Source organism: Vulpes vulpes, chromosome 5, assembly GCF_048418805.1.
Source record: "Vulpes vulpes isolate BD-2025 chromosome 5, VulVul3, whole genome shotgun sequence".
Classification (NCBI taxonomy): Eukaryota; Metazoa; Chordata; class Mammalia; order Carnivora; family Canidae; genus Vulpes; species Vulpes vulpes.
Genome location: NC_132784.1, coordinates 77544654 through 77688451, shown reverse-complemented (window position 1 = coordinate 77688451; position 143798 = coordinate 77544654). Strand labels below are relative to the sequence as shown.

Sequence of the window (143798 nt, the reverse complement as noted above, 5' to 3'; positions counted from 1 at the left end):
ATGGCTCCCTGACCGGTGGCGATGTGACCTGCAGGCAGCGGTGCTGCGCTCTGGGCCCCTCTGCTCTGTGGAAGACGACACTGTGGAATGAGTGGTGCTGCACCCGGGTGGAGTGGGAATGGGCTTGCAGGGGCAGAAGTGAATGTCTGGGCAACAGAGGTATTCAAGAGGCCCTCAGACTGGGGTGCATTAGAGGAGATTTCCACACGGGATTGGAGCAGGAGGCAGGTTGGTGATCCTCTTTGCAGAAGCAGGGGTTGAGGAGGTGTCCCACCTCCTGGGGAGGCTGGGCAGCCGCGATGGGGTGCCGTCGTCTCCAATGCCTGCTCTGGCCCCAGGGTGGAGGGCTTGACTTCCCTGTCCCCGGGTCGTGGGGGGCCTTCCCCACTCCAGAGCCCTCGTGCAGCCTGTGGCTGTTGGCGTTGGTCTTCTCCCCTGGAGGGCTTGGTCCCACATCCTCCCATTGTCAGCGCTCATACAGTACCTCATTAATTTAGACTCACTGTAAATATTTTTGGAAACACCCTGTTGCTCTCCTGAAGACTAGTAGGGCTGGGTGTGAGCGGGGCCAGGGTCCTGTCCGCCTCTTCCTGACCTCCTTCCGGCCTCTGCGCGGTTTCCTGTCCTAGCTGCCTCCTGCCCAAGCTCTCCTATGTCAGGCTAACAAAGGCGAGTGAGCTCCAAGGAGAAAGGCTTCCTCGGGACCTGATCTTTAGGGAAGGGAGGGGAAAGCACAGGGGCACAGGGGACAGTGGGTGTGACCCGGTGGGGACACCTGGATGAGTACCCCCCCCCACCCTGGGGCCTCCTTTTCCTCATTAGTGAAGCTGAGCATGTGGATAGATCACTGGCAGCAACCTTTGCACCCACAGAGACCACTTGGCTTGCTCTCCGTTCCCCACCCACCCCACTGGCTTGTCATTTTGGAAGGGTTCTGTTTATCTAATCCACTCTGTTTGTGAAATAATAATTGATTCCTATTCTCAGTTCTTATTCATCAAAGCCATCCTGAACACCAGGGGGTAAGCAGAGCCACCATATCCAGTCTTGAAAATCCAAGCTGGAGGGGCCGCTACTTGACATTTACAGAGGGTGGCCTTTTTTTTTTTTTTTTTGAAGATTTTATTTATTTATTCATGAGAGACACACACAGAGAGAGAGAAATAGAGATACAGGCAGAGGCAGAAGCAGGCTCCATGTGGGGAGCCCCATGTGGGACTTGATCCCAGGACCCTGGCATCACTCCCTGAGCCAAAGGCAGATAGATGCTCAACCAGAGCCACCCAGGCATCCCGAGAGGATGGTCTTACTAAGGTGTCGGGGGTGACCTTCTCGCCCCCTACCCCCTTTACTGTCTCCTAGGGCTTCAGCTTGGGTGGGGGGTCAGTGGCCTAGCAAATGGGTCCCCACACATTTACTAGAGGCCCCCTAGTATAGGGAGGTGTGCTAAATAGCTGGGGGAGGGTAATGTCAGGTGAGGGGTGAGGGGGTGGCTGAGGAACGTCAGGAAATGTGTTCAGACCCCCATTACTCACAGCCTGACGAACAACCCGTTAGGTGGGGGCTGCAAGCCACAGCAGGGAGAAAGGGTTCTGATCTGGTTTTGCCCGTCATCTACCTGCTACACTGAGAGTCAGGTTGCCTCCCCATTTTGACTGCTTTAGCAGGAAATCCACGTCTCCAACAGCCTCTGGGAGCCACTGCTACACTTCCCAGAATCGCCAGCTGGTTCAATGTCCTCATAGACAGGGACACTGAGGATCAGAGAGGGAAGAGCCCTGTCCAGGGTCACACAGCAAACGAATGGATCGGTCAGAGTTTAGGGAGCACGGCAGCGCTCCGAGGAGGCCCTCTTCTGGTGGTCGGCTCCGTCTAACGTTGACCCTAAGTGGCTGTCCGGGTGAGCTTGTTCTGCAGCCCATCTCGCTGTCGGAGCTCATTGAATCTGTTTTGCGTCCAGCTATTTTGTGTCTTCTCGGCTTCTAGAGCACATATGCAGGACGCTGGGGACGTGGTCTGAACTGCTCACACAATTCAGCGTGGGCCCCGTGCCTCGGGTGGAATTTGGCTTATTGGAGCTGCTCAATAAATATTTGCCAAGTGAATGACTTAGTAGCCAAGATGGGACTGGCTCCTGGGCCTGCAGGTTTTCCTGCGTTTGCAGTCTGCAGAGCAGCCCCCGACCCTGCCCTGGGTCCTAGGCCTTTGGAGTCCGACTGCAAGTTTGAAGTAGCACCAAATGGCCGGGGGAGAAGGGGCTGCTGAGGGCTGAGGGGGGTCTGCTTTAATTGTCAGAGGCAGCTGGCCATTTGGTTTTGCTCAGATAAGCTGCTAAGGTGGAGCTCCTGTGTGGTGAGTGCGTGCAGGGCTGTGGTGGGGGAGGGGGTGGTGTGAGGCTGGACAAAGGTGGGAGGAATCCCAGAGTGGGCTGGGAAGCCCCGTTTCGTCCTCATCCCTGTCCTTCCCTCCCCTTCCCCTCAGATAACACCACCAGCTGTTCAGCACACAGCTGTGCTTTCTCCTGGGAAGGGGAGAAGAGGCCCGGAGGCCCTGGGTGAGTTCAAAGCAGACCTGTGAAGTGAGGGGGCTGGGGCAGGGCTGGGGGAGGAGGTGAGAAGTCAGCAAGGGGCAGAGAAAGACAGCTTCACTTTGATGTCCCCCCACCCAGAGCCTGGGGCAGGGGCTGGGCAGGTCCCTGCAGACCAGAGCCTTTGGGCCTTCTCCTTCACCCCAAGCCCTTAGAGACCCAGTGAACTACCCTTTCCCGTCCCTCCAAGGAGGAGGCTTTTCCAGTGCCTGAGCCTGGCACACACCGGCTTGTGAAAGCCCGCACGCACCCGATGCACGCGCGTGCCCTGCGCACACGCATGTCCTGCTTGCTCACAAGCGGCCCCACGGCACACACGAGCCCTGCCCCTGAGTGCACATGCAGCCACACGCAGTCAGGGGTGGAGGGCCAAGCCAGTCTCCATTTCTAGGCCGGGGACAAGCTCAGAGCTGGGGTGGGGGAGGGCCGTTGAATCACTGACTCCAGAGGTCCCCCAGCGGTCTGGGCTCTCCTCAAAGGGACCCGCAGCAGGTCTGGGGCGCTGCTGTGCCAGGAGCCGGTCATGCCAGGCTCCTCACAATACCCTGAAGAAATCTCTCAGGAGAGAGTGAAGTCCCCCAGGAGACCGATCAGCCTCTCCAGGGCAGGGCAGCCCCGGTGACACTGGCCAACAGCCCTGTCCTGGCTGCTGGTTTGCCACATGGCTCGGGGCAGATTATTCTGGGTCAGTGTAGCAAAATAGGTGCCTTTGTTAATGCAGGGGAGCAGCCCTGGAGTGAAGACCCAGCCTTTCTCCCGTATTTTCCCCCAAGCGCATTCCTACAGCTTTAATTCAACAGGCATTTACCAGGCTCCAATCTGAGGTGGGGGAGGGGGTTACCAAAACCAAAACAAAAACGGGTACAGGTGTCTGCCCAGGTGTGCTCTGCTGAGGCATTCCTTCTAAGCCCTGGGGGCACACGCACGAGATCAGGCTTCCGCTACTGGCCCTCTTCACTAAACTGTCACCTGTGTTGGGTGGACAGGGACCTTGGGTCCCAGGCTGGGTGAGGTTGGCTGATTCTGCTCATTTCAGGCTGCCATTGCTGGGGACACTCAGGCCACCTGCTTCCAGCTGGCTTTTAGCTGGAGGTCAGATCTCATCCGTACTTCAGTCCAGCCCTAATCGGTAGCTACCTCCTAGTCTCCGCCCCCAATTCCTTCCCAATTTTCCCTAGTTTGGTTCCCCTGGTGAGAGCAACCGTTTCTTACCCCATCAGAGTCAGGGAACCTGGTGGCTTTCTAAAGAGATGGGCCCATAGCCTCTCCCACAGGGTCTCTATCTGGCTTAGGGTCCAAGTGGGAACAACTTGGGGGGGAGGGGAGACCAGATTTGGGGAACACTGCGAGCTCACTGGCTCTCCGATGTTCCTAGCTGCAAAGGGCCTGGGTGCCCACATCTTTCTGGGAGAAACAAAGATCTGGATTACCTGGGGGGTCTTGACCTTGGCCTTTATCCTCGCATGTCCTGAGCAATTTTATTCATGACAGCTGCCATCAGTTGTGACCTGACCAGAGCCAGACTGGTTCCTGCACACCTCTCAGGTCCCTTGTGATAGGTCAAGGCTGAGGTAGTCTGACATGGTTGAAGGTTAACCATTTTCACCCAAGTTTAGGGTCAGATTAATGAAGGCCATTGTTCCACCTGCACAGACTTCTATTAGACAAACATGTCGGAGCAAGCAGGCCCCAAGCAATCCCTACCCTGTGTACTATGAGGTCAATAGAGCTCTCGCTCTGAAATCTGTGGGTGTCCTGACCACCGTTTTGCAGACTGCCAGGGTGCCAGTGGCTGGCTGGATCCTGCTTGGCTTTCCTGCTGGCCTCAGGTGACCAGGAATCCTCTTTGGAGGTGGTTGGCCACGGGGCAGTTTCCGGACCATGCTATGGTGCCAACCCCCAATGATTGCCTGGCCGGGCTTCTCAGAACCGTTCAATCAGGAGAGTGGGGAGGATCTCTAAAATATTTTAGGCAATCTTTAAAACATTTCTCTCAAGAGAGCTTATTTTAATGTGAATCACAGGTATCCTAGTGTGATCCTACATTTCTATGATGCTCAGCAGATGACAAACCTTGCCAATCTAAAAAGGGTTGAGGTTTTTTTTTTCTCTTCTTTTTTTGCGGATAGATGGGTGGGTGGGAGAACTTGAGGTTTAGTCCATGTGCTCAAGCCTTGGTTCAAAATCTGGCTCTGACAATTACCAGCCGAGCGACCTTGACTATGACCTCACTTCCCCGTGCCTTCGTTTCCTTATCCGTAAGTGGAGATTAATAGGAGTGCCTACTTTCCAAAGTCGTTGTGCCAATTAAAGGAGATAGTAAGCACATATAAGATGCATGACCCTCTGAACCAGCTCCTCGTGAGTATTTGAGTTCGGGGCCCCTGTTTGCAGACCCTTGCACGAGGGTTTCCGACCATCCCTCCTTTGAGACAAGGGATTCTTGTTTTACAAGCCTTTTACTTTGGATGGGGCCATGACTTATCTCCTGATTTTGTGGCCATCTTATCCCTGCCCAACCTTAGATGGACTCCTCCACTCACGGGAGGTATACTTAAGAACTAAATCTTGTGTGGCCTTCCCTTGTTCCTGCCCAGAGGTCCTGGAAAGCTGAGCAGATGGGGCAAAGTGAGTTTGTCCGGGACTGTGCCCATAGCATCCCCTCAGTGGCTGCCCCTCCGTTGCCTCCTCCTCTGGCTGCTGGTCTCACAGAGAGCTGGTCCCAAAGATTGAAGTGCGTCTGAGGTTCCCAGAGCCTACGGGATTTTCTTTCCACCAGCGACCAGTCCATCCATCCCTTTGCTCACTCCATCATTTAGTGATCACCTACTATCTGGCAAGCAGCGGCAGGTGCTTGGAAAGGAAGGAAAGCACAGAACTGTAGCGAGATTCATCCCTGTGACTTGGAGCAAGACATTTGCCTTGTTAGGCCTCCGTTTCCCCGCAGATTTAATCACCTGACTTAATGACTTTTGTCTGGACTTTCTTTCAGGAGAAAGACTTTGTCCTCCACCCTCTAAAACTTCCCAGGCCATCTGCAAACGGCGGCGGTCTGCCAACCTCGCATGAATCCTGGAGAAAGCCCCTTAACTGTGTCTGTAAACCATAAAAGTTTCCAGAGAGGGGGTCAAAGTGTGGAGGTGTAAAGGAGGATGGCCATGAGGGGGGGAAGAGAGGAGTGAGGTCTGGTCTGCGAGGGGGCTGGGAGGACAGGAGGGGGAGGGTGGGGGCCAGACCGGCCTGCCTGCGGGACGGCTTGCCAGATGCTCAGAACATCCTGCGAAATCTCACACCCTCCTTGCCCCCCACCCGTCCTGGCTCCAGCTCGGGCTCCATTTCAATCTGCATAATTCGCCCCATTTCTAGTGGATGGGAGGGGGTGAGAATGGGAGGGTGAGGAGGTCTGTGGAGGGGCTGCTCCAAAGGCCAGAGGAAAGCAGAGCCCGAGGCTGAGGCTGGGAAGAAGGTGGGTGGCAGCCAGAGGGTGGAGGCGGGGCCGGGAGGAGGGCAGGCTGCAAGCCCCAGATAATATTCTGCCCAGGGCAGCAGGGCTCCATTCCGTCCACTTGCCCAGGGAGGAGAAGGAGGAAAGGAAAAAAAAAAAAGTGGGCTGTAACTTAAAGATCTTAAGACTCCCAAGTGAGGGGTTGGTCTGGAGGTGGGAGGAGGGAGTGACCAGACACGGAGGAGACAGAGACTCAGGAGGGCGCAGGGCAGCGGCTTAGCTGAGGCCAGGACTCGGCAGGAGAGGGTGGGGGGCCGGCTGGGCCCCAGGCAGCTCCTCGGCGGCTCCCCGGGGGGGCTCTGGACACCCTCAGCCCTTCCCGCCTGCCCGCTGAGCCGGTGCCCGGCCTCGGGGCCGGTCCCCCGGGCCCCCTGCGCGGCCTCTGTCCGCTGCCGGCATGGAGGAGGCGGGCGACTTCGACAACTACTACGGCGCCGACAACCAGTCCGAGTGCGAGTACGCGGACTGGAAGTCGTCGGGCGCCCTCATCCCCGCCATCTACATGCTGGTCTTCCTCCTGGGCACCACGGGCAACGGCCTGGTGCTCTGGACCGTGTTCCGCAGCAGCCGCGAGAAGAGGCGCTCAGCCGACATCTTCATCGCCAGCCTGGCCGTGGCCGACCTGACCTTCGTGGTGACCCTGCCGCTCTGGGCCACCTACACGTACCGGGGCTATGACTGGCCCTTCGGCACCTTCGCCTGCAAGCTCAGCAGCTACGTGATCTTCGTCAACATGTACGCCAGCGTCTTCTGCCTCACCGGGCTCAGCTTCGACCGCTACCTGGCCATCGTGAGGCCCGTGGCCAACGCTCGCCTGAGGCTGCGGGTCAGCGGGGCCGTGGCCACGGCGGTGCTGTGGGTGCTGGCCGCCCTGCTGGCCCTGCCGGTCATGGTGTTCCGCTCCACCGGGGACCTGGAGAACAGCACCAAGGTGCAGTGCTACATGGACTACTCCATGGTGGCCACCGCCAGCTCCGAGTGGGCCTGGGAGGTGGGCCTGGGGGTGTCGTCCACCGCCGTGGGCTTCGTGGTGCCCTTCACCGTCATGCTCACCTGCTACTTCTTCATCGCCCAAACCATCGCCGGCCACTTCCGCAAGGAGCGCATCGAGGGCCTGCGGAAGCGGCGGCGGCTGCTCAGCATCATCGTGGTGCTGGTGGTGACCTTCGCGCTCTGCTGGATGCCCTACCACCTGGTGAAGACGCTCTACATGCTGGGCGGCCTGCTGCACTGGCCCTGCGACCTCGACATCTTCCTCATGAACGTCTTCCCCTACTGCACCTGCATCAGCTACGTCAACAGCTGCCTCAACCCCTTCCTCTACGCCTTCTTCGACCCGCGCTTCCGCCAGGCCTGCGCGTCCATGCTCTGCTGCGGCCGGAGCAGGTGCGGGGCGGCCTCCCACAGCAGCAGCGGGGAGAAGTCGGCCAGCTACTCCTCCGGCCACAGCCAGGGGCCCGGCCCCAACTCGGGGAAGGGTGCAGAGCAGATGCACGAGAAGTCCATCCCCTACAGCCAAGAGACCCTCGTGGTTGACTAGGGCTGGGGCCTGCCCGGCCTTCCCCTACTCTCTGAAAGTCAGGTAGCATGACAGCACCTTCTCCCTCGCACTCCACCCTTTCCCCTGCTCCCTGCTCCCTGCCCCCCTGCCCCCTCTTGTCCTCCTTCCTTCTTGAGGCTTGTTCAGAGGTTTGTGGTTGAGTGGGAGGAGACTGAGCCCTGCAGGCTCCTGCTTGGCCACTCGGTATCCGTGAGACGGACCTTGCACGAGTGTCTTGACCCCTCTGGGCCTCTGTTTCCCCATTTGTATATAAAACAAGGGAAGTTGTGCTGGCTCAACGGAACTGGGTTGCCCCCACTCCTTTTCTTGGATCTCCAGCTTTTCCTTTTCCCTCCTTTCTTCCTAATGCCCTGTCCCTTCTCCCTGCCCCTACTTTCTCCTCTGTCTGCACTTTCCAGCCCAAATTGTCACCTGCTGGCTCCAACCCGGTCTCCGGGACACACCTCCTCTTTAATCCCTCCTTCTTCCCCTATTCACCTCCCTGGTTCTGCAGGGCTTCCAAGGGTTAAGAATCCTGAAGCTTGCACACACTCTCTGGCTCTCCAAGCGTGAAGGAAGGACCGGGGCTGGTGTCAGCAAAGTCAGTTCCAGGCTCTGCAGCTGGGAGCTCCAGAACTTTCTTGTAAACCGGACCATTTCACTGTAGTTTCAGGCACTAAGGATCCCAGAAGGGGGCCTCGCTTCCTGCAGTCTCTCCTTGATGCCAACTAGATGTGCTTTTTTTGCAGATTTCCTCTCATTCAACCTCTATTCCCCATGGCAATCGGAAGTCCACGGGGTTGGTGATGGGACTGCTGGCTCCTAGGTGTCATTCTATGAGTGGGGAGTCGGGAAGGCAACGTCGAGGAAGAAGGGAGTCCGTATTTAGTCTATATGCTGCTTGGTTTCCCTTTCCAATTCCTCACCCCTCCAACCTTCTCTAGAACTGGGACCTGCAGGTGTCCCCACCACAGCCTGGCATCTCCAGGCAGGACACTTTTCTTGAGCACTGGTGCTGCTGGGTGCCAAGAGTTATGTGTGTGCGTGTGTGTGTGCTTGTGTGTGTACACAGATGAGTATAACAGGAAGAGCAGTGTGCCTGTGTCACTCATCACTTGGGTGAACTACCCCCCTACTCTCTACTCTCTAGTCTCTACCACTTCTCCACTCTGCACGCAGCATCCTTGGGGAAAGAGGGACATAGTGAGGCAATATAGAACAAAAATGAGTTCACCCCTTCCCCCACTGGATTTGGGGGCTCTGACGGCTGGTCCGTGCTTTAAGAGAGATGTTCCTGTTAGGGCTGGGACCCCTCTGGGGAGATCTGTCCCCAAGGCAGTGGTGCCCAAGCTCTGGGGAAACCCAATGTGCTGGGTGCCATCATTCCTAGTTCCATGAGGGAAGCAGGAGGTGGTTAAGAGCTTTCCTTGGCTCCTTTCCCACACCTCTCCCCCCTGCTCTGAGTCCATGAGTGTGTTCCCTACCACTCTCCCCTTTCCCTGGGTCTGTGGCCCCCTCCCTAAGGAACATGCCTTCTCCCTTTGCCTGGGGTGAAAAGCACTGGGTGGGGTTTTTGTCACCTCACCACCAGGATGGGACCCATTGGCCTCTCCTGCTGGGCTGGGGGGCTGGGAACGATGACTGGAGCAGCTGTGGCAGGGCTGAGGGCATGACTTCAAGCCACCAGAGAGGCCTCAAGGACAAAATTGATGGTGGGGCCTTTGTGGGCTGGAGGCAGGGGTGTGTATATTCCAGGTTTTGTTCTTGGAGGCCTCCCGACAGGACGTGAAGGACAAGATTTGCGCCACGGAGGCAGGAAGAGCCCGGCGTGGTGTAAATGGAGAGCTTGACCATCCCTGGGATGGTGCCAGCTCCAGGAGCCGAGGGAGGAGGAGAAAGGAAGAGGCTCTCCTCAGCTTAATCTCCCCCTTGCAGACTGGAATCTTCCACAGACTCCCTTTCTCAGCCCAGGGCTGTCCTCAAAGCATGTGGTCAATGTTGGAGGAAGCTACCAGAAGGGTAGAGGGTGCCTTTCTGAGGCCTTCCTCAGTGACCCCAGAGACCTCTTGCCTGGAACTCACTGGTGGCCCTGGACAGAGGATGGAGGCTCCCTCATCCCCTACCAGCCCCCTCTTTGGAACGTCTCTGCTATGTTTTCTGACCCTGTTAGTCACTTCGGTTCATTCAATAAATCTGTTTTGTGTAATTGCTGTGTCCAGAGCCTCTTCTCACACAAGTGTCGTGGGTTGAGGAAAGGCCCCCCTGTTTGCAGATGTCCCAGTGGGAGGTGACTTGGGCTGAGGGGGCACAGGAGGGAAGTAGGAGCTAATGGGAGTCAGGTGGGAAACTGGAATGGGAGAGGGGAGATGGGCAGAACTTGGGAGATCTAGACCCAGGGCAGGGCAGGGGTGGGAGTGAGCCCAGGAGAAGCACAGGAAATAAAGGCTGGGGTGGGGGGTGAGGTGGGGATAGGGTGGGGGTGGGAAGCAGCTCAGATTTCCTGCTCGGAAAACCCGTGGGACAAATGGGTGCATATTTTGGAGTCCTGAGCGCAGGCCCTGGGAAAATTCATTCATTCACTCCTTCACTCATTCATTGTCCCGTGAGCATCCAGTTGGCTTAGATGAGAAGTTCAGGTGCTGGCCTCCAGTTAGTGACTCCGGGTGTCTGCAGATACCTGTCGCAGAGCAGCACCCCAGACCTCAGGAATCCAAATCTTCTGGACCCATCCTGGATGTTCCAACTGCTAGAAGCTCCTAAGATGATTTCCAGGGGGAGGCCAGGCTTGGGGACATCCCCATCCACACAGATCCTGTGGGCAAATGAAGGAGGGGTGCACAGAAGACCAGCGGGTCAGAGACAGGAAACCGGGCTCTGGAGGGTCATTGATTTGGGGAAGGAAGAGTCTGAAACCATCCCCGGAGGGAAACACTAGGTGCAGAGGTGTTCGTCACCTTCCATGAGGACTTGGGGGACTGGCCGTGTCTGCCGATGACACGAAAGCAATCAGTGCAGTAGAAGGGACAGGAGCGAGAGTCACCGCGGTGTGTGCTAAGCACTTCCAAACATGTTGTCTAATCCTTGCAGTGCTCTGAGTGGGGCCTCCTAGACACTCATTCTGCTGACAAGGAACCAAGGCTCAGAGAGGTTAGTCACAGACTTTAGCGAGGTGACACAGCTAGTACACGGAAGAACGAGGCCAGGACAGTTCAGGCTGTCCCCTCCCAAAGCCCACACTCTTGGCCACTGTTTCTCCCAAAGCACAAGTGAGGCAGGGCCGGGTGGTTGGGAAGGAGAGTGGGGGCTCATTGGTAAGGCACCAGCACAGGGACTGGGTCAGGATGGGGAGGGGAGAGGAATGGTGGGGAGTGTATGAGAGATAGAGACAGAGAAAAGGACAGAGACCGAGACAAAGACAGAGATAGAGACAGAGAGAGACAGAGAGATAGAGACAGAGAAAGAGAGAGACAGAAAAGACAGAGAAAGAGAGAGATACAGAGAAGAGAGACAAAGAGAGAGATAGAAACAGAGAGACAGAGACAGAGAGATAGAGACAGAGATAGAGACAGAGAGACAGAAGGAGAGAGAAAGAGAGAAACAATGATATAGGGATAGAGAGAGACAGTGACAGAGAGATAGAGACAGAGAAAGGAAGGGAGACAGAGACAGGGAGAGATAGAGAAACAGAGAGAGAGTGAGGGGAGAGATGGAGACAGGATGTGGAGAGAGAGAAATTAAGAGCCGGGGAAGCAGTGGGTAGCAGTAGTGGTGGGAGGCGGGGAGGGAGCTGGACAGGGTGTCACAGCTTGTTTCCAAGTCTTTGGAAGCACATCAGGGAAAACCCAGCAGGAATTTACAACTGCAACAACAAACGATTTGAGGTTTTTTTCTTCTCTTTTTTACAGATGCTGTAAAAGAAAAATACCTCACTAACCCTCCAGGGAAATTTGAGGTAAGTTATCCAAAAAAATAATAAGATTGTAGAGCAGTTAATAATTCATTTGTCCACAGTTTCTTCATTTCTTCACCCACTCACCCACTCACGTGGTTACCCATCCAGCCCTTTTTGACTACTTGGGTGACAAGCAGCGGGGTGGGCACAGGAGTAAATGGTGCACAGGACCCGGTGGGCTTCAGGCTGGTGGAGACAGTGAGAGGGGCATTTATAGTCAGCAAGCTCTAAGGAGGGAGCATAAAGGTGCTTTGAGGGCCTAATGGAGGCAGTGGGATGCGTGTAGGCAGGGTGCCAGGGCAGACTTCAGAGTGCTTGCCGGGTGGTGGTGGTGGTGGTGGTGGTGGTGTGCTCTGTGCAGAGGGATTATCCAGAGACCAGAAGGAGCACAGCTCCTGTGAGGAACTGCAAAGGTCCTCATCTGTGCTTTCTGTCACCCCCACCAGCTCTGGGATGGGAGCCAAGCAGAGGAACAGAGAAAAATCTGCACAGGTCTCAGAGAATGGATGACAGCAGATTGGGGCGGGACTATAGTCCAGGTCTCTAGACAGCTTGGGGGCCAGGCATTGTTTTTTAGGAGATGACTTCCGTTTCCCCCTGCCTGGGTTTGAACTGTTTTTCTTGAAGATATAAGCCAGGGCCTCCTAGACAGGTGCTGGGAGTTCTGTCCTCTTACACTGTGCTCGTTAGAGAAGGATGCTGCAAGGGGGGTGCCGATGGATCCCTGGGGAAGACCACCCCCAGAAGCCAAGATGACACAGCATGACAGAACCTAGATGTGACGTCTGCCTTTCCCAGCTGGCACCAGGCAGCTCTTGTGAATTATTGCTCAAATGCTTATAAAGTCTCTGTAAGCAACGTTGGAGACAACAACAATGGAAGCTTAGAATCAAATTGGCAATAAAGGAGTCTCAGACACATTGGGCTGACTAGTTATAAAGAGGTTGCGAGAGTCTCAAGCAATGGTTGTTGATTTATTCATTCAACAAACTTTTTGTTCAGTGCCTACTATGTGCCTGGGCTGTCTTAGAAGCTGGGGATACAGAGATGAACCTGCCACCATCCCTGGCTTCATGGAGTGACATGGAGAGCCTTACCTTCCACGTAAGGCTCTGTGGAGGGTGAGGATTTGTACGCAGGCAGACAGCAGGGAAAGGGCAGAGGTGGGACTAGAACTCATGCTTCCCGCTGCCAGGCAAGAGCATGGCTCATGGCTACAGGTTTAGGAAATGGAGAATGTCTTTTATTGAAACTATGAAGAGCAACTGGCAAGGGTCAGAAAGATGATGGACTGCCAGCTGGGGTGGGGGAGGGCACAAAGATGCTTGAAGATGATTATTCACATTTCCTGTTACTACACCTTTTGTTTTGGATTTACAGAAAAATTGCTAATTTAATTCAGAGAGCTTCCATATATTCCACGTCTAGTGTCCTTTATTATTGACATCTTACATTAGCATGACCCTCTTGTCTTCATTAATGGATCTCTCTCCATATATTTTTTCATGGATAAATTCTTTATTTAGATGCTTCAGTGATCAAGAGACAGAGCATAAACGCACACACATACACACACACACAATATGTAAAGCCATTTCACAGGCAAAGGGATAGGCAATGGGGGGAAGAGGCCACAGAGCAGCTATGGGCTTCTCTGACTCAACAAAGGGGTGCCTATGATGGTTGTCACCTCTTCGAATTGCTGCTTGAAAGCTACAAGGAAAAATCCACTTCCAGTGAAGTCCCAGGCCATAAAACACAGCAGAGTAGGAGAAATCTAAGTTTGGGGCCTGGGGAACATCTTTTTCCTCATTGCCAAAACCTGTACCAGCTCTCCTCTCTTTCCCTGGGGGTCCTATTCTGTTCGCTGGACCCCCTTGAAGCTTTCCATGAGGCCTCCTCCCCTTCTAGTTTTGCCCCAGCTGCTGAGATCCTTAGCACCATTCAGGAACTGTGGAGAAGGGGCAGGAAGGACGGCATTGCTCTGCCAGGACTGTATCACTGCTCCAGGAGGAAACTTCATGGTGGGCAAGATGCTCTATAACTGGCCAGCATCTGGTCCCAGGCTCAGGAAAGCCTGTACTTTTTGGGGAAAGGGGGAGTGTCATATTAGCTCCAAGCTTCCATTGGGCAGCCACTTCCATCTACCCTTTGCCACCTAGGCCAAGGTCTGCTGTGAAAGCTCCAGGTTTCACTGGAGCTGCCTAGAGCCTGGGGAGCTCAGTTCTTTAGCTGTAGAGACTGGTTCAAAACTGAGCTGCAGAGGAAAGACAGGCCTGGGGCTCATGACATATGGCCCAAGGGGGCTGGGGAAGGGGAAAGGTCATCCTCCAAACTACTCTCCTGTGAGGGCCTGAGTCCTCTCAAGATCCACCCCCTTCCCTTGTCCTGACCTACAGGGCCCATTCTACAGGGGAAGAGCAGGAGTGGATGTGCCTGGGCCAATCAGAGGCTATCTGTGCCCCACTCCTGCCTTAGGCCTCTGTGTTCTCCAGGTAGAAGAAGCGAGGAAGAGGGAGCCAAGGGCTGACCATGGTAATGGGAAGCTGGCTCATGGCTGGTTCAACCTGGGGTGCTGGACAGAAACATCTATAGTCTCCCACGGTGGCTGAGTCTTTCTCAATGGCCTGCCTGCCTTTGCATTGGAATCTGGCCCAGGTGTGATGCCATTGCTTTTGGTGACTGGTTCTTGTGTTTGCAGCCACTGACATGAGCTTGATACCGTTCTATGGAGTTGAGCATTATCTTAAACATCTTGCAGGGGTGGGCCTTCTCAGCTGATGCGTCAGCAATAGCAGGGTCTGCCAGCTGCCCATAGTGTGCCGTGAATTTGAGCTGGCTTCCTGTTTCCTGTGTTTCTTGCCCACATAATGTTATTGAGCCATGACAGGGTCATTGTAAGTTGCATGGCCGAGGCTGCAGAACTTGACTGGGCCTATCATCTCTCTATCCTGGTACAAGGCTAAGATGGAGGCCACAAGGAAAGGGTTTGCAAAGCATTTTGACAGAGCTTCCACCTTAGTGGATTGCTGCGGCAGCTCTAAGTTCTTTGTGTGGGTCTTAGATAGTTGCGACAGGGCCACCACAGGGGAGGAACAGGTCATGTTACAGAAGGGGCAGCACTGGTTCTTGTCTTTGCTTCCGCTGTTCTGACCTGAGTCTAGTTTCTTCGTTTCCCTTTTAATGTCTCCATTCCATGGATTGCTAGGCATCTCTTCACTTTGTTGACATGTTTTTTGCTCTGGTAGCATGCCAACTCCTGGGATTCGGAAATGAGCAAGGCGCAGCAAACTGGTACTGGGTACTGGTAAAGAGATACTAGTTCTTCTGGATCATGAGTTCCACTTCTTCCCTCCCCACTGGTTGGGCCCCCACACACTGCTTCCTAGAGGTGAGGGGCTCCTCGAGGTCAAAGCACAGCCTGTGAGGTTCTTGTCCTTCTTGCTCCTGAGAGCTGCTGTGTGGCCTGGCTCTTCCACTGTCTGTGGCCTCCATTGTGCCCAGCGCAGGATACTCCGTCTTTCCTCTGAATCAATATTGATACATTACTATGAGCTTAGTCCATATTTTCTTCTGTCTTCTTCACTTTTTACCTAATGTCCTTTTTCTGTTCCAGGATCCCATCCAGGTTACCTCCTTGCATTTAGCCATCCCGTCTCCTGAGGCTCCTCTTGGCTGTGACAGTTTCTCAGACTTTGTTTTTTGATAACCCTGAGAGTTTTGAGGAATACTGGCCCAGTATTTTCTTCTGTGTCTTTTTTAAACAAATATACTTTTATTTCTATATACCAGGCGCATGCTAGATGATAAGGAAAGAGCAATAAATAACGTACAAGGGATTCCTCCTCTGTTGGAGTTTAATGGTGGATAATAGCATCATTTCAGGGGACAGAGAGGAGGCTCTACAGGCACACACCCATCTTCTGATGCACACCACGGAGTGATCACAGACAGGGCTGATGTACTGGCTGAAGTCACAGGCTCATCTCTGGGTCTATTAGGCTCTAAATGTTTGGCATTGTCTCCCACCTCCAAAGCCACTTTAGGGCTTATTTTCTTGTTTGAATAACTGCAAACCTGGCAATATGAGACAATATTTGTTTTCAATGGATATCTTGCCTGATGTCGTTTTGTACTTTATTATTTAGCCATATGGCATATATCTCTTGTCTGCTCAAAGCTGTGTTCTGTGTGGACATAGGATAATCAGAAGTGGGTACCCCCAAACTGCTTGAACTACCTTACTTGGCCAGCACACTGTTCCTCCTCTACTTCGTATCCTTTGAGCACTGGGACTTGGCCTCACGGTAACAGCTCTGAGAGCTGGTCTGTCTCCTCTGCCCTATGGGCAGCTGCTCTAATGCAGGGGCTGTGTTTACATAGTTCTGTATACCCAGTGCCTGGAATGTGGCAGTGTTCAAAGGGTATTTGTTAAATTGAATAACGTGAGAAAGAAAGGGAGGGAGGAAAGGTGAGAAAATCAGATCTTTATTTGATAAGTTGATCTCTTTTGTTTTTATTTTTTAAAATTTAAATTCAATTAGCCAGCATATAGTACATCATTAGTTTCAGATGTAGTATTCAATAATTTATCAGTTGCATATAATACCCAGTGCTTATCACATCTCATGCCCTCCTTAATGCCCATCATCCAGTTACTCCATCACCCCACCCACCTCACCTTCTGCAACCTTCAGTTTGCTTCCTATACTTAAGTACTTTTAAAGAGCCCAGAAAAATGAAGTTAAAGACTGGTGCCAGAAAAGATGAACTGGGATGGATGAGCACTAAGATTCCTAACCACTGACTCAGACCAAATAACATGGTCCTCTTAGAGCTGTTGCTTGGGAACCACAGAGCCAGAGCCCAGGGGGCACTTCTAATATTCTTGTAAGTAGGACACCTCAAGTTATAGCACTGAAACACTGTTCAGTGTTTGTGCTGGAAATTGTGTCTTCAAGTCTCTTTGGTTGGATGATGTTGTGCAAGGCTGGTTGGCTTCCTGGGGAAGTTATCAGTGAGCCAACTTGAGCCAGCGCTGAGTCAAACAAATTCTGGGAATCTATGCCTGGACATCCACTGTTCATGGAGGAAGGACTCATGATGGTGGAGATGTACTGACTGAATGAACAATCAAATCTTGGACTTCCCCCTCTACAAAAATACTCAGGGAAAACTTCCCGTCTCTTAGAAAATCTGGGCCATATTTAAGGGCATCAAAGAAGATTTGGCAGATTTTCTTCTGGGTCTGGAATATGTCCATAAGTTTAAGGAATCTTCCTGTCTGATGGGGATGAAGTGGCCTCTGGTGACAAGAGTGACCCAGACTTCACTCTAGGTGACCCGGGTTCAGTTTCTTTGGCACAGAAAGGACTTTGGTAGTAGAGATAACAGTGGCCCAGAGTTCGGGGACTGTTATCCCAAGGTGCCAGGATTGAAGGGCATGGATTTAACCCTTGCCCTTAGGAAAAAGGATGCATCAAAATGGTTGTTAGTTGGTTTCTGGGATGAGACCTGGAAGACCCTGAGTATCCTTGGGATCCAGCTGGCTGCAAGCTCTGTATTGGGAGTGCTGTTAGGCTGTCAGGCCCCTGGAAGCTGGTGGTTATTTGATGTGCTAATAAGCTATTTTTATGTTTGGGAAAAGCTACACAGCAATTACTGAAGGAGTGACTAAAGATAGATGTTGCAGGCTGGAGAAGGAAGTGGTTTCCACTCTGATTGTGTCAGGAGACCAGGCAGCTCAACCTGCTGGCATAGAAAACATAGCATAATTGAGTGGGATAGGAGTGCTCTTACCTTTCCACTTTACTAGTGAAGGAAGTGAGGCTTTAGGGGTAGGGCAAGTGACTTTCCTAATGTCATTGCTAAGTGGTGGGTGAGTTGGTTGTCTTAGTTCCCTTGATTTCCAGACCTGCTTGCTTTTCATGTCACCAAGTTGTCTCCATTCTACACTGCAGATGGCTTTGGAAGGGATACTTATCAGAGAAGACAAGCAATCGAATATAGTATTGACATATATTCCAACTTGTGTCAGTGATGGCTTAACTTGTTTTCTTCAAAACCATGATGTTTGTCTCTGCTCTCCATTCTGTTAAGAGCACAGTTAGACAGGTGTAGTCTGAATCCCAATTCTTCTCTTGTTTGTGCCATCAATGCTCCTTAAACTTTAGTGTGCGGAAGAATCACTGGGGGATGTCATTAAAACACAGATTCTGATTCATAGGCTTAGGGTGTATCCCAAGAATCTTGTTTCTGAAAGACCTTTGGCAAGATGCTGTTGGTCCAAGGAAGAAACTCAGAGGAGCAAAGATCAGGGGCACCATACTCATCAATGGACTGTTTTCTCATCTGTAATATGGGATAATAAAAACAGTTACCCCATAGGACTGTTTTGATGGTTCCATGAGGTAATTTCTACAAGGGCCTTGCATGGTCTCTGGCACATAAGAGGCAATCAATATTGTTTTAGCCCATTCAGGCTGCTGTAACAAAAATCATAAGCTGAATGGCCTTTAAACAGCAAACATTCATTTCTCACAATTCTGGAGGTTGAGAAGTCCAATATCATGGCCCTGGTAGATTCAATGTCTGGTGAGAACCCACTTCCTCATGGGTGGCCATTTTCTTGCTGTGTCCTCATGTGATAGAAAGGCAAGACAGCTCTCTGGGGTCTCTTCATAAAGGCACTAATCTCATTATGAAGGCTCCACCCTCATGACTAATAACGTCCCAAAGGCTTCACCTTCAAACACTATCACATTGGGGGTTAGATTGCAACATGTGAATTTTGGGGGGACACATTCAGTTTGTGGCAAATAGGTCTTAATTTTCTTCCATCTTCCCTTTTCACCTTTCTTATTACAAAAAAAAAAAAAAAAAAAAAAAAAGTGACTTGATGACCTTTCCTCTACAGAAGGGTTGGAAGGTCTCTGCATTGAAAAAGAGCATAAGGAAGAAGGGAGTGTTCAACTCCAGGACTGTAGCTAATTCTTCTTCTTGTATTTAAAATACTTTTATCTTGGTAGTAAACAGCAAAATGAAACTGGAGACTTTTGACAGAAGTTTGCATATAAAATTAATCTGGACAGAAGTTTGCATATAAAATTAAGTCTGTTGAAAAAGAAAGATTAAAAATAATACACTGCACAAATCGAACTCCAATAAAATATACAAAAAATAATACACTGTATATATATTTTTTACATTAAAAACTCACAATCTCGATAGTCTTTTAAGTCTGAACCTCAGCTTCTGTGTCTGGGGTTGAAGAAAAGGCAGTCTGATATAATTCCACAGTGCTGTTTTCAGTGCTGTTCCCTGGAAAGCCACCCCCCAGACCTGAACATCAGCTTCCTCATCTGTAACATGAGGAGACTGATTGAGATTTGGGCAGCCATCCCCTCCTCACCGTCATGGTTGGCTTTTCTTGCTTGATTGTTGCCCTAGCCAGCATGCTGGGCAGTTAGAGCAGCAAATGGGATTTTGAATTACATCACCTCTAAGAACTGACATTCTGGGATTCTAAGAGTTGCTGATAGTGGGAGATTTCAGACATTAGAGTTGAAGATGGCCGTTGAAGGATGACTGGGCTTTTGGCAACTTGAAAGCAGAATGGGGTTGATGGGAAGATATCTAGACTGACAGGACAGTGTGAGCAGAGGCAAGAGGGTAGGGAAGGGCCTGAAACATTTGAGGAACAGGTCCAGCAAGCTTGTGTGTAGGGCATATGTACAAGGGAGTGTGAGATTCATTCATTCACTCATTCATTCATTCATTCATTCAACAAATATTTATTAAACAATTACTGTATGGCAGTCACTTTGCTAGGCACTGGGATTACAGGGGTGGATGAGATAGGCATGGTTCTTCCCCTTGGTAAGCTATCATTTTTGTGGGGGAAGATAGATAATACACAGGTGACATAAGCGAAACATATTAAATGGCAGGTTATAAAAAATGCTGTGAAAGAAATAATATTTCAGATAGAAAATAATGTTGAAAACAATTTTAGACAGGGTGTTCAGGCAAGGCCTTCTTAGAAAGTGACCTTTCAGTTGACGCCTGACAGAGGAGAGTGAGCCCACCATGTGAAGGGCTGGCTAAGAGAGTTCTGGAAGCAGGAACAGCAGGTGCAGAGACTCTGAAGCAGGAAAGATCTCAGTGGGTTCTTGGAGCTATTGTCACAGCCCCTGGAAGACTAGTGGACAGGAAGTCAGGGAGAGGGTGGCATGGGACAAAGTTAGAGAGACAGGCAGGGGCCAGTTCATGTAGCAGGCAAGGAGGCTGCTACATGAGCTGTGGCAAGGAGTGTGACTTTATTCTAAGTGCAATGAGAAACCATCAGAAAAGTGATATGATCCAATTTGCATAAAATTACCCCTCAGGCTGCTGCACAGAGAATGAATTGAAGGGGAGCAAGAGGGGGAAACAGAGAAGACAGCTAAGAAATCACTTCAGAGGCCCAATTGAGAGATGATGGTGGGTTGCACAAAGGTGGGGTCCATGAGACTGAGAAGGGAGACACATTTGAACCATATTTTGGATTCAGGATGAATAGGACTTCTGATGGCCTGGATGTGGGTGAGTGGATTAGGAGGAGGAGGAGGAGGAGAAGGAGGAGGAGAAGGAGGAGGAGGAGGAGAAGGAGGAGGAAAAGGAGGAGGAGGAGGAGAAGGAGGAGGAGGAGGAGAAGGAGGAGGAGGAGGAGGAGGAGGAGGAGGGGAGAGAGAGAGAAAGAAAGAAAGAAAGAAAGAGAGCAAGAGTTAGAGAGAGAGTCAAGATTTCTGTTTTCACTATGGCATACCTGAGATGTTAATAAGCTATCCTAGTGAAGATGTCTAGAAAGCAGTTTGACTTGCAAATCCAGAGCTCCAAGGAATGGAGGTTGGGCTGGTGATAAGATCTGAGCATGGTAGAGATGGAACACTGAAGAAAGCTGCTGAGGCCAGACAGGAGGAGACTGGAGCATTGTCCCCTGAATATGGCGACATGGAGGTCAATGGAGACATGGACCAGTCAGGATGGGTTGTATTCAGAGAAGACAGAGGGTTGAAGAGAGATTAGAGGTGGAGCTTTGGAGAATACTTACAGAAACCATGCTTCTTTTTTGTTTTAAAGATTTTTATTTGTTTATTCATGAGAGACACAGAGAGAGGGGAAGTGACACAGGCAGAGGGAGAAGCATGCTTCCTAAAGGGAGCCCGATGAGGGACTCAATCCCAAGACCCCGGGAGCATGACCGGAGTCAAAGACAGACACTCAACCACTGAGCCACCCAGGTGCCCCGGAACCATGCTTTTCAAAAGCTTTGTTGGAAAGGTAAGCAGAGAAGTGGGAGCTAGCTAGAGGAGGAGGTGGGATGAAGAGAAAGCCTTTAAGCAATCAGAGCTTCAGTGCCATGTTTGTGTGCTGGCAATGATCTGAGAAAAAAACAAAAAGGTGAGAGCAAGAGCAAGTCATAAAGGAGAGAGTGCTTCCATGGAGAGGGGATGGCTCGGGGAGAAAGGCCTTCCGGGAGATCAGAGAGGGTAGGAGCTGGAACATGTGTGAAAGGACCAGACTGATAAGAAGAGAGAACATTCCTTCTCCATATTAGTAAGGAAGTCAGAAAGGATGAATCAAGAAGCAGGTAAGTTGCTAGAATCTAGAAGGTGAGGGAATCCTGGTTTTGTGACTTCTCATTTTTCAGTGACTTGTAAGATGAGGTCATCAGCTGTGCATAAGGTGGGGAAGGGTATAATAAAGTTTTGAGGGCATAAAGTATTATCTTGGGCAATAAAAAAGCAACATTCCCAGGGAAGCGTACATCTCTGATTCTCCATCATGGGATTTGGGCCCATTGAACTTAAAGCAAAATCTCTTTACCAGGCTATGTAATTCTTCCTGGCAGCATTTAGCTACTGTGGTTTTAGGGGCAGAGAACATGTTCAGCAGGTGGAGTTTTGCAAGGTGATTGCACTGGAGGAGAGAGACGCGAGGGTGACTGGGTTGTTTGCAAGAGAGTGGTTGTCAAGGACAATGGGATTTAATTTATGTGAGGAAGAAAGCAAAGATGGGAGGCATTTGCCAGCTGGTGGGCATGGGGTGGCATCAGTGGGTTGGTGGGCAGGATACGGGACATGAAGTGTGGGATGAGGGTACTGTGGCAAATAGGCTGGAGCCACTGAAAGTAGAAGTCAAAGAGCAGGGTTTCACAATAGAGATTTCTTGTAATGGTCTGGTTTACAGTGTGGCTGTCGAGTGATTAGCTGCAGGAGATCGGGGGGCAGCAGGGAAGACTCCTGGGGTGAAGAACATCAAGAAACAGAGAGGCCAGGTAGCTGGGAGAGTTGCACATGTAGAGATTGAAGTTTTGGAATTACTGTAGGCACAGGACAGTGAATATGATTGTAACCAGGAGCTCAAGTCTGTGGTGAAGGAAGGGTGATGACCAGAGGAGGGTAGCATGACCCCAGTGGGGAGGAGGGCACAAATATGAAATGAAAGTAGGGCCATGGCTAGCCTATATGATGCTTTTGTGCAAATTAGGAAAAAAAGTCCCTCTTCCAGAGGTAGCAGCCTGACCCCAGGATTCACAGCTTGGGGAGTGTAGACTGGATTTTGCTTACCCCTCAGGCATCCTTGGCCAGAACACACCTACTTGTACAAGCTGCACAGCCCTGCCCCTTAGCCCTGGTTGACTAGCATAGAAGGAATTAGCTTTTCGCAGAAGAAATGTCCTGACAGAGGCAATGGGGAGAAAGGTGAACCACTCATTTTACAGATAGGGAAACTGAGGGCCAACCTAGCCACCACCCTTGAGTCTCTCTCCTCCGGTACAATCATCTTGCAAAACTCCAATACCTGCCGAGCATGTTGTCTGCGCCTAAAACCACAGGTCGAACATATAGGAGGTTGGGGGCAGAATTGGAGCGAAACTCGGTTTTCCTGACTCAGCCCTACCTGCCATGCCCTGCAGTGGAAGGGAAGGGATGTTCTAGCAAACACTCCAAGTTCCAAATTCAAAAACATGTTGTCCCTCAAAGTTGCTTCTGTGGGAGGTGACAGACTTCTTTCTAGTGAGGCTGCCATTGTTCCAACCATTTCTGGAAACTCCGTCAGAGAAATGATCTCCAGAGCCAAGCTTCTGAGTCACAGAGACAGCCTACTGCGCTGCGGGGCCTTATTTAATACAAAAGGTGTGGGACCTCTTCCTTTTCTGGTGCTGGGTCCGCGACCCCAAGATGTGGCCTGGAAACACAGCCTCTCTTCACTTTATTTCAATACACATTTACTGTGCACTCAAAATGTTCCAGGTCTGTGAGATCCCCATCTAAGTGTGTGTGTGTGTGTGTGTGTGTGTGTGTGTCGGCGGGGAGGTTGATCAGGTATTGCTGTGAGGTATGTTCAGTCTAAACAGGTTTTATTTTGCAAGGCTGGCATGCATGAGGCTTGCATCCTTCTGGCATCTAAGATGCAAACAATAGCACCTCGCCCAGCTATTTATGCAGAAAATGAATTTAATAAAGAACACGTGTTAGGTAGTTTATAGACTCTGGAGAATTAGACTTCAGGAAGGAGCCTTCCTTGAATTATTTGGTTCTAATGGGGTGCACACACTGCTTGCCCCGCATAGTAGGCACCCAGCAAACATAGTTCTCCCCAGAATCCCCACACCCCTCGTTTCATCCTTTCATCCTGGGACTAGCATAGGACTTCTGCCACCGCTGACTCCCAGACTTCGATGATTTTCTGCCATTGCCCCACTCGGCCAGAAGACAGATTTCACGGAGTTCCTGGGACCTTGGGTGGTTCTCTAACGCAAACTCACACATGCAGGATGTGCAGGATCTTTGGAGCCCAGGCCACCTGCTGACAGGGCTGCAAAGACTGCCAGGGAAAGTGGAGTCAGCCTCCAGGTTGGGAGGTGGCGCTCAGATTATGTGACGATCCCCAAACATAGGGAGTTTGTGTAAAAGAACAGTGAGCATTGCGGACATGACAAAGGTTGTGCATTAGGCTGTAGGCTTCCTTGGGTTCATTATGCTTAGAATTTGGGAAAGCTGCTGTAGGGCCACAGTGGTGACTGGGCCAGTGTCCTTCCTGGTCCAATGGCCCATCTTCAGAGAGAATGATCACCAGCACAGAGATCTCATTGCTGATTTTTTTTTTTTTTGCTAAAAATTTAGAGTTCCCTTTAAAATGAATGTAATTTAAAGATAAACAGACAGTTGTATCTCCGATTCTGCAAATGGGTGGTAGTCAAGGTCAAATCCTCCTGCCAGCAAACCTGTGTTCATGGAGAAAGCCAAGGGAGTCCACCTGGATATGTGATTCCTCAATGATCCATCATTCCTTCTCTCTGGTCTCTCTAATAAATAGAAGGATGACCCAGTGGCTCCCTGAGCTTGTTGAGAAAGATCCATCTGACAAGCATCTGTGGAGGGCTTACTAGGTGTCAGGTACTGGGCTTGAGCCTGGGCCAACGGGGCTTACTCAGGCATGAGTAAGATAAGGACTTTGTTTACAGGAAACACAGTCTAGTGTTGGAGACAGACAGGCTTACACTTAACTTTGTGTCCCTGGGGGATAGGGGTTGGGAAAAAGGGCCATGGGGTCTTTGAATCCTGGGACCATGTCTTGGGCCTTGTAAACTCATTTTCCCCATCTGTAAAGTAGAGATAATGGCTTAGCTCATGTCGTTGCTTGAAGGGGTAAATAGTGTAAAGTGTGTGGAGTAGCCAATGCCTGGTGCATAGTAGGCACCCAGCAAGCAGAGTTCTCTTCAGTGCCCCCACACCGCTCTTTTCATCCTTTCAGTAAGAAGTGTGAGGGGATCCTAGAGAAGGTGGTGGTAATTCTTGATGGATTTGGGCTGGGCTTCTCATGATGACAGGGGGTTCTTTGGGCAGAGGGCGAGGAAGATGCTTTGGGCACTGGAAGCGGCATGAGCAAAGCCATGGAATGCTGTGTTTGGGGAATGGTGAACCGAACATCTGGTGGGAGGTTTGTGAGTGGGAGAGCAGACTGGCTGGAGGGGCCGTCAGGGGCTCTGTGAGTCATGCTGGGGGTCTGGATGTTCTCCTGGAAGCCTGGGTGGTCAGCGAAGGGCTTTAAGGCAGAGGACCATTCCCAGAAGGCCAGAGCAGCTGCTCTTTGGCTGGTGAAAATCTTTCTCCTTTATTTAGCATTACCCTGGTTCTTGGGAGTTCTCTGAATCTCTGCTTTGAGATAAGGATGGAGAAAGTGGACTGTTTCTTGGCCCTCATTAAGCCAGGGGGATATATAAAGTTGGTTGTCTTGGAGGGCACCTTAACACCATTACATTTCAAATAAGAACCATGATACTGCTATTTGTCGTATCTCTACCACTCTCAAAGCAATGTTAGGTATATTATGGAACTAATCCCAAATCCCTTAGATAGCTTTGTAAAGGCAGATATTATCATTTCTGTCTTGCAGAAGGGGAAACTGAAGCTCAGAAATGTCAGGCAATTTGCTCAAGTTCAGGTAACCAGGACGTGGTCCTGCCAGGGTCCAATGCCACGTCGGTCCAGCTGTAAAATCTGTGGTGGCTTCACCATGCCATGCTCTTGAGTGCCGCTGGATTATTTCTAACTGGCAGGAAAACTTGCAACATGAAAACTCGGTGTCTTTATCTGTTTGTATCTCTCTCTCTCTGTATTTGAATCCATGCTCTTATCTGTTTCTTATCTCTATTCCTATCTATCTAATGGAATGGCAGGAATTTACTTAGTATCTCAGATTCTCTTGCATTCTGTTCCTCAAATCTCTGTGAATTCCAGTGCACTCCCCTCTCTGGATGAGGAAGCTGAAATGTGGTCAACTGTTGCCATCAAAGATGTCCTAGAGGGAGGGTGTCCTGCCCTCCACCTCAGTCATGGGCAGACCCAGAACTGGTTCCATGAGAAAGAAGTTTGGGGAGCAACCTGCAACGTGTGGTAGATTCCCTAGACCTTTATGTCTCTCTTCAGATCCTGCCAATCTCTTGGCAATGCCGGACAGCTCTGTTTTTTGGTGGTTCATGGTGTGGTGGAGCAGATACACCTCACAGAGACCTGAGTGCAAGTATCAGCTCTGCTCTCACTAGCTTCTGAGGGCCTTGGGTGAGCTATGAGCACCCTGAGCCTCGGGTGCATAGGTGTTGGGCTGGGGGGGAATGGTGACCGTACTTGCCTACAGGCTGTTGTGAGGATAAAACAAGATTCCTGTAAAATTCTGGGCACAGAAATGCTTATCAGTTGTTTTCTTTAAGTTTCTCTCACCTGAGGTGGAAATGTGTTAAGTCACATTTGATGGGCATTTTGAGTATTTATCCCCAGTCTCATTTTTGAGAAGACAGAATGGGATGAGATGGTAAGGCTGGTTGGCCATGGCCGGGAAGAGTTGGAAGAAAAGAAAGAACAAAGAAAGGGCTTATCAGAGACAAAGCTCAGCACCTTTGTAACTTATTCAGGATCCAAGCCAGGTCTGCCCACGAAGGCGGTAGCAGATGCGCCTGGGGGGGCCCCTTTGCTGCCGAGTGTGTCCGTAAAAGGTTGGATGAAATCTTCATCAAGCCATAAATATGTTTTGGGCTCTAAACACAACCTTTCCTTAAAGGGCAAAATGCTCTTAAGTGGGGAGGCGACTTTATTTGGGTTTCCCTGGGGTGGGCAGCGGTCCATAGAAGGCCTCTGGCAGGAAGCAGCTCTGGTGGCTCCTGGCCAGGCCGGTGGAGACCTCTGACCTTCTCCCTGGCCATCAGGAACTTCTGCTTCCCCAGGAGGAGGAAAGTAGCCGGGAGGAGGGGAAAGCACAGGGAGGAGCATTTGGGAAAAAAAAAGGAGCTTTTCCGGAAAACAGTTGGCTGTTAGGGAACCAAGGTGAGTGGGAGGACCCTGACTGTTAGTCTTAAGGGGCTCCTTGGTGCTCTTGCTGGCTGTTGTTTATTTCCCTTGTTTGTTTGTGACCCTTGCTTCTTAAGCATATCTTGAAGTCACCGAGTGATGAAGGATCACCAGTCCCATCTCTCCATTTTGCTTTAGGTGACAAAGGTCCGGAAAGGGGGAGTGAATTCCCAGAGCCAACTGGACTCTGCAACAGCCCTTCCCTGCTCTCTGGTGCCATTTTGTGATCTAACTCTTCTAGAGTTGGGGGATGGGTGGTGGTGGTGGTTAATATTAACAACAGCAGCTAAAGTTAATTGAGCACTTTTTTGCACTAGACATTTCTCGAGCTGGAGTATTTATTTCCTGGGCTCAGTTTCATTTAATCTTGGGTGGTAGAGGTGCCATTGTGATCAGCTCCGTTTTCCAGATGAGAAAGCTGAGTTTCAGAAGAATGAAATGACCGGCCAAATGTGAAGTGATAACTGGCAAGGGAGGGTTGGGACTTAAGTCTTAAGGGTAGATGGGGGATACCTTGGTGGCTCAGCGGTTTAGCACCTGCCTTCGACCGAGGGCGTGATCCTGGAGTCCTGGGATCGAGTCCCGCATCAGTCCTCCTGCATGGAGCCTGCTTCTCCCTCTGCCTCTGTCATTGCCTCTCTCTCTCTCTCTCTCTGTGTGTTTCTCTCATGAATAAATAAATAAAATCTTAAAAAAAAAAAAAAGTATGGGTGGGCCCCAGTGAGCCACTGCTGGGTGGCAGCTACTGTGTTTTACTCACCTCCCTCGTTTTCTGCAAGGCTTGGCATGCAGAGGTCAAATTGCCCAGTAAATTATTTTTCTGTAAGTGATGGTGAATTTTTTTTCTCATTTTACCTTTCTGTTGGGTCTTAATGCAGAGACCACGTGTTAGGTATTCAAGATTGATTAGCTCAAAATTAATTTTCATGGGTAAGAAGGAATTGGTTTACAGAGACAAGGTGTTAAGGTGCACATATGAGATCTGTGGTCTCCTTGAGATAAAAAAAAATATGGCAAGAGAGTGCACAGTTAATGTTGTTTTACATTTACCCAGCTGTTACCTACTGAAGAGAGGTAACGTGTTGGGTGCTTCTTTGGCATGCGTTATGTCAACATCATTGCAACAATCTTGGGGGAGGGTGTTATGCTGTGATTTACAGATGAAATTTAGAGTTACACTAACTTTCCTAGGGCTACACTAAAAATGCAAAAGTGTGGTTAGGGACCTGGAACAATCAGAACCCTAAGTCTACTATGCCCAGTTACCCTTCAGGTGTTGGAAAAATCATTTAAATGGAGGGATAACCAGACTGACCTTCCATTCCTCCCACTCAGGTGGATTTATTTGTTTTTCTCTGAAGAGTGGAGGGCTAATCCACACCAGAGGTAGGGAGTAAATTTAGCAGTGACTTTGGATGGACCCAACATCCAGCATGGATCAAGGGACTAGAGCTAGTGGGATAACGGGTATGAACACCAACGACTTCCTTGTGCTCAGAAATATTTGGATTACCAAGCAGACCATGCTGAATGAGAACTAATTCCAAGATTACCTCACTTACTGAAAAATTAAGCTGAAACAACCAAACTACCCACTGGATGTCTGGACTGCCTTGTAGCAGCTGAAGAGAGCAATCTGGACTCTTGTTACCTATAGCAAGGACAGGGGCTGCATGTGTTCATCCAACTGCGCTGCTTTTTTGAGGATTGCTAGTATGTGGGGACCCCTCCCCAATGTGAGTTCGCTCCCCAGGATCTATATCTACAAGCTGGGACCCGTCGAAATGGAAAGTGAAGTGTTTCTCTTCTGTTCTCTCTTTGTCACTTCCCCCACTGTTCTCGGTCCTTTTGGGCAGGACTGATGGCTTTTTGCTGGGGTGGCATGGGAAAGCCTGTCCATCTGCAGCTTCTGATGTCACAGTCCTTTAAAACACCAAGAAGCAAGTTTCCAGTCTGTAAGCTGTAAGGGCAGGGGGCTTGAGGTGCTTGGTGGGGGTGCTGGGGAATCTTGAGGGTGTGGCAACAGCTCTAGGAGGTCCCCAGAAGGGTTTTTACATACTAGGAATATGCTAGGAATGGACAGTTGTTCCAAGCGCAGGGTCATCTTACGGGGGGATGTGTTTTTTTTTAGTGGACTGAACCCAGCTGTAGCTGGTGAGGGTTGGGCTGGTGAGCATGGGTGTGTGTGTGTGTGTATGTATTTGAGGGTTTTTATATGTGTGTGTTTGTGTGAGTGTATGCATTATGCATTATGCATGTGTGTATGTCTGCATGTGTGTGAGTGTGTGTGTGTTCCTTTAGGGATGCTAGACTAGGTTGGGACTTAGCCCAGCAAAGCCCCTTTCAAGCAGAAAGCAGAAAGAAAGCTCAGTCCCTCCTTCCTCCCCACCAGAGCTTGGGTGGCTGCATGGTGGGGAAGGCATTTATAAGCTATTTTCTCACTTTCACACTGTCTCCTCCGTCCCAAATGGTGGCACAAACAGTACTTTTGTGAGAGACCCCGGGCGGCTAGGGTTCTCTGGTTTCCATGGAAACCATAAAGCCCACTGGAAGGGGGTTAGAGAGAGGAGGGGCAGAGCTGGCTGGGAGGCCCCCTCTCCAGACAAAGGGGAGGGACAAAGGCTGGGGGGAGGGGGAGCAGGGTTGTCACTGAAGACGATTTATTGTCATTGTCTCATGGCTTTCCAAATTGCTTACAGGAGCCACAGGGCCTGGGGAAGAAAGATGAAAGGCACCGTGAGCTGTGTCCTGGGGCCTGAGCAAGATGCCAGGACGGAGACAAAGGGACTAGAGGAAGAGCCCTCTGCCTACCTCACTGCCTTTAAGATAACCCTGAATTCTCTGGACCACCAGTCAAGGCTGTCAGTATCTAACTCCACCAGAGCTGTCCACTTTCCTCAATTTCCTCCCTGACAGGCCCTTAGAACAAGTGTTGGCCCTGCCACTAGAAATACCTCCGGGGCAGTGACCTTGTCTTATTTATTTGTGCATTGCCAGTGCCTGGCTCCATAGCTGAACTGTGATAAAATGTGCATACTTATGCCAGAACTGGGAGTCTTGGCTCTGAGGGAGCTCGGTGCCTGGAAAGCCCTGGTTCCTCTCCGTGCCCATGCAAAGTCCAGCCCTTCCTTCATGGCCCACCCAAGCCCCACCCTCTCTATGACGTGTTCCCAGCCCCCATGCACAACCACCGCCTTCAACGCGTGCATAGAGCCCCTTGATTTGCAGGCACATATGAACATCTGGTTTCCCTGAACGCCTGCATCTGTGCTTAGTTCCAGCCTTTGTTCTCTCTTTAAAATTCAAGCTCTTTCCCTCTGGTGGGAAAGGACAGGGAATCTGGAGGACAGTAATACTAATCAATAATTCTGTTTCTAATCATGACTGCTTTGAACGCATAGTATCATTCAGAGCAAAAACCAATCTGAGGGTGAGTCTTGGCTCTGCATCTACTCTCAGTGAACATGACCAAGACATCCCCATTCTCTGATCCTCATCTGGAATCTAGGTATTATAAATAACAATTTCCATATTCTCTTCAGAGGGTTATTTTGAAGCTCATAAGCGTTATTAGTCAGGACAGTGCTTTGGAACCTGGCAGATGCCCTGGTGCTGTGTGTTATTGTCACTGTTTGGGGTTCTGAATGTAGGGAGCCTGTCTTACTGATTTTATGCCATCCCCTGTCCCACCCCATGTACAAGTGCTTAGCTATCATCCTGGGGAAACACAAAGCAAATGTTTGCTGAGTTGAGCTATAGATTTAGACAGATAATAGCCCTGGGACGGTTGACTGAGTCCAGGTAGGGAATCCCATCGTGTGGCCATCGGGAGCTTGGGTATTGTTAGGGTTTGGGGGGCATTTTTTTAGGGTACCCAATCTGCAGGGATCAAAGGTCACAGCCTAGGGCACCACAATTATTAAGAGGAAATTTAGAGATAGGATAAGGTAGGGTGAAGATTAAGAAATCCTTAAGAGTGGGGATGAGGGAAGCTCAGATTTTTTTTAATTAAAAATTTTTTAAAATTTAAATTTTAGTTAACATACAGCATAATATTAGTTTCTGGAGTAGAATTCAGTGACTTACCACTTACACACAACACCCAGTGCTCATCACAAGTGCCCTCCTTAATGCCCATCCCCTATCTAGCCCATCCCCCGTCCACCTCCCCCCAGCCATCCTCTGTCCTTAAGAGTCACTTATGGCTTGTTTCCCTTTCTTCTTCTTTTCTTTCCCCCTTCCCATATGTTCATCTGTTTTCTTTCTTAAATTCCACACATGAGTGAGATCATATGGTATTTGTCTTTCTCTGACTGACTTACTTCACTTAGCACTATACACTCTAGCTCCATCCATGTCAAGATTTCATTCTTTTTGTAGGCTGAGTAGTATTCCACTGTGTGTGTGTGTGTGTGTGTGTGTGTGACATCTGGATCCATTCATCAGTTGATGGAAATCTAGGGTCTCCATAGATTGGCTATTGTGGTACTGCTGCTATAAATGTTGGGGTGCACATACCCTTTTGCATCTGTATTTTTGTATCCTTTGGATAAATACCTAGTAGTGCAATTGCTGGAGCATAGGTTAAAAACTTCTATTTTTCACTTTTTGAAGAAGCTCCATACTGTTCTCCAGAGTGGCTGCACCAGTTTGCATTCCCACCAACAGTGCAAGAGGTTGGGGAAACTCAGATTTTAAAAATACTTGGGTACCTGTTGCCACTTTCATTTACAAATCATCATCTGGCTTCATTTTTCCAACTGCCTTGTGAATGTTATCGTCCCCATTTAGAGGTGAAGAGACGTGCTCAGACATGGCACTTCCTCCAGCGCTCCATATTAACTCCCTGACCCTGGACTGAGGTCTTGAGGTCCCATTGCCCTAATGGAGCAGGAGTAAGATGACCTTCTTAAAAGACCGGCTGACTAGTTTCTCAGGGGAGAGAAAACCAATAGGTGTGGTGACTGTAAGAAAACATTTGGTTGGAACTCACAGCTTGTCATTCAGGAGTGAGCTCACATCAGGGAAGAGAAGCCCAATAGAACTTCCTGAGTCGTTGCCTCCCCACCCCGCCAAGTTGGGCGTTGGGGGTGGGGCTGGTCCCTGCATCTCCTGCCAGTATATCCACTCAACTCACAAACATCCATCCTGGTAGTGCTTAGGGTGGGGGGACACGCAGGGGCAGGGAGTCTGAAGGGAGATGGGGAAGTAAACTGGTGATCACCAGCAGCTGGCCTCCCCTCCTCCCCGGCCCCTGAGCCTCTAGCTTCCCAGGGGCAGGGGTGAGTCTGATTAAAAACCGTTTGTCAGGACGTGCCCACCAGCTGCCGGCTGACCTCAGAGGCTGTTTAATGTCCAGCAACACAATGTCAGTCACAACCTTTGCCCTGTCGGCACCATTGGAGGATGGAGCTTATTCCAAGAAGGAAAACATCTTTAAAATAGAAGCTAGCCTCCTCAGCCCACCCCTTGGCTCTTCCTGCAACTTCAAGGCGCTCGTTGAAGCCTGGAGGTGGCTGTTTTCCTTCTACAGTAGAGCCAAGAAAAGGGCCAGGTGGGAGATTTACCAAGTGGAGCAGACCACTGGGACCAATTACTGTCTTGGATCCCGTGAAAACATTTTAATTTCCAAGGAAATGTCTCAGAAAGGCCCCTCACCCGTTTTACAAAGCGGGGAGGATCCTCCTTATTGTCATGCCATAGCCCCTGCCTGTTACCCACAAGGGCAGCACACGCTTCCAAGGCCAGAGCCGCATGCTGCAGTAAGGTAACCACATGTGGATGCTCAAATTTAAAATTATATTATTTGACGTTAAGTACAATTACTGTTTTATTTCTTCACTCGCACTAGGCATGTTTCAAGTTCAGCCACATATGGCTGGTCCCTATCAGACTGGACAGGACAGATAGAGGATATTTCCATCATTGCAGAATGTTCTTTTGGACAGCACTGGCCTAGAGCAATGGTTCTCTACTCGGGCTGCCCATTGCATTCCCCTGGGAGCTTATAAAAGGTCCTGATGCCTGGCTGAGGCTCAAGCTAAGACTCAAAGTGAATAGTTTAGGATGGGATTTGGCATTGGGAATTTTCAAATGTTCCTTAAGTGATTCTAATGCATGGTCAACACCGGTCTGCTGAGTACCAGACTTTACTTGTTATAAGGATCATGTGGAGCTTTTTAAGAAATGTACAGATTCCTGGGAAACTTCCCTAAGGCTTCTGATTCAGCAGGTCTGGGGCAGGTCTCAGGAACCTGTGTTTTTATTAAGCATATCAAGTAATTCTCATGGTCAAGTGGGTCAGCAAAAAAAAAAAAAAAAAAAAAAAGTTGTGGAAAGCTCATGCACCTGGTACCTGTTAGGTGGGTTGTGCTGGGGCTTGAGTCATAGGCCATGCAGTCCAGCAAGGTGGGCTTTAGGTACACACCTACATCACAGATAAGGAGAATGAAAATTCAGGAAAGGTGAAGTCCTTTCCCAAAGTCACTAGCCAGTAAGTGGCGGCAATGGCCTTCAGACGTTGTCCGAGTGTTAAAGAAAGTGGCTTCTGGAGTCGTTTTGGTGTTTAAGTGCCACTAAATGTGTGGCCTTGGACAAGTCACTAAGCCTCTCAAAGTCAATTTTTCCCTCTTTGTAAATTGGAAATCACAGCGGTACATATCTCCTAGGGATGTGGCAGTGGTTAAGTGAGATAATGCAGCTGAAGGACTTTGTGTGGTACCAGAGGCATGGGAGGAGCATTGGGTTACTGTCTGGAAGGCTTCTGGCCCTACTCCTGCTTCCATGTGCGCATGCGTGCTCTTTCTCTAAAATAAATAAATAAAATCTTAAAAAAAGAAGAAGAAGTCTCCTTGCTGTTGAGCAGGTGGGCCTAGGCTGCCTCCTGGCCCTACGTCCGTCCCCTGTGCTGCAGGACTGCAAATACAACTTCCTCACAAGTAATGAAAACAGTAATAGGAACAGTAACAGTGATTTGTAATCAAGTAGCAGCTGCCACTCACCAAAAGCTTGAACTCCAGGTGCTGGGCTAAGTGCTTTATATGTCAATATGCTTAATCCTTTCTGCAAGCCTGTGACGCAGCTACTGTTATAGCTCTCTTTTTTTCCGTACCAAGAAACAGAGGAATAGAGTCTCTAGTACACTCATCTGTGGTCACATAAGCAGTAATGAGCAGAACTGAGATTTGAAACCAGGTTCAACCCCAAAACTACTCCTCCAAGTTGTCACCCAAACAGAAAAAAAGAAAGAAAACAGTGGAAACGAATTTTGTGTTTCACTGTATAAGGCACTTGCATGAGTGTGGAATCATTGGGTTCTTATGATGCACCTTGTGGGGTGGGGGTAGTTATCATAATTCCCAGATGAGGAAAATGCGGCCCCTGGAAGGTATAGTGTACAAGGATCACCTAAGCAGTGGTAGTAAGACACAGAAGACCATGACAGCCACACTCCCGCTCTTTCCAAAACACCATCACTCAAGACAAATTATACTTCTTATTCTCCGTCTGTGATCGTCCTCATCCCTCTTCTGCTTTGTCCATGGAAGATGAGGAGCCTTTCTCCTCGAGGGGTGGAAGTGCTTGGATTTGGTTAAGGCCTGAGAAAACACAAGATGGGAGTTATCTTGTTATCCATCTTGGTTCCAGTTCTTTCCCAAGGATGAGGGAAGATCCTGTGACCTCCAGATTCCCTGTAGGGAAATGCTCCTCCTGGGAAGGCCATTCCCCCCTTCCTTTACTGAGTTCTTCATTTAGAACAAAAACTAGCTAAGTCGGGCACTGAGGGGGGCACTTGACGGGATGAGCACTGGGTGTTATGCTATATGTTGGCAAATCAAACTCCAATAAAAAATATACACCCCCCCCCCAAAACCCCAAAACCAAAAAACTAGCTAAGTAGGCAGCAAGGGGCTGGAGCAAGGGAATGGGTGCCGGAGTTGGATAGATCTGGATTTGAATTGTTGTTCTGTTTTTTTCTTGATGTGTGGCCTTGGGCACATCATTTAACCTCTCTGAGCCCCAGCTCATTCTATTGTAAAGCTAAGAATAATGTCTATTTTACATGATTATTGCAAGGGTTGAATTAGACAATGGTCATCAATGCCTAGCACTGCCTGATGCACAGGGCATCTCAATGGCAACCGTCGCCATCTGTGATCACCCTGAACAGCCAGCCAAGCAGAGAAGCAGAGGGAGGGACAGCTGCCACGCTCCACCTGGAGTTGCCCCCTGGCCCCTTTCTCTCAGTGTTGATGCGGACAGAGGAAAGGGGGGGTTGGTCCTGGAGAAAGGACAGAGGCCCTTTAATGAGCTCAGGAAAGCCCATCTCCTGACAATAACAGCCCAGGACTCTGCAATAACATCCTGCCAGAAGAGGCAGCGACAGGATGCGTGCTGGGAGTGGGAGCGTGTGGCTGCCCCACTGCCCGCCTGCCTGCCCGCCTGCCCCTTAGCTCTGAGAGGCTCAGGAAGTAGCAGCCAGGGATCAGAGAGAGATGAAGACTTCCCCCCCTCCACATGCATCCTGGACTGATACAGAGACGGGAATATCAGCTGTCTTGGACAGAGCCTCCTGTTGGGCAGATTGTTAGTGCTTTCTCTGTGATCTGCTCCCACCCCACTGGTGCCCGTGCTTCAGCTGGAGCTGTTTCCTGGGCCCACGCTCAGTGGCCTCCTACAGTCACACAGAGTCAAGGAGCAGGACCAGTAAAGGGGAGTGGTTGGTCCCCGCTGGCTAATCAAAGGACTCCTATCTGTTGAAGGCGTTCTTGGCGCTGAGGAGGAGCTTGTCTGTGGAAATGCAATATGATATAGAGAGACACCATCTCTGCCCCTGAGGGCTTTACAGTGGGTGGGGTACAGAGAAGATGAGCAAATACTGTGACCTGAATGAAGTTTCAAAAGTCAAGGGAGGGATCCCTGGGTGGCGCAGCGGTTTGGCGCCTGCCTTTGGCCCAGGGCGCGATCCTGGAGACCTGGGATCGAATCCCACGTCGGGCTCCCGGTGCATGGAGCCTGCTTCTCCCTCTGCCTGTGTCTCTGCCTCTCTCTCTCTCTCTGTGACTATCATAAATAAATAAAAATTAAAAAAAAAAAACAAAAGTCAAGGGAGCTTGGGGGGGTTGTTGGGGGGTGGTCGGAGAACACAGCTGAAGGATGGGCAAGAGTTGGCCAGGCAAAGAGGTGTGAGTTTGGTAAGGAGGGTTGAATTGGGGCCGTAGCTCTGAGTACCAAAGGCTTGTAGCTGGAGAGGAGGCGAGGGCCAGTAGCTTTGTGGGCCAGTCACATCTAGACGGATGAACTTCATCTGAAGGGTAGGGTAGAGGGGAACCCATGGAAGCCTTTAAGGCAGGGAAGTGATGAAATCAGATTTTCGATTTGAATCTTGACACAGGCCCTCCCATAAGTGAGCAAATCTTCACAGGGGCCCTCTCTGCTCTCAAGCCTGGAGGAGATCCGAGAAAGTTGGTGGTCAGAACCACAGTCTTACAAACTGGAGGGCAGAGACCTGCTGGCACACAGCGGGTAGGCTTGGGGTAGGCTCACAGCTTGTCTTGGTCGGTTGGTCATACGTACAGTGACCTGGGCAAGCCACTTTCACCTTCAAGACATATATATATATATATATATATATATATATATATATATATATATATATATATATATATAAAGGTGGAACTAGATGAATCCAAAGTAAGTTGAAGCTTACAGTCTGGGGATGCTTGGAAAATGCTGTCCGGGGATCCCTGGGTGGCGCAGCGGTTTGGCGCCTGCCTTTGGCCCAGGGCGCGATCCTGGAGACCCGGGATCGAATCCCACATCGGGCTCCCGGTGCATGGAGCCTGCTTCTCCCTCTGCCTGTGTCTCTGCCTCTCTCTCTCTCACACTGTGTGCCTATCATAAATAAATTAAAAAAAAAAAAAAAGAAAAGAAAAGAAAATGCTGTCCAATTCTTAGAAAATACCTGATCAGGGATAGGGAGTGGAGGGAGAACCAGAAGTCTGTGTGTCCTGGGAAGTGGATGTCGTGCATGCAGAGAAGGGAGGGATCACCTCAGTGTGTTCGCTGCCTGCTGGAACCGAAGTTGGATTTCCCATTACTCGCCATTCTGAGTGGCATTAGCCTCTCCAGGTGGTGGGTGGGGGACACTCTCCCCCCACCCAGGAAAGTCTAGAGATCTTGCTTTCAGGACGCTCACACTCCGAGTCTTTGGAGGCCCTAGTCCCTAGAATCATAAATAGGGTCCATACCTCTGAAGTCAGGGAGGCAACAGGGAAAGATGTCCAATTGAATATAATAGGAGACCCTGGCTCTGCTAGTGAGTGACATGTTGTGTGATGTTGGGAACATGCCACTACTTCTCTCAGGGTCTTAGTTTTCTCATTTATGCAATGACAGAGTTTTTTTGAAGTGACGGCTATGTTCTGGGCTAGTGATCAAAGATGGAAAAGACTAGGTCCCTTCCCTCAGGCAGCCTTGAGAAACCTGTACGTTCAGTGCAGTGTACTGAGTATGAGGCTAAAGGGATGCTTAGGATTAGGGACCTAAGTCCAGTGGGGAGGTGTAGGAGGGATTCCTGGAGGAGGAGGCTGCACTCCCACTGGAATGGTCAGTGGAAGACAGTTGGTGGAAGGAGGTTTGCGGGGGGTGGAGGGGGGAGAGTACTTTAGACATTTCCAAAGAAGAAGGAATCTATCTTAGTCATGTTGCCTTTGGCAGCAGAAACTCCGGTTCCCCCTCTCCCCCCACCTCCCCTGGGTCTGACTGATGCTCTGGAGCCGCTCCTCTGTCTGCCCACTGGCTGGGAGGGCAGCCAGCACCACAGGTCTCTGGAGTGGACTTCTGAAGCACCCTCTGCTGGGATGAACTCTGAGCATAGCCTACAGTTGACTTGAAGTCACAAGCTGGCCTTGGGCAAAGTTTTCCACCAGTCAGCAGGATGTCTCCTTAGGAGCCTCAGAGACTTAGATCAGAGCCAGCATAGCCTTGGTCTCTGCCAGAATTTGCTGGAAGAGATGCCATCCACTGTCCAGGAGCTTCATAAGGGCAGAAAACCCAGCTTGGGAATATTTATTGAGTATAAATCCATCACAGGGTGACTAAGGGTGAGAGAAAACAAACCACCTCATCAAACAACACACACACACACACACACACACACACACACACACCCCACACGGGGAACGGGTAGGAAAGCTGTGGAGGAGAGGGTGTGGTCTCCTGGGAGAATCTAGTAGGGTCTGCAGGCTGGTCTCCATTCCTGGAGGACTCCTGTGCAGGGTTGCTAAAGGTGGGCTCTCAGGAAGGAGAAGAAACTCGATAGTTGAAGAATAAGGTGAGAGACAGGAGGCAGACTGGCGTTCTAGGCAAAGGAACCGTATGAACCAAGGCTCTAGGATGGTGGTGGTGGAGAGGTAATGCTGAGGGGTTGGCTGGCAAGGCTAGCTCTGCTGGTCCTGCAGGCTGTACTGGGGCTTTTGTTCTTTACCCTAAAAGCAATGGGAGTGGGAGGGGCAGACCCACATCACGGGGGGGGGGGGGGGGGGGGGGGGGGGGGGAGGGAGACTAATAGGATCAGATTTGTGTTTTGAAAAGAAACATCACCCTGATGCCTCCAAGGATGGATGGATCCAGAGGAGGAGGAGGCAGTGAATGTGGCTGGATCAGCTTGACTCCTGCACTGGTCAGGGTGGGAGAACAGGGTGGCCTGAGCTGGCTGAGGCAGTGGCCACTATGGGGCTGCTGAGTCCATATGGGTTTTGGAAGTGTGGTGGACGTGTTCTGGTTTCCGAAATGTCAGAGCTGTGGAGCATCGCACGGTCATCTCGTCTACCTCTTCGTCTGCCAACATAAGGCCACTGAGGCTCAGAAATTAGGGACAGCAGAGCCAGCACGAGAGCCACACCCTGTGCTCCTCCTATACTCTTACAGCGGAATTGTAGGAAAATAGTTGGAGCAAGAGGAAGCTTTAGAAATCAACTCGTCTAATTCTTAAATTTTATAGATAAGGAAACTGAGGCCCCAAGGAATGAGGTCTTTAGGGGCCAAAGGCCACCCAGGGAGTTAATTAATTAATCAATGGAATGGTCTATGCCTATATAAACATGACTCTGTTGACCTCTAGATAGTGGGACATGTGTTTGTTCAGGAGGGAGATAACTTGGCAGGAGTCCCTCCAAATGCTTTCCCAAGCCTCCTTGCGCCCGCTGGCTCCTCTCTCAGCTGGCCTGGGGTTAGGGAATCCAGATGTCTGGGGCCATGAAGCCAGCTGGATTTTCCCATGTCATGGGTTCCCGGTGTTTGGACTCAATGGGTTCAGCAGCCATGCTGGTTGCATGGAGGGAAAGCCGAGCTGTTCTCTCCCTGAGTTTCCCAGCATCTGAGTTTACAGAGAGGGTTAATTTTCTTGGGTGCCTTGGAGGTGGCCCCTCCAGCCTGGCTAAAGCCAAAACTGCAAGCTCATCATCTTGTACGTAACCACAGGGACAGGGCTCTTTAGAACCAAGCATGGTGACAGGGTCCGACAGATGTTATCAAACATTGTGCCGCTTCCAGATGTAAGAAATCATTTAGAAGATGTGTTAATGTGGAAGCCAAAATGTTGGGATTTTCATTTTTAGGTGGGGGAGAGAAACAGGCTGAATATTTGAAATTGGGATTGCGTTAGAGAGTTCTAGAACTTTACCTTTGGCAGCGGAGTAGTTCATTGTCTGTGAGACCCTGGCTTTGTCCCCGAGGAATCCTTTGGGAGGGGGGGAGTGTAGAAGCCTGCCTCAATTCTCTGCAGATGCTCCCTCGGGCCCTCAGGAATGTTCAGGCAATGGGGACAGTGGCACCAGCCTTTGCAGAGCCTCCGGTAGCTGGGAAGATGGTGGCGTGTGGAAAAGCTTGCAGTTTTTGGAATTGTACGACCCTTGGCGTGCAAGTGGGGAGCACACTTGTGTCCTGGCTTCATTATGACCACCTGTATGACACTGGTACTCACCTCTCTGAGTCTCAGTTTCCTGTGGGGATGAGGATACTTATTTCACAGTGCCGTTGTGTGAAATGAGCTAGCTGATGAAACGCACTTAGTGTGGTGTCTAGCATTGAAAAAGTGCTCAACATCAGGGAAATACAAATCAAAACCACAACGAGATACCACCTCATACCAGTGAGAATGGGGAAAATGAACAAGGCAGGAAACCACAAATGTTGGAGAGGATATGGAGAATCCTCCATCCCACTGTTGGTGGGAATGTGAACTGGTGCAGCCACTCTGGAAAACAGTGTGGAGGTTCCTCAAAGAGTTAAAAATAGACCTGCCCTACGACCCAGCAATTGCACTGCTGGGGATTTACCCCAAAGATACAGAGGCAATGAAACGCCGGGACACCTGCACCCCGATGTTTCTAGCAGCAATGTCCACAATAACCAAACTGTGGAAGGAGCCTCGGTGTCCATCAAAAGATGAATGGATAAAGAAGCTGTGGTTTATGTATACAATGGAATATTCCTCAGCCATTAGAAATGACGAATACCCACCATTTGCTTTGACGTGGATGGAACTGGAGGGTATTATGCTGAGTGAAATAAGTCAATCGGAGAAGGACAAACATTATATGGTCTCATTCATTTGGGGAATATAAAAAATAGTGAAAGGGAATAGAAAGGAAGGGAGAAGAAATGGGTAGGAAATATCAGAAAGGGAGACAGAACATGAGAGACTCCTAACTCTGGGAAACGAACTAGGGGTGGTGGAAGGGGAGGTGGGCGGGGGGTGGGGGTGAATGGGTGACGGGCACTGAGGGGGGCACTTGATGGGATGAGCACTGGGTGTTATTCTATATATTGGCAAATTGAACTCCAATTAAAAAAAATATGTAAAAAAAAAAAAAAAAAGAAAAAGTGCTCTATTTACTTTGTTCTTATTTGTCACTCTGGGACCCTGCAGTCAACCAAGACTGAGTCAGATTGATTCAGAACAGAACTTTCCTCTTCGATGCTGGCCACTGCTAGTTGTCTCTTGGGGTTCACTGCCATGGCAACGGGTCAGTGCGGTGATGAGGAAGGCATTGGGGGCAGCCAAGCGGCCAGAACGCTGCCTGGCCTGCCGGCGCCACATCCAGCGAGGGCAGCAGCCTGATTCATGGGCGCCTGACTCGCTGGCCTCGTGTCGGGCCACCCTGGGGGAGGCTTCTTGCCCAGGGAGGGGCACGGCCTCACTGGCTGCGGTGTGCCAGGCCCCTGGGCAGTGGGCACGGTTACAGGTGCCGCGGAGTCTTAGAACTGCCGAAGCAGCATATTAGAGCTGAAAGGGACCCTGGAGATGGATTATTCCAGTGTCCTTTCTTTACGGCTGAATACAGAGCAAATGGGCAATGAAGGCTTCCAGTGTGCCCGGCACAGTATGAATTTCTTCCCCCATAGGTTTATTTCTACAACAATCTTGTGCACTAGGTATAATTATCCTCATCAGGGAGCCGAACACCAGGGGTGTGAAGTCTGTCATCACCATGCACAGCGAGGATTTGCACCCAAGACTTCTCTGATTTCAGCTCCCACGTTCTTTCGACTCTTTGTGTTACTGTTTGTCTGGCTTTTGGGAACTCGTCTGTCTTAGCCTTCTCTTGCCTTTCCAGTGCCTCAGAGAGTGCTTCCTACGTATTAGGGGTTTGATAAAAAATTACTGAATCACCATGAATGATCTCGGTGCCATTTTTTTGCAGGTAGGCTTCTGAAAATGGGCCAGGAAAGTATGTGTGTATCTGGGACCTCTGTCAGACCCAAGGACGGGAGAGGCCCTAAAGATGAGAGTCCTCGGTTGGCATCCCGGTGCCCCTCAGCAGCCTGTTCTCCTACAAGTTCCAGTCACACTGAATTCCAAGCTGAACATGTACTTCATGTGCCTTCTCTCTCACTTTTCCCTACCCGAATCACCCTCATTTCCATCTTTAAGTGAGGAGCCTGTACCCACATTTCAGACGTTTCCTTCTCCACGATGTTTTCCTTGGTTCCTTTCAGGGAATCTGATCTCTTGCTTCTCTGAATTTCTGTACTACTTGTGGGTCTCCTGTGTATGTCCTTGACTGCATTTTGCATTGCATTCTGTTATCTTTTGAATGCATCATCCCCCTGCCATTAGGCTGTACACTCCTATTGGGCCTTGATCTTGTCATATCTTGGCCTCATCTGGGACATCTAGCACACTGGCCACACAGCAGCTGTCATAAATGTGGAATTGAATGCAGTTGACCTGGTGCAGAGCCCACCCCGCCATCCTGGGTCCCCTGTTACTCTGATACTCTGGTGTTGAGCAGGATTCACCAGGGAGTAGGACTAGAACCAGACAGGCCTGGAGGTGGGCCTTGGTCTGCCTCCTCTCCCCCAAGTGTGGGCTGAAAGCAGGTCCTCTCCAGGGACCTCTCTGACCTCGGCTGACCTTCACGAGGGCTGTTTTCTCATTCTCTTGGATTGGGCTGAGAAAAACAGGAAGAATCATTAAGAGACAGTGCCTTCTGAGCCAGCAAAATTATCACTGATTCTTTTTACAGACACCAAAAGCTTTGTGTATTGTGACAAAAGAGCGGGCTTTTCCTGCAGGCCCTGGGGAGAAGCCTCTACTAACCTCCTGGATCCACCCCAGGCTCCACTTTCAGCTCCCTTCGCCTTTCTTCCTCTTCCTTTTACACTTAGGATTGCTTGTGTTTTCCATACTTAAAAAACGTAGAGTTGGAGGACCTCTCAGACGTGTCTAGGATCTTTCCCTGGGAGATCTTCTGACTCCTTCCCATTCAAAATGTGATCTGTAGACCAGTGAAATGGAATTCCCAGGCCCTTCCCAGCCTACTAATACAGAATCTGCACCTTGAGAAGACCCCCCAGGGAATTGTTATGTGCACCGAAGATTGAGAAGAGCTGCTCTAACCCACTTTTATTTATTTTTATTACTATTTTTTAAAAATAAGAGGTGGCATCTGGGTTCTGGAGAGGGAAATTGACTTGTGAGTTAGTAGCAAGATTAATTTGGTTTAATAAACATTTGTGGAACAGCTGCTGCACACCCAGCCCCATGCTTGGCTCTGTAGATAAAATTTGAAGTGTGGATCCTGGTCTCTTTGGTCTCTTTGTTATTCTTTCATGTTTCTAACATCACCTTGCCCACACAAGGGCCTCAGCAAGTGTTTGCTGAATTCCAGCCTCGGGTTGCTTCTTCTTCCCTGCAGCTGCCTTCTGTAATTACCAGCTTCTCTGGGTAACTCATAGCACTTTCAGAAAGAAATAAATAAGGTTTTTAAGGAGGAATTCAGATAGTGGGCTGTATCCTTCGTTTTACCAACTCTGGAAAGTAGGATCCCAGGAGTCTAATAATGAGGGAGGGGGCCTGAAGTCCAGAAATCAGTATATCACAGAGGACAGAAGGGGAGCATCTGTACTGGAACAAGGGGTGATTTCAAACTGGTGAAATGTCTTTGATGAAGCAATATGCGGTATCTAAGAGGCCCGAATATCAGAGCTCGGCTCTGCTTCACCAAAGTGAAGATCTCTTGAGATCTGATCTCTATTGGAGTGTGTAGTTCTTCCTATAGGGGCTTTCTTCCTGATTTAACATTTGCTTAAAGTAATCGCTAGAAACTACCTTTATTTGTAAGGCAGGCTTCTCACCCCCTTATCTATTCATCAGAATAGAGACTGTGTGGTGCAGCTGCTCTCACTGTGATTCACAGGCCCAGTGTCTGCATCTGCACTTCCTTTGGCTGCTGCATCACCTCTGGGAGCTCCATATTCTTCTACTATTGTGGACTGGAACAGGGTTTTTAAATTTTTTGCACGGAAGGAGTCACATAACACTTTGCATCTGAGTTGTAAATGACTTTTCCTTTGGGGAGAAACATGCTGTCATGATGTGTTTCAAAATGACATTTTCAGTAGTAGCTTGGGATGTCAATACTCTTCAAGACCAATATGAGATGGGTTGTGCTCTTCTCTTTATTAATTCCTCGTGTCTTTGTCAAACTCTGTTAACAGAATATTAGTGTACTGTGCAGTAGCCTTTCCTAAAGCAAAGGAAAGTGATACAAATTTCCAGTGGTGTCATTCTTGGAAAAGTTAGAAACTAGGACTGAGGATTTCATGTGTTCCTTGTATTGGCCAAATTAATCACACCTAGTATAATTATAATATTTATATTTTTAAAGATTTTATTTAGTTCTTTATGAGAGACACAGAGAGAGGCAGAGACATAGGCAGAGGAAGAATCAGGCTCCCTGCAGGGATGCTGATGCAGGACTCGATCCCAGGACCCCAGGATCACAACCTGAGCCAAAGGCAGATTGGGTGCTCAACCACTGAGCCACCCAGGTGCCCCTAATAATAATCTTTTTAATATTAAAAAATAGCAGTAGCTAATTTCTTATAAAGTGCCAGGCACTACTCTAAGCTTATTAATAGGGATTAGATCACAGAATCACTACTGCAGTGCCTTGAGACAGGTGGCATCCCCATTGTACAGAGGACAGAATGAGTCAGTGAAAGTTGAGTATCTTATCCACCTGGTAGGTGTGCTGTTGCACTTGAGTGGTTGGACCCGGGAGCATGTGCTGTTACCCTTTATATAGTTTGCTTTTGGGTTGAAATAGCTACTCTGTATTTCAAACTTATGTTGCTGACACAATTTTGTCCTCAGTAGGTCTTTTCCTTATAGGATGGTGTTTCCGTTGTGGATAGCTGCATAACAAATAGCCCTAAACAAAGAGGCTTAAAACAATGAGTTAGTTGTGTTAAAAGATATACTGTGGCATATCAAAAAAAATTAAGAGGTTGTTTGAGCAAAAGTCAATTTGAATAGAGCAGTGCCAACTTGGAAGTAGTAAGGAGAGGGCGTAAAAGCAAAGCAATTATTTGAGTGACTATAGCTTCATGGTTTCCTTATTTGGGAAAGACTAGTTGGCTCTTTGTGATTGGTTGTCCTTAGATTTTCATTTTTTAAACTTGAGGCATTGCAGGCTTAGTTTTTGGTTTGCTCTTGTAGGTGACTAAGGCATTAAAGCCACCTCAAGCTAATGGCCTTCTTGGACAATTGCTTTTCTAGTCCTGCTTAGGGCTGTGGTTACAGGGTGGCTGGGGCTGGAACGTTTAGGACAGATTTACTAAAATGTCTGGTGCCTGGAGGGATTGGCTAGAAGGCTGGGCTCAGCTGGCACACTGGAATGCCTGAGCCTCTTTTCTCTCCACGTGATCTCTCCATGTGGATTCTCCATCCGTCTCCATCCGGATCAGACTTAATCCCTGGATGCTCAGAGCTCCCAAGAGCACACAAGCAGAAGCTGCCAGGTCCTTTTAAGGATTAGGTCTGGAACAGGCTCAGCATTTGCTACCTTCTGCTACCTTCCCTTAGTTAAATCAAGTCAGAGAGCCAGTCCAGATTCAACATGGGAATGGTCTACTCAAGAGTGTGAATATTGGAGGCATTATTCCACGTTTGGAGCCTAGTTGTCACAGCTGACCACTTTGACCTATCTGTTATATGACACTGGGCTGGGAGGATTTTAACTTTTTCACATTTCAGCTGTGTGATTTAGACAAGTGACATAAACATCCCTCAGTTCCTAGTTCTTTCTCTGTACAAGAGGGAAGCTAGTAGTAGTCACTATCACTAATTGAATAACACTCTGTGCCAGGCACTGCTCTGAGCCTTCTACATATGGGAACTCATTTAATCCTTCCAGAGTCCCTATGAAGTGGCTACCATTGTCCCTTCAAATGAACAGAAAAATTCAGACAAAAAGAGGTGATGTTACTTGTCCATGTTCACATGGCTACCAAGTGGCAGCACTGGGATTTGAACTTAGGCAGTGTGGCTCCCTAGTCCATGCTCTTTATTTTGTTCTCCATTTCTCAGTAGCAGCTGCCTCCCAGGGAAACACCAATGTGATATCGCAGATAATGTGCTTGGTGCATATGTGGTACAATGTAAATGCACAAAAGTTGGTGGTGGTTATGAATGTTCACAGTATTAGCATCATCCTGAGAAGCCCGGCTCATTACCATCACCATTTCATTCCTTGGCTAAGATGAGTACAAGCTGTTTGTTCCCATATATCCTTATATGATTCTATGTAATATTCCCATTTCAAACATATCTGGGCCCATCTGAAATATAATTTGTTTCCTGGATTTGCTTATTGTCTGCAGCTGAGGGAGTCTTATACATTCCTTCTAGGAAATCACTTTAAACTGATGCTCTGCCTCTAGCACTCAACTGTGGATGTAAATATATCTGTACTCTAAAAATGCTGCTGATTATCTAGGCTTGAACTCAGTCCCCGAAGCTCCAGTGTTCGGATTAACATCTACTGGGACCCTGGAAGTGATGCAGAGCATTTAAACCAAGACTGTTCAGATATATTTTACCATCTCTGGGCTCTTGGGTTTGGCTGTTTCCTGACATTATGAATCTGTTTGTGTATCTGCTTCCTCCTTCCTCCTTCTAACTTACTCATTAGGGGTTTCTGACTTACTGGTTGCTGGCTGTTGATATATTTTTTCTTTTTCCATAGAATTAAGACAGCCTTTCTGCTACTTGGGTCTTGCTGAGTTGGTTTTTAACTGAAGTTAAAAAAAAAAGATGAGGAGTTATTCTTTATTACTCCTTTGTTCTTTCTCCTCACATCCAATACATCAGGGAGTCCCACTGGCTCTGCCTCTAAGGTCCATCCTTGGCTTGTCTCCTTATCCACCACCCATCCTGGTACCTGTTAGAACATACTTCAACCAGACTCATGCAGGAGGCTCCTTCCTGATCCTTAGCTCACATTCCTTCCCAACTGTTGAGCATTACCCATATAGCATCCAGAATGACCTTTGAAAATGTAATCAGAGCATATCATTCCCTTGCTTAAAACTATCCAGTGTCACCATGGCATTTACATTAAATGTGAAGTCTGACCAGGGTCCATGAGGACCTACTTGATCTGGGCCTACTTTTTTAACCTCATTCCCCAGCCCTCTTTCTGCTCTATTCTCTTTGCAGCACTTGTCAGCATCTGGAATTATTTATTCTTCTTGTTTATCATCAGATCTACCTTCCCCCACAGCCACCCCCATTTAGAGAGTAGCACCAAGGGGTAGGGCCTTTATCTTATTCATTGCCATATAGTCAGCATGTGAAACATGTGCCTAGCATATGGAGCTGTGTGATCAATATTTTTGAATGAATGAAGGCATAAACCATGTCTTTATAAGGGAATCTAACTCTTCCAGCTAAGAGGCCTATATCAACCATTTCCACAGCTTTGGCTTTTCGTTTATATACACAGGGATTTCTTTTGAATACTGGTTTATTTTTTATTTTTTAAATAAATTTATTTTTTATTGGTGTTCAATTTGCCAACATATAGAATAACACCCAGTGCTCATCCCATCAAGTGCCCCCCTCAGTGCCCGTCACCCAGTCACCCCCACCCCCCGCCCACCTCCCCTCCAACATCCCCCCTAGTTCGTTTCCCAGAGTTAGGAGTCTCTCATGTTCTGCCTCCCTTTCTGATATTTCCCACTCATTTTTTCTCCTTTCCCCTTTGAATACTGGTTTAGCTATAGAAATAGAACCCCCTGTTTTGTAAAAATCAGCCACATTATTATGTATTTTCTAGAGTTCCACGCTGTTTACTCCCAAAAGATTCCATGAGCTAAGTGTAAAACTTGGGGGTGCAGGGTGGGAAACACATTTGATAATAATTTTTTTCATAATTCTTTTGTAGTGGCTTTTTAAATCTATGATCTCTGCCTTCTGTGGTGAGTGGGCTAGGGGTAATGCCCAACAACACAAAGTAGCCCACATTTTCTTCATGGGTAGCCTCCTAACCACCATTCATGGGCAGCAGCTCTTTCCGATCACTCCCTGCTATTCCTCCAACGAAAAACCTATCCTGCAGCAGTGATTTCTGGTAGACATTCTGATCTCTGAATGCATAGGCCAACTCTTTAGCTTGGTCATGTTTTTTCTCAGTTTCCTTACCTCTCATCACAATGATCATTTCAATGGGGAGGCTTTTCCTTTCCTGAGTTCGTGTTGCATTATTGTCTGTGTGCTTCAAACACTTTTGGTTTCAGCCCAAATTGATCCAAGTCAGGTTTCTAATGTTATAACTAATATTAAAGCAGTTTGTAAGTAGAAATGAAAAGGAAGAGAGAGAATAAAAAAATTGGAGCATTAAAAATTGAAAAAGCTGTTTCTAGACCTAAATGATTAGAGATAAAGTTGGAAAAGGCCTTGAGCAACAGGCCCATGGAAATTTTCCAGTTAAATTAACTTGGCCAAAGAGAAACAATTATGAATATGAATGTTCTTATGTATTATTTCAGATAATTTCAAGGTTACCATTAATTAAGAGAGAAGACACCAGGGAAGAGAAAGCAAGGAATCAAGGTCAGCTTGAAAACACCTTTTAGGAAAGAGCTTTGTGTGTGTACTGAAATCCGGAACTTAGTGGAAGCAGATAGAATAAAAGTCTACCAATGTAAGAAGTAAATTGCTAAGAAACTAGAAACCTGGATTCAAAAATTTGACCATTGAGACCTAACACAAATTTCAAGCCAGCATGCTTGCACCAGCAGGAATCTAGTTAAAGAAGATGGGCAACTCCCAAAGAGGGCATGTTCTCCAGTACCCACTTTAGATATGACTGTGGTGGATAATGGAAAAGGGAGAGGGAAGAGTCAGAAGCTACAGAGAATGACTGACAAAGGAGTTCTTACCAGAAATCAGGGTTCACAACTAATAAAGCAGCTTGATCTGAGCTCTTCATAATGCTCTCCACTAAAATTTTAGAATTGCTATAGATCATGACTGCTGTGTGTTTTTGTTTCTCACTCTCTATACAAGGGTTTTAGTTTGCTGCTACGCTGTTCTTGGGCCACCATTGTATATTGGGTAGGTGTAAGTGGATGCGTGGGTGGTAACTTTCCTTTTTAGCTCATGGGACATTGGGCCACAGGAGGCCTAGTGGAGAGTACTGCACCACTGGTGATCCTGAGCTTTGAGCTGGATGCGGCAACAGTCTAAGATATGTGTGGGAGGAAAACTGAATGACAGGTATTTGGTGACCAGCAGAGCAGATGGTGTTATAGATTGGTGAGGTTTCTCCAGCCTTGTTTCCTTTGCCTTCTAGGTACATACTAGTCTACTCCCTTGAAATTAAATGGAGCCATGGGACTGAGTTCAGGCCGGTGAAATATGGTTGGAATTGATGTACTTCCAGGTTAGACCCTCCAAAATATCTCTTGAGCTCTGCTCCACTGCGGAGGATCCAGTGGAGGACTGTGTAGCCTCAGGGATGGCAGAGCCAATAGATGGAAGGAATAACTCATGGTGGGCAAAGCCTATGACATGCATTAGTATGTGACGTGAGCAGGAAAAAAAAAAAGCTTCATTAAGTTAACCCAGGAAACAAATCTTTCTTCTATTGAGATTTTGGGATCATCTATTATCACAATTAGGCTTGATCAATGTGATAATCAAAGCTCTATGCAATGAAACATACAGGATATATGTGTCAGTGTTACCTATTACCCTCCAATTTTGTTTCACCAGATGATTATAGAGGACCTCTGTGGCTAAAACTGACTTCTGATTGAGACTGGATTTTATCTATGTCTTATGGGGGTTCTTGTCCCCTGAAGTCAGTTAGTCCCCAGGAATTATGAAATGCCTAAACCCAAATCTACTACTTACTAGGTGTGTGATTTTGGGCATGTATTAATGTGTTTGAGCATCAGTTCCCTTATCTGTAGATGGGAATAATAATAGTACCTATCTTGGATTGTTGTGAGAATTAAGTGAATCAATCCATATACAGTGATCAGCACAGCATCTGGCACCTAGTACACGCTCAATAAACTTATATCATCATGATTGTCTACATTATAAGTTGTTAGGTATACACTTGGCATAGGGTCAGCATTGAACAAAATATACAAGGTCTGGACTTCTGTGAGATACCTGCTCATTCCATAACTCTTATGCTTAATTTTGCACTTGTTCAGTGTAGCCTCTATTAAGTACTTGATTTTAAGAGAAAAGGTTTTGCATCTCTCCAACCTACTTTAGAAAACATTGGTTATGGTTAGGCGTGTTCTTTGTCTTTCTGTGTGAGTGCTCTGAGTCAGTATCTGTGTTCCTGTTAGTGGCTTTATTCTCCGAGGGCAGTGTTTGTCCATGCCCTGTGGCAAGTGGAGTCGGAGGCATATAGGAAGGCGAAAATCCTTATTGGTGGAAGGAACCACTTCCTGTTTAGAGCCATTTCCTGCTTGGATCACTTCCTGCTCAGAGCCACTTCCCCTGCCATTGTACTTATAGAAGTACACTTTGCTCCTTTTTTGGGTCCCTTTCCCCGGGGTACACTGCCCAACCATCTCATTTCCAATGGTGTGTAGGTCACATTCGCAAGACCTAAGAGGTCGAAAATCCCTTCCCTTCTTTATTAACCTATGAGAACAGAGACTGAATCTATACTAGTGATGGCATCCTCTAGCCCCTACACTATGCTTTTAGATGCCTGTTTTACCTGTATGCCTAAGATAGGGTCCTTATGCCCACACAGCTGGTGTGGACCATCTCCCTGGCACATGCTCCTTAGTGATACTAATTAGGCAGGCACACCCACTTGCCTTGGCATGTTTTATAGATGACCCAAACTGCAAACACCAACATGTATAAGACATATGCTCTCCTCTTTGTGTAATTTCAGGCACCAAAATATGCCTACACATAGGGGTGTGTGCATACAGACACACGCGTATTCTTTTTTGCCTGGTAGAAATATGCTTCTGTGATGTTCCTTCTACTCCCACACATGCCCCTCCATGGTTGGCACATCTCCTAATTATTCCCATCTACTCCCTCCCCATAGACCTTTTGTGTGTATATTTTGGCACACATCCTCTGTTTCTGCCTAGTTCTTCTCTCTCTTTTTCTTTCCCTGCCTCCCCCCTCCTCTTCATAACTCCTTAGAGAATTTGTTAAACTATACACTCTTTATTATTAATGTACATTTATGAAAAATTCTTCACAGTTACAAAAGTGCATGGTTATAAAATCATCTCCATACAAAGGTTGGCATCTTCCCTTTCCCCATCCCTCCCTAACCCTCCCACCCACAGACATCAGCATTCCACAGGACAATAGCTTAGAAAAACTGAGAGCTCAGTGAATCCAGAGCTCTCCACCCAAAACTGTGGCAAAACATGGTGGTGATTTACATAGGACTTTGCAACTTGCCTCCTTCATCTCCCTTTTGCCTCCCCTGAGGTGGGTAGAGCAGACAAGATTCTCTAGCTTTGGGAAATTGTTCTTCTGAGAAATGGGCAAAGATGTCTCCTTATACTCTTCTAGAGCTGAAAAGGATGTCAGAGCAATATCCACAAAAACATCTATAAGGAAAATGGAGGCTATAGGTGTTTCCTGATGGTTGAAGAGAAATGCCTTTCTTGGGCTATTCAAACCATATGCCATCTTCCTTGAAAAGAGCTAGCAAACTCTATAGCAACTCTGGGGACCTATTTCTGCAGAATTTCCCAGTACTTCCTATTGGAATGGAGAAACAGGTGAGGATTTGTCTGTTGGTGACCGGAATCAACTGGTCCAGAGTGGTGTGGTACAGATTGGGGTCTTTGCTAAAGAACAATTTTCTTGGTGCACTATCATAGCACTGTTGGTTAGCTAAACTTTGATATCCTCTGGCCCAGCATAAAGGAAGCTTCTGTGATAAAGACAAATCTCTGAGAGATAGAGAATGGAGGGAAGCAGTCAGGCTGTTGCTAGGTTGCCTCAGCCACACATTTATCTCTTTTTATATTTTTCTGAGCAGTGATCCCTAACCCAATCCTAATGGGATTCCACTTAGTGTACCAAGTGATGCAATGAACAGATGGCTGAGTATACTGTGTCAGAGAATTGAACTCAAGTTCCAGAGAGGTTGGCCCCATATCGGTAGATACCCAACATTCATGGAACCTCATGAACAGACACATTGCCTCAGAGATGCCCCAATATTTACACGTTAACTAGTCTGAAAAAACTTATTCAAGGCTTGTAGGAATATCTTCATGGTTTCTTGGTCAGCAGGATTGTGTGAACATTTACAACTAGGGCAGTTATATTACCTCTAGAGAGGTGTGCTTCTAGAAGCTTGGTTCTGATAGCCTGCACAAGAGGGTGGTGGTGATGGGAGACATGGAATTCCTTGGCAGGTGAGAAGTTTTATTATTGTGCTTTAGCTAACTGGGGACCTTCTAGCTGCTGGAGAAGAATCTGTTCTTTAAATGTCATGTATCTTACTCAGAAAAATTTGCCATTAATGGGGACAAATAGTCTTATTAGAAAGGACATTTGAATTCAAGGGGGTATTAGGTGTCTTGTTTCATTCTAGTTCTATGCAAAAAGGTACATATCTTAAAATATATTAACTATATTTCAGTAAATAAGAGTCTCTAGGAGATTATAATAGATGTATATGGTGTCCCTCTATGGGAGGCTTAGCTATTTGTGTCGAGACTATTTCTAAAAGTTCCTCTCCAAATATATTAGGCTGTTAGCTTGACTGTTGAAGAGTAGCCTGGGTATAATGGAAGAGGACAGCAGGCACAGTTCTACTCCAGATGCCACAGGAGCAGGATCTTGCACAAATGTTATTAGTGAGATGTAGGGGATACAAATTTCAAGTACCCCAGGTCTAGCAAAGTTTCTAGGTGCTCGTTTGGTTGACTAGCTCAGGGAAGCATGAGTAAGGGAAGACTTCTTGGAAGTTGACATGCTTTTTTTCCTTTATTCTTCTCTCAGGAGGATGGGGTGATGCAACATTGTTGGAGCTGGGGGGCAATGTAGAAAGCCCCTGTTTTAATCTTTATCCTGGCCAACCTTACCAACATTTTGGACTGTGCCTTAATTTCTTCTCCTATCCTGCTGAGGTTCTCACCCCACAGTTCTCTTGCACCCTTTGTATCACTTGCAACACAACACAGCAGGGCTTGAGTAGGAGGGGTTAGCACAACTTCCTCTCTTGTTTCCCAAAGAATTTTTTTTTGTATGACTACCACCATGGCCACTAGTTCTAATGTGTTATTTACACTTTGCAAGGCAGATGACTCCTATTCAGGTGTTATTTGTGCTGCTTCTATGTTTCAGAGGCTGTGATTTGCTCTACTCTGAGCACATCGAAATCTGTGCAGCAGCTGGATTTTGCTGCATTTTATTTAGCTGATCTACTGGATGTTCATGGCTGCTGAATCCAAGAGCCCCACTACCCTGCCATCTTGGCCATTCTCTTCCCCAAGCACCTGGGAAAGCTGGAGAGAGAGCCAAGTTGAAGCTGAGTCTCAACTTTTCTGCTTTGGCAAGTCACACCTGCTCTTGAGTCTCTATTTTCCATTCTTCAGAATAGGAGTAATTATGTTTGGTTTGTCTCCCACTTAGGGTTGTGAAAAGTCAAGATGACGCTGAACAGCCTGTTAGGAGCTGTCCAGTGCTGAACAAATACAGGGAAGGATCTGAGGAAGCTGATGATGAAGATGGAGTTAACAGCAGCAATGATGATAATAGTGCTTTGCACATGAAGTTAACTTGATTTGTGATGACTGATTAGACACGATTTCCCTGAATGGAGCTGCCTATCACTTTCCTTCTAGAGTTTACCCAGATAGCCTTGGGTAAGATACTCAGCTCTCTACAATTAATTCAACTGTAAAATGGAAATAATAAAGACCACCAGGCAGTGTTGCTGTGAGAATTGAAATAGGAGAGTCAGTAGATTTAAAAGTGCCCAGAAGAGAGCCTAGCCATCATTGGGAGCACTTATTCATCAACACTACTTTAATTTGAACTTATATAACTTTAGAGGGAACTGTGGTGTTCTCCGGCTTGGATAGGGTAGAAAGAGCACAGACTTTATTTTGCTTGTTAAGCAACATGTGACTTTAAACTCTCTTTGAACCTTCATTCCCTCATCTATACAATGGGAACAACAACGCTTACCTCACAAGATTGATATGTGCATTAAAGAGAATTGCCTGTGGAGAGAGCATATCACAGTGTCTGACACTGGCAAGTGCTTGGTAATTAATAGCTCTCATACCCTGATGCTTAAATGGGTGAATTTCTTGGAAGAAAGAGAAAATCCTCCTATAGTCACAACTCTGGTGGCCTTTTCTTCCATCAGTCTTGGCTACTCTCATGCTACAGTGCACTTTCCTGGTGAGATCCTTTGGCATGAGCACCGTGGCAAGAACAGTCACAAAATTAGGAGTTCCAGGGTGCCAGGACTCTTGCTGCCCCATTGCTGGTCCTCCTGCTTCCCTCTTCTGAAGCCAAAGCTTGAGAGAGAGCAGGAGAAGATTAGATACCTCCACTTGGTACCTGGGACCTCACTGGTAGGCTGCAATTGATGGATGTAGTATGAGGGGCAGTCCTTAGGAGGTGGTCTTATCTGGTAACTTCTGGCAGGAGGAGGCCTCAGGGGCTGGCATGGAGGTGTTCTCTCCCTTTGGAGGCAGTGGTAAGCAACTCCAGGAGTTGAAAGATTCGGTGTCAGAGGGAAGTTTTGGTCCTGTGCCACACCTGCTCTATGTACTTAAGTTACAAGGATTAGTCTCCGTTCTCACACACCATGCATGATCTGGCCTCTGTCATTTGCTCATGTCCACCCTTCTTTATCTAGTTGACAAAGCAGACAATTTTTGATGACTCAGTTCACAAATTGCCTCCATTCTTGTAATTCTCTTGGACTTTCCTAGGCACAGTTGATGATCCCTCCTCTGGGCTTTCATAACTCCTCTGAGAGTGCTGACAAATTGTCTTAAAGGGAATAGTTTTTGAATCTCTCTCTTCCATTAGAGGTAAGAGCCTTGGGGGCAGGGACTAGGTCAGAGTCACCTGACATTTCCAGTTCTGGCACAGTGTCTGGCCCACAGTTGAAGCTCACACAAAGATAGTTTCCTGACCTTGTTTGGGTCATGACAGAGGTGGCCGGCACACCATGAGCCAGAGTGAGCAGTGTCTGGTGGTCAGCAGCAGTGGTGGCCAGCAGCATGGAGGGACACCAGGAGCCCACATCAAATCTCTTCCTCTTCACTGGCCTTGCTCCAACGGTGGCAGCAATTGGCTGTGATGCCGAGGAGGAAGTTGGTGGCCACGGAGGCAATGGAGACTACGAAGCCCACAAATGCAATGAAGAGGTAATCATCCAGGGTCAGGGTCAGGTGGCAGGCCTTGAAGCTCTCCTCAGTGAGTGAGAAGAGTGGGGCGCCCTCGACTTCAGGGGGGCCTCGGCACTCAGCTAGCTGAGAATCTGCAACACAGAACCCAGGAGTGGTGAGGGGCTGGAAGAGAGGAAGTGGAATGGATAGCTCCCTACCTCTCCCAAGAGAAGTTGATTTTTTTTTTTAAATTGAGTTTCTTCTATGTATCAAAAAATTTACTTACCTTATTTGCTCTCATCAATAGCCCTTGAATCAAGTATTTTTATACCTGCTTTTATAGTTGTGGACATCGATGCTCAGAGAGTTTAGTAACTTGCCTCTAGTCCAATTGTCACTACTGATGGTAGATCTGGAGCTTTCGTGGCACATTATGTTATCTTACAATAGTCTCCTAACTGTTTTCTAGCTTCTGCTTTTAAACCATCTTGATGCAGGTGGCTGAATATCTGAAGTCCTGTCATGTACTCTGAGCTTGAAACCCTCCCTTGACTTCTTACCTTCCCATGGAATGAAAGCCAAGGTCCTTACCATGTCCAAGGACTCTTCTCGTCTCTTTCCCTCTACTCCTTGTTCACTCTGCTTCAATCCACCCACCCTTTTTGATAATTCTTCCATCACCGTGAGCATGTCCCTTTTCAGGGTGGAGAGAAGGTGCCATTGTATTTGTCTCATTTATCTCCTGAATCATAGCACATCTCCATCTCTTGCTTCCTTGAGGACTCTGCTCAAATATCACCTTATTAATGGGGTCTTTCTAAATCATTCTATATAACATAATAATACCACACTACCTTTCTCTGGGTATTCTCTACTTCTCTACTCTGCTTAATTTTTCTCCATTATCTTGGGCACCTGGGTGGCTCACTGGTTGAGCATCTGCCTTTGGCTTGGGGCATGATCCCGGGGTCTTGGTATTGAGTCCCGCATTGGGCTTCCCACGGGGAGCCTGCTTTTCCCTCTGCCTATGTCTCTGCCTCCCTCTCTGTGTCTCTCATGAATAAATAATCTTTTTTAAAAAAGAATTTTTCTCCATCATATTTATCATGTCTCATAGTTTCTTTATTATCAGTCTCCTCTCCCTTAAATATAAGTTTTTCCCATGATGTCCCTAGTCTCTGAATAATTTCCTCTTTATGAAAGTGCTCAATGAGACTTTGTTAAATGAATGTGTGGATGGATGCTTCCAACTCTGAAGCATTGGGTCTTTCTATTATCCCATGTGGCTTTTCCAGGTATGTAGAGTATAGGGTTAGGAATATGGGCTCTGAAGATACTGTTCTGGGTTCAAATCCTCTTTCTACTTCACACTAGGTGTGTGATTGTGGATGAGTTACTTAACCTCTGTGTGTATTGCTTTCTTCATCTGTAAAATAGTGTCTATTTTATTGGGTTGTAGTGAGAACTCAATGAGTTAACATATGTAAATAATACATTCTTGCTGGATAATAAGTACTATGTAAGTGTGTGCTTTCATTATTATCCTAAGCTGGTCTCCCTGGACAGGTCAGTGAGGGTCCTGCCTTGGAGATGAGAGTGGTGTCAGGGAATAATTCTGCCAAAAAGTGCCAAGCACCAGCTTTTCAGCCGGCAGCCATTCCTTTGTTCAGTAGATAAATATTAATAAAGTTTTCACCTTGGGCAAGTCTTTTTTGACCTTTCTGGCTCTTGTGCTCTCCCTCCATAAGAAGGGGATCATTCAACCTAAATATCTAAGAGAGTCAATGTGAAGAAGTTTTCTAAATTAGGTGGTGCATAAATGCTATTTATTCATTCTATGGTTTTTGAGAGCAAAGAATAAGATGATTGATTTTAGTTGACCCCTTTGACAAGTGGATGAACTTCATTCTCCTCAGAAATGGGGAGTCGGTTTTAGGAAGAAGATGCAATCTCTCCAAACTCCAGATGGAGGGGTCCCTGTAGGCCACATGCACAGCACTCCAGACCCTGCTCAGGACAAGATCACGTCTGGAGTTGAGCATCAAGGGCTCTCCTCTTAGAACTGAAGATGCTGAACTCCAAAGTCTACTGTGTGCATGACTGAGGTGGTGGCAAGATAATGTGAAGCTGGGGAATGTGGGGGAACTGGTATGGACCCAGCAGAAGAGGCTCTGAGTGCAGCTGGCAGGATCCTGAATGAATTCAAAATCAGAGCCTAAGGGCTGCTGAAGCCCTCTAGTAGGTCAAGAGACCAGTCTTGAGGCTGAGTTATATCCCAAGGGCACTCTTATGTCCCTCTTTGTTGGGATTTGTCAAAAAAACATGGATAATAGTGGAAGAAAAAAAGGTGACAAAGGAAAAAGGATTGCCTAGTCTTACCCACACTGGCAAGTTCTTTCCATCCAAGAGGAAATATCCTGGAGAGTATGATGTGGTGAAAAGTACGTTCTGCAGAGAACAGGGAACCTATGTTTCTAGTTGTGGCCACTGGACAGTTACTTTCCCTCTTTGGAGCTCATCTGCACTGTCAAGAGGCTGCACAGATGGGATCTCGGACCCCTCTTCTGTTCTCTGGGAGGTTGTGCTTCTTCTGAAGGGCAGCGGGGGCCTCAGAGATCACAGAAAAGAGCGGGCCCCCTGGTGTGGTGGAGGCTGTGCTCCAGAGTACCCTCTTTGTCCTTAGTGCACAGGAGAGAGGAGAGAGTATGCAGCCTGCAAAGGGTGGGCAGGTGGGCAGATTGCTCCAAGCAGCCTCCCCCTCATGCCCCCTAGCATTGCCCCATCTCTGTCCCCAGCTATTTTGGTCCCAGAGAATTTCCTCCCACAGCTGTGTAGAAACAGTGGAATCGTGACCCACAGCCCCCCCAAACTATTTTGGTTCTGGGCTCCCCACTCAGTCCTCCTCCCCCTCCTACCTCATCCAGCATCGCTCTTTCTGAACACACTCTGAGCCAGGCTCTGGGAAAGCCCCTGAGATGGTCCTCCAATTATTTCCTGTTGTTCTGCTGCTGTGGGCTGGTGCCAAGGCTCAGTGGCCACGCAAGAGCTGATGGCTAGGCACAACAACTAAACATTGCCTGCCGCCAAGTGAGGCTAGAGCCCATCAGGCCTGTGTGATTCCAGGCTCCTTCAGTTTCCAGTGCGCCCTCAGTTGAGATTGGTTGGTCAAATTGCCACATCCATTGCCCAAACCTTGAGGAGCTCTGCTGAGCCCCTTTGGCCAGTCAGAACTCAGACCCTGCCTCCTTGTGTTAGCTTTGGACCTGACTCTTCAGGACATAGCCAGAAGGTGGCCAGACTGCCAGGGTTTGAATTCTGACTCCCACACTTAACAGCTGTGTTGCTTTGGGTAAGCTACTGAACCTCTCTGTGCCTTGGTTTCCTTCTCTATAGAGTAGGGGCTGTGTGTGTAGGTCTCATCATGGTTCTTATGAGGATGAGATGAGCTAAATAGGAAATATGCTTAGGATAAAGCATAATAGTAACTGGAAGATTGTCAGTACTAAAAGAGTATTAAGCATTTCTATTTCTTTGAGTTTTCCCAGCACTTACAACACTTAAAAAGCAGCCTGGCTGAGTAGAACAGAGCTTGGAAGTCAAATCAGCTTGGGTTTTATCCATGGCCCCGATACTCTCTAAATGAGTGACCCTGGGCAAGTCTTTTCATTGTTCTAGATTTCAGTTTCTTCACCTGCAAAATGGAGGTCATAGAAGTAGGGGTAAATAATGCGTGCTGAGCTCTTAGGTCCTGATGAAAGCTCAGGACCCACTGTCTATTACTAGCTAGTCTTGCTTACTATCTGTCTGCCTCATTAGGTCCTAAGCACCACAGAGGCAAGGGCGGGGTGTGTGTCATTCATGAATGGCCCCTGGCGCCCAGCATACACAGCAAGGGCTGCATGGATAAAGTGAGCGGGCCGGTGCACGCAGAGGCCAGCGCAGATCAGGGCACGTGCTGGTCCAAAGAGCTCGCAGTCCCTCCCTGTTTTTTGGAGCCTTTGCTTGCAGTGAGGCAAGCCCCCCTGTCCCCCGGGCTGCCCAGTTCCTGCCCACCTGCCTTACCCGCTGTGCAGCGCTGGATCCGGTTCCGCAGCCACTTCAGCAGCGGCTCCATAGTGCAGCCGCACACCCAGGGGTTGCCGCCGATCTGCAGGGTCACCAGGCCCGGCAGGCCCTCCAGGGCCTCGAGGCTGAGGAAGGCAAGGCCCCCGTAGCTGAGGTCCAGGTCTCGGAGCTGCACCAGGCCCTGGAAGGCCTGGGGGTGCACCCTGCGCAGCCATGGGTTGTGGCTCAGGTCGATGTGCACGAGGCCGTGAGCTTCCTGGAACATATCAGCTGGCACGTGGCTGAGGTTGTTGTAGCTCAGATCTAGGTGTGCCAAGCGCTTGGCGTGCAGGAAGAGGCCTGGGGGCAGCTCCATCAGGGAGTTGTTGCGCAGATCCAGCACCCGGAGCTCCATGTAGCACGTGAGGTAGCCGGGCGGCACGGCCGCGATGCGGTTATGGGCCAGGCTGAGGTTGCGGGTGTCCATCGGCAGGTCTGGGGGCACGGAGAACAGCCGTTGGCTGCTGCAGTCTACCACCTGGTTATGGCACGTACAGAGGACCGGGCAGCTGGTGCCGGCATCCGAGTGCATCACCCCGGCTGCCAAGAGGAGGGAGACCAGCAGCACGGCCGGGTGGGGGGGCCCAGGCCAGGGCAGCTGGGACCAGGTGTCACCCATCTCAGGCAGCTGGCAACAGCAGTGCTGTAGGGAACCCACTGGGGCTGAGGCCGTGTCCATGAAGCAAGAGTCAGTGCCTCCGAACGACAGCTACATCAGGGCCAGAGTCCTGGAAGGTGGGGCTTCTGGGCACGTGGTATCATGGCTCAAGCCTTTGCCCAGAGCCTCTAAGCACCAGAGGGCTCCCTAGGTGAGATCCACAGGGAGTACCCTTTGGAGCCCAGGGGCCAATCAATCCAGCTGAGGTCCCTCAGGATCTGAGAAGATGATCAAGACTTGGGAGAGGAAGGAGCTGAGGATGGGGCTGGACCTGCTGCTAGCAGGTCGTGGATGTGGAAGGGTCCTTGTAGATCTGTGTTCCTCTCACCCATGACTGCTGGGTGCTTCCTCTCTGTATTATGTTGGAGAGGTGGTGCTGGTGGGTGGGGGGAAGGACATGAAAGGTGTCTGTTGAAGGTCCTGGGGCATCGAAAAACCCTGAGCCCTGTCTCACGTCTGGGACCAACTAGGAGGCCAAGTCTCCAGCATGGGAAGTCTCAGAAGCCATTCTTTCTGGTAGCCTACGGGACTCGAGTCCAAGGGGGTCCTGGGGCGGGTGTTTTGGGAAGGGAGCCCGGCGGGGGGTGGGTCCCCATGGGCCTCCTGAAAGCCCGAGTCCTCAGCCTCAGCATCTACTGAAATCCCCAAGGAGGCTCTTCTTTTCCCAGGTTGGGGAGGACCCGAGTGACACCCGCTGTCGGCTGCCAAGTCTGGAAAGAGCCATATGTCCTGGTGGTGCAGGAGGCGGGCAGCTAGGACAGCTTTGGCGACTTGTCCTGAGCCGGGGCCGCTCTCCCCGCCTGGCTCTGTGTTCAGCAGGCCGGGACAGAATTTCCTCTGTCAACAAGGAAAGCACTCAGGCAGAGACTGCTCAGCACCCCCCCGCCCCCCGCCCTCTCCTCCCTGCAGCCCCCCTTGGTTCCCTGTCCCTGCGTCTTCCCTGCTTCTAAAGGAGTCCTCTGCATACTGTGGGTCAGGTGCTGCGGGCAGGGTCGGAGAGACCCCACCCTCCCGTGTGGTCGCCTGTCCTCCTCGGGGGTTCTGTCCCTGGGGGAGATGTGTTTGCTTCTCCTCCTAGCCTTGCCCCTCAGCATCAAACACCCCACCCTTGAACAACTCTAAGAAAATATGCACAGGCACACTCATCTGGTCGTTTGCATAGCCCTTTCAGACGTGGTTAGCACTCCGCTCTCCCTCCCTCGCCCTCTCCCTCATCTCTCTCTCTCTCTCTCTCTCTCTCTCTCCTCTCTCCCTTTCTCTCTCTCTCTCTCTCTCACACACACACACCCACATGCACACATTGTTCTCCTGTGATCCCCCCACATTTTGCCCTGCTCTGTGCTCACACCTCCCAGTTTTCTGCCCAGCTGCCTTCTGTACACGCACTCCTGCAGAGCCCCCTGTTCAGACTGCCCCCCCATTTTTCACCCCCATGCATACCCCTAATGCTAGTGCCCCTTCTACAAGCACCCCACTCTGCCCCCCACTGTGAGCCCACGCCCACATTCGGTCAGGCAGAGAGACAGCATGATGACACACCCGGTGTCTCAGCCCCGCCGTCCACCCGCATCCCTGGTGGCCCCCGCAGCCTGCATCCTCCGTGGCCCCTGGCTGTCCTCACTTGTCCTCCCTCACCCCTTCAATCTGGCACTGCCTCCCTTCCGAGCACTTCCAGCCTCAATCCCGCCCACTGGGAAATCACCCAGTTCCTTTATCCAGACCCATTTTTCTGAACCCCAAGGTCTCGCCTTCCATTCCCAGAGGCCCTCAGGGGCCCACTTACTCTGTTCCAAGGACACAGCCATCAATCTGCGGCAGACACGGGTCTCCCTCCCTCATCCTGGAATCCCGCTCGCTGCTTCAGGAGAACAGATTGCCTCCCCGGCACGTCCCCTCCCCCGGCCTCTCCTCCTCCATGGCTCCTGGATCCCGGGGCAGCATCCTCTGTGGTTTCCCGTCCTGTGCTCCCGGTGCCTGGCCGTTCCCCTTCTTTTACTCAAAAAGGGGAATCAGAGAGAGGATGCTTAGAAGAAAGTTCACAGAATCCGAATGCTTCTTCCCGAAACTCAGCTGGTGCTGAGGCTGCTGGGGTATGTGGCTTCCGCCAGGTCTTCCCCTCCCTCCGCCTTCCTTTCCTCTCTCCCCCTCCTCTCTCCCTTTTTCGCTCCCTTTTTTTCCTCGAGGGCCAGGTACTGACGTTTCACTGTCTCTTAGCAACTGCCTCCACATCTCTGAGCAACAGGAGAGCTGGCTATGGACCCCACTAAGATGAGAGAGACTGGAACGAAGCAGTCGCAGAATCCACAACCACCTGAGGGGTCCTAGTGATAGGGCAAGGCGGGCAGGGGGGGAGGGGGCAGGGGGCAGGGCAAGGGGAAGGCAGAGAGGCAGGCAGGCGTAGAGCGCAAGAAGGCCCAGTGGGAGAGGTTGGAGTGGGGGTAAAGTAAGGATCTGGAACCTGAGATGGAGGAGGGCCCAGAAGGGAAAATAGAGATAGGTTGGAAAAGGGAAAGGAATTTCTTGAGGGCAGGGGGAGAAATTGGGGAAGGTGATGAAGACATGAATAAGAATGGAAGGAAAGAGGAGAAGTGCATGTGACAAGCTTGCTCACTTGACGGGATATATCTCTTCAGTCCATATGTAGCACCTGCTTCCCTGGGTCTGAATATAGTTTGGTCCCCAGGTACCAGGTGGCTGGACTGGCTCAGGGCTTGTCCAGGGACAATTATAGAAGGTTAGACCTTTTCTGTATTCCTTAATTGTTCCTAAGTCCTGACCTCACAAGCTCGGAGAGTTTTGGGACATAAAGAGCCAAGTGACAGGTCCAGGCAGGGTACCTGGGGCTACAGACACACTCAGGTCTATTTTTAGGAGGATGGAAGCTTCCAGAATACCTCATAGTCTTGATCTCTTTCTCCAGGTCCCAAGGATTCTGTCTGCTATCCCATTTCCATTTTTTCAAGCTCCATATACCTCCCCCCACAGACTGACCTCACATGAAGGTAAAGTCTTTGCAACATCTCTTTTCTTGATGACCCATTGAACAAATTTCTAGCCACGCTGCATTTGAAAAACCAGCTTGACCAGTTGCTTTGGTCAAAGAGCTGGCTCATTTCTTTATTTTAATAATTGTTTATTGAGCACTCACTGCGAGCCACGTGCTTAGCTATAAGATGGGCATATTGTTGCCAGTAGGATGGATGAAGACTTTGTCCTTACAGGGGTCACCTTAGTCCTATATGTTCACTTAGTTGATCTAGGGCCTCTTCTTAAGTCTTTGGGGAAAAACCAAAATCAAAGAGCAGAAAACACATGTTAAATTGTACAGATTCTAGGCATGTACAAAGTCCTCAAAATCATTGTCTTCTCTAACACAATTCTTTTTCCTTTATGGTCTTAGAAGTTCTGCTGCTGAGCATTGTCTTCATATTATATTCATTTGGAATCTTTCATGTTCTACAGTGTCTAGTGCAGGGTAACACAGTACCTACTTCACTAATATTGATATATCGAATTGGTTGAGGTAAATATGATTTGTATCCCCCCCTCCCTGACAAAAGGGAATGATTCTTAAACTCATTTAAGAGCTTAGAAAAAGAATGTTAATCTTAATGCACAAAACAGAGCAACCCATGGAGACAAGTAATCCATTATAAACAAGGACTGTTGGCCTCAGTAGAGCAAAGCTAACATGATACTTTACTAACATTAACTGCAAAATGATAGAAAACAGAATTATTTCAATAGAGACTAAGAAAGATGGTCAGAACATTTCAATATTTAGTGTTGACTAAAGGCACATTAACATACAAGTGACAAATAATGGAAGTTTTCTTCCTTTACATAGCATGAAATTTATGTTTACAGTAAGACCAATAATATTAGTAAAGGAAACTACCTGTGAGAGTTTCCTTAAAAAATAGGATCTAGACAAGAATGCCTTGTCATCCTTGAAAACAGTTTTCTGGCTTTTACAGTTGGGATAATGATGATGTTTAACTCATGGAGTTATTATATGCCATATGAGTCGTTATTAATAAAGTACTTAGAATAGACACAGTGAGCACTACAGATGTGTTTGTTAAGTGAACAAATATAATACAAGGCAGAGTGTAAAATTACTGAAATCTTTATGCAGAAGGGAAAACCAATTGCCTGAAAGTGAGAGAAGAAAGGAAAATATCCTATTTGCACATGACTTCAATGTATTCTGGTGCAGGATAAGCCTCAAAACCTTCAGAAAACCCCCACTGACCATTGCATATAAGGCCATTGTATAAGATGTCTTCCCTAAAAAAACAAAACAAAACAAAACAAAACCAAAAAATAAAACAAGAAAGTGAGGATAAGTGTGACCCACCAAGGCAAGGGACTAGGGAAAGGTGAAGGATGGATGATATTCAGCATTGCTCTTATGCAGTGTTCCTGGCCACTTCCTTTAGCAAAATGACTTTCTCCTATGTAGCACACTTGCAGCAGGTGTGATTCAATTTTGAGCCCCAGTAAAACGATTATTACATACCATGGCCTTTTGTGTTCTCTTGTGAGCTATTGAAACTGTGACTATTCAATCATGAATGTCAAAGATTTACTCTACTGGGAAAATACACAGAAATTAATCTTAGAGTTGTAGATACAAATGAATTGAAAAAATCATTTTCCTTATTATAACTTCTTGACATACATGGCAAACGAGTTGAGATAATGACAGAAAACCTTTAAATACATGAGAATAAATGTTCAGGGACAATTATGAAGCCTCAGTAGACTGAAGATACAGGAAGAAATGGAAAGTTAATCTCTCTAGTTGCTGAGAAAGCTTAAAAATAGAAAAGATGACTTTGAATTTTATAGTATAATAATTTAGTGAGGTATTTAGCAGAATCTGGTGAACTGGTGATGAAGCCATTTGGGAAAAAGTGGACAAGGATGCACAGATGATGTTAATGAAGATGATGATAATGACGGGGAAATGCTGAGTAGTAGTGGTGGTAGAATTTCCTAACTAAAAGATTAAAACACATATTGCAAACTGGAAATCAGCCAATGGCATTACCTAGTGTTTGTGCTTTGGAAATCACCATGGGATGCACCATGCTTTGAGGAAGTGATTCTCACCATCAGAATAGAGAAAATGAAAAATGGGAAATGAAACCAGTGTTGAAAGTCATCTCCAAGCAAGAAATGTTACTGAGACATTGGCATCATACCTCATTTTTATGCATTGAAGACATTCCAAATGGTCCAAAGAATTAAAGAGAGAAACAAATAATAACAAAATGACTATCAGGGAGTGAACAGAATAACACATTTGTCCCAATCATGGAAAGAAGATGTTTTGTCTATCTGTGTGTCAAGGAAATAAGGAGAATGTCATTTGCAACAAGAAGGCTTTTGACAAACATGCAACATTGAAGTCATAAGTTTTCCTTGAGCAAAAAAAATAACAAAACCAAATTACAGAGAAAGGAAAGAAACTCAGTGGAGAAACAGATTTTAGACATAAGTGATTTGAAATAATCTGTGCAAAATATGTTAAGAAATGCTTACAGATATCATTTTATTTATTTTATTTTTTAATTTTTAAAAGATTTATTTATTTTAGAGAGAGCACTAGCAGGGGGAGGGGCAGAGGGAGAGGGAAAGAGAATCTCAAGCAGACTCTCCACTGAGTCTGGAGGCTGAGGGGAGTATGTGGCGGGGTGCTCCATCTCACAACCCTGAGATCGTTACCTGGGCCGAAATCAAGAGTCAGTGCTTTACTCATTGAGCCATCCAGGGTCCCTCCGATATCATTTTAAAATTGATAGAATAATAAATTCCTCTAATGCAAATATAGAAAATAAAGTGTTATATAGGTTAATTGTATTTCAATGAAAACAAAATAAAACAAAACCCCAAACACCATGGTAGACAATATCCTAAAATGGCCCTTGTGGTATGTTGAATAAGGCCCCCCAAGGTGTTTTTATTCTAATCTCTGAAACCTGTAAGTATGTCACCTTTTATAGCAAAAAGAACTTTGTAGATGTGATTAAATTAAGGACATTGAGATGAGATCAGCCAGGTGGGTCTAATGTAATAATAAGGATCCCTCAAAGGGAATGAGAGGTAAGAGAGTTAGAAAAGGAGATGATGGTGGAGGCAGAGGTTGGAGATGCTACTTGCTGACCCTGGAGATAAGGAAGGGGCTGGGAGTCAAAGAATGAAGCCTCTAGAAGCTACAAAAAGCAAGGAAATAGATTCTCTCCTGGAGACTCCAAAGGAATATAGCCCTGGTGACCCATGTTAGGCTTGTGACATCTAGAACCATAAGATAATACAGTTCTTTTAAGCTGCTAAATTTGTGGTAATTTGTTACAGCAAGGGGTAACTAAAATAGTCCTCAAGATTTCCAACTCATGTACTCCCTGGTCCTTGAGTTTCACCCAAATCTGTGAGTATGATGGGATATCACTCCCATGATTTATCCCAATTGTAAGTTGCCTTTGTGTTAAACAAAAGGGAGATTACCCAGGTTGGTGTTTCCTACAGGTGAACCCTTAAAATGGATACTGTCCATTGCCAGCTCTGAGAATGGGGTGGGGAGACATGTGGAAAGGTGCTGAGAGCTTTCTGGTTGCTGAGACTGACCTCTGGGCGACAGCCAGCAAGGAATCTGCAAGGACTTGGATCTGCCAATGAGTTTAGAAGATGGCCTAGAGATCCAGATGACAATGTAGCTGGCCAACGTGTGGACTTCATTCAGCCTCATGAAACACCCTGGGTAGACAGCCGAGCCATGCTGTGCCAGGACTGTGCCAGGACTATAGAGCCATAAGCTCGTGCTCGAGTGTTGTTCTAAGCCAATCAGTTTGTGGCAATTTGTTATGCAGTAATTGAAAACTGATATAAACGTCATGTGGAAAAATGCTTGATTTGACTAGAGAGTAAGTGCAGAACAATGAAAAGCATTTTGTGATAATAGTTAAAGCAGTAATGATAAGGGCACCTGGGTGACTCAGTTGGTAAAGCATTTGTACTCTTGATTTTGGCTCAGGTCATGATCCCAAGGTGGTGAGAGGGGGCCCTGCTATCGGGCTCTGCGCTGTGCATGGAGACTGCTTGAGATTCTCTCTTTCCCTCTCCCTCTGCCCCTCCCCTTCAATAAAAAAAAAAAAATCCAGCAACAATAACAAAAAACATCTGTGAAATTCCATGTGCTGGAGGAGACAGCTATGTGTACGTATTGTGCATTGTGGCACCTGGAGGGGTACTGGTGCTGCCCGGGAAGCACGTGGAATCACGTTAACTCAAAGCAGAGCAACATTCAACTCATAGTTAATTGCTAACTCATAACTCATACTGCGGCACTCATTAGCTGTGTCACTCATCCTCGCTGTGCTCGGTTTCCTCATCTCTGGAATGGGCGTGGTTTCAGTATGTACCTCGCAGGGCTGCCAGGAGGTTTGAAAGACGCAACACAGGAAGAACCTGGCACAGTTCCTGGTCCTTTCTAGAAGCTCTATGGGTAACACATTACTATTATTATTTGTTTTATTATATAAAAGTGAATTGAATGCCTTTTTTTCAGTCTTTAAAATGTCTTGATTCAACTTGGAAGGCATTATGATGTGGTGGAGGCCTGTGTAACACAGTGGGTACAGCAAGGACTATGGGGCAACAACAACAACAATGGCAACAACAACAACACCTGACTGGGGGGAATTAGTAAAATGAAATGACCTATGTAAAATAGGTCGTTGTACCTGGCATACTGACAACTCTCAACAAAATTTCACTGCTATTATTGCCATTATTTCTGGAAGAAATTGGTGGAGATGAGTATGGAACCACACCTCCAAACACTGCACTTGTTTTTGGGCAGTAACCCCAGCCCATCCTTTTTTACTTGGGGCCAGCTTGCACTTGCTTTCTACTCTTTGGTTCCTGGATGCCTGGATTGGTGCTTGGGCTCTTTCCATGTTTGCTACCTTCTGCCTTGGTGATTCCCCATATTCTCCTTTTGGAGTTGGATGTTACCATCCTGCCTCATTCCTAAACAGTTCAGAGCAGTGTGTGTGTGTGTGTGTGTGTGTGTGTGTGTGTGTATGAGCACACTCCTGTGCATGCATGCACGTGTGCAGCTCATGTGTGCATGCATGTGTGCACGGGTGTGCACACCTTGCTGTGTGTAGAGGAACTGAGAAGGTGGATACAGATTTTCTGCAGGCACAAGTAGTAAAATCTCGTAATTGCATATATCAAGATGAGGCGCACTCACATGTGATGTGGCTGGTCTTGGCTCCTGCTCTCTGCCCCTCACTTCCATCCCCTAGCCTTGGGGAGAAGGAAATGTGGAAAGGAGGCCAGGGCTGATGGGAAATGAGGGGTCAGTGGAGGTAGTTGCTTTTGTCACCCAGTGTTCTGGTGGCCAAATCTTTCTTGGAGTCACTGCCATTGCCCTGTAAGTCCTAGGCAGCTGCTCGGCCCAGACATGCCAACATAAATCTGAGTCACCAGGCGTTTATCAGGGATGTTTCTCTGAAAAGTTAATTTTACTAAGATGAGAAAACAAACTAAAATTTGTTAGGAATGACAGCTCTCTGTGGTCCTCAGCTTCCTTCTCTTAGAAGTTCTCAGTATCAGCACGTGCTTATCTGTCTGTCTCCCTTGCTGGGCTGTGAGCAACTTTTGGGCAGGTGCGGTGCTTTGTTTACTGTCTTCCTCTGGTGTCCGGTAGATAATAAGCACAAGAACTTCACAAGTCTTTGGAGTGTGAATGAGTGAGTTCATTCTGAAGCATCAGGTAGCTGTACCTGTTACTGGGCCCCCTTTGCTGAGAGCGTATCAAAGCTCCCTGGGTGGAACAGGTCTGGTGTGATTCTAGGGATGCTGCTCTTTATGATGGTGCTACTGGTGAAAGAGGCTTCTGGAGACTGGTAAAAGAGATAGAAGTGGATATAAAGGGGAGAAATAACAGGTGGAAATTTGCAGTCAGCTTCCAGCGGAGCAGGAGGTAGAAGAGCAGATTATTGCCTCTTTGACAGCCTGCGTGGCCAAATTTGCTGTGGTGGGAGAGAGGCTGGGAACAGAAGAAAGGGACCGACTGCTTTGTAGTTGACCAGCATTGACCAGCATGGGGCCAGAAAGAAACCAATGTATATTGGGTAGCTCTAATATCCCATTTTACAGAGAGGGTGGCTGAAATCCATCCACTAATTCAACACATGTTTATTGAGCACCTACTATATTCCAGACCCTGTCCTGTGAACTGGAGTATAGCCAAGTTTGATGGATATACCATGTGCACCTGTAGGGCATTTGGGACCAATATCCATTCTGATCGGTATCCATGTTGGCTGGTGGTTACGCATTTTGACTGTCCCCTCTTTAGCAGTGAACAAAACAAAGTCCCAGCTCTCTTGTGCTCACTTTCTGGAGACAGACAATGAACATACACATAAACGCATGTATAATAGGTGATGATTAGTGCTATGAAGAAAAGCAAATCAGGGCACAGGGGCAGAGGCAGGACCTAGGTTTGGTGGATCGGAAGGATGACCACTTGACCTCCATCCACACAGCCTGTGATAAAGGGACTGTAGAAGAAGCTGGCCATGAACCTATAGTTCTACCAAGGGGATTCAGTAAGAGAGATTCTGTGCGACCAGGTACCATGCTACGCACTGGAAATATAGCGGTTAAGAAAATAGGCAAGGTCCCTTCTTGGGAAGAGGGATACAGGGAAAAAAGATCTTATTGTACAGATGCAAAGTTGCTCAAAGGGAGAATGCGGGATGGTCCTGGTAGGTCAACACAGGGCTCTATGCTACCACGGGGTGGGGGCGGCCTCCCTGAGAAAGCCATGCATTCGCTTAGTACATTTGCTCTGTCCTCCCTCTTTTATCTTGTCAGGTATTCTTTATAAGCTCATTGACTTTTTTTTTAAATTGCAGATATCACCTTCATTAGACATGTGTCTGTATGTGTTTCTACAAGCTATTTATTGTTAACATTTTGTGTGTGATTTCACCCCTCAGGTGATTTTATAGCTTTGCATCTTTCAGGTGGGATGACTTGCTTCATTCCATGAATTATAGATTTTAATGAACCAAGAGGCAAGGAAAACATTATTTCTCCCGAGTCCTCTGAATATGAACCAAGGGGGTGATAAGATGTACATAGCGGGCTTATAAAAACAATGCTATGGTAATGACTGACAAAAATATCCAGTTATTTTTAGCTTTTTTGATAGGGTACTTAATGGCACTACTTTGCTCATTATGGATAGAAAATGCTTGACTTAGAAATTCCCTTTGTCTCTGGATAATCTACCCAGGTCTCTCTTCTCTAGCTGTGTAGAGAAATGTAAAAAAAAAAAAAAAATACGATTAATATAAACTCATTGATTTTGGAAAGCATCATCCCTTCCTGTCTGGTTCCCTGCATCCTCCTTTGTTGTGGGCAGCTGCTGGGGCTGAGTCCTTCGACATGTCTTTCTTTCGTGATTCTGATGCTGTCCAGATGCTTCCAGCTGGTCCTGGACTCCACAGCCAGACCACAGAGCAACTCCAATTAGCACCACTAAACTGTGAATCATTGTTCTGGCCCATTCATTCAGGGTGGTGGCCTTCGCCTGGGCATCTATACGATTCTGGGAAGAGGATGGTGGGAGGGAGCCCAGATGCTGCCCTGGGATTTTCTGGAACAGGGGAGCAGTAGCATCTCAGTGGGAGGAGCTGGGAGGCAGGGATTGGGAAAAGCTGTGGGCTTCCTTCCCAGACCCTGGGAAGTCACTCCTACTTATAGGATTGTCCTTGGTAAGTCCTGCTGAGCAGAGGTTTACCTGAAAATATCCTGGAACTGCAGGAAGGTGACACCCATCCTCCAACCTGTGACCCACGCCCCTTTACTCCGTTTCGCCTGTGCACATGGACGTGGGTATACCATCGATCTTGTCTTAGGCATAGAGGAACGGCCACATCCTGAGTGACGCATCTTGCTGGTGATTCTTTTCCTCACCATGCTGTCCTCTCCTGGGGCTGCTGGATGAGAGTAAAGAGGCCTTGGTTGGAGCTGTAGCTCTATTATTTTCTGGCTCTCTGCTCCTGGGGATGACAATGCATAGATTACTGACCACTTACTTTGTGCCAGGGCATGAGGCTAAGTGCTCTGTGTGGGTTCCCAGAGCCTGCCAATGACAGGGGAGGAACTTCTCTGTGATCATTCTCCTTCCAAAGCCCAAGCCTATACCGTCTTTTTGAACCTTAGTGTTCCTCTTCTGTTAAGTGGGGATTCTAATTCTCCTGGTTCCCACACTAGAGTTCAAAACGGATCATTCCCATAGCATCTGCAAAGTGGACCAGAGGCTCATTATTTTGGTGAGTAGCTGTCAGGGGGATCTGCCTTCCTTGTCTGGGTCTGCTCCAGGCCCCATACCCGGAGGAGACAAGAGCCTTGAGCAAACAGCCCACAGCAACCAGGGGCTGTGCAGTAGTGGTGTCTCTGAGGACTGTCCCAGGGATGCGTATGTCAGAGCTGCAGGAAATGCTCACCGTTGTGCACGTAGGCTGGAAAGGTAGATACAATAGAAAGAAGGTTGGGACCTGTCAAGAGCAGTAAAGAAGGGATTTCTTTTTCACCTATGTTTTATTTTTCTCTCTTCAGGAAAGAATTTTGGGGCCACGATGTTTGAGCCTGGGCTATGCTTTTGGCCCAGAGAGTTGCTTGGGGCTGGCTTAGGCCCTGAATCCAGAAGGCAGAGTGGGGCTCAGGCTGGTGCCGTGTGGTCCTCATGCAGCTCATGAGGGCAGGAACTCGCACCTGCAGCTATGGCATAACCTCTACTGGAGGAAAGGGGTGTGTGGAGGTCAAGTTCAACTGGCCCCACTAAGTGGAAGGATGATGACCCCAAGAATGGCGAATTGGACCACCTCCCAGTCTGAGGCAGACAAGAAGAAGGGGTCCCAAGTTGAGAAATCAAGCAATGCCAACTCCCTTTCCAGTTTGCTGTGGGTCGTCGGGGCAAAGAGCATCCCCTCCCTGGGCCTCAGTTTCTTCATCTAATCATATGGGGGGGCTGTTGGGGAATGTCACCAAAAAGATGCGACTGCTGATTGATTTGTGAACTGGACCCTGGCCGCTGAGGCTCTTCAAAGCACCACCCCTACCTCCCCCCCACCCCCGCCGCCTCATCCTTGGAATGTGGGTTTGACATGTGTTTGCAGTTTCTGTTCTCAGAGATTGATCCAAGGCCACAGCTTAGAGATAGCGATGTGGTGTTGAAAACACCTGCACAGTGTATATGACTGGACCTGGTTAAAGCCTCTTTATAGAAACTTTTGAGATCTATTGGGAGGGTGGGAACACATTTGTCTTCCCTTGTATTAAAATTGCCACCCACCAGCCTGGAGTGGGCTGCTTTATTCCTCAGTTTCTCTCACCCTGTGAGTAAAGGGGCTATTTCAGAGTCTACCCGGGAAGCTCCTGAGAGGGCTGTGAACCAGCAGGAGTATTTGGCCTGGATGATTCTGAGCAGATTGGGTGACTTCTAACAGGGGCAATGACTAGGCATTTCCCAGGCTTTGAGACAGTATTTAGTCGTGCTCTTTTCTGTGAGGGACTGACTTCCATTGACCTGATGGCTTGGTCTGGAAGTCTCATGTCTCAGACCCTACATCAATAAGGCACTGGGGGGCTGGAGAATAGGGCTGGGGTGATGGAGCAGCCACTGCCTATCCCCCAGAATAGCTGCAGCCCTGCTGGCAGCTGCTGTCTTGTGGCACACTCTCATCCCATTGGCTGCTCTCAATCCCTCTGTCTGGCAGGCCATGCTTTCCCGGGTTTTGAGACACCTGCTAAGCAGCCCTCCATGTGTGCTACAGAGTGCTGGCTTCTTCCTCCAAGCGGCTTGGATCAGAATAGCGACTCTTCTCTGGTTGCCCCAATCCTGACTCCCTTCACCTTACCAATGGTTGAGGACAGAGGGGTAGATTAGGACAGTGGAAAGAGCTGGTGGCAGGGGTCTTCGGTTCTTGCCACCAACTCACCATGTGACAGGGCACAAGCCTCAACATCTCTCTTGGCTTCACCTGGAAATTGAAGGCAATTTGGTTATGGTCCCACTGGTGTTCACCAGGGCAGCCATCCCAATGGTTCATAGCTGAAGTCCTGGGATGGATGGCATGTCTGTGTCCCCTTCAGAATCCGCATGTTGAAATCCTAAACCTAAATGTATTTGGAGCTGGGGCCCTGGGAGGTCATTAAATCAGGAGGATGGAGCCCTCATCATGGGATTCACACTCACAGAAGAGGAGGTGAGAGAATTGGCTAGCTCTCTTTTCCGCCCTGTGAGGATGCCATAAGAAGTAGGCAGTCTGCAGCCCCATCAGAACCTGATGAGAACCTGATGGTGCTGGCTCCTGATCTTGGGCTGCCAGCCTTGAGGACTGTGAAAAAAAAATGTCTATTGTTTGTAAGTCACCCAGACTCTGGTACTTTGTTATAATAGCCCCAAAGGACTGAGGCAGTTCCCTTCTGCTCAGTCAATGCTTGTGTCATGCTGGTTGTTCACTATTTTGTGTATCTTTCCCAGGGGTAATAATGCCTGGGCAATTGCACAGAACTGGTGTGAGGATTCAGTGGTGGTAAATAGTGGAAGAGGTGCTTTGGTGACTCGGAAGCCATAATTGCACATCTGATGCACTGTCTGTCCATGTCCATCTGCCTCGGGGAGTAATTGCTCCTCGATTTTCCACCCACTTGGCCATTTGGTTCAGATGGAACTTGCTCCAGTCCTAGCTCCAAGTTTGCAAGCAACCCAGGCCCCCATTCAGATGAACATTTCTTCCTCTGGTCACAGTGATAAGTTGACAAGGCAAATCGACCCTCTTAGACCAGACCAATAAGGACACATCCTCTCACTATGATAAGGCTTTAGGGATCGGCATGGGACCCAAACTAGGCTAATCAGATGATTTCCCTGAGATTGTTCTCACTGGGGTGAGTAAGAAGGATCCCTTCTCCTTTCTGTTATGAGCTTGAAGGATGCGAATCATGACTACTCCTTCATGTAGAGAAAGCCTGAGTAGAAAAGAATGGAGACAAGTAGAGCAGACATAAGAGATGAAAAGGAGAGAGGAGGGGGTCTTGGTGGCACCAAGCCTGGGCTCTCTCTGTCCCCCAATGCCCTGTTTCTTATAGTTCTTCTGTAAAGCAGAGTAAAGGATTAGGAATGTCAAGGAGTAGGGGACACTGTTGCCGTTTTATTTTGGTGATCAGGGAAACCTTTTATAATAAGGTTAAAGATGATTTTATACCTGAATAAAGTTAAGGGAGGGGGCCCTGTGAATACACAGAAGAGAAATGTAGAAAGTGCAAAGGCCCTGAAGCAAGAGGGTGCTTGGTATATTCAAGGAACAGTAAGGAGGTGCTTGGTACATTGAAGCGTGGCTGGAGCTGAGTGAGAAAGTAAGAACATCCTAGACTTGTCTCTGGAATATCAGCAGTGGCACTACTATGCCTGACTGGAGTCTATACTTGGGGCCCCTGCCCCAGTGTCAAGGATTTTGGTGCCTGTACCTGCTGGGGGGGATCTAGGAAGGTCAAAGTCCAGCGCTGAGGCCTTTTCTGGCTCTGTAATCCTCTGTGTCAAAACCAAGGGCTATATGACTTTCCCTGTAGCTTCCTCTAATAACTCAGCTAGGATCTATCCTTAAGTACTGTTTCCACGAGGATCCAGAGAAGGGAGTACGTTCTGTGGCTAGAGTAGACAGGAGCCCTTCAGGGAGAAGGATTTCTTTCATTACCATTGCTGAAGTGTGACATTCCATGGACACCTGCCAGTTTGTTTCCCATGTGTTTGTTCCTTTCTTCATTGATGTAACAAGAATTTATTGAGTATCTGATATCTGCCAAGGTATACAGAAAGGCACTGAATATGCAAAGATGAATCAGTCACGGTTTCTGCTTTCAAGGATCTCAGACTGCCTGGATGTGGAGGCGGCGGCCATGTAAACAGATAATTAGAGAGAGACATGGCAGGTGCTGACACCAAGGCGGCAACACAGAGGCCCCGAGGATGGAGGGAAGAGTCAGATGGTCTCTAGCTACAGAGGAGATGGGCCCTCGAGTGGACACTGAAGGCGGAGGGAAGTCAAGGGAAAAGATGGGTTAGGAAATGACAAATATTCAGAGTAGAGGGTTTTAGGGCTTGGAAGTTGGTGGACAAGGTAGAGGAAGGTGGTTGGGGTCAACCTTCCCCTTGCATTGGGGTCAACTCCCCCTGTATCAATCCACCTGTCTGCACTGGGTGTGTAGACTTCGCTCTGTTGATTTGGAGATTTTTAAGGAAGGGAGTAAGGTAAACAGATTGGATTAATAGGGTATGATATACTTCCCTTCACTACACTACACTATACTAATAATAAATGGCCTGAAGAGTAAATGGTTAGTTTTTGAGTACAGACAGTGTCACCAACTCTAATCCCAAGGGGTCAGTCTGATGACTGAGACAGCAAGGAGGCCAGCAGGTTGTGTGGCCCCTGCCCTGTCTCAAGAGGGCAGGTACTACTCAACCCAGTCAGTTGTTGCCCCAGTGGGGACTCAGGCCCAGGGCTGTCAGAGCTCCTGAGTTTTTCAAGAGCAGCCAAAAATCCAGATCCTTATGTAAAATCTCACCATTTTTAAATGTTGGCAACTAATTTAAATTCTACAAAATGCTGTGTGGGCCAAATATAACACATCTGTCAGCCCGATCTGTCTGCGGGCCACTGGTTTACAACTTCTGGGTTGAGAAAAGAGTTTTCTTTTTTTGTAAAGAGAGATCAAAATAGTTTTGGATCCAAAGATTCATGCCTGGAATGATCTTCTCTCACTCTGGTTCTAGCAAATTCTTAATCATCACTTAAGACTCGGTTTATTTCTCCTCTGTGAAGTTTCTGCATCACCCCCCTCGCCCTGGCCACATACCCTCCCACCGCCCAAAAGCCCCCCAAGTAGTAATCACACTTTGTGCTCCACTGTATGGCTTATATACCCTGATCCTTGGGGGATGGATGTGGGGGAGGGCAGTGGAGCAGGAGAGAAGCCAAGATACAAGAGATATGGCATTGTTGATTAATGGATGGAATCAAGACTTGTAGGAGAAGTTGTGAACCTCAAAATACAGGTCCTCACAGGCCAGAGACACTGCCCGGCGGCAGTTAGCCTGCGATGGAAATAAGCAGGCTGGGTCCTGAAGGAAAGACAAAATAGTCAAGAATTGGTTTCATTTCAGAGACTTGAGAAAAGGCACAGTACCATGAGTTCCTGTAGGACTTCGGTCTTCAGCAGGGTTGGTTTCCATGCCTCAGCCTGTAATCTCATGAGTCTTTGGTTATTGCTGGTCCTGGTACACTGAAGCCTGGCCAGGCAGTTCCAGTGAAGGGACCTAGGGCCGAGTGAGCTCCTGCTGTTTCACTGGCCAACTGTCTTTCACCCTCTCTTGGCTTCTCCAGGAATCCATCTGGTCCTATACTCAGGTCAATATGATTCTTGCTTGGGGGTTGGACGTGTGACTCAGACAAGGCTCATGAAAGCTTCTCATGCCCTGGACACAGTGGTCAGTGCAGGATGGTCACGTAGCCCCATTGGATTGGTAAGAATCAGGCTCAGGATTTTCCTTGAGTGACAGACATTCTCTCTTTCCTGCTGGATTTCAATCTGGGAGGGTACAGGTCTAGAGCAACTGTTAGCCACCGAGAAGATGTCAAGAAGAAAATCAGCATGGAGAAGAGATAAGCTGAGAGATGGAGAGGTCTGGAGACAGACCATATCATTTGAGCCCCTGCATCAGACTATACCTAAAACTAGTTAACCCCAGGTTTTTTTCATTATCGTGGCCAGTACATTTTTTCTTCCTCAAACCAGTTTATGTTAGGCTCTGTTTTGTCAGTGGCAACCAAAAGAAGTTCTTGAACCTCAAAGAAGCATGAAGAGTGACTCCCTCCCATGAATAGTGCTTCACAGTTTGCAAAGCATTTTATATCATTGCCTTATTTGAATCTTCCAACTCTCCTGGGAAGTAGAGAAGGCAGGAATTACTATTCCCCTACCACAGAGAAGACAACAGAAGCTTATCAGGGTTAGGATCCACAGACAGATGGCTAGGAGGACCAGCATGAAAATCCAGTTCTTCTGAGTCTGGTTCCGTAGCTTCTCTGCACCAATAACGTCGTCTTAAATTAAACTCCCATAATGCTGAACTAAATTACACTAAAGCACCCCTGGAAATAGCCTCTCAGAGTCATAATTCATGCTGGGTAATTACAAAATAACTTTCTTCTCATTATTTCCCTACTTACATATCTCCAAGGGAAGGGCTGGTGATAAATGTCAGGGTTGGGACAATTTAGGCAATTATTTGGATGTCTGGCTGAAGCACATCTTTTATAAAAGCTGCTGTCTGCTTTTAACTTCTGCTTCATAATCCTCAAGCTGGAGACCATTTCATGTCCCCCTCCCTAAAAGTCAAATTATTTTGTCAAGAAATCTAAGCAGCAAGCTAGAACCTCCGCTGTCTCAGGGGCACCCCTGAAAAAGCCATTCTTCATTCCCTGGCTTATTCCACCAACAAATATTTAGCAAATCCCCACTACATATCAGGCAGCAGGCTAGGCGCTAGGGACAGAGAAGTGAAACTTACATCTGGTTGGACAAGTCTATTGCGAGGAAAGAAAATCTAAAAGAAATTTTTTAAAAATTAGAAATTGTGAAAAATGTTATCAAGAGTATAGCATGACCTAACATGACAAAACCGAGGATTGAGGTGGGGGAAACTTGCTTTCTACTTTCTGGAAAACCATTCTGAGTCAAGAGTGTTGAAGCTAACACCTGATGGAGAGCAGAAGGTATGTGCAGAGTAGGGAGAGAGCCTTCTAGAAAGATGGAATGGCAGGGGAAGGGCTCTCCACGATTTCTTGACAAAATAATTTGACTTTTAGGGAGGTTGGGGTGGGAGGAGGTGAATTCTGAGAAAGGACGAAACTTCCAGGGAATACAGTATTAGCAGGAAGATGCAGGGTGTTAGGGGCCCAGCCCCAGGCCTGGGAACAGAATGGCAAGCCAGGGAAGGGGACAGAGATGGCTGGCAACCAGAAGAGCACCAGACAGGAACTGTGTCCTAGAAGCCAGGGCAGGAGGGACATCAGGAAGAAGAGGGGGGTCGATGACAGCGTTCCCTACTCCACTGGGTACCCGAACATCTGATTCACACCTGACTTACTTTTCTAATTATTTTTACCCTGATTGTAGCAGTTGGCAGGTTTTCAAGTGACAGTGTGATTTTGTTTGCTGCCTGCAATTCCCACCTCTTCAGGTTAGCAGGCATGAGTTTTTTGACCTTGCTGGAGAAGATGACACCTCTCAATATAGCTCTGTTTGCAGATGTCAGCTGAGATGCTGCATGTTTCTCCCCTGGGTCTTTAAGAACTTTCGCGGGAGTGCGTGCGCGCGCACACACACACACACACACACACACACACACACACACACGTATACACACCCCATGATGCTTTACTCCCCACATCCTCTGCTCCCTCAGGAAACAAGGGCATCTGCTAGACCACCACTTTGCAGTATACCTCCTTGGGGGGTCCTTACTCACCTTTGGTGCTGTTGTGATGCAGGAAATAAGCACATGATCTGCGGGAGGAGTCTTGAATATAAGGAATAATAGCATGGAGAGGGATAAAGCTGAGACTTTTGTCATCTCCCCGAGGGAGGGGTCTCTACAATGCTAGGAGCTGAGTCATCACACTCCAGAGAGTGACACACACCTGGGTCCCCTGTTTCCTTTTGGAGGCACAAGCTTTCTGCAGCCAGCCCCCTGCTCATGATAGCTGGAGGTTTTAATAGCTGTTGGTTTGGAGCCCTTACAATGGGCTCAGCCCTGTATGAAGCTTCTTACATAAGTTCATCTTATTTAATCTTTCCTGGAATCCTATCAGGTCATTATTACCGGCTCTACCTTGCAGACGAGGAAACGGAGGCCGGCAGGTGTGGTATGACTCACTGAAGGTCACACACAAGATATATATACTGCATTCGGAACCAAACCCAGGTTGTGGCTTTCCCTGTGATTCTGCTCTGTTGGCAGAGGCACTGACCCATGCTGGATACCTGATGGAGACTGTCAGTGTCTGTCACTGTAATTGTCTAATTGGGGCCTGGCCCAGTGCCTGAATGCTGGGGATAGCCATCAGCTGGAAAGCAGTGCCAGTGTATGCTCCATGTGGCCCCACGGGTAGCCTTTCTCCATCACACCCTCTCTTTGACTTCCCTCCCGACTAATTCAGAGCCCTTGCTTCTGGTGGGGGCAGGGCACTTCCACTTTGTTTCCCTGAACAGGAAAAAAAAAAAACCCTACCCAAACCCAACTCTTGTTTTAAAACAGGATTTGGCAGGATTCTTTGCTTTCTCCCAGGAAGAGCCGGTGCTTTCTGTTTTATCGGCAGCGGGGGTGGGGGACATCCTCTGTGACTCAGCCTGGGAGATGCCTCCACCCACTGCAGGGTTGCCTGCCCTCCGTGGTCACATCCTAGAAGCTGCCAAGAAATGGGAAGAATGATCAGTGAACCGGTAGGCAAGCAGCAGGCGGGCATAAAAACCTTCCTCCCAGGCTCTCCTCCAAGAGAAGGATGATGCAGTGAGACTCTACAAAACCATAAACCAGACTCTGGAAGGGCGTCGGGAGGGAGTGGGCCCGTCGCCTCCCACTGCGTGTGCTCCATTTGGCTGGTCTGACTCGTAGTGAGGCTGGACCGGCGAGCTGGGAAGGAACTGCTGCCAGCCCCTTCTTCTGTTGCCAACACCCCCTACCCCAGCTTTCTCCTCTTGCAGGCAGGGGAGCAGTGGCTCAGAAGCAGGAGCTGCTCATAAGCAGCAGCCAGAGGTCTGGCTTGTATCTCTGGTTGTCCTGTGTCCCTGACTCCCTGTCAGGGAGCTCGAAGGTGGCACAAAGCCATTCTGCCTTGACTGTTTTCTATCTGCTGTGTCCGTCCTGCTTAGCGTCTAGAAGCTGCCGGGACTGCTCCGTGCTGCATAAAAGCAGGTGCTGGGCACTCCCGGCTCAATCTTAGCCCTGAATTTGGAGCTATCTCTGGGTCTGATGCCACCGCTTGGGTTCTGCTGCTACCCCGCCAAGAACAGCTTCCTGTTGTGTGTATTGGGGCTTTTCAAGAGGGACCCATGAAGCCCTCTGTACTGTGGCTTTGTCGGCTTGGCTTTCCAGGCTGTCTAAGGCTCCTCTGATAGCCAAATTGCATTTCTCTTCATAGAGTAATTGGACCTCATTCAGATGCATTTAGTGCTTCTGTAATATCTCATCCTTTGTCTTCCGCAGGCCTTCTCAGACTTGTAAATCCTAGCTTTGGCTCCTATTTTTCCTAAATTGTGGTGACCACAGTGACACATGACAAGTAATACTTGCTGAGCCCTTACAAGGCATGTGCCAAACTCTGTGATATGTGCCCCGTACACATGACCTTACCTAATCCTCACGATGACTCAGTGAATTAGATGCTATTATTACTCTGATTTTATAGAGGCAGGATTGGAAGCTCAGAGAGAGTGAGTAGCTCGCTTGAGGTCACAGGGAGCATCGAGGCCAGGCACAAAGTTAGGAACTCAATAACTGTTTGCTGAATGAATGGGATGAATGGTCACTGGGCCACTGGATTTGCTGGGCAGCTGTACAGGCCAGGGTGGGGCTACCAGAGACAGTCAGGCAAGCAAGAGGAAGAAACTTTCTAACAGCAAGAGCTGAACACCCATCGGTGTTCAGTTGGGCTGAAGGAACCCTTAGTATGAAAGTCAGAGAAGGCCATTAAGTCCCAGCTGAGGGATGGGCAAGGTGACCATTGCGATCCTTTCAGACTACAAGTCTGAGGTTACTGTGTAACTCTTAAAAAAAACCCAAACCAATAAAACGTTTCGTAAGCATGAAGCATCTCCAGCCCCAGCTGCTCAGAACAGGAGTCGAGTGGATAATCATGGTAGGGCAATAGATGGCAACATCCGTAAGATGCTGAGTCCTCTGGGGACCACTCTCAGCATTCCGTCATCAGAGAATGACACTGACACCAATTGGCATTTATGGAGTGCTGACTACACATCAGGCCGGATTATAAAGCCTTTGCCCACATAAACTCAGTTCTCACAATAAACCCATGAGGGAGTGAGTAGTGTATTAGTCAGGGAAAAGCTGCAGTAACAAGTTAATCTTTGGTCCTCAGTGGCTCAACACAATAAAAGTTCATTTTTCACTTTCTTAAAGGCTGAAGGAAGTTGGGCCACTTTTTACATTCCTTTTCGGACATGGGTGCCCTCCAAGGGCACTGCGATAAGGAGAGAGACAGTAGAACCAGGGCGCAGTTTGCTGTTTGCAACCTGAGGACCTGAAATGACATCCTCCTGCATATGTGTATTGCAATAGTTTAATGAAAAAGGGGAGGTGAGGCATTCTGAGCCATGAACAAAGTAAATGCTCAATAAATGTGAAGGGTGACACCAGTGATGATCCATAGGCCAGAGGGATGACTGGAGCCCCACGAGGAACACAGATGTGGGAAGGAGCAGGGAGGTGGAATCTCACACTAGCTAAGCGCTCCTTGGCTAGAGTCCCCATGTCCCCGTTTGAAGGCTGAGCCCAGACCAGAGTAGAGTGGCACTGACCAGGGCAGGTCTACCAGTAGCCCCAGTAGCCTACCAGTAGCCTACCCTCTGTCAGTCTACCCTGCTAATACTGTACCAGCCTCTGTCATGGGCCAACCTCATCACAGATGGCTCTGTCTCTGGCTGGGAATCTGATAAAGCATGGTGCTATATATCTGTCTGTCTGTCTGTCTATCTCATCTTCTATTTATGCTGAAGTGGGAGCCATTGAATTCCTGCCAACTCGCTTCCTTTCTGGCCCTTGTCAATGCTCAGAACCAGGATGCTGGGAGCTGGATAATTTGGAGACCTGTCTGTTGCCTCACGGGCTCTCTGTGGACACCAGCGGCTGCCCAAACTGCCCCCTATTCAGGTGCTGCATGTTTTCTGACAGTCCTCAGGACAACTGAGGCTGTTGACTTCCCATCCCTGTCCCCTCAGACATCCCCCCCTTCCCCTCCTGCCTAGTTGCATCATGCCTGAGTCTGCCTGAACCAGGATCTGGGAGATGGGAAAGGCACCAACATTCATTTGGAGACAAATCTGCAGAGGGGCTGCAAACTTGTTTCTGGAGTCGGATTGGCACTGCTGCTTTCTTGCTGAGTGACTTTGGTAAAGTTACTTATGTGTCTGTTTCCTCATCTATGAAATGGAGGGAAATTATTAAACTCAGAGGATCTTTGAGAAGATTAAATGCACTAGTCCGTATGAAGTGGATAGAGCCGTGGCCAGCACATGGTAATAATACATCCTAGCTGTAATAATAAAAACACGTATTTTTCTAATTCAAATCTGTCTCTAAAGCTTCTGCTTTCCCACTCTATCACACATTGCAGAAGTATTCCTTGATGGAAAGCCAATCTGAGCAGATTAACTTTGATTTTTCTTTTTATTCTGCTAAATTCACAGGGGATATTGGAGGAGGGTATTTTTAGGAGGCCTTACTGAGAAGCATAGCAGGTGGCCAGATGGTAATGACAGGAAGCATGGTCCCTTCTGCCTGCAAGAACAGCTGAGTGGCATTCAGGTGTGTAACAACATAAACTACATTTCTAGGGACATCCTACTAGGTCCAGGTGGAAGAGGGGGCACCGTGGAATCTTGCCAGGGAGTGTAGAGTCTGGGAATATCACAGAACCAGACCACTATCCCCAGTCCCGTCCCCTAGGGAGTCCATCTCCACATGCTGCTGACATCTGGGAGTTTACTTCGGGCTTCTTTATCAAGGCTCTCCTCCAGGGGGTGACGATGAGGTCATACCTTGATGATGTTCTGTGACTTGTGTTAACAATGTTGACTCCTTGTTTACTAAATCACAGGCATTGCCAGAAAAATCAAATTATGCCACTGGTGGTGATAATATCTCTGTGGGGAAGGAAATCCCCTTGGCTGTAAAGTTTCTTCTGGGGTTTTCGTTTGTCTGCTTTTGTTTTGATTTTTTTTTTTTTTTTGAGAGGGAGAGGTGGCTAATAGATGTTTTTCCATTTCTTAGCCACTCAGTATCCGCTGCATTTCCCAAGATCATTTCCCAAATTTTCGTGGTATAGGAACCATCCATCCCAATATGTGTGGGTTTTGATGGGAAAATGATTTCCAGTGCTTATCTTTGGTGAGGGGAGCCAGGGAGGATCAGTCACTTCTTACCCTACTCTTAAGAAAAGCTAACTGTGGGCATTATGTCTGACCCCAGACAAACAGACACTCCTTCCCTGGGACTTTAAATATCTAGTCTCTGACTAGGGGCATGGAGGTGGTTGGAACACCTGCCTCTGAAAACTAAAACTAGAGAACCCATGGCGTGGTCTAAGCTGGGGCTTAGATAGTCTACCCACAGTCTACCCTCTCTCTTGGGGCCACCTTCAACTTTGATCCACTTACCCTAGAGGTTGTAAAGTTAATACCTTCACAGTTCAGGTAAGTCTCTTACATATATGAGGTGTTGAGATGAAAGGCTGGGGAGAAGGATTGAGTCTGTGAGTACAGGCCCATCCTAAATGAAACGCACATCCTATGTTTTTGAGTCTAACTCGGCATCTGAGATTGATAGTGTTCTTGTACTTGCTTAAAATGTCCCATAAATACTGACATCATATCATCCAGACTGTATGTCTTGGAGTTCTTCTTGTTCCCCAAAGGGGCCTCCAAATCCTTTGTCAGATTGTGGGACCTCATTTGGGGATCAGCAAATTGTCTCCTAGTAGAAGTAGCAGAGGCCTTTGGGCAGGGAGCTCTGAGCTGGGGGTGGAGCGGTACTCAGGTGGCTCTGTGCAGGGCACCAAGCTGTGCTTGCCAAATGGTGTGGGAGTGGGCGCTGGGAGCACCTGTCACTGAGGCCAGGAAAGACATTGACCATCATGCCATATTGAGTCACCGCGGCTTTCAAGAAGGAAGTTTATGTCTCCTGTGTGTAACAACGTGAGCACTAGCAGGCTGGGGCTGATTTAATGGCCCTATGGCCTGGGAATCTGGCACTTTCTTTCTTGTTGCTCTGCCGTCTTTAAAAGGCATGTCCCATCTCATGGCAAAGATGGCCAGTTTGGCTCCCATTGCCACCATGGATCTTTCTGGGAAGCAGCAGTGGAGAGAAGACAAAGATGTTTCTTTTCTTTGAGAGCCTGACCACAGCTTCTGCTCACAGGGCATTGGCCTCCACCCAAACAGTTGGGCACAGCTAGCTGCAAGAGGAAGATTGGGGAAGATGGTTTTTAGCTGGGTGGCCACGTGCCCAGAGAAGACATCTGCTCACAGAAGGGAGAATGGAGACTGGGGAGATAACTAGCATTTCTGCTCTGACACTTACGTGCATGGCCCCTGGCACCTGGTAACCCTTACAAATTGCAGTTGCATTTGTAATTGAATCCTCCTAGCCTCTGCCCAGAGCAAAATGTCTAGGGCTGCCTTTTATATTTTTCACGCAGAGGGAGGTTAAATGACTTGTACAAGGTTCTTCAGGAATCATCAATGGTAGATCTTCAGGCACTAGGCAGGCAGGGACAGGGGATCTTTTCTGCCTTTCTGTTGTCCTACTGAGGCAGACTCCCTGTTGAATGTCTTGGTCTCCACTGCTTATTCTCCCTTTCTACTGAGCTTGAGCGGAGACATTGAATCTCCCTTTCGTTGATGGCATCCTGAGCAGAGGCCATTGTCCTTTTTTTTTTTTTTTTTTTTTAAGACTTATGTATTTATTTTTAGAGACTGTGGGTGCAACTGAGATGCCTGGCGAATCACTTTCCTACAACTCCCTTTGACTCCATTCTCTTTTGAGATATGACTCCATTCTCTATGATCGCTAATCTCCGTTGCCCTTTCAATGAATTAATTAATGGAGTGATTTGCTTAACTTGATTAGGCTCCTCCAGAGCCCTTGGCCCACTTCACTTCCTTTTGTGAGTGGGGAAACTGAGGCCATGGATGTTAAGCCACCTGCCTAATTGAGTAGGAGCCTGTGTGGATGTGCAGCCTTGCGGGATGGTGGATTGGTTCTCTCTCTTTTCTCCTTTATCTTCTTTCTCTTCCATCAGGGAAAAGCTGAGCATGGTGTGCTTCAGGAGTCTTCCAGAAGGCTGCACTGATGAATTCCTACTCCTTCTCATATGAAGAGCTGGGGCCTTCTGACCTCAATATGTAAAGAGAAGCTAAACATGAAATCAGCTGCACTCAGGTTCACAGAAATAGCTCAGCCAGGCTGCTATTTCTCCACCCCTGGCCTCCCAGCCTCCTTTCCTTCACCTTCTGGGTCCTCCATTCCAGGCCTGCTTCACCTGACTCTTTCCTCCCATCTTTTCACTCATTTGTTCTCCTCTTTATCCTTCCCATGGGCCCAGCCTCCCTTTCTGCACTTCCTTCCCAGCTTCTTACCTTCTCTGCCTTCCTGACCAGGCTGTGGATGGACAGATAGGGTGCATCCCTCATAACCCATCCCAGACTGGAACTACAAGGGGCTTATTATGGAATTATTTCCAGGTTTTTCAAAGCCCTGAGGATCCCTGTGTGCCGGGGTAGAAGGTATGAGGATGGCAGGGAGGCTTAAGCCGCAGGGGCCGTGCTTTGGGCTTTGCACCCACACTGCCAAGGATTCAAGAACCAGCCCTATGTTGGGCTAGTGATGCAGCCCCTCTAGGTCTCAATTCCCTCATGTGGAGAAAGTCAACAATGCCATCCATCTTACTGGGTTGTTCGGAGGGGCATAGGTTCATGCAGGTACCTAGCTCAGAGAAATTCAGTCATGATCACTAGCCTATGAGTCCTAAAAACCAGTGTGGTGCCAAGGCAAGGCCTGGGCATGAGTGAGAGAGTGAGCATGGGGCTGTCTGGGAAAGGCCCTGTGACTGAGTATAGGAGTGGACAGTTGGGGTGGCCCAATGAGGTAAGCCCAAGCTCAGAGCAGCCTTGGATTCTTAGCATTCTTTCCATAGCTGTGTGACCCAGGTCCTAGGGAAAGACATTTCTAGGGCTCAGAGCTTACACCTGTGAACTGAAGATGCAGAGGTCCTGGTTTTGTGACTCAGGCTTGCGGCTTCTCTGAGATAATGAATGCATGGGGGTTTCACAGAGCTTGGAGGATATTTTGATATATTAACTATGATCACTAACCTCCGTTGCCCACTAACCATGTGTTGGGGATGGTGTTGAGTGCTTTATGTGGATTAACTAATGATATGTTCACAATAATCCTACGAGCAGCCTCTACTACCTATATCCTCACTCCCATTTCACATATAAGGCTTACATTAGTTAAATACCTTGTGCAGAGCCACACAATGAGGAAGTAGGATGGCCAGGATTTGGACTCAGGGCTTTGGCATCCAAAGCCCACCAATGTGACACGGAATTATATTGCCTGCTAGCTTGAATACCCCATGGGCTCCTCTTAGTATCGGAAGGGGGAACTGCTGACTTGCTGCGGAGATCAGAGCTGGAGAGATGATCCTCAGCAAGAGAAACCAAGGATGGCTTCCTGGAGACAGTGGTGCCAGACCAGCTTACAAAGATGAGTGGGATTTGGCACAAGGAGATAGGGTCAGGGACAGCCTCCCTCCCAGGCCGAGAGGACAGCTTGTGCAAGGCTCAGAAGTGGGGAAGTGCCAGGAACGTTCTTCCTCCAGAGTCACCGGACTACATGGGAGCTGTTATTGTCAATATACATTTTTTTTGTGTCCAAATCCAACAATTGCCAATAGGGCCCGATGGACACTTGGGTGAAAGGGCAGTTGCTATGACCGGCAGTCAGGGGCCCCATTGGCCATGTTTCTAAATCAGGGTTTCTCCATCTCAGCACCATAGACCTTCTGGATCAGAGAAGTTTTGTGGCAGGGGGCTGCGTGTGTACTGTAGGAGGTTGAGCTGGCTTCTTACCATCCCCCCTGTGGAGTCAGGACAGCCCAACATGTCTCTTGAGATTGCCAGATGTTCCCTGAGGGGCAAGACCACAGTGGTTAGTGCCATCCTGAATGCAGGTGGGGGCAGAGTGGGGAACATGGGCTGGGGAGGCAGGACACCTGGGTCCTCATACCAACGAGTTAGTGCTGTGTGATTCAGGGCAAAGTATTTCCCCTTTCTTGACACTGCTGTCCTGGCCGAAAAGTAAGGTAGCCGTTTGCTGTGGGCGACTCCTGAGGGATCTTTCTACTGGCCCAGATAAGCCCCAGAAGTGTGAGCAGCAGCTCCAGCTGCTTGTTGCTACTTCATTATGCGGTATAGTGACATCCACACCTTCTGTGAGCCTGTTGTCCCCACTGGGCAAGCTGGCAGCAGCTGGTTCTCTGTCTTGCTCGAGGCCAGGCTCACCACTGCCTCCCAGAGCAGGTGTGTGAAGGGCTCTTGGTGTCACTTTGCACAGCAGCATCCGGGTGACATCCCTAATTATAGTCAGGAAGGGTAAGCTCAGGAGGTGGATATGGCTCGGGAGGTGGGGACAAAGTGTTCTTGGGTGTGAGAACATGATTAGCACCAGAAAGCGGGCCAAGTGGGCCTGCTGACATCATTTCCTGAGGTCCCAATGGAAGAAGGTGGACCCTTCCCTTTCTTTAGAGGAAACTCCTTTCTCGCCTTTACCTTTTGTCCTGGGAACCTGGCAGATGTTCCAGGTGAGAGGAAGGCCATTGGGGGCTTCGTTTGGCTTTGGAATTTAGAGTCATGGCAGGTAATTATGGGGTGGGGGTGCTGAGAGATTCCCCCCTTATTATCAGGAGCTGCTTCACTGTGTGGAAAACGGTGGGGGTCCCCGATAGGCCAACTGGGGGCAGACTTGGTGACCTCAGGCCATGGGTCTCAGCTCTACCTTCTGTAGGATGTCAGCACTGACAGCCTCTACCGGACAGGACTTCTGGGGTGACTAAGGACTTCATGTAGGTGTCTCCCTGGGCCTGTGGTTGGGGAGCAGAAGAAGCCAGGCTCCGAAGTGCGACCAGCCTTTGTCATGTGCTGTTCTTGGCCTCCCGTGATCCTGGGAGGGAGGTGTTCTTAAGCCTGGTGTTACAGATGAAGCTCAGGGAGGTTGGAACCATGAGCCCAACATCTCTTGGTCTGAGGAAGAGAAATGGTTCAAGCTCTAGAGAGGATTCCCGGCTGGTCCGATTCCAAAGGAAAGGGCTAGAAATGCCCTGTTCTGGCCTCTGAGAGTAGGCCACTGGCTCCCTCAGCCTGTCCCTAGGAGCCTGGAGCAGAACCTCTGAGTCTGCTGTTTCCTGTAGGCCTCTATCAAGAAGACAAAAAAGAACAGTCATGTGGGTGAGGGATGGGCAGATAAGGGGGCAGTGATGGAGAGAGGGCCATTTGATAAGTGACTGGGGGACCCAGAGGAGGCGGGTGTGGGGAGGCTGGGGGGGCAAGAGGGAGATAAAGGGAAGGGGGAGATGAAAGGGGACACCATCCCCCCCTGGAGCCCATGATGGAGGGGATGGGCAGATAAGGGGCAGGGTGAGGATGGCCTGTGTAGAATGGGGGCATGGGCATTAGGGGAGAAGGAGGAGATAAGAATCCAGAGTGGGGTTGAGGGGACACACTTTAAGATAGACCTCGGCTAGTGTGGCTCTGGTGCCAAGGGCTGGCCTGCATGTGGACTCCTGTGGGATCTCTTTCTCTTTATTCTCCAGTGGAGCCCTGGCTTTTCCTAGCCCATGACTCTCTCTTTCATCTGTGGGCTGCAGATATCACGGTGGAGGAGGCGGGGCTCCAAGGAGGCCCAGCTGTGTCCTTCATTAGTGAAGGCTCTGGACAAACTCATTCCTGCCCCCTCATCCACATGAGAGTTCCCTCCGTCCCTCAGAACTCTCTTCCTTCCTTCCTTCCTTCCTTCCTTCCTTCCTTCCTTCCTTCCTTCCTTCCTTCCTTCCTTCCTCCCTCCCTCCCTCCCTCCTTCTCCCTCCCTCCCTCCTTCTCCCTCCCTCCCTTCCTCCCCTCCTTCTCCTTCCCTCCCTCCCTCCCTCCCCTCCTCCCCTCCTCCCACCCTCCCTTCCTTTCTTCTCCCTTCCTACGCTCAGCACTCACAGTGCTAAATTCTGGTCCAAGTTCTGGGGACACAGTAAAAGTTGCTGTATCTTCTGGCAGGTAGAGACTGGATATTAATAATCAAGTCGACAAATAAGGCGCATTGAGATCGTCATGAAGAAAATCAAATTGTGTCAAGAGATAGGGCTGGACAGGAGGTGGTTATGCTGGGTTGGCTGGTCGGAGCAGGTGTTTGTTGGGGATGACCTGGGAGCTGGGACCTAATGACGAGAAGGAAGGCAGCCTGAGAGCCTGTGAGAGAGAGAGACCTGTAGGCAGAGGGAGCAGCCAACACACAGGCCCTGAGGTGGGAGTGTGCTTGTCCTGTGAGGCTGGAGAGGTGGAGAGGCCAGAGCATGAAGAACTGAGTCCAGGTTTTATATCAAATATAAGGAGAAAGGTGTCAGAACATCATTGTGACCCTGGGGAAATGCATTCCCTTCTCTGGGCTTCGGTGCCGTTTTGTGAGATGGGAGAAGGAGACTCGGGGATCCCTGTGGTTCATGGACATTTGAGTAGAGTCAACCCCCTTTTCACACCTAATTTTACCATGCACAATAGTACACAGGTGCATAAGTTCAAATCTTGACCTTATTGTTTAATTTGTGTGTGACTTTCAGCAAGGGGCTTGACTTCCCTTCTAATGTCCTCATTTGTAGAATGGGAATAATAATAGGACTCACCTTATGGGGGAGGCAATGGGATATCATGTAAAGGATTTAACTCAGCTCCTGTTGCCACATACACAATTATCACTGGCGCCAAGGACACTCAAATCCTGACCTCGGAGTTAGACCAGTCTCCTGAGCCTGGGCCCAAATGTACTGATCGATCACTCCTTCCTGGAAACCTGTGTCACGTTGGCACATCCAACTAAACATGATCGAAATCACTCACCATCCCCCTCACTCCTCATTTTCTCCCTTGTCCTGTTTCCTCCTCACGGGTCCCTTATCTTGGTTCATGGCACCGTGAGTCTCCCAGACACTCATGCTCAATCTCAGAGTTATCTTGGCCTTCTTTCCCCACATCCAATCAATCGTCAAACCCTATCTCTTGGACTCTCATCCTTCCCTTCATTTTCATTCCTAATGCTTTCCTTCAGGCTTTCCTTACCCTCACCTAGACTATAGGATAATCTGAGAACTGGGTTCCTGCTTTGTTTCTTCCTCCCTCTCCCCATTTCTGCCATCCATCACCACTGCTTTTCAAACACTGTTGCCAGTGTGACCTTAATGCATATCTCCAAGCAGGTCACTTTTCTGCTTAAAAGTCCCTGTAACTCCCCATCCACTCATGGACCCAGGAGAAAACCCATGGCCTCAATTTGCCTTCAAAATCTTTCCTGGTTTGATTCATACCTACTCTTCCAGGGCCTTTCCATCATCCTCCCCTAACACACATTAAACCTTCATAGCATCTGTTGGCTCAACCATCTTTGGGCACACCTTACTTCTAGAGAAACTCAGGTTAAGTTTTTCCCCATTGCCTAGAATCTATTCACACTCTGGTGATGCTTGTTCAAGTTCATCCATGCTTGCAGTTTGAACCAGCACCTTTTGCTTTGTGGAGTCTCCCCATTTGTCCACACCATGCTGCCCTGCTAGGTCCTGTCTCTCTTTCCCCTGTTTTCCATTGCCTTTTCCCAAAAGCACCTATAGTTCTCTTGAACTCTTATGTATCCATTCTTCTCCCTTTGTAGGCTTGTGAATTCCTGGAAGATGGGATCTCTGTCTTGCTCACCTTTATATTGTTGGTTAGTAGCAATAGTTAAAGAAGTCTGCTAAGTCTCTCAATGTACCATGGCTGAAACAGGATGCCTGATTCCACCACCCCACCTCACCCCTGAGCAATTCTATTCTTCCTCCAGTCTTCCTCTTTTTGATTGATGGTACCACCAACCACCCAGTTCCTCAAGCTCAAAACCTGAATCTCATCCTTGATTCCTCTCTTTCTCTTTCCCCCCTCCTAATCTAGTCGCTTGCCAAGTTAGCTCTATCTCCAAAATCTGTTCAAATTTGTACACTTCCCTTCACCTCTCCTGCCCACCTCTTCCCTGGACTCACACAATGAGTTCTGAGTGATCTCTTTGTATCTGTTCTTGCTGCCTTATAGTTTATTTTCCTCTCTGAGGCAACAGTGTTATTTTAAAATGTGCATCACATTATATCATCCACTGACTTGAAACCCTCTGATTGTCTCCTATCACATGGAATTATACATCGACGTCTTACCCTGGTTCACAGAGCCTCACACACTTACCTTCTCTAATTCACATATTGCACTACTGTCCCTGGTGTCCACGCCACTTCTCCAGCCATGGTGACCTTTTCTCCAATATACTAAGCTTGTTCCTGTCCCAAGGCCTTTGCACTGTCACCTCTACCCACACTACAATTCTTCCTGGCCTTCATGTCTCTTTTTATAATTTCAATTTTAGCTTAAATATTATTTCCTCAATCTGAATTACCCACCCAATCCTTCTACCATACTGCTCTACTTTAGATCTCTACATTGCACTTATTACTATGTGATTAATTTGTTATTATGTTTTGCTCTGGCTGTTTCCATTGTGCTAGAAAGAGACTATGAGATTAGGGGCTTTAGTCTTGGTTATTACTGTATCTCTGGAGCTTAGAGAAATAGTGCTTTGCACATGATGCAATTTTATTAAACAAATAAGAATAATAATTAGTACCGTTCCTATAGTGAACTGTGTGTCCATTACCACATCGTTATATAGTGGGAAAAAATGGGGTAATAATATTGATCTTGTAAGGATTAGAGATGATTCATGTAGGCTGTTTGCATTGTGTCTCCTTTTCAGCTGTTTCTTTGAAAACGATGTGTGGTTGTATTTCAAGCACACATCTTACAGTCAGCATATAGTTGGATTTTGCTATTTTGCTGATCTGTCAATTTGGTTGACTTTTTTTTAAAGCTATCTTTTTAAAGTTTTTTTTTTAATGGCTAATTAAAAAACTTAATTTTGCAACTTAATTTTGGTAAAATAGAAAACATTTTCTCCAATAGAACTTCGTATACTTCTCCTCTGTGCTATCATTGTCATATGTATGACATTTATTTATGTTATAATCCAACACCTCAGTGTCACAATTATTGCTTCACATAATCTTATGTCTTTTAAAGGAGCTAAAAGAAGAAAAGAGAAAAATAGATGTTTACTATATTTTATATTTGCCCAATATTTACAGTTTTTGGTGCTCTTTGTTTTTTAGACTGTTGTTGTTATTATTTGTAGATTCTAATTAGCATCTGGTGTCCTTTCTTTTCAGCCAAAGGAGTACCTTTAATATTTCTCATAAGAAGGATCTGCTAGCAATGAGTTCTCTTGGTCTTTATCTGGGAATGTCTTTATTTCACCTTCCATACTGAGAACTGCTTACTTGATTTTAGAATTCTTGATGACAGTTCTTTTTTCTTTCAGTACCTTGAATATATCTTTCCGCTATGTTCTGGCCTTCATTGTTCCTGATGGGAAACCTGCCATTAATCATATTGTTGTTCCTTTGTAAGTGATGAGGTAAATGACTTCTGTTGCTTTCAAGATTTTCTATGTTTTTGGCATTCAGCCATTTGAGTACTATGTGTCTTGGCGTTATTATCTTTGTGTTAGCCCTTTGGGTGTGCACTGAGGATTTTTGCCAATTATTTCCACAAATATTTTTTTTCTGACCTTTTCTCTGTCTCCTTTCCTTCTATCATATATGTGCATCAAGGAACTGTCCTATTGTGGTGCTTTACCACCCTACCATGTGGACACAATGGGCCATGCAAACCACATGTATTTTTTCCAGAATTTTTCTATTTATGTGCAATCCTATGTATGTGTACAACATTTTTTTTTCCTCCGAAGTAATTGAGGTGGTACCATTATACTATTCTGTAGTTTGCCATTTTTGGTTTTGCTTTGTTTTTGTTTTTAAAGTATATATCTTGGGCAGACTTCTATGCCAGGAAATACTTTTTCTTTTTCTTTTTCTTTTTTTTTTAATTTTTTATTTATTTATGATAGTCACAGAGTGAGAGAGAGAGAGAGGCAGAGACACAGGCAGAGGGAGAAGCAGGCTCCACGCACCGGGAGCCCGACGTGGGCCTCGATCCCGGGTCTCCAGGATCGCGCCCTGGGCCAAAGGCAGGCGCCAAACCGCTGCGCCACCCAGGGATCCCAGGAAATGCTTTTTCACTCATTAAAAAAATCTGTGTGATTTTTCGAGGTATAGATATACCATAATTTAGTTAATAAGTCCGCATTTGATATTTTTATTTTAAGCCTTCTCTAGATTAGAAAACTAAAGCTTACCTGACAAGCAGGAATATCCCTGGTCATTCCTCAGATGGGACTTAACATCCTTTTTGGCACATGCATTGAATAGCCACTGTGAGCCAGGCTCCCCTGCAGAACATGCTGTGACAAACATTAAGATAGCATATTTGTCCAGATATACAAATGATTGCCATGCAAAGTAGATGATGGCAGGTGGCAGAGAGGGGCAGAGACTCTTCTGGGACACATTGGAGAGAGGGAGAATGGGAGGGAGAGAGAGAAAGAGAGAGAAATGAAGTGATTTTTCTAGCTTAAGGGGCTCAGGAAAGGAGCCATGGTGTTGGTTAGACATGGTTGGACATTTGAGTTAGATCAGAAATGAAACAGAGGAGGGGTCTTTTGAAAAAGGCTGTTCTAGGAGGAGAGAACAGGTGCACAGACACAGACAACGGCCTGTGTGGGGAAGAGAAGCTGGCTTGAGCATTCTGCGTTTGAGGGAGAGCATGGATAAGAAACTGGTAGAGAAGGCTGAAATCAGGTGGGAAGTGGTATTAAGTGCCAGTCCCAGGAAATGAGCAAGGACTGAGGACTTTCATAAGACTTCTGCTTGTCAAGGGTCTGTTATAAGATTCAAAGGAGTGGTTCCTAGACTAGAGGTACTTCCCTGAGGAAAACCTCTTATATTAAGAGCAAACCTCAAGACATTTGTTATAGAAACTCCCCTCTCTTTCCTCCTACTTCTGTTATTTGGGCCTGTTACTCTCATCTGTTTGTCCTGGTTGGCTATTCTATGGAGCCTGGGCTGAGGCTGACCACGGGCCCACACTGCCTCCCTGTGCCGAGTTTGTGCATAGCACTCAGCAGAGCCGCTCCCTAAAGCTGTAGAAGACTCGAACTCAGGGGGTCAGTCCTGTCCCAGAGACTTACCACTGTCATTTGCTCAGCTTTTCAGATAGGCAGACTGGCTTACATTAGCAAGGACATCAGGATGGACACTCATGTTCTCTTCACACAGAGTCACATGGAGGGGAGCAGAGAGGATCTATTTTGAGGACCTGCTTCTACTTGCCTCCTGGGCTTTAAGCAAGGGACGGAGACCTCTGTCTGCTTCCGTTGGCCTCCTGACCTCATGGCATGCTGTGCCTTAAGTGATGGTTACTGTTTTGACCAAGGGGAGTGATATTTTTACTCCCTTTTTCGGTCTTCACATTCCTCCCTAATCATAATGAGAATTTCTGAATTTGTTTCTCAGTCTTTGGGAGGACTTCCTATGAGCAGAACAGGACAACAAAGATAGGTCAAAACCATCCCCAGCACATAGGGGATGTTTCCTCACTCCAAAAGTTAACATTCCATGTCTTCAGCTGGACCTCAAGGCCCATCAAGAACTGGCTGTACTTTCCTTTCTGGCCTCAACTCTGACACTTCCCCTCTATGCATCATGTGCTTCAATCAGAAAGCATTCTGAATCTCTGCCTGGAAGACATTTTGCCCAGTATTTATTCTGGCCCACACTCTCCTTCTAGAGGGCACCTGCATACCCATCCAGACTCAGACCTAATCCAGCACCTTTGCAGTGTTTCCTGAGCCTGAAGTCAATCACCTTTCTGGAGTCCAGTGATTCATATATATCTCATCTCAGTCTTCTTGGTACCTGTGATGGTGGCTTGGCATATTGCAGGCTCTCAGTGAATGTTTGTGGGTGAGTGCATAAGCTGTCCCAGGCCCATGATCTGGGAGGTGGATGGTGACTTGACAAGGTAGAGGTTAGAGAGAAGGAAGCAGCAAGAGAGCAGGTGCATGAAGAGGACTTAAACCCCTAGTGTGCTCCTGCCCTCCCAACACCAAAGAAGAGAGAGGGCCACTCCTTTCCCCCTGGTTATTGTGTTGGGCTTCCTGACTAGCTCCAGATCCTCCACATCAAGTCCCACTGAGTTCACACCTGTAGCTTCACTAACTCCACCCACCACCAACCTGGGATTGACTTTGACAGCCAAGTGCCCTGGATTGTGGTGAGAGCCCCTGACCATCTCCTTACTGAGGCCCAAAGACCAGGTTCAAATCCAGGAACCACAGTTTACTGTCATGGGGTCTGAGACAAACCTCTCTACCCCTTTGAGCCTTGGTTCTCTCAATTGTAAAATCAACATGGAGGCAGGTGTAAAAAGTCATACCTAATAATAGATATGAAAGTGCTTCTTGGAAATGCTGGGGATAATTATTATGGTGGTAACTGATAAAAAGAAAAGAAATGCATGGAATTTTACTCTTCCTTGCATTCTTTCCTGAAAGCTGAAGTCAAAAGAAAGTCAGACTCTAAGGATGGACAAATATCACATTAGCCAACATGCTGAGTCTTTCTGAAGAAATGAAGTGGATTCTTGGAGCTTTTTATCCTCTCTTAACTGGAAACAGAGAGAACTAGACTCTGATTCTGTAGGGCTCCTGAACTTCATGCCACCCTAGAAGAAGCGTAGTCTAATGGTATAGAGTATGAGTTTGGAGTCAAATGACCTGGATTCAAATCCCATCTCAGCCAACTAGGTAGACTTGCTTAAACAATACCTTAGTCTCTTTGTGCCTCAATGTCTTTTAAGTAAAATGGAAATGACTTTTATAATGGTACTTCTCTGTTCTGCTTCTTGCGAAGAGACGCTGCGACTCCCACAGAGTCGTCCGAAGAGTGGCTGGCACATAGTAAATGTCAGCTTTGAGCATTTCCTGTTAGCCTCCTGCCCACAGGGGCTTGATAGTTTTGCTTTTGCTCTCATCTTGAATAAAATAATGAGGCTCAATAATGACCAGGCAAGAGGGCAAGGAAAAAATATCTAATGAAAGATTGGTTACTAATGGAGGATAGAAAGGATCTTATCAACTCTCTAATCCAATTCTTTCATTTTAAAAATGAAGCCCAGGGTGGAAATATTTTCCCTGAGATTACATAACAAATTTAGCCCAATTTATTGGCTCGTTTCCCATGCTGATTATATTCCTCACATCATCCACATTTCTGTGGATCTGTGGATGAAGAAGACATAGCCTCTGCACACTATTTCCCAATGTGTGTGACATGTAAAATAAAGTCATCATGTCAGAAAATGCGGGATTAAATGAAATGAAACAGATTTTGTTTTTCTCTGTGCTCTGCTCTTCTCCAGAAGGGACTTTTCTATGAGTAGTGTAGGGCAGAAGCCTTTTTTCCTTAGGAGTCCATCTTATGGGATTTGTGTTCTGTGTCATGTCCTGTAAAAATCTGACATTAGCTGGAAGTTCACAGAGTTCTAGGGTAGGGTGATACATGAAGACAGATTTGTGAGAATGTGACTGGTGATGAAGCAGACATAGGATGCTCTCAGGGGAACCTGCCTTGAGGACAGAGAACCATCTTCCCTCTGCCTTGTGCTTTATGTAGATGAGATCTCTTTCCAAGGACTACTCAAGAACAGTCTTAATCAATACACTAGGAAAAAAAGTCTTGTAGTCAGGGTGTGGAAGAAAGAAGAGTCAAGAGGAAGATAACCAGATTAAGGCAATGACAAGGACAGAACAGGATGCCAGCTACCACTGACATGATGTCTGCTATGTGCTCAGCCTCCTATTGATGAATTCAATTCTCCTATCAATGCTTTAAGGTAAGTACTATTAATGCCCTCATTTTACAGATGAGGAAATGGACACAGGTGTTTCAGTGACTTGCCCAAAGTAGTCTAATTGCCCAAAGTCGCAATTAGAGAAGCTGATGTTTGAATCTAATCAACTGGCTCCAGTCTGGCCTTGGCACTTAGAAGTGACAGGGATTGCCATGAGGTAGGACTAGTTCTGAGGAAGCTGTTCCTGTGTAGGATTTTGATCGGCCATGTGGTCCCCAGTGTTGGGATGGAGGGGCTCAGCTTGGGATGGGCAGTCCTTCCTGCTCACGTCTACTTTCCCCCAGCCCAAGGATTTTCTCAGGCATCACTGTCTCCATGTGTACCGCTTTTTTTCTATGTTTAGGATTTTGTTTACACTTACCTGTGGTGCTTCCCATGTTGTACATTGTTTCCAAGTTATTGGCATAGATCTGTGGATATCCTCTAACAAGTCATACTTGCTTGAAGGCAGAGACAAGTTTTAACTGTTGTCCTCAAATTGACAACCTCAGGACTTTACTGAGTCATAACTGTTAAACAAATAAATGAATTTTTTTTTTTTTGCAGTCCAGGATTTCCTTTTTTTTTTTTAATTAATTTTTATTGGTGTTCAATTTACCAACATACAGAAAAACACCCAGTGCTCATCCCGTCACGTGTCCCCCTCAGTGCCCGTCACCCATTCCCCTCCAACACCCGCCCTCCTCCCCTTCCACCATCCCTAGTTCGTTTCCCCGAGTTAGGAGTCTTTATGTTCTGTCTCCCTTCCTGATATTTCCCAACATTTCTTTTCCCTTCCTTTATATTCCCTTTCACTATTATTCATATTCCCCAAATGAATGAGAACATACACTGTTTGTCCTTCTCCGATTGACTTATTTCACTCAGCATAATACCCTCCAGTTCCATCCACGTTGAAGCAAATGGTGGGTATTTGTCGTTTCTAATTGCTGAGTAATATTCCATTGTATACATAAACCACATCTTCTTTATCCATTCATCTTTCGATGGACACCGAGGCTCCTTCCACAGTTTGGCTATTGTGGCCATTGCTGATAGAAACATCGGGGTGCAGGTGTCCCGACGTTTCATTGCATCTGAATCTTTGGGGTAAATCCCCAACAGTGCAATTGCTGGGTCGTAGGGCAGGTCTATTTTTAACTCTTTGAGGAACCTCCACACAGTTTTCCAGACTGGCTGCCCCAGTTCACATTCCCACCAGCAGTGTAAGAGGGTTCCCTTTTCTCCGCATCCTCTCCAACATTTGTTGTTTCCTGCCTTGTTAATTTTCCCCATTCTCACTGGTGTGAGGTGGTATCTCATTGTGGTTTTGATTTGTATTTCCCTGATGGCAAGTGATGCAGAGCATTTTCTCATGTGCATGTTGGCCATGTCCACGTCTTCCTCTGTGAGATTTCTCTTCATGTCTTTTGCCCATTTCATGATTGGATTGTTTGTTTCTTTGGTGTTGAGTTTAATAAGTTCTTTATAGATTTTGGAAACTAGCCCTTTATCTGATACGTCATTTGCAAATATCTTCTCCCATTCTGTAGGTTGTCTTTTAGTTTTGTTGACTGTATCCTTTGCTGTGCAAAAGCTTCTTATCTTGATGAAGTCCCAATAGTTCATTTTTGCTTTTGTTTCTTTTGCCTTTGTGGATGTATCTTGCAAGAAGTTACTGTGGCCGAGTTCAAAGAGGGTGTTGCCTGTGTTCTCTTCTATGATTTTGATGGACTCTTGTCTTACATTTAGATCTCTCATCCATTTTGAGTTTATCTTTGTGTATGGTGAAAGAGAGTGGTCCAGTTTCATTCTTCTGCATGTGGATGTCCAATTTTCCCAGCACCATTTATTGAAGAGACTTTCTTCCAATGGATAGTCTTTCCTCCTTTATCGAATATTAGATGACCATACATTTCAGGGTCCACTTCTGGGTTCTCTATTCTGTTCCATTGATCTATGTGTCTGTTTTTGTGCCAGGACCACACTGTCTTGATGACCACAGCTTTGTAGTACAACCTGAAATCTGGCATTGTGATGCCCCCAGATATGGTTTTCTTTTTTAAAATTCCCCTGGCTATTCGGGGTCTTTTCTGATTCCACACAAATCTTAAAATAATTTGTTCTAACTCTCTGAAGAAAGTCCATGGTATTTTGATAGGGATTGCATTAAACGTGTAAATTGCCCTGGGTAACATTGACATTTTTACAATATTAATTCTGCCAATCCATGAGCATGGAATATTTTTCCATCTCTTTGTGTCTTCCTCAATTTCTTTCAGAAGTGTTCTATAGTTTTTAGGGTATAGATCTTTTACCTCTTTGGTTAGGTTTATTCCTAGGTATCTTATGCTTTTGGGTGCAATTGTAAATGGGATTGACTCCTTAATTTCTCTTTCTTCAGTCTCATTGTTAGTGTATAGAAATGCCATTGATTTCTGGGCATTGATTTTGTATCCTGCCACGCTACCAAATTGCTGTATGAGTTCTAGCAATCTTGGGGTGGAGGCTTTTGGGTTTTCTATGTAGAGTATCATGTCATCGGCGAAGAGGGAGAGTTTGACTTCTTCTTTGCCAATTTGAATGCCTTTAATGTCTTTTTGTTGTCTGATTGCTGAGGCGAGGACTTCCAGAACTATGTTGAACAGCAGTGGTGAGAGTGGACATCCCTGTCTTGTTCCTGATCTTAGGGGAAAGGCTCCCAGTGCTTCCCCATTGAGAATGATATTTGCTGTGGGCTTTTCGTAAATGGCTTTTAAGATGTCGAGGAAAGTTCCCTCTATCCCAACACTCTGAAGGGTTTTGATCAGGAATGGATGCTGTATTTTGTCAAATGCTTTCTCTGCATCTAATGAGAGTATCATATGGTTCTTGGTTTTTCTCTTGCTGATATGATGAATCACATTGATGGTTTCAAATAAATGAATTTAATTCAGAATCATTGAGTAACACTTAAAAACCTCTCCAGAAGTGGAAATAGCATAGGTAGAAGTTATTTAGTGCTGTTCATGAATATTTCCATCGTCCCACCTTCCAGGCACATGATAAATGCTGTTCTTTCACCTTCTATGACACCTTCTATGACACTAAAGCCATGTAATCTGCTTTGGGAAATTAGATGAGCAAAAAGTATACAAATGTTACTTCTGGGGAATAGGTTTAAAGTCAGTATACCTACACCTGAAACTAATGTAACAGTGTGTTAATTCAATTAAAAAAATAAAAGCCTGTGTATCATCCATCATACTCTTTCTCTGTCATGATGATGGCAATGTTTCAGGTGGTAGCTGCTCCACGAGCCCAAGTCCCAGAGTAGACTTGAAGCAGCAGCCCCAGGGGACCCACAAAGGACTTGTAGCACAGGTGAGCAGTGAACCTTTGTGATTTTAAGCTGTGGGGATTTTAATGCTGTTTGTTTTTGCAGCATAGCCTAGCTCATCCTGACTGATGCATCCCAGAAGATCTCCTGGAAGGCAATCTTAAAGATGAATATCACTCTCACCAAGTAGAGAGAACAGAGAGGAAATGGGAAGCTTGAATTAGAGGCAGAGCTATGCTATTATCCATTTAGAATCCAGTCTTAAGAATAGCAGAGGAATTATAAGGGAGCCATATGTATTGAGAGTCAGAGAGATTCTGACTAGAACTGGAAGGGCCATTGGGTCTGTAAGCCATGGCTAGGGAGGTGGTGAAGAGCAGGGTTCGTGGATGTGAAGGTGTGGGGTGGGTGGCTGGGTGCCCAGGTCACATGTGGCCCATCTTCTAGTCTGCTTGTACAGTGTTTTAAAACTTCCAATAATTGCCATTATTTAAAAGTTTAGATTCTTGGGGCACCTGGGTGGCTCGGTTGGTGAAGCATCTGCCTTCAGCTCAGGTCATGCTCTCCGGGTCCTAGGATAGAATCCTGCATCAGGTTCCCTGCTCAGCGGGGAGTCTGCTTCTTCCTCTCCATCTGCTTCTTCCCCAGGTCATGCTCTCTCAAATAAATAAATAGAAGCATAAAAAAAGGTCCAGATTTCTTGACCTCTCTGGAAAAATCAGAAAATCTGGGTAAAGTGGTGTGACACTTCCTTTAGACATGATGTATATGTTGTAGGTTCCCACTGTCTGTGGCCAGCCTGCTTCATTTGTTTCTTTACCTGTCCTGTTCCTGGAGGCATTGGGATTAGAGACCTCCGTATGATTTACATGCATAGATGTCTACATCTACATATGTGATCTACATGTATAGACACCTAATCTCAACCTATATTGTGTCTATTACATGTTTATCAGAGGAAAGCAGTGCACGCCCCTCCTCCAGATTTTGATGGCAGCTGCTCTTCCCAGCACTAAGATAAGATTGTCTTAGGTAAGTTTCAGGGCCTGAGAGAACAAAAATGTACAAGACGCTGACACAGCTTGCTGTACATAAGAGAAAAATGATTCTGGGTTGAGATTCAAGATAGGGGCATTGAAACCAGGAGCTTTTAAAAGTAAAAATAGCCTTGGGCAGATAAAATTGGGAAACTGGATTCTGGCTCTGTTTGCAAATTAGTCATGCCCATTTTCCCTTTCTGTAAACAGACTAGATTGAGGGAAGATAAAGATGAAGCTTTTTTTTTTTTTCTTTGCAGGAGAAAGTGGAGAGTGGGCAGAGAGGGCTGCTGGGAGGTCTGAGCATGGAGACAGCGATATAAAGGCTTCAGAGCAACTCTTTGGCGAGATGGTTTCAGCTCTGCAGATGAAAGAAGATGTGGAACAAACACAGGGAGAACAAAGTAGAGGAAACCCAGGCAGGATCAGGAGATAAGTCAGGGGAAGAGGACAAAGGGAGCTAAATTTAAACAGGAGGGAAGAGATGCCTCAGCGGGACCAGGAGCAGTCTATAAATACCTTGAAGGCAACAAGCTCCAGAGAGAAAGGAAGGCTTATTCACTGTCTCCCCAGATGTAGGACAGAGCAGGGGCCAGCAGCAAGCTGAGAAGGCGGCAGGCTGCTGGACCCAAGGGAACAAGGCGAAGTCTGTGCTGTGATAGGAACTAGGCGAGTGGGGCTGACTCCCAGATGGCTGCTCAAAGTGGGGCACGCCTGGCCCTGGGTGCCTCAGAACCCACCAGCCCCTGGCATCTCTGTTGACCACGAAGAAGTCCACTTGGCGGGAAGAGATCCCTTTGGCTCTGGGTGCTGAGATCCACTGGTGGCCTTCCAAGTCACTTTCCTTCCTATATGTGGGCATAATTGCCAGTAGCCTCAGAGGGATAGTCTGAGGATCAAGCGAGCCTTCGTATGTTATGACAGATGGAAGACATTTGCTCTGCCTGGTTGCCACTGGCCTTTGTGTTCCCAGACCCCAGGGAACAGCAGCGCATCAGGGATACTTGTTAAGGAGCAGAAGGGCCTTTCCCTTCCTGGTTCCCCTCTTTTTCCTCCTCATTTGTGTTCTCTCTTACTTCAAATATTCCTTGATGCACTGGCATCCCCTGAAGCCCAGAAAATATGCCTTAGTGCGAGGCAGAGACCCTTCAGGGCTCAATGGGAAGAGGTAGACATGAACTCAAATACCATCCTTCTGGTGTGATATGCCATAGCAGAGGCAAGAGCTCAGTGTGTGACCAGGGAGAGGTGTGGTCCAAGTGGGAGGAACAGTGTTTGCCCATGTGCTGAGCCAGGAACAGCACATTGTGCATTAGGGAATGGCAGCAGCTCAGTGAGGGTGGTGGTATGGGCTGTGTCTCTTGCAGAGCTGTGTGAGATGAGGCTGGAGTGGGGCTTAGGACTGCACTGTATAGGGTCAGAGTCCTGTGGGCTGGGCCAAGGACCCTTTCCCTGTTGGTAGAAGGGATTCAGTAAAGGGTTTGGAGCAGGGAGTGCCAAGGTGCCTTTTCCATTTTAGAATGCCTTCACCATACTTGGTATGGATGAGGGACTTAGGCTGGTGGTCTGAGTGGAGCCCTGCCCCACTCCTGAGACATATCTGCCAAGGGGGACTTGAGAACCTTGAGTCCCCAGAACTCATGGAAGAAGTGGAAGGGTTAATCTTGGGGTGGAGTAGCGGCTGAGGATGAAAGTGCTCATTAGCTGAGGGCCGGCACCCAGGAAGCTGTTGGGGTTGTGCTTTCTTGCTTATCTGTAACTGAGGAGTGGGGCTGGGTGCCTCCTCTCATCCTTGCTTGCATTTCCACTTGAGAAAGGAAGGGAGTGGGCAGTGCAGAATAATGCCATCATTAAACTCTCCCAACAGAGAATTTCATGATGGAAGAAGCCTCTGAAGATGTGTTGTGGAGACGTCTTTTGGAGGACATACCTGCCATCTAACCTGAGAATAGCCTTTCTGCCTGGATGTCCCATCCTACACATACAGGGATGGGATCCAGTAGCCATGTTTTACTGCGTGTTCTTGCTTCTTCAATTACAGCTGATTGGGCAAGGGGTGGACATTTGACTCCAAAATCAACCCAGAGGCTGGGCTGGTCCAGTCAGACAGTCTCTAGAAAACCTGAAATTGGGTCAGAGAAGATTGTTTGGCTTGCCATAGGTCTTGGCTTTGTCAGGTGACTCAGAACTGAGTTCTGAGAGAGCCATCCTAGGACATAGTGGGCCGTGTGCGAGGAGCACAGAGCAAATTCATATGCACAGAACAAACTGAATCACTATGGGAAGGAAAGAGGGTGAAAAGGAGAGAGAGAGAAAGAGAAACAAGGGAGGGAGAGAGAAAAGGAAGGAGAACCTGCCTTGGCTTCTGAATGACTTCTTGTATTTGGTGTTCCCTCTCTTGGCTTCTGTAAGATACTATTATATTCTTCCGGTGAATTCCTCCTGTGTAAGTTTGGAGTTTGGATGGGGTCTTCATATCAAATGATTGGACATCTTGTTCCTACAAAATCAAGAAAAGTTGTATCTAAAATTTCTAGACTTTTTTTTTTTTTGTGTGTGGCAATTCTGTGAAAGACTTTCTCATGAGCTTTCTCGCTAACACTTTGAATATCTCATGCCCCTCTGATTAGGGGTCTTGCATGAGGTCCAATCTAAAGTCTTATGTTAGGGATCCCTGGGTGGCTCAGCGGTTTGGCGCCTGCCTTTGGCCTGAGGCCTGATCCTGGAGTCCCAGGATCGAGTCCCACATCGGGCTCCCGGCATGGAACCTGCCTCTCCGTCTGCTTGTGTCTCTGCCTCTCTCTCTCTCTATGTCTGTCATGAATAAATAAATTTAAAAAAAGTAAAGTCTCATGTTATAACTCAAGGCCAATTCTGTTCTATGACAGATCATTTATCTCTTTACATTCTATCTTCTTCTTCTTATAGTAACTTGTACATAGTAGGGATTTACAATTTTTTCTAATGAATAGAGAAAATTTCCTTAACAATTCCCAAAAGTTAGCTGGAGAAAAAAAAAAAAAAAAAAGAGAGAAGGAGAACCATATACCTTTGAACTATTGAAAAAATGTCAACAATTTGTTGGAAAAGGTATAATCTCTTAGGAAAAGGTGGTAGAAATTAGCTGTGATTTATCATTTTAGTTGAGGAATCCAAAGGAAAACACTACACTTTTGCTTATTAGCTCTTCCTAATAATTTTGCAGAGATTTAGAATTTAAAAGAGTATAAGACATTCTGGCCAAGTAGATATGTCAAGTGGAAGCCTTCTGGGTGGTCAAGGACTTTTCTCCTATGGACCCTGTGGGGGCCCTGTGGCTGATTGGAAAATTTCTGGATTTTAGAGACTCTGGTGGAAAGTAGATCCCAGACCAGTTAGGTCTCACGTACTGGCCGCATCTCAGAGTGGCTTTGACAAGTGACTTAACCTCTGTGAACCCTGTCGTCTCCTTAAATGGGACTAAAGATAGTCCCTGCCTCCCAGAGTTGTTGGGGGCTGTTTATAAGGTTCTCTGGAAGGGGTTACACATCACCAGTAGTCTTCAGATCATGGCTGCCAGGAAATCATAGGGCTGGAGAGGATCAGAGAGGGATCTTGTTGGATGCCTTCAGCTGCAACCACAGGAAACTCTGACTGGCTTTCACAAAAAGGATGATTTTTTTTCATCTGCCATCACTGGAAGATGAGGTGGGCTGTACTGCAGGGCTGCTTGAGCCAGTATCAGAGGCTTTATCACCTGTTTCTCCTCTTTTCCATCCTTAGGAAATTATCTATCCTTAGAATGGCTCCCTTGTAGGTCCCCCAAAACTATGGGTATTTTAAATGTCCCATTTAGGCACATGGATTTTTTAATTTTTTTTTTTTTTTTTTTTTTTTTTTTTTTAGAAGAGCAAGAGACCACAGCTGGTGTGTCTCTCCATGAAGGGAAGAACTTCCTAGAAGCCCCCAGGAGACTTCTCTCCAGGCCTTCTGGCCTGAGTTTGGTCTTATGCCTGTTTCTGAGCTAATCACTGCCAACAGGAATAAACTGAACACAATTGCTTATTCACACTGTGCCATTGGGCTGGTGGTAAGATTACCTTTCTCTCTGTCACATGGGAGAGGGTAGATTTTTGAATAAAAGAAGGTTGTATTAGCAAGAAAAGAGAGAATGGATACTGGATAGGCAACCAAGTGCTTGCTCTGAAAAGTCTCTCCAAGTTTATTAGGTTGCTAAGGCTGGCCATTGCAAAATGCCACAGGCAGAGGGGCTTAAACTGCAGAAATTTATTTTCTCACAATTCTGGAGGCTAGAAGCTCAAGCTGATGGTATCAGCAGGTTTGGTTGCTGTTACGGTCTCTCTCCTTGGCTTGTAGATAGCTGCTTTCTTACCATATCTTCACGTAGTTGTCTCTGAGTGTCTGTGTCCTATCTCCTTTCTTTATAAAGACATCAGTTATATTGGACTAGGGCTCACCCACAGGACCTCATTTTACCTTGATGACCTCTACAGGCCCAACTTCAAATACAGTGACATTCTGAGGTATTGGGACTTAGAACTTCAATATATGAACATGGGGGCAAACACTTGAGCCCATAATGTCATCTTATCCTCTCACTTTATAGATTTGGAAAACTGAGGTCTGTTAAGAGAATAATGATCTGTCCTGAGTCATACTCATTCTCTAGGTTCTCAGGTTCGCATGACTTTTCTACAGTTTATTTTATTTTTTAAAGACTTATTCATTTCAGAGAGAGAGAGAGAGTGCAAGTGAGCGGGGGGAGGGGCAAAGGGAGAAGGAGAGAGAATGCTCAAGCAGACTCCTGGCTGAGTGCAGAGCCTGATGCAGGCCTCCATCTCAGGACCCTGAGATCATGACCTGAGTTGAAATTAAGAGCAGACCACTTAATCAACTGAGCCACACAGGCGCCCCATGACTTTCCTACAATTTAAATAGTGAATTTTTAGCTCTACTCTCAACCTTAAGAAGCAAGCTCATGTTTGGCCAAGCTTCAACATACTAGTTGCAACAAGGTTATTTCTAGCTATAAACTCTTGGCAGGAGGCAGGTATTGGTTTTGGAAGCATGAGGTTAGGCCAGTAAGAACATGTTGGTTTACTTGTTTGGAACCCATTGCTTGGCCTGGAAGATGGCCACATGATCCCAGAGACTATATCTATTTCAGAAAGGTCACCTGGTAAGGGTTCCTGCAGAGAAAGAACATCAGTCTGGGGTAGGAGTTTTAATAGCCCCTGTCCTTGGCTTTATTCAACTGACTTAAGGACATAAGCTCACCAGTAGTGTAGTGTGATATTGACCACACCCAAACCTCTACACTTAGAACTTCTCAGAGCCGTTCCTCTGCTAATGCTATTTTGTGAGTGTATTTGCAAAAGGGAATACCCTATGTAGCATATCCTAAAATGACAGCAAAATCCCCTGCTTTGGGAAATGCTAGTCTGGAGCCATTAACCTTTTCCATGACTTGTCATGAATAAAAAATAATAATCGTTGTTTGGCCTCCTGGGTAGATGTTACAAGCTGCTTATTGCCAGAGATGCTCTTAGAGGCTTTGGCCTCCCAGGTATAGCCTGGCTGAGCATGGCACAGTGGTTGGGAAACTGGCTTAGACTCTTTACAAGTCAGGTAACCACAAGCCCATAGACAGGACAATCAGCCTTGTCTATCTATAGAGCCCCCTGGATTCCTCCAGCATCTGCTGCCTGACTATACAGGTCATGGATCCCTGCATGGTGCCAAGATTTTCATTCTCTGGATGACCCTTCTCCCTCCCTTCTCCCAGTGATTCTCACTTCATTCTCTTCCCCTTCTTTTTCTTTTGCTTCTTTTCTGTCTCATTCTATCTGCTTAATTCTCCTAGGTAGGTAGACAAAACTTGCACACATATGCACACAGGTGAAAAAGGGTGGTACAGGTATACATGGATTAAATAGAGTTTATTGATGATGGGAATAGATACCAGGGTCAAGTGCTAAGAAACATAGGCTCCAATTAGAATAACAATAACACACACACACACACACACACACCCACACACTCACCCCTTTGTAATGAAAGAGAAGAAATGGCTGAGTAAAGAGAGCTGCAAACTGGCAGAGACATGTTAGCTGAGCCCAGCTGCTTGGACAGAGTGAAATGATTTCCAAGCTTCTTGTCCCATAGCTACAGTACCTGTGCCCCTATCAAACCAGAGGCCGTGAGGGAGTAAGTCTGCAGCCTGAGCACCCATACGGGACTCTGCATCAGATGCTGGTGACTCAGGGTCATTCAGGAGAGGGTGGCTGTCTGCAAGCCATTGAGTGAGACCTCAACAGACACAAACCATGTTGGTACCTTGATCTTGGACTTTAAGCTTCCAGAACTGTAAGTAATAAATTTCTATTGCTTAAGCCACCTAGGCTGTGGTCTTTTGTTGTGGCAGTCCTAGCCAAGTAATACACCTGCTGTCACCTGTTGCCACATTCCTTGAAACTGCTTTCCAACTTGGATTCTTATTTATTGACTACTGTTAGGTTGTTTAGAAGACAGATGTTCAGCTGTGGAATACTTCCTGGGTTTGAATCTTACTCCTGCATCTTTACCAGCTGGGTAACCTTGAGCGAGTTGGGCAATGTCCCTGATCTTCACTTCATTATCTGTTAAAGGGGGAAATGACTCCTTCTTCTGAGGTATATCAATAAAAGAGAAATAAAGTTACTAAGAATTCTGGGTTCTTAAATTTATATAATAGCACCTCAGACAAATAAGATGGATAGATGATGGATTAGACAATTTACATTGCACATGTTGTGTGTGGCACAAGGTTGGGGTTCAATCATCAGGTTCCTTTCCCACAGATCTCCCATATACTACCAGTTTACATGCAGGCTGTGCCTGCTGCTGAATCAGCTGCCCTTGGATCCATGTTCTAACTGCAAGCCTGGTCTTCCTGCCCCAGACATCTTACTTGCTTTTTTTCCTCCTTAGTATTTATTTCTAGCTTACCCACTAGAGTTGTAAGCTTCATGAAGGCCTGGCACATTGTAGACACTTCCTCTGTAATTGTTGACTGAGGGAATGATCGAATGAAGAAATGGTAGGGGCAGTAGCCAGATTCTCTGTGGGTCAAGGGAGAGGTCAGTACCATGGTAGGTAAATAATATGGTGGGTAAATTATGGGGGAAGTGAGTATCATGGTGGGTACATTATGCTGGCAAGTAAGTATTACGGTATCTCTCCAGCATCAAGAACCAGAGAAACAGGATTCAAATCCTGGCCTCACAACTTTCCAGCTGTGGGGGTTCGACCCATTTGCTTAGATCTAAGGGTCAAATGAGCAAACACAGGTCAATGCAGACAATGGTGCCTGTAGGAACCTAAGGAACATCATCAGTTAGTGCCCCTGAGAAATTATAGAGAAGTTGGTGAGGAAGCAGTGAAAGGAGTACTCATGATTACTTCTCAGGATTTGAGTGGGAAGGACAGGAGAGTAGCTGGATGAAAATTAGACGAATTAGGCTCAAGGGCACGGAAGTGGGATTTCCTCTCTGTGTGCATTAATTCTGTGGACCATTGAGGTTCCAACTGTACCACATTCAGGCAAAGAGCAGTGATTTTGAGACCAGGCACTTTCTACCTAGAATAGAATCACAAGTATAATAAAGTCCATTTAAGTTATGCTTATTGTCAATTCTTGACAATGGGGTGGAGGTAGCTCTTCCTCCCCGTGTCATCTGTTTTATAAGGGCACTAAGGCTCTTGGTAGGTCACCACTTACCTGAGATCATAGAGCTACAAGGGCAAGGGTCTGACCCCAAACCCAACCCCTCTGAATCTGATGCTAGAACTCTCTCTCCCTCACACGTTGATTAGTCATAATGGAGTGGAAAGGCAAGTAGAAACTTTGGTTCATTTTCTCCCAGAAACAAAAACCAGTCTTGTATCTTTATATAATTAGTCCTTTGGACCCTCCTGTGAAAAAAAATTGGTTTTCTACTTTTGTTGTTCTGGATTTCTGTCATGGGAGATCATAAAAGTCATCATAGCCTCTGCGGGAGCTGAATTTAATGCTGTGGGGGTGAATCAATTCTGAAGCAATTGGAGATGAGGGAGCTGAGCGTTTCTTACTGAGGAAAAAGCAATTGTTTTTTTATTGAAGTTTTTGATTCTCAAGCAATCTTCCTTTACTAGGTGGCTATGGAATTGCTGAGTGCTGGTTGTTATAATGCAGGAAGGTCTCCCCAAAGTTAAGGTTGAGTTGTGTAGAGAGAAGCTCAGTCCAGAGAGATGTAGAGAGCACAGTAGAGGCTTGGAGGCTCTGTGTAGCCCTTGAGTGTTCTCTTTGGAATGCACAATACGTTACATTAAAAACACTTTTTTTTTTTTTTGGCTAGTATTAAAACATCAGACTACATATTTCACATAAAGTTCTAGATTTCTCATTCTTTTTTAAAAAATTATTTATTTATTTGAAAGAGAATGAGAAAGCAAATGAGTTGGAGGAAAGGCAGAGGGAAAGAGAGAGAGAGAGAGAGAGAGAGAGAATCTTAAACAGACTCTACAACCTTGTGGATCTCACAACCCTGAGATCATGACCGGAGCCAAAATCAAGAGTTGGGCACTTAACTGACTGACCAGGTGACTCTGGATTTCTCATCCTTAAAAAAAAAAAAAAAAAAAAAAAAGGACATAAGTTCTGGGAATGCTGGGTCTTGTTCTATGGCAACAATTGGCTGGAGCTGAATAGTGGATGTGTGTCCTTCAGTTTATCACAGACCCGTTCCCCTGCATGTGGTCTTACACCCCTGCATGTGGTGTTATTCGAGTGGATATTTTGGTGTGTAATACTCAGAATAATAGAAATAGCACCATCCTGCCTGTTGGAGACTTACATACTAGTTCTGATGCCAAATGCTAAAGTGGTCTTGGCCGAATGTCTTAAGCTCATGAGACGTTGGTTAGTTCACACACATGATGCAATATTGTCTTGCCATGTGAAGGTGTGTGAAACAACTGATTCACTCATGGATCTATTAATTCAGTTAATAGATCCAACATTTATTGAGTATGTATGTTATAAACTCAACAGTGGAGAAGCAGTGTGCCCAAAGCAGAAGTTGTGAATCCTGTCATTCAGCAAAGGAAACCGATAGTAACCTAAGTGGGGGAATTACAGGCCGTTCTGAGGACACCTTACATGAACTTCTTGCCCAGTCTAGGGCTCAAGGAAGGCCTTCAGGAAGAAGTGAAGTTTAAATAAAGACTGGAAGGGTGAGCAGCAGTGGGCAGGGGAAATATAGGAATGTCCCAGGTGGAGAGAACAGAATGTGCAAAGGCTGGAAATAAGAGAGAGCCAAGCATGTTTGAGAAACTTAAAAGGATCTGAAAAAGCCAGAAAGGATGGAAAATGAAAGAAAGAGCTGGGAAGGGACAGATGAGCAAAGGCCAGGGTTTGAAGACATTTGGAAGTCAAGAAGTCAAGAAGTGCTCTGGCCAGTTTTAGCTCAGGACTTTTACTTTGAGACTTGTCTATCTCTGTAGCTATTCAAGAAGGAGGAATGGCAAGTGGAACCATAGACAGATCCCAAGCATCAGAGAGAGTGGAAATGGAAAGCATTTACCTAAGCGTCAACAAGGAAATTAACTAGTTAATAAAGGACCACAGTTGAGTCTGATGAGAGTAACTCATACCCTATATGTGTTTATACCTAGCAAATAGAACACACAACTAAAAGAAATTTGAAATAAATTGTATTTTAATAGGAAACAAAAACTGCCTGGATCAGTTTCTTCTTCTTCTTCTTCTTCTTCTTCTTCTTCTTCTTCTTCTTCTTCTTCTTCTTCTTCTTCTTCTTCTTTTTATAGTAGTTTGACAACTGCACTATGTGTTGTCAATGAACCGAAGCGCTGCTAATGGATGTCTGAAAAAATCATCAGCTTCGGAATGGGTTTCTCCGAAAGCCCATTCTTATCACACATGTCATACTAACTGCAGAAACACTGTCTCTGTGACATTTAAACATAAAGACAATAACAGAAAGAAATCCTTACTTGGGGCTCTTTAGAAATTTGATCGAAGTTTCTGAAAATCTAGGCTTCCAGTAACACCAACTTTTATTTGACATTTCCGGTAACTATGTAAAAAATTTCTCCTGATCCAAATACATACTTCAGTTCTTTGTATATCTTCTATAGTGAAGAATCACTGTAACTGCCAGTGTGGCAGGGACTAGGAAAGCCTCCCTGGTTTGTTTTTTTGTGATTGATTGTACTCTCCTTCAGTTCTCCTTTTAGAGTTGTTAAGAATTTCCTCTACTTTCTCTGGCCATTTCTGTGGGTGAAATGAGCATGCTCACTTCCTCCCTCATCCATGTCAGAGTTCTTGGCTCCTCTCCAATTCCAGTGCTTGTTTTAAATTGGAACGGAGTATGAGACAGGTCTTCCCACAGAGTCTAAAAATTCCCCTTAAAAGGATTATCTATAATTCTGGCACGGAAGCTTGAATAAAACGAGCAACCATCTCTATTTTTCTAGCTAATTCCCTTGATCTGAGATCTGGGCCAATCAGATTAATTATAATGGTCAAGAGGCATGGGCAGGGCTTGGCTTGGTGGATTGTCTATATGGTGCAACTAGAGAGATTCATAAAAATCCTCTGACTAATCTCTCTCTCTTTCAATAGCTTTCTCTGAGGTTAGGTATTCCACAATTAGCGATTCTTAAAAACAAGTTATTTTTAGAGAAGAGTATATTAGATCCAAATTAATTCATTCAGCAAACATTTACTGAACATCCACTATATGCCATGTAATATCATAGGTGTGGGGAATGAATGATAATAGCATGATGGTGATAGCTACTAGTTAGTGAGCATTCACTAGGGGATAGGTGCCATGCTAGGCACTTGCTGTATATACAGGATTTCAAGTAATTCATTCAAACCCTTTGAGAGGTAAGTATCATTGCTTTTACTATGTGGATGAGAACATGGGGTTTAGAAAAGTTAATTATATTGCCCACAGTCAAGATCACTCAAATAGAGACTGTCAGAAGTAAATGTGAACCCAGCTGGGTGACTCCAAGCCAAAGCCCTCAACTAGTATGCTGTCCCTCGGAAGTCCCCAGATGGGGTGGAGAGATAATTACTACAGCAAGAGTGAGGGAGCTTACCCAGAATGATATGAATAGCCCAGGGAGTGCCCCAAAGAAAGTGGCTGGACAAGATTTTAGTGTGGAGCTAATATCTGAATAGGGCTCAATGGAAGCCCAATTGATGGGATGAAAAACCTCCAGGTGGGGGGAGTTAGGAAATGTGTGAAGGATTAGGGTATGGTGTGCTCTGGAGCAGCTGGGAGTCCCTGAAGCTGGAGAAGGTGAAGTGGGAGAAGGCTGGAATGGAGATTGGACAGAGACATCAGAGGGAAATTGTGAAGGCCTTCCAATTCCATCCTATGATTCTGCAGGATGGTGGTCACAGCTTACCACACCAAATGACCCTTTGATAACAGTTTAAGTGCAATTCCTTTCCTGTCCTGAAATAAAATGGAATAACATGCCTAGGAAGATACTTGTAAAGCAAAAGATACTTGTAAAACCCTAAAGGAGAGGAAAGATAGAAGAAAGTAACTTAAAAAAATTAATGTTCAGATGCTTAAGCACAGCTGCTCTGGATGGCATGAAACAGATGCCATGTCTGTATGTTGCCGTGACATCACCAGCTGTGAAGGCAGAGTGAGTGATTCTCACGTACTGGAGGCTCAGGTCCAATGAGAGTGTTGCTTCTGATAATGTAATTTCTCTGAATGGTAACATTTCTTGGTCAAGTTTCCAGCAAAACAAAGTCCAACCTTTCCTCCCCACTCATGTGGTAGGTGCAATCCAGGAAAATTCAGTGTATATTAAATTGTATTATATATATATATATTTTTTTTTTTTTTTTGAGAGAGAGAGATAGGGAGAGTGGTGGTGGAAGCTGGGGGAGGAGAGGAAGAGAGAGAGAGAAAATTTTTTTTTCAAAGATTTTTTTTTTTTTTTTATAAATTTATTTTTTATTGGTGTTCAATCTGCCAACATATTGAATGACACCCAGTGCTCATCCCACCAAGTGCCCCCCTCAGTGCCCGTTATCCAGTCACCCGCACCCCCCCGCCCACCTCCCTTTCTACCACCCCTAGTTTGTTTCTCAGAGTTAGGAGTCGAGAGAGAGAATCTTAAGCAGATTCTATGCACAGTATGGAGCTCAATGCATGGCTCGATCTCATGATCCGAAGGTCATGACCTGAGTTGAAATCAAGAGTCCAATGCTTAACTGACTCAGCTACCCATGCATTCCAGCACAAAAAATATTTTGTGTTTATTATAAAAGAGTTAGGTTCTAGGCTCAGATCATGAGAAGCATGCTTTTTACCTTCATGATATCTGGACGGACATTTGGAAATCACAGGGATGTGGGACCATTCTTGCTGGTATGAGCCCATGCTGTGTGAGGCTTTAGTGACCTCTGCCCCCTACATGCTGAGTCTGCCCCCAACTACCCCCACCCCCATTATCGCAACAATTAACACTGTTCCTGCAAGTTGTAAAAAAGTTCCCAGGGGTCTTTACCATCCAATTAGGATGAGAAGCTAAAGGGATTAAGTGAAGAATAATTAAAAAATAATAAAAGAACCCTCAAGGAGATCCAAGTGTAATGGAGGAAGATAGGCAAATTAAATTAAGTAAGTTACTGAGAAACTCTGTGCCAAGTGATGACAGAGGGATGAGATCCAACAGATCAGCATGGGAAGGGCTCACAGAGGGGACTGGAATGGTGGCTTGGACTTGCTCTTGTAGGCCCTGGTTGAAGGAGGACCACTTAGAAAGAGGATACAGCATAAGCACAGGCATCGGGCGAGTCCCCCAGGACTTGGCACAGGCAGGGCGCTGCATGAGTGGCTTGGCACAGGGATGTGGGGGAGGTTGGGAAAGGAGACTGGAAGGCTGGCAAAGGAAAGCAAGGTGGCAGACTTCGAGATCTCCCCGGAGCTAGCTCAAATTATGAGCAGGGAAGTAACTTTCTGATCTATTTTTAAAACGATTTTATTTATTCATGAGAGACAGAGGGAGGCAGAGACATAAGCAGGCTCCCTGAGGGGAGCCCGATGTGGGATTCAATCCCAGGACCCCAGGGTTAACACCCTAAGCTGAAGGCAAACGCTCAACCACTGAGCCACCCAGGCGTCCCTCCATCTATATTTCTATAAAAAGAACATTGGTCAGACTGTGGGGAAAAATCACAGTCTATCAGTGGTTCCCAGGGGTATGGTTCCCAATTAACAGCAACACATCACCTGGGCCTCCCTCAAGACCTGCTGAACTGGAAATTCTGGACATAAGATTAGCGGGCTCTTCATCTTTATTTTGATGTCCAGTAGACCACTCAGACTCAACATGTTCAGAACTGAACTTTGGAGCAACAGGCACTGGATTTACCCTCCCACCTTGAACAACCAACGCAACATATAAAACAGTGGTTTTCAGAGATTGGACAACATGCAGCTTCAGATCCCTGAGAGAAGGTACATAAATGAGGTGGTCCCTACAGTTGTCTCAGCTTAATTCCTGGCCTTAGAAAGCCCCAAGTAAGTCCCACTGCTGGCTTCTCCTTTCCCCAGACACTTACTTAGCTCATGCCCAGCCTCTTTTGAGTCTTTGTTAAATGCCACTTCCTCCATGAAGCCTGCCATGATTGCTCTATTTTATACAGTCCCGTTTCTCTTTTCCCAGCTTCCCCTTTACGACAGAGCACTTCTTGTCTTCTAATGAATTATTTAACTTACTTATTTTTTGTGTTTAGTGTATGTCTCCCTCATTAGGAGTTAAGCTCCTCAAGGGCAAGCACATTTGCATCTGTTCACGAATGTATCCTAAGCACTTGAGCCCTGTCTCTCGCATTACAGGTGCACACCCAGGGTCTACCTAATGACTAACTGTTGAGTGAGAGGCCATCTCTGGGACCCACAGTTTGTGAGCGACTGACGTGAATTCAGAGCATAGATCTTACATTCTTAAAACCCACAAAGACTCTCTCCCACCACTGCTCTACACAACATAATACATCTCTGTGTTATTTTCCACTTGCTTTAATATTACATTTTAATAGATTCAATCATGAAATTAAAAGAGATGGCGAGAAAAAGGATTTTGTACAAAAAGGTACAAAGGTGAGTGCTAGTTGTCAGTAATCTCAGCTCAAGTTAATAGTTTAGTATGCTGATCTAGTTGACCAATGCCCATTGAGAGCATTCATTTCATCTCCACAAAGTGAATATCATATCGTATTCTTAATCTACCCATAGTGTTGAGTTTCTCTGTTTCAGGTGTTTGCATACATACCACTTTCACAATTTTTGTTGTTTCCTATACTAATTGTGTTTTTCTTTAAATGGACTCATCTTTTACTTAAATTTGTTTTTAAGGAAAACTCTATTAATCCCATTAATGGAGAAGCACAGTTGTTTTCCATAAATAGAAGGTACATTAAGTATACATTAAAATAATACAGAGCTATTAAAAAATTAAAAAGCCTGTGTCCTGCTTAAAGGACAGGACATATCTCATCTCTCGTTCCTAGTATACTTGCCACAGTTTGGGGGAACATTTGTTAGGACATTCTCTAAACCGTGACGGAACAAGTAGTGTTTGTTCTCCATGTGAAACCACAGTGATTTATCTAAGTATTGCTACTGTTCTTCTTGTGATTATTAAAGAAGCCAAATGTTTGACCCTCATTCCATTCAGCTGGTATACGTCCTTGTTTCAAAGGTGCAAACTAAGTTTTGTCTCTGAGAAATGCGCATTCATATAAATAGAGAAAAATCATAAGAAAAGATTAAATTTTAAGTGTATCTTTTTTACATGATGGTCCTTGAGAATCAAGATTGCTTAAATGCAGTAAGTGATTATTATATGTGATGACATCAGTCCCAAGCTTTTCTGAGATGGAGCTGGTCCTCAGAGTTTATTTAGTAGTACTTTTTAGGGGGTGTTAAACTGTTCTAACAAAGAGACTCCAAAATGCAATGGCTCATTTTTTGCTTTAGGGTGAATAGTTTGGCTCTGTGCAGGTTTCCCAGGCTGCTGGACAGCTCTGGTGTCCTCCTGGGTGTCCTCACTGCACCCGTGAAGGCTGGGTGGTTGTCCTGTGCAGTTTATGGATGGCAGGAAAGGGGAAAATAGAATATAGAGGAAGCACCTCTATTGTCTTAAGGGCTACAGCACAGAATGCACACTTGACTTCTGCTCGGATTCCACTGGCAGGAACTTAGCCACATGGCCACCCAGCTGCTGGGTAGCCACATGCTCAGCTAGGTCCCTTACCAGAGAAGAAGGGAGAACACATATTGATGGAGAGCTGCCAATCTCAGCCACACTGGCCCAAACCCCTTCTCTAACGAGACAGGAAATACACAGGTCCTTGCATTTAAAAAGCTTTCACATTCTAGTTGGCGGAGAAAGACAATCAATTTAAAAAAAAAAAAAAAAGGGAACTTTAAGATTAGAAAGAAGGTGGATGAGACAGTAGCAGAGAGGGACCGGGCATGGTTGGCATCTGTCATGTAGGTTGTAATACTAATGTCTAGGTCATTATTGGATGCCTCATCCCCCACTCTAGGTCTCCTGTTAAGCTGCACCCATACCTAGTGGTCAGTAGAATGATGATGAGAGGGACCATCAATCCTTAAATCAGGATATGCCAGTTCAAGGTGTAGATAAAGGCTCAGTAACCCTTTGTCTATCAGCTTTCTACCCTTAGCTACAGTCAGAGTATTTGGATTGACTTTGATTGTTAATAGAAACTGGCAGCTTTCTTTTAGGATCAGAATTTTGCATTCATCCCAAATGAACAGTGCTAGCAAACAACTAGTGATTATTAAGTGCCTGATGTGACAAGATTTTGATGTCTTAATTTAGTTCACAGTGGGAGGATACATGTCACACAAGCTGCCTTGTACCACAAAGGGAGAAGTGAGCTGTATGTAGAGGCTGTAGGTGAGCATCTGGGGACAGTAAACATCCCCAACAGAAGACAAGGGCCCTGCATAATATGAGAGGCATTAAAGGAAAAGAGTTAAAAAAAAAAAGAGGAATGCTTATAATCTTAAAGAGGATTGACTCCTTATCACAGAGAATAAGTTCAAACTTTCTAACTGGTATAGAGAAGTAATGCATATGAAGGATCGCCTGAAAGCTATGTCATCCATCCCATTTTAAAAATAAAGTTTGGATATTACTAATTTTTAGGATACCTAGACTATAAAGAACCTCAAACCATGTTTTTCCAGGTCTGTAGAAAATTGTTTCTACTGCATCGTGTCCTTGGGTCATGCTCTCAATCTTCTCCCAGGAACAGTCAAATACAGCCTGAAGGCTCACATTATTTTGTTTGCTGCCGGGATTTTTGTTAAGGACACTGCATTTGACATCTATCCCTGCCCCCACAAAAGTTATTCCCTTAAGAGTTTAGTGCCAGGAGAAATTTTGCTTGCCCTGAAGATCTGATATGTTTTCTTCTTGTGAACATTGAGAATCATGTGACTGATTCCCCCTTTTCGCTTCAGCAACCAGGGAGCTCAGTGCCAAATTCATGGTTTATTTAGTAAATGCATAGAACCCAAGTGACCTGTAGTCTAATATAGTTCTTTGCTTTTTTTCTCTCAGAACTAGTCTTTTCTAATTTCTATGTTTTTTGGGTCTAGATTATTATCTGCACACATAGACACACCCACATCACATGCACACATGTACAGTTCTTATATTGTACAAGGAATGGAGTATGGATAAATGAAGAAGGAACCTAACACACATTAAACTTCAAATTGTTCACATCTTTCTATATGTGTTTCTAATTTTAGTCTTGCACACACTTATTTCCACGTATTTAAAATAAACACAGACACAAGATAGAACAGGGAACAATATTAGAAATTATCTTTTTAAAAAAGGTTTTATTTATTTATTCATGAGAGACACACAGAGAGAGGCAGAGACATAGGCAGAGGAAGAAATAGGTTCCCTATTTTTCATCAGGGAGCCTGATGTGGGACTCGATCCTGGGATCATGCCCTGAGCTGAAGGCAGATGCTCAACCACTGAGCCACCCAGGCGTCCCAGAAATTATCTTTTTAAGGGCACTTGCCTCCTCATCTTTGTATGGTTGTGGAATTTCTACTACTTTCCAGCAGGTGATTCTCCTGTCTATGCTCAAATACCTCCATTGAAAGTGAGCTTACCACCTGCCAATGTGATTCATTTCTGGAAAGTTCTGATCATTAGAAATTTTCCATATGTTGAGGCATCTTACCTCACATTTGATCCTACCCCAATGGGCCACACAGTAAATGTTAATTCTTCATCCATAGCTGGTAGCATTTGTAAGCTATTATATCCCCTGGAAACATTTTTTTTTTTTTTTTTTTTTAGCAGATGCTTCAAATACTCTTTAGAAGATAAAGCCACGAGTCCTTTAATCAGTTGTCTTGGTCACTCTTTTCCAAACACAAACCCTATTCTGCTTATTTCCTTTTCAAAGTAAGTTTAACAGAACAAAACTCAAAACTGTCCAAAACAATGCCTCCTTGCCCCTCATTCTAAATACATTCTAAATACATTTTTGTTTCTGTGGCGTCAAATTGTAACACTGACTCACAGTGGACTTTTTTCTAGCCAAAGTCCCTAAATCCTTTCCTACATACTAGGGTGAGTTATTTTTTTATCTAACCTATTTTTGGGCAATTAGTCTTTTTGAATATAAGTGGAAGGTCTTACATCTCCCTCATCAACTTTCATCTTGGTATGTATAAACCATAACTCAGAACTTGGCAAAATTATTCTAGATTTTTGTCCCATCATCCAAGATATTTGCTCCTCTTCTTGGCTTTTTTGCCATTCACAAATTTGATGGTCTGACCTTCTGTATCACCACTTGATGCAGGGATAAAAAGCTTACGGTGAGCAGCCAGGAGCCCTGTTGTGTGTTAGCAAGGATCTCCTTCTAGGTAAACATTTCTACTTTTAAAATAGTATTTTGTCCGCGTTATTTATTGTTATTAATCTTCCACTAGCATCCAAGATAAAATTTAGTAATCACCTACTGAGAACAAATTATGTGTCAGGCATGGTATTAAGAGCTCTTACAACCATTTGGATTTGTTATTCACTGAATCTCTTAGGCAAGAATGTTAGATAGAGCAAAGACATTACTCTCATGCCTGATTCATGGTTTGGTGATTTGTGTAGAAACTGGAAAACATTAAGTTCTAATGTTGGTGATAAAGAACTTAATATTTAATACTCAGCGTATATTGAGAGTAAAATGAAATTGATTGGGGGTGACTGGATGGCTCAGTTGGTTGGGTGTCTGCCTTCGACCCAGGTCATGATCCTGAAGTCCTGGGATTGAGTCCCATTGGGCTCCCTGCTTAGGAGAGGAGCCTGCTTCTCCCTCTGCCCCTCCCCCAATTGTGCAGAGGCTCTCTCTCTCTCAAATAAATAAATAAATAAAAGCTTCTAAAAAATTAAAAAAATAAAATGAAATTGACTGGAGGGGGTGCATCTGGGTGGCTGAGTTGGTTAAGCATCTGTCTTCCACTCAGGTCATGATCTCAGGGTCCTGGAATCGAGGCCTGCATAGGGGTCCTGGAATCGAGGCCTGCATAGGGCTCCTTACACAGCAGGGAGCCTGCTTCTCCCTCTTCCTCTGTACTGTCTCACTCACTCAAGTAAATAAATAAAAATCTAAAAAAAAAAAAAGAAAGAAAGAAAGAAAGAAATTGATTGGAATGCCAAAAATAGTCAACTCTCTTTAGACTTAAGCCTTCAGATATCAGGTTCAGCTAGAAAGAAGAGTTAGGATTGAAGATGTTATGAATTGCTAGAAATAAATCCAGAAAGATTGTCTCAAGAAGGAGAGATGTATTAGAGATTTTACATATTTTTCATCTTTGAGAAAAGAATCCTCCTTATGACATGTAAGTTAATTTCCCAACACAGGCTTTTAAAATATTTTAGAGACAGAAATGCATTATCTACATAAATTGGGGATTGTCTTTAAGCTCTCCCTTGCTACTCAGCTAGTTTCTGATGGAGCCAGAATCAGGCATCAGCTCTTTTCTCGAACAATGAAAGCCCTCATTTCTCCATCTTGCCTAAGAAGCTAATGTGATAGGCCTTTTAAAATGCCTTGTTGAAGTCCCAAGGCAGCACTTTATTTTTCACTTTTTTCTTAGTTAATATGAGGTCATCCAGACATTTCCAGAATCAGCTCAGTCTGCGAGTTCACCATTGTCTCTCTTTATGAAGTATTCCATCTGAGTTAATCGACCACTGTTTATTTAGCCATTCCCTATTGTTGGCTATTTGGGTTCTTTCCAATTGCTAATTATTATAAATGGGCTTTGAGGACTGGTAAGTGCTAGACAGATGGAAGGCTCTATCATTATTCTTTTGTTATCACACTCCCAGGATGCAGGTATTTTTTCTGTCTTCCTGACCTTCTTCTTCCTAATGGCATTCTCATAAAAGCACCAAAGATCTGAAAACATATGCTTCTTAAATCATCCAAGGATGCACTCTTCATTTTTTTTTCTTTTTGAGCTCGATAGAGAAGTCCAAAAATTGTAGGCCTGCATCTGTAATTCTTCACGGAGTTGTTAATTAAATATCACATTTTTCCTTCTCATCTTTGCTTTGGTTCACTTTCAAGTAAATTCATTTCAGTTCCCCAACCCATCCATCATTTTTTTAAAAGTAAAAAGTGAAGAAAAATATAAACTCAGTGGGTTAATATTCTGAGTTAAATGCCTAGGAAACCAAAATATGAATAAATACACATTAAACATAAGAGTTACTTTCAATGGTATCTCATATGGAATATTGTACAAAAGTTGGAAGAATATTTAAAAAGTGAGTAAAAGGGAACAAAGAAGTTACAATCCCATTTTCTCAGAGCCCCCATGACTAAGCTCTTGGTGGATTCCCTTCTAGTTTTCTTTTTCTCTACAGGATTTCTTTCTTTACACAATTTTATTTTACAAGGTTTTAACTCTTTAACTCATTTGAAGAGATTTTTAGGCTGTGTGAAAGGTGGAAGGAACACAGGCTGGATTCAGGATCCTTTAGGTGGAGTCATTTCTTAGGGCCAATCCTGCACTGATCTCATTTTACCTGAGTGACAGTGGGCAAGTCCTACAAACCCAGGATTCTCAAAATATGGTGGCTCCCTGAGTCAGAATCTCTTGGGAAGTTTGCTATAAATGTATATTACTATATCCCACAACAGTCTTAATGAATCTGAAACAGAAGTGAGGATGGCTGCCCTTTTTGGGAGATTTTTTTTCCTAAATAAAAAAATGGGTGTGGGGTTTTGGCTGGGTTATCCAGGGTAGGAGTTCTTGTCAGAGGGCTCCCTTGGGTGAAGAGTGAACTTTGGGAATCTGGGAATCCTGGGAACTCATTTGCCAGTTTTTGTCCATTGACATGTATATCTTTTGTGGATAGGATGTCTATAGGTTTAAACTTTTATAGATTTATCAAAGAGCTCGTTACTCAGCAAGATGTCTGAGTCTTCATCGATCTGACATCTCTTCCAGAAATCCCTGTCATGGTCACCTGATGGCTGCATGAAGTACTATGTTGTTCCTGTGAACATCTTCCTTCTTCTACTGGGGCCATCTCCTCTTTCATTAGTTATGGGGCCTCAGACCAGTTGCACAGCCCCTTTAAATAATTTCCCTCCTGAAAACGCTTAATAGTAGCAATAATATTTTAACACTTTCTATTTGCCAGGCACTGCTTTTTTTAAAAAAAATTATTTATTTATTCATGAGACACACACAGAGAGAGAGAGAGAGAGAGAGAGAGAGAGAGGCAGAGACACAGGCAGAGGGAGAAGCAGGCAGGGGCCTGACATGGGACTTCATCCCAGGTCTCCAGGATCAGGCCCTGGGCTGAAGGCGGTGCTAAACCTCTGAGCCACCTGGGCTGCCCGCCAGGCACTGCTTCAAGCACTTTTTTTTTTTTTTTTTTTTAAAGTGAGGGAGAGGGGAGGAGCAGAGGAAGAGGGCAAAAGAGAGAAACTTAAGCACCTCTGCACTGGGTGCAGAGCCCAAAACGGGGCTCCATCTCACAACCCTGAGATCATGACCTGAAAACCTAAATAATTGGATGCTTAACCAGCTGAGCCACTCAACTGCCCCTACTTTAAACACTTTTGACCAATTACCCAATTTTAGTCCACTGGACAATGCTATCAAAGAAGTGCTGCTATTATCCCTCTTTTAAAAATGATCAAACAGGGCCAGAGAAGTCAACTAACTTGCCCATGATCACACAGCTAATAGATGGTATACTTGTGATTCAAAACCACGTTGGCTGCTTTTTAGGGCCTATGCTAATAGCAGCCGTTCCTCCATTTGAGGCCAGAGACCTCGGATAATCCTGAATCCTATGTATACTGTTTTCCCTGTATGTACATACATATGATAAAGTTTAATTTATAAATTAGGCACAGTAAGAGAGTCATAATAACCGATAATAAAATAACACAATCATAGTAATATACTACATAGTGTTATGAGAATATGGATTTGCTCTCTTTTTCTGAAAATATCTCACTTGTGCTGTACTCACCTTCTTCTTGTGATGATGTGGGATGATGATAAAATGCCTACAGGATGAGATGAAGTGAGGTCAATGACATAGACATGACGTAGCATCAGGCTACTACCCGCCTTTTCATGATGTGTCAGAAGAATCATCTGCTGCCTGACCACAGGTAACTGAAACCATGGAAAGTGGTGGGTAAAGGGGGGGCTACTCTACTAAGCGTATTAAGATATTAATACTAATATCATTTTTAATAATACTATCAATAACAAATAATAGTAATTAATACTAACAGAACTCATAATATCACTACTTACAGTACCACCTGCAGCAGAGGCTAATGGAAATGAAAGTGTGGACCAGCTGCATGATCCTGACCACGGGGACTCTTCCATTTCTTCCGGGACCCTCTGGGAATCTCCATTTCTCCATTTGTCTGCTGAGGATGGTAAATGGCACCTGCCTCCCAGGTGGGGAGGTGGGAGGATAAAATGAACTAATGCCTGCTGGGAGGATAAAATGAACTAATGCCTCCAGAGCATCAGTCTGCCACATACTATTACCTGACAGATTATTTTTTTATGGCAGTAAAATATATATAACATTAAATGTACCACTGTAACCATTTATAAATGCAAGCTTCAGTGGCATTACATTATTCACATTGTCGTACATTCACTGAATAGATTTTGTTTGTATTTTCTAGACTTGTAGAGTTCTCAGCACAAAACCTGGCAGGTTGCAAGTATTCAGCAGCCTTCAGCGCCTGGCCTTCCTCCACCCAGGCCCCTCCCCGCCCTCAGCCTTGGAAAAGTCTACTGCATTGCAGAGATTTCAGTTAGCATTCTTTGGTGCAGTGTGAGGCAGATTGATGGGATTCTCTAAGAGGCTGGCCCGTGACTTAACTTCTCTCTGCCTCAGTTTCTTCATCTGTAAAATGGAGATTAGAGCAGCACCTGCTAAATAGGGTTGCTGTCGATGCTATCACCTGAGTGAAGCTCTCAGAATGGCTCCAGCCCAGTTAAGCACTCAGTAAATGCTGGAGACAACGTTTATTATTTTTAGGATCACCATTGTTCCTGGGAAGAGTATGCTGGCATGAGCGCAGGGGAACCGGAGGCTGGTGCTGTCTCCAGATGGCTGCTCGCCCTTGCTCCCTCCCCACCACCCCGACACTGGGCGCTCAGGGGCGACAACAGTTGTGTGAGGAGGAGGAGTGAGGCCTCCAGGCGCCCACGGAGCTCTTTGTTCCATAAAAAGCTTCGACTCAGGCTGTCATAGTGGCCTGAGTATTTCTGTGTCTCTTCAGCTTCTATTTTGAGTGCAGAATTGGCGTGGGAATGTTTTCCTTTATTTCAAGCCCTAAGTAGTTGTTGGGTAACAGCTGTTTTTAAAGATAATCTTTGAGGCACTGAGATGCTGCTGAAGAAAAACAAATTTCCTGAATTCAAAAAAGTCTTCCCTGTTTTATTCGCCTGATTTTACTGTTCTCCAGGTCTGTACTCATGCTGTTGCTTCTTCTAGAATTCTTTTTTCTACCCTGACTCCTGCTCTTCTGCTCCAGTCAAAACAACCCTTGCTGTCTTGCTGCCACTTCTCTTACTAGCAGGTTCCTCTGGTTCTCTCAGCCAAAGTATCTCACTCTCTGGGTCTGGTGTTGCACTCAGACTTGACTGTTGGTTAGTTCTAAGAAGTCTGTCCCTATCTGGACCACCCGTTCTGGAAGACTCAAATGCTTGGTCTGCTTCATGACCACTTTCTTGCTGTCATTAAGCAGAAAACAATGGTGAATCTTTCCTTTGTCAACTCAACATCCAGACACTCTACTTGTTTGGGTTGGTGGGGGAAATCCTAAATATGTGGGTGGAAGAGTCCTGCTTCTTGCACAGAAGCCAGGTGAGGGATGAAGAAATCCATATTCCTTGTCCTCTGACTGGGACAACACAGGCAAGACCCTGGCCAGTATTGGCAGTGCTCACTCCTGCCCAAGGCTGATTCTGCAGGCTTCCTCACAGCTTTCTAAACTACTAGAGACTCCAGAAAATTCATTTTCTGTTTAAGTTAATTAATCCTGGTTTCTGTTGTTTATTCCTAGCAATTCTTACCAACATAGTACCACAAACATAAGGAAAACTTCAGGGATGTTTATAAACTTCAGTTTGCTGAAATCCACATAATGATTATCTGTTGTCTATGCCTCCTTCACATTCTGGTACCTTCTGGCACTAGCCACCTGATTCTCCACTTCCAAACCACTCTCTCCATTCTGGGTCCACGTGGTTCAAGTAGGATAGACTCCAGTGGTGGCTGAGGGGTGGGGTTTTGTCTTGGCATGTGACTTCATTCAGGTTAATGAGATTCAGTCACAGGACTCCCCCCCCCCCCCCCCCCCCCCCCGCGCCGGCCCCCCATCACTCAGAAACAGAAAGAGAAGTGCCTCTTTGCCGGGACTGCTAGGGTGGTGGTGGCACAGAAGGCTCGAGTTCCCAGGGACAGCAGGAGAGTGAGTCAGCCTGAGAGCCCCTGAGGGTAAGCCAGTGCAGAGGAAAGCAACACCGAGAGATGAAGAGCAAAAAAGTCCTGATGCCACTGCTCGAGGACCTGGATTGAATATTGAGTGCCTGAGTTGCAACGTTAACACCTGACACATCTTAAATACTACCTACCAGCACTGGTGCAAGCATTTTACTTGATCTAACCATGTCCTAAGGCTGCCATCACCATATACTATGAACCAGGCAGTTTAAAACAACAGAAATGCATAGCTCTGGAGGCTAAAGATTTCAGATTCAAGGTGTTGTCAACAATTTATATGTTGAACCATTAACCCTCAGTATGACTGTATTTGGAAATAGGGCTTAGAGGGAAATAATTATGGTTAGTTAAATAAAATCATAGGGTTGGGCCTTGACAGTTTTAGTGTCTATATTATAAGAAGAGACATAAGAGAGCTCTCTAGCACTCTCTCTGCCATATGAGGACGCGGTGAGAAGTTGGCCATCTGCAAGTGGGGAGAGCTCTCACTAGAAACTGGCTCTTCTGGACCTTGATATGGAACTTCTAGCCTCCAAATTGTCAGAAAATAAATTAATTTCTGCCATTCTAGCTGCCTAGTCTGTGGTATTTTATTATGACAGCCCAGTCAGACTAATAAGGTCACCTCTGAGAGCTGTAGGAGAGAATCCTTCCTTGCCTCCTACAGGTTCTGGTAGCCCCAGGTGTCCCTTGGCTGGCAGCTGCCACACTTCCCTCTCTGCCTCCATCAGCCCCTGGTGCTCTCCCCTTGTGTCTCCTGGTATCTCTTCTTTCCTATAAGGATAAAGGGTCTGCTCTACTCTGGTATGACCTTATCTGGACTGACTACATTTGCAAATATCCTATTTCCAAATGAGATACTGAGGGTTAGTTATTACTTCAGTGTATCTTTTTTTTTTTTGAGGGGGGGAGGATGCATAATTAAACCCATAACACTGCGTTGACTTACTCCCCATACCGAATCTATGAAGTAGGCATGATTTTTATCATCATGCCTTTACCCAGATGAGGGAGGTAAGGCCCAGAGAAGTTAAGTAACATGCCCAAAGTCCTACAGTGAGGAAGTATTTGAGCAGAGATCTGAAGTCAGACAAAGTGGTGACAGAGCCTGTACATTTAGCTACTACCATTTAGTTCAGGGACATGATCCAATCAATCCCCTAATTTGCTTAGGTCAGTTTGAGTTGGGTTTCAGTTCTTTGTAATGACTCCTTCTTCCTACCATTGGTCTTACCCTTTCCTGTGTCTGAGCTCTTATGAACAGACAGCTAGGCCTCAGGACTTGACTCAGACCCACCCCTTGGGGTCTACTCCAGCTACTTATCTCTTCCTCTTCCTTCCCCAGCCTTCCTCCCCATCAATACTCTGTACATCAGCTGTACGGTTGCTCTCAGCTGGGTTAGAAGGAAGTGAAGGGAGGGAATCGATACGAAGTGAAGTGTGATTTATAGATTGCAATTTTCCTAGGGGCATTTAGCTTTTAGATGCAAGTTGTTAGCCCGTTGACTATCTGTCTGGAAGTTCCGATCTTAACATAAGGAAAGGGAGGTGTTCAGGCCAAAGGGAGAACTTCAGGGGCTGATGCTGACTTTATTCCTTTAATAATTCCAAACAGATGGCATGTGTGGAAGTTTAGTGTGAAGGTCCTCCTGTGGGGTATAGTTATTGATCTCTTCTGGAGAGTGAGGATCTTAATGTACCTTCAGAGTCTTGTACAGATGAAGATTGTTCCCTTAGTTGAGTCAAGATTTTTCAGATAAAATCTCTTCCCCTTGGAATTCCCTTTGTCTTATATCAGTCTTTTAAACTTTTTAAAATTTTTTTTAGTCTTTTAAACTTTACTTATAATTCAAACATAATTCAAATACCTTATTCAATAAAGGATAAAATTTTCCTTAATATCTATGATTACAGGGATCAATGTTAAGCAAAAATAATTAGTTGTTTTTCTGTTGAAAATCTCAGCTCCTGGGAAAAAGGGTGAGTCTGAATCTTACCCCCTCTTAACTTCTTATTCTTCTTAACTGAAGCTGGTCTGACACATTGGTTAAGGACACACCGACTCAGAGGGACTTGGATTGGAATTTCCACTGTGATATTTATTTGTCTGGAGCCTGAGGAAGATGAGCTAACTCAGCTCCTAGTCATAATGTGGACGTGTTTCAGAGTTTCTGTAAGGATTAAATGATATACTTGTTATAAAGCTCTTAGTTCAACACATACTAAGCTTCAAAAATGAAGAAATTATTGAAGAAATCAAGAAATTATTTTCTTATTTTTATCTTTACACCCATGTCTCAACAGAATAGAGTACATTGCATACAGTTTAGTGCCCAGCAAATGTGGAAATTCTACTGGTTTGAATACAAAATTCCCAGGCCAATCAGGACACTAAATTTTTAGATAATTGTGCTCCAAAGGGGAGGGCTATATCAAGTTCAATTTTAATAAATGTGTTTTCATTTCCCAGTGGCCCTGTGAACTGATATAAGGCATGGTCTTCTCTGTGGCTATAATACTTCACTTATGTTAAGAGAGGGAGGAGAAAATGCAAAGAATAATATTCTTTTTTTCCTGTATATTTTTTTTATTGGAGTTTGATTTGCCAACATCAAAGAATAATATTATTTTTTAAAAAATAATTAATTTTTATTTAAATTTTTTTTATTGGAGTTCAATTTGACAACATATAGCATAACACCCACGGCTCATCCCACCCAGTACCCCCCTCAGTACCCGTCACTCAGTCACCCCCACCCCCCCGCCCACATCCCTTTCTACCATCCCTTGTTTGTTTCCCAGAGTTAGGAGTCTCTCATGTTCTGTCTCCCTTTCTGATATTTCCCACTCATTGTTTCTCCTTTCCCCTTTATTCCCTTTAACTATTTTTTTTATAAAGAATAATATTCTTGACTCAGCAAAAAGATAATGGGGTTTGGTGTGTAAACAGAGGTTCACTTTGCATAGGAGCATAAGCATGGAAGGGAATGGTGGGAGTATATGGACAGAGAATCAGGCAGGCAGGTAAGATTTGGTGGAGGCAAATTGTGGAAGTGCTTTTTATTTTTTTCTGTGAAATAACCAGATTCTCTAGCTGTGAGTAAAGATGAGGCAGTAATGTTAAAGGTTTGAGGAGAGAAGAGATTAAGATGAAATAGCTGGCTGAGAGAGTGGATGGACTGAGGAATGTAATGTGGTTGCCAGATAGCAAATGGGGCTTTGGGATGGTAAGAGGATAAAGTGAGACCAGCCAACATGGTAGCCTGTTTTTTTCTGTTAGTTGAGTGGGTAACACTGCAAAATGGCCAATGGATTGGATTGAATTAGAGCTACACTTTAACCAAGTGAATATGGCAAAGCAAGAGGAGGACAAGGGAGCCAAAGATGTGTTCCCAGAGGATTGCAATGATGACTGACTATGGAAGTTAAGCTAAGGAAGGAAGGAAATGAGATATGAGAGACAGTACAACGATGGTAGGATAGATAGAATAGTTCACAATTAATATCTATTTTGGTAATTATTCTTTTAATTCTTTTTTTCCTGTATATATTTTTTTAATTGGAGTTCGATTTGCCAACATCAAAGAATAATATTCTTGACTCAGCAAAAAGATATGGGGTTTGGTGTGTAAACAGAGGGGTTCACTTTGCATAGGAACATAGCATGGGATGGATGGTAGGAGTATATGGACAGAGAATCAGGCAGGCAGGTAAGATTTGGTGGAGGAAAATTGTGGAAGTGCTTTTTATTTTTTTCTTTTTAGAAACAGGGGTACCTGTTTCTAACTATATGCCTACGTACTCTGTAAGACTGTTTAATGAAGACAATTATCATGTCTGTTTTTTTGCTGAACATTGGGCCCTGCGCTTGAACATTGGGCCCTGTGCTTGGATCAGGGATTGACTCAAAAAAGCACTCAGTAATATTATTTGAATACGTGAATGAACAGTAGCTTCTATTTATCAGTTACTATGTGATAGGCATTTTTTGTTAAGCACTTTGTAAATTTATCCCTCATAATAACTCTATGATGCGGGTATTATTACATCCCCTTTTGCAAATAAAGAAATGAGATTAAAATGGTTAATGGACTTTCCAAATCCTCTCTAGGTGGCTGGAATCCAGATCCATTTGTCTTCAGAGTCTATGACCCTACTACTGATGCCTGATTGCCTACCATGTGCTTCTACAGTTAAACATACTTTTTTCTCTGGTAAAGAGCTGGCCTTCCTACCTTGAGACTCCAGCTCTCCCATCCCTCCCCTCACAATGGTCCTTCTTCCTCTTCCAGCACCACTAATGATTTTAATACCAATTCTACAAGGTTGTTGTGAAGATCCCATTAACTTATGGATATGAAATTCCTTTTCAGATTTTTATTTTTTCTATTATTATTTTTTAAAGATTTTGTTTATTTATTCATGAGAGGCACACAGAGAGAGGCAGATACATAGGCGGTGGGAGAAGCAGGCTCCTCGCAGAGAGCCCAATGCAGGACTCTATCTTGGACTCTGGGATCATGCCCTGAGCCAAAGGCAGACGCTCAACTACTGAGCCACCCAGGCGTTTCCCTTTTCAGATTTTGAATTCTTTATACCAACTAAAGATTGGATTGTGATTTTTTTTTCTCACTTTGGGTTGGTTATTCCTTTAATCCCTTCATATCCCATCCTCTCCTACCTTCTTCTCCCTCTGCCGCTTTCCAACATCCCACCACTCTTCAAAGTTTGGAACGTAGGTGTAACTTCTCCATAAAGATCCTAGGCCAGAGAAAGAAAGGCAGTGTTTGGGTTAAATCATGTTGGCCAGAGGGAAAATAATTTGAAGTTAGAGTCGTGTGTTGACTTGGGTATTCCTAGAGCGCACCGTAAACATTCCATCTGATGACGATGATGAGATGTCATCTCATTTTGCAAGAGATGGTCTTTCCCAAGCCCAGAAAATGCAGTAATGTGGGAAGCTGACATTGGCCACTTTCCTGCTCTGAGGCTCAGCACTCCTGGACTTGCCAGGAGAGGGTGCTCTCACCACCTGCACCTTTGATTTTTTTTGTGTGGTTTAGGGCTGTTCAGTTTTTTTCCTAAAGGCTTGATCTGCAGGACTACCTGGTAAGGTTGTGCACTTGTATCCTGCACAAGGGTACCCTGCTGAGGGCATTCGTGGCACCAAAATCCAGCTTGTGCTCTGCTTCCTGGCCCTATTACTACTGAGTTTGTCCAGGGAAGGGATACCTATTTCTAACTGTATTAGAGGGTCAGGTAGGTTAGTACAGACCTGATTTACCCCTTTCCTATTGGCCCAGGTGGGCTTGTGCTCCTCTTCACATTTAAACTTGTGTGTCTGTACGTGTGTGTACATGTGTACACTGCTTGTAACACTACTTTTGAGAATTCAGATCAATAACCTGATATCTTATTTTACCAACAGTGAGTGATCTGACCCTTCCAGAATTTCAGGTGGAATATATCATCAGCAAATTTCCCCATATTTTATTTGGTCCTTACTCCCTAATTCCCACTCCTAGCTGCTGATACATCATCACCATTGGCTGTTCATGATCTTGCTTTCTCTCTCTTTGAATTTTATTCATGCTCTTAAATTTTGTCTCTCCACTCCCATTCAGTATATCTCATGAGATTTTTTTTATTTTTTTGTATGTATTTTTGCAAAATGTAGGTTGTCATTTTGTATGAAAGTCATATTACAGAAATTGTATAGTGGTATAAATTTTTATTTTCACTCAGCATGATGTTTCTAAGGTATGACTATTTTTAGTTTTCGACAGCTATGACCCCTCCCCAGTTCTCTTTGGTTTTCTTTTTTTACATGACTTATCAAAGTAAGGTACAGTTAAAATATTCCCTTCTCTAGGATGACTTCCTTCCTTCTTCCAATGTTAGGTGCCCTCTTCTGGGCTCCCATGGTATTTCAATTCTTTTGTTGCTGTAATTATGATTTCATTTTGTAATTTAAAAAATCTAGGGGCACCTGGGTGGCTCAGTCAATTAAGTGTCTGCTTTTAGCTCAGGTCATGATCGGAGGGTCCTGGGATGGAGCCCCAACTTGGGATCTCTGCTCAGTGGGGAGTCTGCTTCTCCCTCTGCCTCTGCCCCTCTCTCCTTGCTCTTGCCTGCGCATGTGCTCTCTCTCTCAAATAAAGAAATGAAATATAAAAAAAATCTATTTATCTGCTTTTGTTGAGATCCTCCATGCAGCAGCCTGACATACACATTTTCGCAGTTCTGGCACCTAACATAGCTTTTGGAACCTTTATTGTCAACAAATGTAGGTGGAATGAATGAATAATAATGATAATCACTAATGTTTATTGAGTATGAACTACATGTCAGATATGGTTTTGGTGTTTCACATATTTTGAACTCATTTAATTCTTACAACAGTCTTATGAATGAGGGGCTATTAATATGGTCGTTATTTTATAGAGAGGAACACCAAGATAATGGCATGTTCACGTAACTTTGAAGTTCATGTAACTTATAAAATTGAAGTGCTCCCCCACAGTTAGTAAATGGTGGAGTTAGGATTCTAACCAAGGAAGTCTGGCTGCAGAGTCCAGGGTCTTAACTGTTGTCTACAGGAGCCTGTAGGCCCAGTAGGGCTTGTGGCCACCACTCCAGTGTGTGTTCCATGCCACAGTGCAGGCTTAGTCTTTGTTATTTCTGTTCATTATTAAGCATCTGTTGGATGTTGCCATGAGTGCTGTTGTGTCGGTTGTAGGTGGGTATCATTATTATAGATGAGACTGGGACTCCAAAGAATAGAGTACTTTGTGATCTCACAGTTAGTGGCAGAGTCAGGATTTGAACCCTGGTCTGATTAGCTTTCTATGCTCTTCCCATGATATCAGAGAGGGCACCCTGAGTCTGAGTTTCTTGCTACTCCGATTTTTTAGATTTGTGGAAAACTGATGAGCACTTGGTGGAAAGGTAGGGGCTCTTCCATCTTTGATTTGGTCCAAGGAATGTTCTCCTATGATCTGTGACTTTCTTCATGATCTTGCCATTGAGGGATGGGAATCTTGGGAGGCCATCCTAGAATTCTGTCTACTTCACTATCCCTAATCCAGCCCCAATTTTTTCCTGTACAGATGAGAAAACTGAGGCAGAGAGAGGAAGTAACTTGCCCACGAGCATGTGATGTCTGGGGGCCCAGCTGAAATTAAGACTCTAGGTCTTCAGCTTCCTACTCCAGTGCCTTTGGAGGTCATTGTTGAACTATTGCTGAAACTCTTTATTCAGTTCTGTATAGTCTCTGTCCTTGAGGCAACAACCTCTATGTTTTAGTCATTTTCGGTCTCTCCCTTCTCCCCAATTCCCCTCCCTAACAAACAGATACATAAAAACTGTTTTAAGGTTGATTTGACTAAAAAATCCACTGGAATTTGAAAGCTGAAGTGAGCCGTCTAACATCTAATACGAAACCAATGAGGGAGTCAGACACAGAGAGAAGCCTTAGAGGACTTTGATGGAATATTAATAGAGTGCCTGCCAGTGACAATGGTGTCTCTTCTTCCAGCAGCAGTTGTGACCTTTCAGAATTAAGAGTCCCCATGGGGTCCCTTCCTAAGCGCTGGACCCCCTGCTTTTTAGCAACTGAAGCCGCTTACCAGTGATGGTCATGCTGGGGCTTGTGGAAGAACATGATGAATAGGTGAAGTTTGTTAAAAATGTCAGCTAATGACCCCAAATGATCTCTTGGGAGGTGGTTCATACGCTTTCACCCGCCAGCTGGTTTAGGGCATTTGAATGGACTTTGTTCTTCTTATAGTCTAGGCTTCTTAATATGAAATGTGTGTTTATCTGAAATGAGATGCCAGCAAACAGACTCCTGTGGGAACTATATGTATAATATATAAAACATATATATGTTAGAGATATAAATGTTAAAATATAAAAGTATTTTATCACAACTTCCCAGGGACTACATTTTTAATGGGAAAAAACCTTTCTGAGATTTGGGTACCTATACAATTTTTTGGAAAGAGCACATTTCATGGAAATGATCAATTCTGGGTTTAATTCTCTAGGCCAGTACATTGCCTGAGAAATAGTAGACTTTTCAAGAATAACAAAGGCCCAGAAGTGATTTGCGCATGAGGGACAGGTATAGGGGAAGAAGGAAAAGTTTTTTTTTTTTTAAAGTTGGATTCTGAAAGGCATCTTTGGTTATTATATGAATTTTTCTTATTGTATAACAAATTACCCTAAAACTTAGTGGCTTAAAGTAAAGGATGGTTATTATCCTATTGTTTCTTCAGGTCAAGAATCCTGACATGGCTTAACTGGCTCAGGGTCTTAGAGGTGTTAGCCAGAGCTGTGCTCTTATTTCAAGGCTCTACTGGAGGAAGATCCTCTTCTGAGCTCACTCAGATGGCTGTTGGCAGAGGAGACATCAGTTCTTGAGGGACGTTGACCAGAGACATCAGTTCTTTCCATAGGGCAGCTCCTTCATGTTTCTTCTGAGCCACATGAGACTATGTACCACTGTTGAAGCACAACCTCAAAATTCACAATGTCTCATGCTTGCTTCAGGGAAATGACTTTAGAGAGGACTCAGAGCTCTTATGTCAAAGCGGAATTACAAATGCCTTCACAAAAAATTCTTTAATATGTTTGTTGTCATCTATGTAATATAAGTATTAAAGTCTGAAAGGTTGGCTTCTCTAAGTCTGGTTTTCCTTAATTATTCTACTGCTAACTGTAGTGAAGGCAGCCAAGTTCATGGATGGTTTTGGAAAGACCCCATGGCCCACTTGATTAAAAGCAAAATACTCTGTATCATTGGGGTAAATCCCCAACAGTGCAATTGCTGGGTCATAGGGCAGGTCTATTTTTACTTCTTTGAGGGACCTCCACACAGTTTTCCAGAGTGGCTGCACCAGTTCACATTCCCACCAACAGTAAGTCAATCGGAGAAGGACAGTGTATGTTCTCATTCATTTGGGGAATATAAATAATAGTGAAAGGGAATATAAGGGAAGGGAGAAGAAATGTGTGGGAAATATCAGAAAGGGAGACAGAACATAAAGACTCCTAACTCGGGGAAATGAACTAGGGGTGGTGGAAGGGGAGGAGGGCGGGGGGTGGGGGTGAATGGGTGACGGGCACTGAGTGGGGGCACTTGACGGGATGAGCACTGGGTATTATTCTGTATGTTGGTAAATTGAACACCAATAAAAAATAAATTTATTAAAAAAAATAAAAGCAAAATACTCAAATTTCCATTACTCTAATAAATCTGTTGTGTTAAAATACAAGCTCTAGATGACTTCTGTCAAAATTCAAATAACAATCCCATATCAGAAATTCTTTCATTACTCACCAAAGCAGTTAATGTCAGGCTGGTTGATGACAGGAGATGGAACAGAACCCAAAGAGGACAAGACCAGCATATCTATCAGAGAGTAAGGGACACATGGGTATACAGGTACCTGATGGCAGAGAGAGGAGGAAGCCAACAGTGGAGGTCAGAGCTAAAATCCTAAAGGTTAGAACTGGAGAGGCTTAAGAGTTTAAGGTTTTTTTTTTTTTTGTTTGTTTGTTTGTTTTTGTTTTTGGTAGGTGAGGAGCTTCTATGGAGGAGAATTATGGTGGTGTATATGGCATTGACAGGCCGGTGAAGGAGCAGCAGCTGGAACCCAGGGCTCCTGAAGATGAAATGAGACCAGTTCCCACTATGCTGGTAGGAGAATCAAGACTAGTGCTCAAGACTTTCCTGAATCCTTCTCAGAATCAGCCTTTCTCTGGTCCCTGACCTTTGCCTCTTGCCCTGGCTGGTCTTAGACTACCTTGTGTTAAAATGATGTATGTAGGAATTTCTCTTTTCCCAAATAAGTGGACATCTATCACTTGTAGTCTAGAGTTTAACCTTTCTTCTTTTGGTAAATTTCCTCCAGGGAAGCCATCCTTCCCATTCAGTTTTGTGGTTGGGAACTACTGGCTCCATCTCCAGAGTCAGCGGCATGAGCTGATCATCCCTCCCGGCTCAGTTGCTTCCGAGAATGGCACACAATCTAAGCTGAGACAGTGAGCTTTGAGCAGATATTTTCTGGAATTCCTGGAAAGAAATCTTTTCTGCCCACTACTGGATTTGGTCATGTGAGGCTTGGAGTTGCAACAGACATTTTCTATAAGGAGGGAGACAAACTAGAGTCTGAGGACAACCCAGGAACGAGGCAGAGCTAAATGATGCGAGGAAACCAAGTCTGCATGTTATTATCTGAGCCTCTGGATCAAACTGCAGCTGAAGCCAGTTAAATCCTTGGACAATCACCTGAGTGATCTTACTCAGATCTTCCTCTCAAAAACAAATAAAGAATAAATGCTCAGCCGATGTCTGCATAACAAAAGGTACCAAAGAGCTCCCTCCAAGAATGATAGACTCTTGCAAAGGCAAATTTTATTCTTCAAACCAGATGGCAGAGACTTCCTTATTACTCTAAAAATGGTAGCTCTTTTGAGCTTAAGAAAATCTTAGGACAGAGACTCTAGGAGGGATTATATAAGAAGAGTTTTCACAGTGTATTTGATTACATTTTCTCAAAGATTCTTCCTAACAATTATTTTTGACAGGTTATTGCAGTCCCCACATTACAAATGAGAACATGGAAACCCTGTGAAATTTAGAGATATGGACTATAGACAAAGGCTCCAGACACTAATGGCCTGGAGCCTGTGTCCTAGTGTAGACAGTGATTTAGCTGCATTAGTCAGACTGAATTTGGCTCGCACTGTTGTTATGAATAGTTGTTATGAAAACACAGACTCCAGAAGCTTTTATGTCTGGCTCGGTTTGAGAATTTCACATGGTAAAAAGGTAAGATAAAAATGTTCTTCTAATGAGCTTTCTCAACTCTCGCAGACAGAAGGCTGGCTAGGTGTTCCCTTTATAGATGGCTCACTTTAGCCTCTTAAATCATTTCTCTAAGCACTCAGGATTCTTTCTAATGAGTACTTTCAGGAATTAACCCCCAACTTCCTTTTATGAAAGGTCCTTTGTTCCTTATGTTTGAATATGGTTGAACCATATCTTTTTGGTGGTATGCTTTTGGGATCTTCAGCTAAGTTCTGGAGAAGTTGTGCCAATAATGCTAGACTGTAAAGCTGTATGAAGGGAGATGCCATGTCCAGCTTCCTCATTTTTATGCCCTTACCCGCTCCAAATATGACACTGAACATGCATCTTAAAAGTATTTGTTGAAGAAATGAATTTCCGAAAATTGATTAGAGAATGTAAAGCAAGAATGAAAATGGGGTTTATGTAATATCATCAGAGACATTAGAGTTGAAAGGGAGTGTTGAGAATCAGAGATGCAATGGGTTGTAATAGAAAGGAAACAGAATAAAAAAAAACCCAACTAGTAAATGCCCATCTTGGTTTGTGATTCCCTAGTTGAGGGATTTGGAAAGCCAATGGACCATTTTGAATTTCATTTTCTTTGTCTATAAAAGAAAATAGACAATTTTCTTTGCCAATGACAGAGTGGATTCATTGAGTTGTTATGTCAGATAGGATGGTGTATGTAAAAGCACTTTGCACTTTTTTGGACACTCTATATAGTTCTGGTACAGAAATTAAGGAAAAGAAATGGTAACTCTAATGTGAGTTGAAAGAGAACAGTTGATTTAGAAACTAAGCAAATAGAGGGTTCTTCCTTAATCAATCGACTTTCAATTATTGGGGGATTGGTACATTCATCAATTGATGTCAAGTTAAAGAGCATGTACCTCTGAAAACTTTCCATGTTTTGCTGGGCCAGGCCACAGTGTTTCCTCTACTGACAACGAGAGTGGTAGGGGACAATGGTGGTGGTAGCAAGACTACACTATCCTTGGATCTTCCTGACTGAAGAAGTTCTGCTCAGACAGTTCCCTTAAACTGAAGAAACCCCAAACAGGCTGAGTTTGAAGACCCCAGGGACACTCTGCCTCTGAGTTCTTGAGCTCAGGTAAATAGGCATGTGAGTCAAGCACAGAGCTGGGGCCTATAGCTCCCAGAACTGCTAGATGCTGGAAAATGTGAAATAGATTCAGTTGACGTAGCTTCTTGGGCTTATCTGAGCCAGGGAATGGTTTCTTTTCACTGGCCAGCTGCTTAAGTCTGGGAAGCAGGAAGCCATTGGCCATATGAGTCTGTGAAACACAGCTCAGACCATTCCTGATGCACACACAGAGTTTTGGGGACTATTTGTGTGTGTGTGTGTGTGTGTGTGTGTGTGTGTGTGTGTGGAGAAGGAGTCCTGGAAAAAGAGGAGGTTCACAATCACATTTCTGAGGTCCTAGCTGAATCTTAAAAGAGTGATTTTCAAGCTCTGAAGACTACATAGGGGCATCCATAAAAGGCTGCAGTGACTTAGGATGTGATGGATGTCTTGGGTTTTATACAATCGCAGGCTTCTGTGACACAGGGCGGGAATGGGCCACAACATGGTTTAGTAGATACAATCTTAGGCTGTGGAGTTTAACATGCCTAGATCCAAATATAGCCTGCATCCTTCACTATTTGTGCAGCTCTAGGTGCTTTTGAAGCTTTATTTTGTCATCTATAATTAGACATTCATGCAAGCTTTGGTTATTAAACATACACCACATTCCAGGGTCTGTGGTAAGCTTTTTACTTACATGTAAAATTTAATTGAAAGTATCAACCTCATACAGGGGTACTGAGGATGAAATAAAACCATGCATAAAAAGTGTCTATTGTAGACACACAGTAATGATTCAATAAATAAATGGTTGCTAGAATTGTCATCCTTATTGGCTATTGTCATTGAATTTTGATTTTGGGTTTGGTGCTTTTGGAGGTTGTAGTTAAGCTTGAAATTAAGTTTTTTAATAATAATCTTTCACCTTCCTTTTTTTTTTTTATTGGAGTTCAATTTGCCAACATATAGCATAACACCCAATCCTTCACCTTCTTATGGTCTTCCTTATGCTTAAGTCATACCCCTGAGAATTTATTGGTGCTCAGTTAGTTCTCTATGGCTGTCTGGTTCTGATTTGTGAACTAGAGCACACTTCTTTTAAAGAGTGTAAGAGGCATCCTGGCCAGAGATAATGGAATGGAATTCTGGTAACTCTGGAATGCCATGACGGTCTAAATTGCCACCCAGAGAACTCATCTATCAAGAAAGGAAGAGGGAATAAAGGATTGATCTGGTTTTGTTTTGGGCCTAGATGTTTAGGTCTATATTCTTAGTGTCCTAAACAGTTGAGTGGCCTTTATTATAAATGGTGCTATGGGTTGAATTGTACCTGTTCAAAATTCATGTGTTGAAGTCCTAAACCTCACTACCTCAGAATGGGGCCTTATTTGGAGAGCAAGTCTTTACAGAAATATTTTAGTACATTAAATTAAATTAAAATGATGTCATATAATTGGTGTCCTTACGTATAGGGGAAATTTGGATACAGACATATAGATACAGAGTACACCATGTGAATATATGTTAAGACATCCATCCATGAGGCAAAGAGAGAGGCCTGGAACAGCTCCTTTATCTTATAGTGCTCAGAAGGAACCTATCTGGTCAACACCTTGATTTCAGACTTCTAGCCTCCAGAAATGTGAGACAATATATTCCAGTTTGGTGGTTTCTGTTACAAGAGCCCTACCAAGGAGTACAGATAGTGACATTTTGGCTATTCTAAGTCCATAGGTGGGGTGGCATCCTATTAGATGAGGTATGGTCAGAGAGAGCTGACGCGTGGGAATGACCAACCATTCTTGGAGCTGAAGTAGACCCCATCTGGAATTAACTTCTACTCTTTGGATCAGCCTAGGCTGGGATTATAGAAAGTGTTTACAAAGTTTACTTCCCTTTAGGTGAGGAAGAAAGCTGACTCATAGTAAATTATTAAAGTTAGTAAATAATGACCATAGTACGTGTGTTCAAGAACGAGGAATTCACCAAAATAGGTAGGCTGTATGAAATGGCCAGCCTGAATCATCAGATGCTTTCTATTTTTTTATTTTTATTTTTAAAAGACTTTGTTTTGTTTATTCATGAGAGATTGAGAGAGCAAAGCAGAGACATAGGCAGAGGGAGAAGCAGGCTTCCTGCAAGGAGCCTGATGCGGGACTCAATTCCTGGACCCTGGGATCATGACCTGAGCCAGAGGCAGATGCTCATCATTGAGCCACCCAGGTGCCCCCAGACACTTTTTTAAAGAAATAAAAACATTTAACATCCACAATAACTAGGACAGAATAAACAACATGCTTTCTATTGGAAATCTTTAAGACACTTGTGTTAATGACTGGATAGAATATTGATTATTTATATACAGAATGTGGCATTCTGTTTAGAGCTGAAGATATTGTTAAACTGATGTTTCTGGGAATTACTTCAATAGTCTACCCACTTTAGTTACTTTCATAAATGCATTTAGCCAGCTCTTTTTAAAAGAGGTATTTTTCAAACTGTTCTACAGGAAACATGAGTTCCAAGCTGTTAAAGTGTATTTCCTTTATTATATTATAATAGATAGATTGACAGTCACCTCCAATTTTAGAATAATTTTATCGCTCTGTTAAATGTACATTGGATTTTAAGATAGCCCTAACATCGGAAACATTAAAATATGAAAGAAATATACATTTTAGAATTGAGACAATATAGCAAATGGCCCCTAGATTAAAAAGGGTCCTGTGCCCCAACAAATCTGGAAAATACTCCATACTCTCTGTCTTCAGAAAGGTTCAAAATGCACATTTCTGTGTACTATACTTCTGGAAACTCTAGTGGTAAACAAATATGATATTGATTAGCTTAGAATTCTTTTACTTCCTGGCCTTGGAATCCTTTTCCTGTTGAGCTTGTTGTAAGAATAAATTCTCTGGACTCCATTTTGGGAAATGCTGGATTAGGGCAGATGTTGTCTGCATTGACGCAGCTAACAGAATGTGTGATGCTGGAATGAGAGAAGCTTTCCATTGTTTTGCCAGCCGATGCTACTGACTGGGCAGGATACTGCTAGGCCTGATGTTAGAAGCCTTTTGGTATGGCAGCTTGCTGCTGGCCATGACTGTTAGCACCTTGGCCAGTTGAAGATGTCCTATGTCTCTGGGGTCACTAATGGTTTCAGATCTTGGCAGAGGGCATCTGGGCAGTCAGGTGATGGGATAATATGAGAGCTGTATTCCTCCAGGATCTGAGGAAAGTTTTCTATTTTGACTACCCCTGGAGGTTCTGCTCTGTGATGGACCTTCACGGGTATTTGTTTAATATTTTCTTTTGCACCCCAGTCTACTTCAAATGTCTTTATGGACTCTTGCCTGCTTTCCCAGTGCCCAGAAAGTTCCCATTTCTGCCCTTAACTTTTCTTGGAAGTCGATGTCGCTTTTCTCAGATTAGTATTGCATTGACTGGTTTTCAAATACTCTTTGAGTGATATTGCTGTAGCATATTGATTGCTGATTTTCCTACTTTCTATAAAGATCAGTCATTAGCAAGAGAGGCTTACTCATCAGGCAGAAGGGCTATGTTGCCTCTCCAGATAAATCCATCTCTGTGAGAATTTGGTAACCTTTCATGTAATTTAGGGACTTAGAAATCTCAATGTGTTTTTGAGGCTATTGGAGAAATTGCTTTGAGCAAATAGCTTCTTGGAAAAAAATTTGCTTGACTATTTCCTTGTGCTTAATATTAAGAAATGAGGTCCAGTTAATATAGTTCTTTGCTATCATATCTGTGCTTCTATCACTTCCTTGTTTCTTAGCCTGTAGATCAAGGGTTCAACATGGGAATCACAGTGCTGCAAGACATGGTGGTCACTTTCATATTCTCCTAGGGTTTGTTAGAATCAGGCTGTAAATATCCACAAGAGTCTTATGGACATGGTGAAACATCTGTTAGGTCAGAGTCAGAGCAGGGAAGTCTTCTCCTTCCTGAGGACATCCTCAGGACAGCAGCCAGGATACACATGTGGGACAATATGGTGACCAAACATGACAGTCAATGCAATACTCAGATTAAACTCCAAAAAGGCAGTGATTGCCATGATGATATGTATATGGGAGCATAAAGAGTCACTGGGGGTTCAGCACAGATGAAGTGATTGATGGCATTGGAGCTACAGATGGATAATGAAGAGGTAGGACATATATGTACATAACATATGTACATGTTAAGAATCCCATGACTATGAAACTATGAATCTCACATATATGAATCATATATATATATATCTCAAGAGTGCAGTCTCTGGTATTAAATTAAAAACCTAGTTGCACCATTGAGTTATGTGGCTTGAATAAGTTGTTCAACTGTTCTGAGTTGCATAATGTGAAAATAAGGATTATCAAGTTTTCATAATCTGAAAACGGGCATTTTTTTGTTAAAGGTCAATGTGATAATGTATTTTCTATATGTGGACATGTAGAAAGCCTATAATAATGTTAGTTAATAATAAGTGTGATTCCCTCTCCAAGATTACAATAAACTTTCTTACATAAAAGAACATTCATGGCATTCATCCATGGAATGATGCTATTGTAAAATTCAATTCTTCCATGAAATGATTTTGCAGGGGACTTGCTCCCAGTGTTTGATTTTCTCCAGCTTCCCCTTTACAATTCTTAGAGCAAAGGTCTCATTTTATCTACTGATTTCTCTGCTTCCCTTTATACTCACATCTGCCAGAAAATGTGAAAACTCACAAGGATCAAGGAAGCACATTCCTTACCTTTTACCCTTTTATAAGTCATTGGATTTTGATGCTAGTGTAGACTGAGGCTACCTCAATCTCTAATCATCTATGATGAAGTTTTGCAGAATAATTTGTCTCAAATAGAAAGTTTATGTTCACTTATTGAATGGGTATTTCAACATTAAAATCACCTTTGCAGATTGAAATCTGAAAAAATGGCTTTGTGGATTAAAATTTTATAGTGGCTTAAAATTTTTTGAATAAAAATTCTAAAATTGTGTTTAGACAGTCCATAATATGCTTTAAACTTTTCCTGGGAACAAGGCAGGGAATAGATGAAATGAAGGAATGAAGTCTGCAATATCCTTTTAAAGTATTTTGATCCCTGTGTCACCTACTAAAAAAGAGAGAAATTGAAAAAAAGGTCATTGTGTGTTTCTACAGCTTTAGGCACAGATATTACATATTTTTACTGAAGAAAAAAAAAGAGTCTACATAGAGGAAGAACTTTGTGACAGGTGAAAAGGAATAATGAGAAAATTCTAAAGGAATCACATCAGTAGCATTTTTTTAGTTCTAGGAGCTGGTGAAGTCCAAAGCTGGGGCTATTTGGAAATCTTTATTATTTTTATGGTGATTTAAATCCTCGCCTGTTGTTTTAGGAATTGCTAAGCTTCTGAATATGACCACACTCAAAAACTCTTACCTGTCTGGTTCTGACCAACAGCTTTAGGGTGGCAGCTTCAGAATTTGCCAGGAGATAAGAAAAGATGTTCATTTGGTTAATCATTTCAGGTCTTATCTTTGTTAACATAAGTAACCTTAGAACTGATTCTTTATCATTAAGATAAAGTCAAAATATGGCTTTGGTATATGATTATAATGCATATGAAGCCATCTGTTATTATTGACACCTCTGGTTCCTTCAAATTCCTTGATGTATAAGTGCTCACAGCTAAGTGACTTCTTAGCAAGAAAATAAATGACAGTTCACTTCAGGTCAAACTTAATGCAAGATGCTTCTTTGAGAAGAGTTTGTTATATAAGTGAATAAAATTTGGTTTCTTCCTATGAGCAGTTCTGAATCTAGTGGGGGAGAGAGTAAGGTAATATACAGGGACAACCTGACTTGCTTTAGGTATGGTGGAACAATAACGGAACTTTGTAAATCATCTTAATTTATCCATAATGATTTTGAAATTAAGACACCTGGACAATAACTTTTTTTTTTTGACAATAACTTAAATAAAAGGTGAAAAGTGGTTTAACATTATAAATAAGTTTTGAGTGTATTGCAAAGTCAGAAGGATTCACTGGGTGGGTGTGTTCAGGAAAGGGTGGATATGAAATTAGTTGGTCTATTCTAAAAGTATTTTCTTTTCCTTTAAGTTCTTTAAGACATTGCTCCACTGTCTATTTGCATTGTTTCTGAGAAATGTGTTTTATGCTTACTTATGTTCTGCTATTCATAATGTGAATTTTTTTCTTTGAATGTATTTAAGATTTTCCTTTTATTTCTGGTGTTGAGCCATTTGATTTTGATATGCCTTGGTATCGTTTTTGAATGGAGTTTTTTGTGGATCTTGAATTTATGGGTTTCAGGTTTTCATCAAATTTACAAAATTCTCAGCATTGTCTTTCTTTTCTTTTTTTTTAAAAGGCAGAGAGAAGCAGGCTCCATGCAGGGAGCCCGATGAGGGACTTGATCCCAGGACTCCAGGATCACGCTCTGGGCTGAAGGCAGACACTCAACTGTTGAGCTACCCAAGCATCCCTTAGCGTTGTCTTTTAAAAAAATTTATATCAACCCTGTTTTTTCTGCTCTTCAGGGACTCCAATTACACAGATGTGAACTTTCTTGAGGTTGTTTCACAGCTCACTGATATGCTCTGCATTTTTCTTTTGATTCACTTTTCTCTCAATTTGGATGCTTTCTATTGCTGTGTCTTTAGGATCACTAATCACATCTTTTGGAATGTCTAATCTGTAGTTAATTAATGTATAATTAATTATACATAATACATAATGTAATATATATATATTATAACCAGACACTATAGTCTTTATCTGATCTTTCAAACCCCTACTTATCTTTTTTGAACAAATGGAGTACAGTTACAATAATTGTTTT

The 143798-nt window shown here is 45.7% G+C and overlaps 2 protein-coding genes, 1 long non-coding RNA gene and 1 pseudogene across 3 annotated transcripts; 2 read left to right on the top strand and 2 right to left on the bottom strand.

Annotated features, from left to right (window-relative positions):
- The first annotated feature begins 6148 nt into the window (after window positions 1-6148).
- Window positions 6149-9838, top strand: APLNR (apelin receptor). Its single transcript, XM_026012918.2, has one exon. It carries the CDS (start codon window positions 6490-6492, stop codon window positions 7630-7632), a length of 1143 nt encoding a protein of 380 aa, XP_025868703.1. The 5' UTR covers window positions 6149-6489; the 3' UTR covers window positions 7633-9838.
- A 4220-nt stretch (window positions 9839-14058) lies between these two features.
- Window positions 14059-15235, bottom strand: LOC140598949 (zinc finger protein 346 pseudogene; annotated as a pseudogene).
- A 35233-nt stretch (window positions 15236-50468) lies between these two features.
- On the bottom strand, window positions 50469-61612 carry LRRC55 (leucine rich repeat containing 55). Its single transcript, XM_026012847.2, has 3 exons — window positions 61188-61612; window positions 58705-60241; window positions 50469-54794 (listed from the first exon to the last, which is right to left on the bottom strand). Exons 2-3 carry the CDS (start codon window positions 59423-59425, stop codon window positions 54559-54561), a joined length of 957 nt encoding a protein of 318 aa, XP_025868632.1. The 5' UTR covers window positions 59426-60241; window positions 61188-61612; the 3' UTR covers window positions 50469-54558.
- On the top strand, window positions 61422-137579 carry LOC140599051 (uncharacterized). Its single transcript, XR_012001722.1, has 4 exons — window positions 61422-61494; window positions 62325-62406; window positions 122781-122909; window positions 134579-137579. It is a non-coding gene; the product is annotated as an uncharacterized lncRNA (long non-coding RNA).
- The last annotated feature ends 6219 nt before the right edge of the window (window positions 137580-143798 follow it).

Excerpts from the sequence above, each read along its gene's own strand:
- APLNR (XM_026012918.2), top strand. The coding sequence starts at position 6,490 with ATGGAGGAGGCGGGCGACTTCGACAACTACTACGGCGCCGACAACCAG.
- LRRC55 (XM_026012847.2), bottom strand. The coding sequence starts at position 59,425 with ATGGACACGGCCTCAGCCCCAGTGGGTTCCCTACAGCACTGCTGTTGC. Across the intron at positions 54,795-58,704 it reads GATCCAGCGCTGCACAGCGG|ATTCTCAGCTAGCTGAGTGC; the intron begins GTAAGGCAGGTG and ends TCTGTGTTGCAG.